Raw genomic sequence first — 144,179 nt, 5'->3', positions numbered from 1 at the left:
ACAAGATTAGAAGCAGCCTGTTAGTCTTGTAGAATGAAGAGGTGGCAAAAGCACAGCATGCAGGACAGATTGATAAAGAACCTAGCTGCCAAATTTCTCAGTGGTCTCAAATATGAGTGTTCTTACGAAGAACTGGAAAATCCAAGATCTACCCACACTGGAAGAATGGCAGATGCAACTGATAGACTATACGGAACTGGCCGAGATGACTGGCAGAATCCGAGACCTGGGAGAGGAGAGGACGGAAGAAGACTGGAAGAAATTCAAGATTTATTTACAAAAACATTGTAATTTGGTTGAATGCTAAGTAGGTTGCTAAATCAGAAATAATTGAGCACCACTAAACTAGATAGAATTTGGAAGAGAAGTGAGATTGAGAAAGTAAAAACCTTTTAGAGATCTACTAGATTATAAACTAAGTTTGTGGGACACAAAATGCAAATAAGATGATAATTTGCGGATAAAAAATTTTAATGATGAAAATGGGAGCGGGAGACGTGAGGAAGTCCAAAGAAGTTGTGAAAATATGTTATGATATACATTGTATTGTGAATTTTATATGTATCTACATGGAAAATCTTAATAAATATTAAAAAAAAAAACAAATATGAGTGTTCTTAATCTCTCTGTCTCTCTCTTCTCCCCCTCTCCCCTGTTTTTCCTGGAGTAAATACCCAATTACACATCTACTCAATAAGTGATGTTGTTTATCTGGAAATTTCCATTCAGGTTTCTTGAATACAGTGAACCAGCTCTCTCCACATCTAGGAATCCTGTTGTCCACTTCCTCTGGAATAAACTTTTTGGCTGAATTCAATTTGTACATTGTGGAATTTCCTTTGAGGAAATGTCTGAATGTGTTGGGAGATTTCAGATTTAGCTTCTTAATAAACATTGTTTGCATTTGTTACCTTGACTGCCATTTCATTCTGTTGTGCAGTACATAGTATGACGGGGGAGAAATTTGATTCAGTTCACATGTAAAGCCAGCTGTACCAAATTTGCACTTGTTGAAATAATATGACAACCAAAACACAGCTGTCCTTTGAAAGTCACACCTTTCTGAATTTTGCAACACAGTTCTCCAATTAATGAATATTTCAAAAAAAATGAATAAATTAGGTAAAGGTGTGCATAAAAATGAACTTATTAGTGAAAAATATATTCAAAGTACATTGTATTAGGAGAATTGCAAAGATGTGTACATTAGTTAAAGCTGCATACAAAAATGGGTTCATTAGGAGAAATTTGCACTAAAATACTGAATAATTTCCATGGCAATCTGCAAGTTGCTGCAGAAATGCAAACCTTTTTGAGGATTTTTTTTTTACAGTCAAGTAGTACATAAATTTTATGAAATAAAAAAATTGTGAAAAACTGTATTTAAGATTCAAAAAATGATAAAATGGACAGCAGCTGTTTCATGCAAGCATGTCTGAATGCACAAGAACATACAGAGAAACCATTTTGACTCAGCTGTATTAGCACGACACTTGTACTCCCAAGAATGGGGAGAGTAGAGTGTTTCGTAAGAAAAGTTTTGATAGATTCACCTTAGGCAGAAAATGTGCACATGATATTATTAATCCAAAATTTCAAGTCAGATGCACACCCAGTTCATAGGCTTGGCAAAAAAAAATCCCCGTATTTGTTGATCCGAATATTGGCTTCCGCAGATCATAAGCTGCGGTTATGATGATAATTTTTTCCCTCCAAAATGAGGGCTAAAAACACTTAACTGAATGAAATCTGAGTTTCCCATTATTATATCAAGATTCTTTATTAACTCATTTCCTTCTGTTTCATTTTCCTGCTTGCCTGCAGGTTTTAAATATGAGAAGCTTGCCATCTAAGGAATTTCCCAGTCTAAGAACCTATAGACCCAAAGGAGAAGGCTTCTCTCTTCTCATTGATGCAGCTGCCATTACGTAATTTATAATCCACTAATTAGTTTGGAATAAAGATTATGTGGGAGGTCTTTGTTCATAGCTTGTCAACACTATAAAACAGCTATCGTCCCCTTAATTTAATAGTGCCTAAATGAATCCCCCCCCCCCCCGGATTTTGAGACATCACTACATAATTCCAATAGTCCAAAGTAGAGGCTACCAATATCACACCAACAGGCACCAATGTATCTACCAGTATCTGCTATGCCACCCACAAAATGTGTCAGTAAATATCCCCTCAAAGTCCACAGTGCATGCAAGACTGGTCTTCCTGTGTTTGCACTGGCTCAGCTAGTCTCACGCTGAAATGTGCCCTCGTTTCCTTGCATGCCAGGATCAAACATCTATTCTTCCTCCTATTCGGAGCAAGAAGAACTTCTCTCTGTAAGTGAGCAAGATGGTGGCTGATACAAGGGCCTTTCCCCCATTGGTTGCAGAAGGGAGTGATGTGGGGCCTGCACCATTTTATGGCCATGTCTCCTTTTCTCCTTTAGATGCGGAAGGCAGTTTGCACCAAGCCATGCCCCAACGGCAGTACTTTCTCACAATTGCCAAAGTGCCCACTGACCCAATGTCATCCCTGATTGAAAGTGTCTTAGAAAATATCCACCATTTTCCCGCTTAGAAGGTTGATTAGAAAGTTTGTTTAACCAGCAGCGAGGGAGAAAGACATAAGGTAAGTATAGGGAGTAGGTAGGTTATTACAATTTTACATCTCTTTCATTGTGTTGTTAAACTACAGCTCTCCCTTTTCTTTGCTGATAATAATTCTGCCGTTTCAAACACCAATTTGCAAGGGGGTAGTTACAGGTAGGTAGCCGTGTTGGTCTGCCGTAGTCAAAACAAAATAAAAAAAATCCTTCCAGTAACACCTTAGAGACCAACTAAGTTTGTTATTGGCATGAGCTTTCATGTGCATGCACACTTCTTCAGATATCTTCTTCGTATCTGAAGAAGTGTGCATGCACATGAAAGCTCATACCAATAACAAACTTAGTTGGTCTCTAAGATGCTACTGGAAGGATTTTTTTTATTTTGCAAAGAGGTAGTGATGTTAGTCTGTTGCAGCAAAGCAACAAGACTTGAGGCACCTTAAAAGACTTAGCAAACTTGATTAAAGACTGACACCAAACTAGAATTCATCCTATATGCAATTTTGTGCTTTGCTCTCTTCTCACAATGGAATTTCAGCTACTATAAATGTTTGGCCCTCTGCATTACCAAATAGGGAACTTAGTTCCACCTGGGAGTGGCATTGTGGGGCAGCAGAGACTGAAGTGACTCCTGCAATGTGCTTCAGACCACTTATTCAGCACGAATACTTGCATGCTTAGCTATCATGAAGTATTACACAAGTAACCACAACAATGCTCTTAAAACGGACTCAGCTTTAAATGGATTTCTTTCTTTAAAGCAGATTAATGCAGAGATGAGTTGGAAGGGGTTTATGAATAGACGTGCAAAATGCACATGGACTGAAAATTCACTGATTCATCCTTCCCTACTTGGAAGAAGGGGGAAGCTCTTGTAGGCACCTGCTCACACTGAATCAGGGCCTGAAAGCCAGGAAGGGGCGGAGCGTCCAGCTCTCCACCTGAGCTACAGCTCTGTTGGGGCTCTCTGCTAAGCATCTGTGGAGCTTATTTGCTGTCAGGTTTGTATGTGCTGAACCTCTCCAGAAGTGGGGAAACAGTTGGCAATCAAATACCAAGTAAAAACGGGCTCATTGTGGCATGCACAGAGCGTAGGCAATTATTGAATATTTGGTTTGTCTGGAAACTGTTTGCATTTATTTTTAATTGTCCTGTTCTTAAATTTGGTTGTTTATGGCCTTGGGCATCCTATTAGTGGATGGAATGGTGGGGGGGGGGGGAGGAATAATTTTAACGTAACAAAAAAGGACTGTTTCTTTTCCAAATTAATAATCATGCATATGTCTAGGAGCAAACCTTCTCACCCTACAATTCATTTCCTCCCTGAAACATCTTTGCTGCATCCTCTACTGAAACCAAAAATCATGTTTCTGCCCTTACTGTTCGGACTGTTTTAAAGTGACTGGTTACAATATTTTAAAGTAAATGAGATCTTTAGAGAAGACAAAAAATAAATAAATAGAATTTAGCTATACAATATCTAGATTTCAAAGAGAAATTGTAGAGGACAATACCAAACTATTGAAGAAAGAATATAGTTTTTGCTAGAATGGGAAACAAAAGATGAAGAAGTCAAATATGTAATGAATAAGCGGGCAAGAGATCTGGGACATAATATTCAAATGAGTGACTGGGAAAAACTTTGGAAGATGGATTTGAAATTTGCTGCATGTACACCACTGAAAGAGAACTATATGGAAATGGCGTACCGTTGGTGCATAACACCAGTAAAACTGGCAAAAATGTATAGAACAAGTTCTAATAAGTGTTGGAAATGTAAAGAAAAAGAAGGTACTCTTTATCATATGTGGTGGGAGTGTAAAAATTCATGGGACATATATAATGAACTGAGGAAAATTTTTAAAATGACCTTCATTAAAAAAAAAACCTTGAAGCATTTCTACTAGGAACAACAGGAAGCCAAATCCCGAAGAAAAAGAAGAAACTGTTTATGTATGGAATAGCAGCAGCCTGGACCCTCCTAGCTCAAAGGTGGAAGGAAGACAAGATACCAACAACAGAAGAAGGGCAACTGAAAATGATGGACTATGCAGAAATGGAAAAGCTCAGAAACAATGACATTGATAAATTTAAAAAAGAATGGGAGGCATTTATTGAATATGTACAAAAATAATGTAAACAAGTAGAAACACTAGCAGGCTTTGACTAAAAATTTTGCAAGTAGTTAAACTGAGATAAAATTTATGGAAGGATATTGGAATTGGAATAGCAAAATCTGATGGCATGCAATTAGGATAAAACAATAAGGATAAGAAAAAGAGGTTTAAGTAAATTATGCAGAAAAGGTATATATTCAATGAACCAGGAAAGGAAATGGAGGGAAGTCAGGAGGTTAAAGAGAACCTCTAAAAAGATCTCTCTCTCTCTCTCTCTCTCTCTCTCTCTCTCTTTCTTCTCTTCTTTCTCTTTCTTTGGTTCTCTTTACTTTTATTTCACTTTTTATTTTTTATGTTGGCTATTTTGTATCTTACTTGATGGGAAATAATTGTTGACGTTGAAATTGTAAAACCAATAAAATTTATTTACAAAAAAATAAAGTGACCTTACGTTTCCCAATCTCAGTCATCAGATTTCCTTATGGCATGGCATGTAGGCATAAGAATACACATACACAGTATAACTATATTGTACTGAAATGAGTACCCATGTCCAGAATCATAAGAAAGCAGGACTGGAGTAACATCTGGTACCAGAGGAAAGACTATTAGCAATAGTAGTAATGTTGCTTAATTAATTTGTATACCACTTACTTACCAAAATGGTCTCTAAGTGTTTTACAAGTATAAAACTGATTATAAAGCTTATAGCTGCATATAATTAAAATACACAATAAAACAATTCCATCAACATACTAAATGTTAGGGGCTGGAAGGTTGCTGAGGAGTGTGCCCTTGGGAGAAGGGGAACTGGAATTTGACTTGGGAGAGAGGGGCAGTGATTTGTGGGGCTGTGTACCAACCAAGTGGCAAGATTCAGAGGCAGGGGAAGCTTTGGAGCTGAAGGGTGGAGCACAGGATGAGACGGAAGAAGAGGAGGAAGAGGGAGGTCAGGCGAGCAAGTAAAGGGTTGGGTGCTTCTCTGCCCTCTCCTGCACCACTGTCTACCAGAACCAGGAGAGAATTGAAATGATAAGAGCAGGACCCTCAGGTGCAGTGGATAACAGAATCTGGTCGCTAGCCTTAAAGTTCAATTCAACTGCCATTTCACTGGGCTTCCATACATGAAATTGGGAAAGTGCCATGACATTCTTCACCTCAGGATTGATCCAACCCTGGCAGCGGAAGCTGCATAATACTGTCACAAATGAGATTTCTCTCATCTCAGCTAAGAGCTCCAGACGTGACCACATTGGAAGTTCTGTAAGAGGATTGTTGCTGTGCATGCATGTGCTTTTAAGAAGGATTTTGTATTGTACCCAGAGAGATTTTCATCTGAGCTCAGAAAGAAGTTAAATTAATATAAACTTGCAAAGACAGCAAAGAAACCAGGCGCTTGTGGTTGAAAAGGTCAAGTGAAATGTATGGCAGAGATCCCAGTACACATAAATTGTAGTGTGTGTGTGTGTGTGTGTGTGTGTGTGTGTGTGTGTATACAAATGTAATTAGGGCAAAGCTCCTTTTCAAGTTGAGTCTGAACCACTTGTGAATAGTATGACCTCAGTCTATGTCAGAACATTAGTATAAAATTATTCATTAATAAATCACTCAGCAAATAAATCTGCTGCCTCCCTGGTACCCTGATCCTTAATAGCGTTGCTGCCTTTTATATTCTTGTGGCAACTGAATGCTAAGCTGATTGCTTGACAAGTTACCTAGCAAAGAGCAGAACCACCCAGGGAATGAGACTGCGAGGAATGGAAAGTCCCAGAGAAACAAGAAAACAAGAGGAGGATGGAGAATGTAGGTGAAGGAGGATGACTTGAAGAGCACTGGGAGGATTGAAGTAGGCCTGCTCAGTCAAAATGGACCAAAGAACAGACTTGAAAATACTGTGATCCCTGCCTATGCATTTTGTGATTCAAGGACCGCCACCCGCTTGGGGATAAGAAAGACACATGGACACAGTATATTAGGTTAACGGGCTAAAAAAGGCCACAACTACCAGGCCCTTTGGACAACCAAGGCAACCAACCACAGGTCCATAGCAATGCCAAGAACCAAGCAGTGAACTAAAGGGAGGGTGGGTGGGTGGGTGATCCGACGAAAACCAGCAGTGGAATGAAAGGGAAGTGCTGCCGCGGCCAAGTTTGAGTAGCAAAACCCCGCCCCCAAGTCTCCACCTGGTTGGTTGGCTACCTGGGGGCCTGGTGCGGCAGCCAGGCCAGCTGGGCAGGGGGCTGGAATGCCCCCTGCCAACGTGGGAAATGGCTCCTGCTCACAACTCCTCCCCTCTGTAAGGAGGAGACGCTTTCTAAAATGTGGGAGAAAATGTAGGTGGAAAGTGGCCAAATGAAGGTGTAGGCTCAAACAGTGGTTGCTTCCACACCATAAAGCACACAACTTGCCCTGAAGCATCTTGGGAACTATTGTTAACCCCTCATAGAGCTACAGTTCCCAGCCCCCTTAACCAACTACAGTTCCCAAGATATTTTGGCACAAACCATGTGCTTTAAATGTGCCATGATTGGGTGGTACAAATGTGACCTATGGAGATCTTTGTCATTACTGTTTCAGCTATTAAGCTGAAGTAGAAAAGCAGGTGGAGAGAGGAAGGTTCAAGCCTCCCAGCATTTTCCAGCTCTGAATGCTGCTTCAGCAATAAACAAACAGGAAAACAAAAACAGAAATAGATGCTGGCCTGCAGGGTGCAGAACACCAAAAGAGCAAATTGCTTTCACTTTGCAAAACCAAAATGGCCCAGGCCAAAAAGACACCTTTGATCCCTTGTATAGAATCAAAATTCAACAGTGCCTGAAGTCATGCTTGAAGACTCTAATCTAGTTTTCATACAAAGTGATATATCAAACCTGGGCTTTTGAAAAGTTAAATGTTTGCATTTCTGCAGTTGTGGACTGCTAGGTCAACAGCAGCAAGAAATGGAGCCTAATTCATCACTGGTGACATTCTATTGGCCAACAAATTGATGTAACAAAGGACACAACTTGCCTTTGTGGCCTTTCAAGTTTGCTTCACTCACCTCACTCCACACACAGGGAGAAGGCAGACAACACCAAAACACATGTATTATCACAATAGAGACCCAAGTGTCTCTGAAGATATGTCTTTGCCCTGAGTCAAGGGAATACACACACACACACACACACACACACACACACACTTTGATTAGACAACGGCTGCTCAGAACCTGTTATTGGCATTTTGGTTCCCATATCAGTAGCTTTGAAACCTTCCACCTTGAGGGAACACTTTCCACATGGACTTATCTGCACGTCTACATGGAATCCCTGCATATTGAACATGATTCTGGAGCATCTATACTAGGAGGAACAGTAGAATTCTTGCTGCTGTGGTAGCGTACATAAAAAAGATCCTGTCCTTCTTTGGCACCAATTGGCCAACCATGCCCAGGAGAAAAGCCTCAGGTTTCTTAGGAAAGGTCCACTTAAGGACTTTCTTAATTTCATTATAGATCATTTCCCAAAAGGCTTTAATTTAATTTAATTTAATGGCAAAGTATTGGAAGATGCAAGAACTACCTACTCTGGAAGAATGGCAGACAAAGGTGACGGACTTTATGGGACTGGCAGAGATGACTGGCAGAATCCGCGACCAGGGGAAAGAGACAGTGGAAGACGATTGGAAGAAATTTAAAATATATCTTAAAAATTGTTGTAAAATTGAGGAGTGTTAAGATGTCAAGGGGTAAGAAGCAGAGAATTACAGCTGTAACTAACAAATTAAAGGAAACTTAATGAAAGGGAATTAAATAGATAAATTGACTAAAGGGTTGCTAAAGAATTGTAAAATAAGGATGCAGCGATGGGGAGGTATGGGGAAGTCGGAGGAAAGAAGGTGCATGAAAATAAGATTATGAAATTATACATGTTTAAATGTTTTGTATGTCTTTGTTTTGTGTTTCGTTTGTTTTTTATTATGTTTTTGAAAAATGAATAAAAATTATTTTTTTAAAAAAATATACTAGGAGGAACACTCAGTTCACAAGGAGTACTGTGGCCTGTTAGGTCTCAACATTACCATACTGGGACCACATTCCCCCAAACACTCCACTGCAGCTTCACATTGTGGAGAACATCCAGTAGTGGAGGAAAAATGTTGGTCGGAAATTAAGAGAGACTTGGATAGTTGGTCAAAGTTAAAACTTTCATTGCCAGGCCGTATAGCTGCTATTAAGATGAATGTATTGCCAAAAATGTTGTTTTTGTTTCAAACATTACAAATTGTAGACAAAACGGAGTGCTTCCGGAAGTGGCAGAAAGACATTTCTAAGTTTGTCTGGCAGGGCAAAAAGCCCAGAATTAAGTTTAAGATATTAACGGATGCGAAAGAAAGAGGGGGCTTTGCCCTGCCAGACTTAAAGCTATATTATGAAGCCACAGCTTTCTGCTGGCTAAAAGACTGGCTACTTCTAGAAGACACGGATGTACTGGATTTGGAAGGTTTTAATAACGCATTTGGATGGCATGCATATCTTTGGTATGATAAGGTTAAGATCAACAAGGCCTTTAAGAACCATATTGTCAGGAAAGCAGTGTTTAATGTCTGGACAAAATACAAAGACTTACTGGAAAATAAAACTCCGAGGCGGCTGTCACCCCTGGAGGCAAAGGCCCGAAAAAGACCCAATATGGAGGCTAATTGGCCAAAATATTGGGAAATATTAGAAAGAGACGGAGACAATTGGAAATTGCAGAGTTTAGAGAAAATGAAAGACAAATTTTCATTAAAATTAAGGCAGGGATGGAGAACCTGTGGACCCCAGCTCCTGGCAGCTTCAGGCAGTATGGCCAATGGTCAGGAATAACACGAGTTGTAGTCCAGCAACCTCTGGAAGGCAGCAGGTTCTCCGGCCCTAATTTAAGGCTTAAAGGACATTTGTTTACTATTAGATATCTTATTGATGAACTCATGATAAGTTTCTGAGGAGCTCTAAGTTTTGAAAAGTCTGTACCTAAGAAAAACAGTGAAATATTTCCGTCACTCAAATGATTATTGGCTTATGTACTTTGCCGGCCTACCTTGCCTTCTAGGAATGGCCAGTGTGGTGCAGCGATCTCATAATGTCACTGCCATTTACCAGAATGGTTTGACGGAGGGACAGGGTGGTGGTGAGGTTGGGACTGGGGCAAGTGGTAGAAGCACCACTGTCAGGAGGGCAGCTCTAATGTACCAGCTGCTCATGTCCCCCACTGCACTTGATTCTATTTGGCTGGGCAATTTTTGATGGGATCTCGTTAAAGTCTGGTGCAGATTACCCATCCCACCCACAAACATTCGATGAATACATGAAGGGGAAGGGAGATCATACCTGCTAAACATGCCCCTGATACTGATGTGCATGCTGGCTGTGTCACTGACACCTGCAGGAAGCCTGGACTATCAGGGTTTCCGAGAATGTGAAAGAGCCTTTTGTGCATAATGCTGTGCATATGCCCCACTCACACTGAAGCTGAATGTGCAGGAGAGGGGAATACATTGTTGCTGGGGGGTAAATCTAGTAGGTGTGATTTCTATTCCCCACTTACCACACTTTTCCGTGTATAAGACTAGGTTTTTTTCTTTAAAAATTATGCTAAAAAGTGGTGGTTGTCTTATACATGGATAGTGCATAGGGTGGGTGTTTGGTTGTTGCCTTGGCTGTCGGTGGCTATTTGGCGTGTTATTGGTTGCTGTGTCAAGGGCTGGTGTGAGCGATTTTCAGCAATCTCCCCCTCAAAAAAGCTCAACAACCCTGTGCAATATCTCCCCCCTCAAAACTCAAAACTCAACAACAACAGGCAATCCTTCGCAAAAAAAGCTCAACAACTCTGAGCCATCTCCCCCCATTTTCTTAAATTTGAGTCCCCCAAAATCTTATACATGGGGGTGTCTTACACAAGGAAAAGTATGGTATTGAATGCATGGTGGGTTTCTGCATGATCAGAAGCTATAGATGTCCATGCCAACAAGTGGCAAACTTCTAAACAACTAGAGGGTGCAGGGCCAGATTTAGATGAAGAGAGGCCCTAGATTGCCCACCAGGCACTCTGCTATTGCCCACCAGGCACTCTGCTATTCAAATTAGGCCTCAGTGTTTTTCTTACAATCCCCTTCTCAATTAAGTAATCAATTTTAATCTAGAATTTAAATTCTCAAAACTTTCTTATTTGTTAATTGGAGCATGTAAACTACTGCTCCCACTTCATTACAAACAGTATTTCTACCTGCAACACACTTGAACAAACCTGCTCCTCTTCCTTTCACCGATATTTTGTTGCCATTTGCAACTGTAGATGCCTCTGATTAGTTATCATTTAACTCTTTGGGGAAATAATTAGCATCACACATCATGTGCATGGAAATTGCCGAACCAATTAACCAACTAGAAGGATTACTGTTAATAGCACCAGTTTTCCTATAACTTGATATCGCTGGATAGTTTTGATGAACTGCAAAAGCATTTTTAGTTTGCTTTCTGTTGCCACCCTGGAACTTTTCTTTACAAACTTTACAAACAAGATTGTACAAAAACAAGATTGGGTGCAGGCCTGGCCAGGACATAGGCATTCTGACTGTGACAAAGGTGAGCCATGTGCTTGCTTGATTGATTAACAGCTGTTGGGAACTTCAAGGTCCCTGCTCTCCCTTCTTATGGTCTTTGTACTGGACCTGGAGACTCCAATAGAGAGCATTCCATGTCAAGAAGGAGGGCAAGTGGGCACCCTATCAAATGACAGAGCAGGAGCTACACGGAGCAGGGCCTTTTCACTGGTGGTGCCCATTGTATGCCTTGCTCTTCCCAGACCTGTTCTCTTTTGGCCTCTGTTTTGGAGCTTTATAATTTAGGAAGACTTTGGAAGAACTGGTTGACAAGTCTTATCAGTCGCTGACATATGAGTGGATTTTATTTGCTGCTATTCTGGGCTTCTGGTGCACCAGGGTTTACACCAGTGTAATAGAGTTGGCCAGGATGCCAGAAGGGATACAATTTATGAGCTTTCTCCATTATCTGCACAATAGGGGGTGTTCAGTCAGCAGTGCAAAGGCTGAGCTGAGACATTCCCTGCTGGTTACCTGCTTTCAGCAATTGGGGTCGCTGTTTGGTAGTACCCAATTGGTTAGCTGTCAGATTCTAGAGCTCCCTATTGATGGCTCTTAGGTAACTCACAAAATATAGAGCCCATTCATAAAACACATTGTTTATTCATAAAGCAGTAACATAAATCTACATTGCTACATATTGGGTATGTATTTCAGCAGTTGAACGTACAGATTTATGGCCATGTTGTAGTGTAGTGTAGTGCTTATGCAACTGTGAATAAAAGGTGGCTGGGCTCATTGTCCTGGGGTTGGGAGGGGGGAGGTGAAAAAACTGATTTCCAATAAGTGCCCCCCCTTATTTACATTACAAGTCCTTGAGTCTGTACTCTGAAAAGTGACACCAGGGACCTAGAAGGTGCAGGGCTTGTCAGTCCAACCCCTGCACAGACTCATCAGGGCTGACCTCAAGGCAATTGAAGCAATTTGGCCAAATTGGTCCCCGCGGGCCGCTCCTAAGGGGGGCCCCACACCAGGGCAATCTAGATGGATTTTATTTATATCTATAAGATTTTGCATACTTTGACTGTGAACTGGGACCCTACAAAAAAAAAATCAAGTTGGGCCCCACTGCTTCAAATTGGGCCTCACTGGCTAGCCCTGAGTCTCATAGTTGCTGGGCCTGAGTTGCCCTGCCCTTGCATGAAGTCTTGCGTTTGCAATTTTGGGAGAGGGGAGACTGCCTGTTGGGGAGCGGGAGGGCTGGCAAGGCCCTAGGCTTCAGCCTACTTAGCCTATACATAAATCTGGCACTGAGCATGTGTCTCTTTGCCATCTCTTCCACCTTTGCTCTCTCATCTCTTGACTTGTCCCTATCGTATTGGTGAGTACAGTGGTAACTCAGGTTACATACGCTTCAGGTTACATACGCTTCAGGTTACAGATGCCGCTAACCCAGAAATAGTGCTTCAGGTTAAGAACTTTGCTCCAGGATCAGAACAGAAATCGTGCTTTGGCGGCGCGGCGGCAGCAGGAGGCCCCATTAGCTAAAGTGGTGCTTCAGGTTAAGAACAGTTTCAGGTTAAGAACGGACCTCCAGAACGAATAAAGTACTTAACCCGAGGTACCACTGTACTTAGTTTGTGCTAAGCCCAGTCTTGGACCAATGAACCTCATCAAAAACATGAGGGGGGGGGAGAAAATGATGAAAAAAGATGATTCCAGGACACATTTGCCTCTTTCAAAAATCTCTAGGATATCTTCTACATTCCCTTCAGTTCCTTGGCACCTTTCTACATTGCTTTAACTTGGCAAAGCCATAAGATAGCTCTGTCATGTGAACTAGGCTGTGAGCCAGCAGGTCAGAGCTTACACAATTTGTGGCGCCTACTTAAAGTGTCTGAAAGTCTTACCAATCAGTCTGGCCCAAGGCAAAATGTAATTCTCTCTCTCCTATAAAATAGAGGAGGGAGAGTGAGAGAGAATGTACCTAACACACACACACACACACAGCCACACTATGCACTGGTATGCTAATTCTTGTGTTTCTTTATGGGAGTAATGACAAGAATCGGAAAGATTTATGCCTAATTTTAAACACAATTTAATGCCTGCTCCACAATAGTGGCACAAAGCAGTGTTGACAAAGAGATCTAAAAAGTACAGGTGGAAAAAAGCCAAATCTGGAACTCTCAAACTACAGTATATGGGATCAAACAAACCTTAGATGTGTTACACAATTCCTTTTCCAGCAGGAGTGGGATTTTACACCCCAGGGGCTTTGGATTTGGACTATGTATTGTTTCTGAAAGGAATTCATGGGAAAGCCCCCTTCTAAGATCCATTAATTCAGAGTACTCATTCTCATAATTGAATCACTCATGAAATACGTGTTCATATCCCTATTAGTAGTCAACATAGCAGAGATATTTTAATTGAGGGGGTTCAAATGAAGCCACTGACAGTTTTTCATCAGTATTTGCAACAGTACAGACCAGGTGCCATTGTTCAAAAATTTGTTTGTTTAAATTACTTCACATCCCCTCACTGTCAATTGCTTCCCCTTCCCCTTGGTAACACAGGCCAAATTTGATTTGCTGTGTCATGGTGCCCTCAAATTCACTTTAGGATCTTTGACTGGGTGGGAATGTGTGATGGAATAAGTGACTGTGAAGGCCTCAGAGTTTTGTTGCTGTGAGATACCATGGTCAACAGCTTGAGATAAGTGCCCTAGGAATGCCCTCATAAACCCCTGCTCCTCATCCAAGGAGCTCATTGGTTGACTCGCTAATCAGGAGAAAGACTCCTCTCCATCTGCCTCTGTTGGTTGAAACATCTATCACACATTTGGACAAGGGGTGGGCTGCCATCATCAGCATGGTCTCTATTCCTATTGGTTGGGCAAGGGGTGGGCTACGTCAAAATGACTAGATCATTTTGTAGAATAGTGGGTAGACATGGCAGACAACACAGCGATGTCTCCAACACAGCTCTTTATTTTGTAAGCTTGAACAGCAAACAGCTCAGCCGGCCTGCTTTTATAGGCAGCCGGCTGTCAACATTGTAGCAACAACAACCCAGGGTTTCCCGCCTAAAATAACTGACGTGGACCTGAGTGAAAACTATCTACAGACCTGAGTGAAAACTATCTACAGACCTGAGTGAAAACTATCTACAGACCTGAGTGAAAACTATCTACAGTATCCCCCTGCTGGCCCAGGGGGAACTTCACTACATAACACATTTCAATGCAACTATGGCATGCCTTATTTTATGTACATGATCATCTTTTTGCCCCCAGTATGAAGGAGCAGTTTTTGAGCACCACAGCATGCACACATACATTTTCTCAGAACGACTCTGCAAAGCTAATACATGTAGTTTATCTTAATCTTTTCTCTGAGCTAAGTACACCCATGTGCTTTGCACCATCTCACTGGTTTTGCCATCTAGAATCAATTGTGGAGGCCAAATGGAGGCAGGCTACAGATGGGGTCTTTGTGGTGCTCAGCAGAGTGGTGCCATTGCTTTCAGAGTCATGGAAACCACACTCCACATCAGGTAGTCTAAAATAAATGATGTTTGTTATGTGTGGTACATACAGCGTCACACTGTTGTCTTATGTTCAATTTGCAAATCAGTTTAACTTCCAGATCTTTCTCAAAAAGCATTGTTGCCTTTGGGCTATCGTATCACACTTGCAATCTCCATGTGAAAAGAAAAACATGATTGTGTGACATCATCCTTGGAATGTTTTGGGGAGTGGAACAGGATGAAGACATTTGCTACTGCCTGGACCTGTCAATTCTCTTTTGTCTGTAGGTAAGCCTGATCTGTTTCTCGATTATTTCCCCCTCAAACTCTGCTGTGTGCTGCTTAGTTTTACATCATTTAAAATGTTTCCACCAAAGTGGTATCCACACTGAGGTTTCCTACTTAAAACAAGGTTAGCAGGATCTACAGAGATTATCCAGATGATCTCAGTTAGTTGCCCCCACATCACAGAGGCCTGACTAGCCTCAACTAGAAGTTGGGCATTTAGTGTCACCGGTCCCTTTCTGTGGGACAAAGATTTGGCAGGCACCTTCGCTTTTGACTTTCAGGTGTCTCTTGAAGACCTTTTATGGTGACAGGCTGTATCAAACATTCTGGATGAGCCAGTCACTTTAATTATTGTTTTGTACTGTTCTTAATGGTGTTTCATGTTTTATCATTGCACACCACCCTCATGTTTTATGATATGGCAGTATATAAACACTTTCATAACTAAATAAGTAAGAAAGAATTTCCATGTACTGGGATGCGCCATAGCATACCAAACAGCTCGTCTTGCCTGGTCAAAGCCTGTGGGACAAGGTGGGGCTCTTATGGGCTGAGTGAAGCTGCAGAGAGACAAGCTGCAGCTCAAGTGCAGTGATGAATCAAGAGCAGTGCTGAGGAGGGATCTAGCAGGCAGGGGCGAAGGAAGGCGGGCGTCGCTACGTAGGGCGCATGTGTGGCGTCGCTACGTATGATGCATGCGCTGTACGTAGCTATGCCACACATGCGCTGTATAGCGGTTTGCCGGTGCCACCACTTCAGCGCTGTAAGGACAGTGCCGGGATCCCTCATTTGCCGCTACAGCCGCGAACAGAGGATCCTCCATTCGTGGCTGCAGCCACAAGCAGAGGATCCCGGCACCGTCCATACAGCACTGGAGCAAACTGCTATACAGCGCATGTGCAGCGTTGCTACATACAGTGCATGTGTGCGATGCCGCACATGCGCTGTACATAGTGGTTTGCTGCCGGCTCTGGGATCCTCTGCTCACGGCCACAGCCACGAACAAAGGATCCTCCATATGCAGTTGCGGCAGTGCAATAATAATAATTTATTATTTATACCCTACCCATCTGGCTGAGTTTCCCCAGCCACTCTGGGCAGCTCCCAATCAAGTGTTAAAAACAGTACAGCATTAAATATTAAAAACTTCCCTGAACAGGGCTGCCTTCAGATGTCTTTTAAAGATAGCTGCTTATTTCCTTCACATCTGAAGGGGGAGTGTTCCACAGGGTGGGCGCCACTACCGAGAAGGCCCTCTGTCTGGTTCCCTGTAACCTCACTTTGTGCAACGAGGGAACCACCAGAAGGCCCTCGGCACTGGATCTCAGTGTCTGGGCTGAACGATGGGGGTGGAGATGCTCCTTCAGGTATATAGGACTGAGGCCTTTTAGGGCTTTAAAGGTCAGCGATGGCTGCTCGTGCTGCCACAAGCCCCTGGGGTGACTTCTTGTCACCCCCGCAGACCTGGAACATGGGGTATACCACCCCCACCCCCTGTTGTGGCGCCACTGCTTTCAGGCAATGCTAGAGGTTGGTGGCAGCTTGCCCAGGGCAGTGTGGAAAGGATGGAGCAGATAACTGCAAACACGGAGCAAGAATCCTAACAATCTGCACATTGCAAACATTTTTAGAAAGGGATCTCCGTCTGAAAATAGATTGTTCTAAACCATTGGTGGTGAAGCTGTGGCCCTCCAGCTGTTGCAGGGCATTAAAGTCCCTTCATCCCTTGACTGGGTGTCCAACAACACCTGATTTTTTGCCTTCAAATGTGGTGATATACAGTGGTACCACTAGTTACAAACTTAATTCATTGCGGAGGTCCATTCTTAACCTGAAACTGTTCTTAACTAGAGGTGTGCTTTCGCTAATGGGGTCTTTTGTTGCCACTGTGCCGTCGGCACATGATTTCCATTCTCATCCTGGGGCAAAGTTCTCAACTCGAGGTAACTCTTACAGGTTAGCGGAGTTTGTAACCTGAAGCGTTTGTAACCTGAGGCGTTTGTAACTCAATGTACCACTGTAAAGCTCTCCAATGTCTTCGCTTGCAACACATTTAGAAATGTGACCTGGATAAGTGTAAAAAATATTAAAATACCAAGGCTGCTTTTATTAATGATGTTTCTAGCATGGTCCAGGCAGTGGGATCAGCAAAGTCTTTATTCAAAGAATGGCAGGCTCACCCATACACTGCCCAGTCCTAATAACTTCACCTACGTATCTAATGAACTTATGGGATCCTCATTGCCATGAGATGTGCTGATGGTCATCTGATGGGTAACTGGCTTTAGATGAAAATTCTTCAATTTTTTGGAGGCTGGGTATATCAGTAGCTATTAATCATGAAAGCTAAATGGAATCTGAATTTCCAGAAGCAAGTGTACCTCTGAAATGCTGGGGTGGGGTGGGGACCAACAGCATTGAATGTTGGACTAAATGGACTGATATAGCCTGATCATTCACATGTGCTGTATTACTACATCATACTTATTCCTGATACTCCCCCCCCCCGAAAGAAACCTCCAGTTTTATTCAATGGAAAAACGGGGGGGGTATAAGTCTTCAAAACCATATGAGCCAGATCAAGGCACAAATAAAGTTCACATGGACAGAGGTTGATGATGATAGTGTATTTCATCTGGTTTGTCAGTTTAATAAATGACTACAACTAGAGCATCACTACTGACAGAAGCTGTGATGCCTCTTTCCCCTTTGAACCAGGAACTGGTTGGATTGACATCCTTTGACCTTTAGTGAGCTATATATTCAAAATCTGATTTGCTAGAGTGCTCCTAGAGCAAAATGTCTATATCAGATTATAATTAAAAACAGAAGCAGTAAGCGGGCTGAGAATTGGCCTGAAAAGCTAATTGAAAAATAAGACTTTAAAGCAAAGTTTAAACACCAGAAATCTGATTATGACGAGTCTCTAGAGGTGATGTCTAAAGGAGAGAGGAACATTTTTCTGCTATACCATATTTTTTGCTCTATAAGACTCACCTTTTCCCTCCTAAAAAGTAAGGGGAAATGTGTGTGCGTCTTATGGAGCAAATGCAGGCTGCACAGCTATCACAGAAGCCAGAACAGCAAGAGGGATTGCTGCTTTCACTGCGCAGCGATCCCTCTTGCTGTTCTGGCTTCTGAGATTCAGAATATTTTTTTTCTTGTTTTCCTCCTCCAAAAACTAGGTGTGTCTTGTGGTCTGCTGCATCTTATAGAGCGAAAATTACAGTATATAATGATGGGCAGGGTGGGTTTTTTTGTCAAAGTGCATAGGAAGCTGCCTTTATATCATTGGTCCAGGACTGACAGTAGCTCTCCAGGTTTTCAGGCAGGGGACATTCCCAGCCCTACCTGGAGATGTCAGGACTTGAGCTTGATTCTTTCTGCACACAAAACGTATGTTCTACCACTGAGCTGTGCCCATTCCCTCTTAGAGGAGTGTTTATTGACTACAGAAGCTCACATCAACAAAATCGTAATACTGTCAAGATAGATGGTGAAATTTCTGGGTTGTGTCCAACATTCATCATACTCAGCCAATTAAAATTTATGGGTGTGAATAACTTAGGTCTCTTCATTTCAGTGGGTCTACTCTGAGTAGAATTTATTTTGATACAACTGTCTGACCCAAGTGAATTTCATAATGCATTGTTTTCACCGCTCCCTTTGGCAGGGTGTTCGCTGGGTGATTGACGAAAGATAGAAAACAATTAAAACAATAAAACGACACTATTGTGAAAACAATGACCTAATCAAAACAAGAAAAGCAAAAACATCCATCCAGGAAGAGAATACAATCCAGTTTTGTGGAGTGTTTTTTCTTGTTTTAAGGCCTGGGAAATTAACAGCACAATCCTATGCATGACTCAGAGGTCCCATCAAACTCATTGGTGCTTACTCGCAAGTAAGGGCATGTGATTGCAGCCTGAGCAGAGCTTTTTCTGGTGCCCCAAAGACAAGACAAGGGTGCATCCCTGGGAGGGTGTTTCAGAGAGAGAAAACGTCCTCTCCCAGCCTGCCTCTGCCTCAGAAAGTGAGGACACCTAGAGAAAGGCCTGTGATAAAGACTGCAGTGCATAAGTAAGCACATGTGGGGAAAGACAATCTCTTTAGGGCTGCAGACACCAGCACTTCAAAGCGAAGTGGCAGCCAGTGATGCTGTTTCAGCACTGGAGCAACGCATTCCCAGAAGCCTGTCTCACTTAGTAGCCTGGACTGTGATTTCCTCAAACTCGACCCTCCAGATGTTTGGAGACTACAATTCCCATCATCCCTGACCACTGGTCCTTCTAGCTAGGGATCATGGGATTTGTGGGCCATAAACTCAGCAGCCTGGACTGTGATTTCCTCAAACTTGACCCTCCAGATGTTTGGAGACTACAATTCCCATCATCCCTGACCACTGGTCCTTCTAGCTAGGGATCATGGGAGTTGTGGGCCAAAAACATCTGGAGGGCCGAGTCTGAGGAAGCCAGATCTAATGCATTGCAATAATGTAGTCCGGTTCATTCAGATGATTAGAGCCAGCAATGCAATATTTCTAGGAACTATATAAAGAAGCGCTGGGGGCAAATGATGCAAGTGATTTACATATGTCAATGGATCCATTAACAATTAATTATCGTAGATGAGTAAAATTGAATCCGTGCCTGCAGCGCCAAGCAGGGTGGTGGAGGAATTCACGAGCTAAACCTCAGTGCTGTGCCGAAAAGTCTAACACCACCAGCCCCGCTCTGCATCAGTTCACAAGGCAAGAAACTGCGTTCGAAAGGTGTGAAAGGAAAGGAAAATTCAGATAGGTTCTCATGAGTGGGTGCAGGGGATAAGACTGTTTGTAAGAGGGCCCATCCTTTCATTCTGCAGTCTTCCAGGATGCCAACTCCTCAATTGAAGCCCAGAGTAAGACATCACCTTCCCCCAAGTTATAGAGATTCATGTGTTTCAGAAAGGAAGACATTTTGCATTGCCAGTCTCATGTGGTGGAGCACTCTTTCAGCAAAGATTCATCAGGCAACCCCGCTTTTGACTTCCATGCATCTCTTGATATATTTTTTCTTCTTCTTCTTGCACTGACAGGTGTAAGTGGTGGTTAAATTTTTTCTTCAGTAGCCGGTCATTTTAATGATTATTCTGTACTGCTTTTAATTTTTTAAAGAAATGTTTTTACACTGCTGTACACTACCCTGATATTTTATGAGAGGGTGTTATATAAATACTTTTATTTGTAAATAAATAAAAAAATACTGAAACAAACTCCTCCAACGGGTTTGTTTGTTTTCTGATGAGGAAGCATGAGTAGTCAGGGAGTCTACAAAATTCAGGAGAAACATTTACTGGAAGGAAACAGAAGATAGGTAAGCCCCAAACATGAGCCTTGCCACCTGGTGAACATTTGGATTACACCCTTAGTATTATGTTCCAATAAATGGCAATCCTAACAAACTAGCTAGGGCCTCTTCTGTTCTATACATTTAAAGGGACATCTCCTATGTCTACACCCACCTAAATGAGAAATGGAAAAGTGTTAAAGGCTGCATTCAAATGGAGGGTTTATTGCTTTAATTTTGCTGTTTATGATGCTAGTGCTTCTGTACTGATTTCAACTGTTCCTTTTACACTGCAGTGCCTGTTGCCTTATGGAACTGTGGCTTTTTGACTGATACTGCACTAAATTTTAAACAGCAGGAAAGAACTGTTTGCCAGGATACTGCCTCACATGTGTCAGATGAGCAGTGGTGGCATGATCATGAAAACAGGGGAAATTGCTATACAAAAGTTATTGGGGTTGAAAATAACTAAAAATAACTAAATAAAATAAAATAAAAATTGCACTGAAACAAATGCTTAATTTCTTCTAGATTCCACTAAATTTCCAGAAGTGACATCTGCATCACGTGGAAGATGACATCAAGCACAACAATTAAGAGGTAAGGAAATGTTGAGAAGACAGAATAAAGTGCTGTCAGAGAATGCAGCCTGAGTTTTACTAATGGATTATGCAGATGAAATTCCTGATGGATCCTGCCAAGAGAGATCCTGCCTTTCCCATGAAATTGATTTATCATAGCACTAAATCTTCATTCCTGACTGAACAGGGGCAATTTTAATATTTAATTAAAATGCATTTCATAAAATCAATATGTATCTTGAACCTAGCCTTTTGATCACATTCGCATTAGTAAATAAACTCTCAATCTCTAAGATAATCACCAGCAAAGCCCCATCAAGAGCAATCCTATTTGTTTTGACAATCTCTATCATACAAAAGATCCTCAGTGATCAAGCCACCTGCTTCTCTTTATGCATTTTCTTCCAAATGTTTAAACAATTGAAGTAGATAAATAATACAGTCTGTTTCCCATTATAGCATTAACACAAAGCCAGGTAGCCTTACATTTACCAGGCAAATAATTAGTCACCAAACATAGGAAAAAAGGATTCCTATCATCACCTTAAGTCACCTGTCAAACACATAGCCATTTGTATCTTTTAAGGCACTGCTGTTTGCTGTGTGGGCCAAGATTTGGTTGTGTTTTCAACATTCTCATTCCAACCTGGACAAAAAAGAAAAGGTGGGAACAATCATAGTCCCTGTTGTTGCTTTGACTTGAAAGTCCATTTTAAAGAAAGCATTAGAAAATGCTTTCTTGTGGTTGACAGATCAGATTACCACAATTAAAGTCAAAGGTGTGGTGCTATTTAGCCTGCATGTTATGGCACATGAAAGAAAATGATTCAGGGAAGAAAAATAATTACACATTAATTTGTGTTTGGCAGCTGTCTTTGGCCCACAAAGGGGAGATAAAAGGTATTCTTGTTCAGCAGACTCTTTCTGTTCTTAATAGACCGTGTTGTAAGATGCTTTCAGAAGGGTGTTGAATGCTTGCCATCCATACAGTGTTTTATCAGGGTCCCCACCCCCAACCCCTTTATCTAAAATTAGGTTCTGCCAGAGATAACTCTTAAATTGCGGGGATTTTTCCTGGATTACAACTATTCCAAGCCTGAAAGTTTATGGGAGTTTGATAGAAGACTCAAAAGATGCCCGTGCCACATAACCAATCAGAGAAAGCAGAGCATCCTTACATTGCCTTTCTGCTGGATGTGTCAGAGGTTTAATATTCATTAAACCTCACCAATCTAAGGCATTGTCCAAAGGTGACTGATGTCTGCAGGGGGCAAAATTGTTCACAAAAAGCAAGCCCCGTTTTGGCTTCAACCAGAAGATATTCACCAGGCGGGGAACAGCTGCTATGCTCGCTTTCTGGCAGGTGGATCACTGTTTCTTACTGGAAGGGTGGAGGCATTGGGAGGTCAGAACGGTGCAGACGCACCAGCAGGAAGGATCCTCAGCCACTGGGAGGAATTCAAAGTCACACAGAGGCAATCTTTCTGTCAGTGCAAGCATTTCAGCTGTTACAATCCCTTCTCTCCTCCCCCTTGCATCCTCTTCTAGGGAGTTTCCTCACCCACCCACTTGGAGCCAGTTTTGGAGTACCTTGAGGGTACATGGAGGGAGGAGAGGGGAAGCTCCGTTTTAAAAATGGAAGTCCTTCCACAAGGCTTCCATTGGCAGGACTCACTAGGTGAATCCTGCCCAGTGCAATTGCACATCAACCAGTGTTGATGAGCCAGCGTGGTGTAGTGGTTAAGAGTGGTAGATTTGTAATCTGGGGAACCGGGTTCGCGTCTCTGCTCCTCCACATGCAGCTGCTGGGTGACCTTGGGCTAGTCACACTTCTCTGAAGTCTCTCAGCACCACCCACCTCATAGAGTGTTTGTTGTGGGGGAGGAAGGGAAAGGAGAATGTTAGCCACTTTGAGACTCCTTTGGGTAGTGATAAAGCAGGATATCAAATCCAAACTCCTCCTCCTCCTCCTCTTCTCCTCCTCCTCCTCCTCCCCCTCCTCCTCTTCCCCACTGCCTTGCCCCAGTAGGCTACAGTCATGCACCTGCTGGGAGCATATTTTAGTGCATGGGTAGGCAAACTAAGGCCTGGGGGCCGGATTCAGCCCAATCACCTTCTAAATCTGGCCCGTGGATGGTCTGGGAATCAGCATGTTTTTGCATGAGTAGAATGTGTCCTTTTATTTAAAATGCATCTCTGGGTTATTTGTGGGGCACAGGAATTCATTCATTTTGCCCCCCAAAATATAGTCCCCCCCACAAGGTCTGAGGAAAAAAGTTTGCTGACCCCTGTTTTAGTGGCTCCACCCAACCCAGCAAACTGCTTTTGGCTCCACCTTTATGGTGATTTCTATACCTTTAATATGAAAGCTGCCATTCCATAAGTCTGTGGAAGTGTCTGCTAAGCTGAAGCCACCTCAACTTTAATTTATTACACGTGAGGGGTCTGGTGAGGTAGAACAGGAGAGAACACTTGCTACAAGTGCCAGCTACCACTGAGAAGAAACGGGAAGAGCCATTCCCTGATGCTTTAAGGGTAGAAACATCTCTGTCTGTCCAGAACCTGCCGGAATGTAAGAAACAGAAAGCTTGGCAAGACTTTAGTCAAGCTGAGATCATGTACCGGGGTGAAGAAGATACAAGACTTGTTAGCGGCTCCGAGTGACCTTCATGAGACTCCCTGTGCCCTGATAAGATTTGGAATCACATCACTCCCTAAGACAATGGAAAACCTGTTCCTCTGGGTGTTGATGCTGTGACCTGTCATTGACCAATAAAGAAGAAGGTTTAGTTGTGAGCAAGGGCAAAATGAAAAGACCCCATCAGTGAAAAGGAAAATGAGGTGCCTTTTGGAATATTGGAAAACAAACACTTCAGTTTTACTGCTCTGGACTCCACCTTAGCTTTAGTTGTGTCCATGCTTCCATTTACTCTATGTCCAGCACATTCCCACCCCTGGTTTGGAAGTCGTGTACTCCTGCCACTAGTCAGAAGAAGAGGAAGAAGCACAGTTATGCTCTGCTTTTCCATCTTTTGAGGCATGTGATAGTAGCAGATGACCACCCCTTTGCCTCACTGCTGCTTGCAGTGGTGGAGGGATAAAGTGGTAGGTCAGCACAGTGCAAACATGCTGACAGAACCAATCTAGTACTCCTGGGGGTGTATCTGCACCATGCCCATCTCTCCACTGCCTCTACAACCCTGTAAGCAGCAGCAGCAGCAATGTGGCTGGCCAAAGGTTCTCATTCCTCGTTCTGTTACTCTTTTTTTACTGGAAAGATGTTTTAAATCATTCCCACCACCCTCTCCTAGGTGGTGCATGGTTCTCATTGCAGTGCTTCCAGGAAACGGGCCAAAGCCACGAGGAGGTTCATAAACGGAGTGAAAGGTTTTCTAAATCCCGACAATAATTTTCATCAAGGAAATAAATTTAGTCTATCCATTGTAGTCCTGAAAATAAATACTCTGTAGGATTAAAAAGAAGAAGAAAAGAAATGGAAACACATGAAACGAATTGAAAGTTGAAAGCTAGTGAAAGTAAATGAAAGTCTTTTTTTCCATTTTACTGAATGCTTTACATTGTTATTTTGGCCTAAAAGCATGAAAACAGATGAGGATGATTTTTACTATAATTTGTTCATCAATTTGAGGCTTGTAAATGTGAGGAAATCATAAAAGCATTGGCCAATCAGGCACGAAGTAAAGAGCCATGCTGGGTATTTTTTTGGCTGCAGTCCTACTATCGGAGAGTAAGTAAATGGGAATGCCTTCTCAGAATGGATAGAGGGAGAAAACGTTCAGTTTTAATGCAACTTACCTAATTCACACTGCCCAAAACAATAATCTCCAGCCCATGTAAAAAAATGTATATTTTAATGAAAATAATCTATTTTAAAATGTGTTTTATTAGGGGATATATTAATATAACATGATGATTTTCCATGAGGACTTTTTTATTTTTAAAAAAAACGGATTCAGAAATGTGGCGAACCAAAATTCCGATGGGGAAAATGAGAAACTGATAGAAACTGAAATGTACAGATGCTTCGATCCCTATGTCTGAGTACAGGTACATAGAATTACATTGTCTGGGTGGGAGATCATGCTCTGAGTTCTTAAAGGACAGAAAGGGGCATGCTTAATAAATAAATGATTTTTTAAAGGTTACCTTGCCCAAAAATAAAAGTCTATACTGAATCAATATCCCACTTCGGAGCTTACAACACCCCATTTTAAAGCCATTTGTTGTCACAGCCCAGCCTAACTTGCCAAATATGTTCACTGCCTATCTCAGGCATCCTAGGAAGCCAACAGCAGCTCATTAATTATTATTTTAATAATTAATTAACTGATTGATTAAATTTGTTACTCACTCCAATACTTTGGCCACCTCATGAGAAGAGAAGACTTCCTGGAAAAGACCCTGATGCTGGGAAAGATGGAGGGCACAAGGAGAAGGGGACGACAGAGGACAAGATGGTTGGACAGTGTTCTCGAAGCTACAAACATGGGTCTGACCAAACTGCAGGAGGCAGTGAACGACAGGAGGGCCTGGCGTGCTCTGATCCATGGGGTCACGAAGAGTCGGACACGACTAAATGACTAAACAACAACAACATTATCTTGCCAAGGCAACCCAAAGCAACGTACAACCATGTTTCTGCCCTGCCTGGTGCTTGGCAGCCCCCTTATTTAAATTGTTCCAGGTTGACAGAAAAAGCAGGAGATTTATTATATCCCTGTGGGTTCCTATGGGCCACATGTAATGCTAATTCGTGAATTAGCACCACATGCACAAGATGGAGTGAGCCCAAGGAAAGGTTTTCCGGCTTTCCTCTATTCCCCACCACCACTTAGAAAAGGACTTTGGCAGAGTTCAGATCTGGCTTCCAGTTTTGCATATGAACCAGAATGTGTCATTTAAAACAAATTCTGGTTAGTTTAGATAAGCCAGCTTCACAACTTATGGTTTGAAGATGGCCTGTTTAGAAATTAACCATTACTGTATGTCTCTGGTTGGTATGAAATAACCAGCCAGGTTTAGAAAGCAAAATTTCATTCTGCTGAAGTATCGTTGGCTACAGAGAAGGAGAAGAGGAGAGGGGAAGGGAGTGCCTGAGTCCAAAGTTTGTGGCAGCTCCCTCCCTCATGCACATAGTGCTAAACCATGGTTTACAGTGCAAATGTAGCCATTAAGGTAAAGGTAAATGACCCCTGAACCATTCAGTCCAGTCAAAGGCAACTATGGGGTTGCAACCAAGGGAGCCAGCATTTGTCCACAGACAGCTTTCTGGGTCATGTGGCCAGCATGACTAAACCGCTTCTGGTGCAATGGGACACCATGATGAGTGCCAGAGCACATAGAAATGTGGTTTACCTTCCTTCTGTAGCAGTACCTATTTATCTACTTGCACTGGTGTGCTTTCAAGATAGGTTGGCAGAAGCAGGGACCGAGCAAGGAGAGCTCATCCCGCCACATGGATTCGAATGAATGACCTGCCAATCAGCAAGCCCACAACGCCACCCACGTCTCCTTTACCTTACATGCCTAGTGAGTGAGGGTGGGGGGCTGCTCAGTTTGATGGGTCACAAGTTGAGCAAACCTGGCCCCACAAATCTGAGGCCCAGATATTCTCTCTGCTACTAATCTTTCACCTTTCTGTTCTGTGTTGTCCTGGTTTTTGGATACGTCCACATGACAGCTTCATGTGCTGTCATCCGAACACTTTCCATACTTTATCAGATGTGTTGTTAGTGAGATGAAGCAGGCAGAAGGAAGGAAGGAAAACAAAAATGGCTCGATCCTGTATATCTGAGTGTCTTCACCCCCATCCTTCTGCCCAGACACTAAGATCCAGCACCGAGGGCCTTCTGGCGGTTCCCTCACTGAGAGAAGTGAGGTTACAGGGAACCAGGCAGAGGGTCTTCTCGGTAGTGGTGCCTGCCCTGTGGAATACCTTCCCATCAGATGTCAAGGAAGGAACTTTTAAAAGACATCTGAAGGCAGCCCTGTTTAAGGAAGTTTTTATTTTTTAATGCTGTATTGTGTTTTTAATATTTGATTGGGAGCCGCCCAGAGTGGCTGGGGAAACCCAGCCAGATGGGTGGGGTATAAATAAATTATTATTATTATTATTATTATTATTATTATTATTATTATTATTATGCCTGATTTGTAAGTGTGCATATTGCATGGTCTGTGATGATTGTGCAGTTTCTACAACAGCAAAAGATTACAAGGGTCCACTAACCCATTGAACACATGTCTGATCCGTTTATAACCACTATGCAGACATAGAATCATAGAATCATAGAGTTGGAATAGACCACAAGGGCCATCGAGTCCAACCCCCCGCCAAGCAGGAAACACCATCAGAGCACTCCTGACATATGGTTGTCAAGCCTCTGCTTAAAGACCTCCAAAGAAGGAGACTCCACCACACTCCTTGGCAGCAAATTCCATTCTCTCAAGCATACCTTGTGTAGGCCAAAAAGTTGCCATTCAGACTATTCAGCATGTTTAAAAAAGACCACGTTCCAAATCCAAGACAACTTTTCGTTATATAAAGTTGTCAGGTTCTTTAATCTTCTCATAGTTCTTAAAAGCTGAAAAACCTGTATCATTTTGCGGCTTTCCTTGGCTAGTGCCATTCCTAGAATGTGCAACAAGTTTCTGCCACACTTTCTGGAGCAATTACTACACCCCATCTTCAGTACAAAGCTTTTTGCTATGGTTTTGTCAGAGCAACGCTGTGCTGATGTGACCCTTCTGTACTGCTGCTCACCCTCTGATCTGCCATTTCCAGTTTTAAAAACCTCGCAGTCAAATTACTCAGCCTTTGTGAAGACTGCCAACATTCCATTTCAGAAACAAGGGGCAATGAAGATATATTTGCGTTTTATGAAGTTCTGTGGAGTGGCACAGGGAGCAGGAATGAAAGAGATGCTCCATCCATTTAGCTGTGGTATGCTGATGCAGGAAATATTTGCTGAAAACAGGGAACATCTCTGTTAAATTTGGAGTCAGGCCGAGACGTTTGGGTGCCCAAACATGAAATAGCATTCTCCATGGTGACATAAAATCAAATATAATGATGCTCCAAATAATTGGCAACTTGCTGCCTTTTAATAGTACTGGGAGTGTGGAGTAACCATGGGATAATATAATTGTAGTGTTGGAAGGGACCATGAGGGTCATCTAGCCCAACGCCCTGCAGTCTGCTGCCTGAGATAGTCTGACAAATGGTAGGACCAGTACTGGTTAGAAAAAGAGACAATGGGGACATTATTCCTAACTGCCAGTTTACACAGGATTGATCAGTGTGTTGTGGTAGTGCCAGATTTACGTATAAGCTGAACAAGCTATAGCTTTGGGCCCCACTCTCTTGAGCCCCCTCCCCCAAATAAAAATAAAGGAAAAAAACCTCTGGATGTACATTTCCAAAATAGAAGATAAAAAACAGATAAAATAAAACCTACATACAGCAACAGTGTTTTGTGTTGTGCAGGCTCCTTTGATGTAAGTAATGGGCCCCGCATATAGCATATATTCAGCACAAAAAAGAGTGACAATTTGTTGTTGACAAAGGACAGCTGGACATACAAAGGGCCCCATTACCTTCAGTAGCTTAGGGCCTCATCAAACTTAAATTCAGCCCTGTTGATGGGCATTAAAAAAAACACCGAACCAAACTTGATGTGGATATTCATCCAAGATGCAAAGCTTTGACCAAGGTGATAAGAGACACTGAAATCATGGACAGGAGAATTTGGAAATAGGACCATGTCTCTGATAATGTGCAGTTCTGTGGCACTGTATTTTCTGCTTTATGTTTCTATCATACTTGCATTGCTTTTGCTCAATTTTCTTATGTTTAGATTTATGGAGCGGCAAACCAAAGACATGGCAAGATGATTTACAACTGCAGATATGTATTTACTCTCAAACAGCAGATGAGTTTCTGATCTAATAATAGTAGTGAAGGGGACATTCATTTCCTCCTACATTTCTCATGTAGGCTGAGCTGGCAAATTGATGGGTCCAATTAAAGGAAGAGTTATAGAAATGCAGTGTCAAGAGCTAGGTATGTACTTATTTCTCAAGGCCAAACTAAAGTGGAAACTGGTGCCAAATGTTCTAATTTGCACCCAGTTCAACATGTTCAGTTTTTTGAATCTCTCATCCACATGACAAGTTTCCTATGCTCCCAATTCCTGCTTTAGTAAATTATTTGAACAAAGTTGGGCTAAAAGAAGGAAACCTCTGTGTTCTTGTGGCTTAATTAGCAATCTCCTTCATACACATCTCTATACTGGTGACAAACTAGAAGTACAGGAAGTAGTCATTAAAGAAAGAAGATGTGAAATTGTCATGCATGGGCTCTGTGTGTATCCTACAGATGTCAGGAACTCATCCTACACTCAAGTAGGACCCTGACAGAGACACATGCCCGACTGGCATGTTCTTTCCCTCCTGGTCTATCGTTCGGGAGCTTCAAAACTTTTCTTCTGCCTGAACATCACAACGACCGATGCCAACAGACATCAGCATACTTAGGGATCCGCAGAGTCTTCTCAGCTTGCGTAACAGACCTCAGCAACTCAGCATTTTGGCTAATCTACTTTATTTACATATAAACACACACGGAGCACTGCAGCATGGCTCTCTCTCTCTCTAGCATCAGACAGAGAAAAAGAACAAAGGACAATAGTCACACTTCACAGAACACAGTACCACAAACATCCTGTCTCCGTCACTTCTCACTCTGTGGAGTCAAAACATATACCATCATGTGATAGACAGAACTCCCATGACGGCAATCACGGAACAGGAATTCTAGCACTACACACTTGAGAACCTTACCCAACAAGTACTAGGAAATGGCTGACCAGTATCCAGTATAGTGGCAACTAGTGGGGACATCCTTAGTAGTGCTTTGTGGACTTCCCTCATTTGGAATGAGACGGGCAATTGAAAAAGAAAGTAAAGGAGGCTGGGGAAGTGTTCTAAATTCACCCACACTTGCTGCCCTCCTATGATCCCCACCCCCCATACTGGACACTGCTGACAGTGTAGCCTTATTGGAGTTCACCGATTGGGTCTGCGTTGCTCCGGGACAGGAGGAAGGAAGTCAAAACGACACCGAGGTTGGTTCAAAGAAAGAGTTTATTCTGCTCTCCGGATAGCAGAAGGCACTTGCGTGGTGAGTCCACAGCAAGTACAAAGAAATGACAGGTTTCATGCAGTTTATATATCCTCCAGGCACCCTCTCACTCCTCCCCTAGGAGCCCAACCACATCGGCGTACGTACACAGGTTGACATCACATATGTTCCTGCTCTGGTACTCTTAACCATAAAGGGATCTTCCTTCCTGCACTCCTGACCATAAAAGGATATTCCTGTTCCTACTCCTATCTTGGAGCAAGAGGTCACTACTTCCGAGAACATGCTCTGGCGTTAGTCCCAGACTTGGGTCTCTGCATCATTTGTGTTCAGAACATAAGATATGTCTGTGTCTGTTCTACTGGTAGAGTCAAGGCCAGTCTTGCCGTCAAACTGATAAGGGAGATAGCTGTGTCTTGTTTTGCATTTGCTCAACGGCTGAAGTTTATGCATTTTAGCTAAGGAGAAATGGGGATTTTGGTGCAGTTTAAAAACTGCCTGCACAGTCAGTTTTTGGGTTTTGGAAACCCATTCCTTCAACAGTGGTGGAAGAGGGATCTCTCTACCCTTCTTTCTCCATGCATCTGCCATCTGCTGAGGCTACTGTGTGTCAGGGACTGGACTGAACAGGAGGAATAGGAAATGTGCCCTCAGTCTGATCAGCTCCTCTAAGAAGAGAGGGGGCGTGGGAAGTCCCCCCTCCCCCATCTTCAGCAGTTTCAGGAGGAGAGGGAGGACCATGCCCTTAGCCATGTCATGAACTTCAGCAAAGGTACTGGGATATGGTAAATGTAATATATCCCACATTCAGATACAGGGAGTTGAACTAAAAGATCTACTGGGATCCTGTGCTTCTAAAGTTCTCTGATGTGAAACAGGGCTTCTTAACAACAGCATTGCCCTCTGTTTTGTGTGTGGCCTGTGGCACCTGCCTGGGATTCACAACGTTTGCTCTGCAGGTAGGTGTGGTAGCAGGGAATGTGCTTGAACGCCATGCGGCCTGCAGGACTCTAGGAACATGATGTAAACTTTAAAAATATTTTAAAATGTGTGGGTCTATGAGTGTGTACATATACACACACATGTAAACATGCCAGCGCGCACACACTCCAGTTGAACCTGGATGGGCACAATTCCTTTCAACCTGGGGAATTATATAACATGGTTTTGCAAGGAGTGTACCAGCAGCATTTTAAAGGCTGTGAGCCAAGAAGCTGTACAGACAGCAAGGCGTCTCTGTTGCCACTACAAAGTGGATGTTAATTACCTAAAACAATACATGTAATAAGCAAACAGAAAAAAGCCTCTCTTATTGCAGTACCGTACCCACTCATCTAGTATATCTTTAACTGCACAGTTATTTAGCCTGCAGGGATCATAATTAGCTGCTGCACAAATTAATAAGGGACAAAGGGGGGGGGGGAGAACCAGAGTAGAAGAATGGTGGGAAACTATGTATCTGGCATTTTTCGAGGAATCTAGTTAGCTTGCACAAATACTTCCTTGTATTTCTAGGAAGAATGCAGGCATCATGCATTATATCTCAGAGTGCGAGCATGTATTATATTGTTGCATGCCACCCCAATCTCTGAGCAGTGAAGGATTCCAGGGTTTCCAGGCACTTGCCTAGGGTTTGTGTTCCCTTTGGAATGAGGGACAGTGGAGACTGTGGCGCTTTATGGTTTATTTACACATATATACAACCTGAACCTTTGATGGAGGGGCTTGCAGCATTAACACCCCAAGAGAGTTTTGCTTCCCCCATAAGAGCAGCCTTAGAGTTAAACAGAAATAAGGCATGGCTCTCTCTCTGGCTTCCCAGCCTGCAGCTTTGCTTCCAGCTTCCAGCTATCTCAACTCTCACTTTTGTCTTTTAACTACCAAACAACTGAGGGAGGGACCCCTTTGTCTTCTGGCACAAAGCTACTTCCTTTCTTTCCTTAACGACCTGGTATCTCACCAGGAAGATCGCCTGGCTATTTCAATAATTAGAAGGGTCTCAGCATACAGCCTACCCGCTCCCCACAAACTCATAACAAAATATATGATTAAGAGTATAAGATGAATTGTGCACTTATATGCACTCCATTTACACATTGGTCATTGAAGAGATCAGTTGATTCTAGGGTGTCTTCTACAGATAATTAGTTAAACAGATGAAATACTGTACAAACGCCATGTGCTGTTGTATTTCTGGCTCCAGCGAGATAGTGCAATGCTAGGCATGACTTAATTATCATTATAAATACTTTGCTATTGCCGTGTATTAAATCATACCTTGAGTCTCTCATAAAAATGATTGGTGGGAGGAAGAAGGGGGGGGGGTCAGAAGATTACATCTCCATCTCACAGACTGGATAGACTGAGGTACAAAATGAGAGAGTCTCTTATCAAAGATCACATAAGAATTAGTGACACAATTACAAATGGAAGCTAGCAATTGCTGTGAACTCTACAATCTGAAACTTACGCACTTACGGTAGATGCTTTTAAAATGGGGAGATAGGCAGAAGGAATGATATGAGGAGGCCAACCCTATCAGCAAAGGTCTACCTTTCCTGCAGAAGACCCTCACAAATAATGTAATATTCTGCTACAATGCAGTCCTCTATGCTGGAACCCCAGCTGTGAATCTTGGGCAAACTATCTCCTCCCATTGGTAATCAAAAGATACTCAAGCCAGATCAAGCATCTTCTTTTCAGTTCTGCATTACTTCTTTCACCATGTTTCCCAAGCTACAGACTGAATACTATGGCTAGGGATGTAAAAATGCATTGGTTATTGTTCCACCCCATATCCAATGCATCCAGTGATATGTCATTTCCACTGCAGTTCAGCTTCCAAGAAAAACTACATTAGTTGTCTCAGTTGCCTGTTCTGTGAAATTATTGTTTTGTTTATTTTTAAGTTATTTATTTTGTGTTTTTATACAGTAATCTGCTCTGTGATAAAGGGAGGTATAACATTTAAGTAAGTAAGTAAGTAAGTAAGTAAATCAAATCATTATGTTATTCCACACCATTCATTTCAATGCAAAGGAAACACGATGTGAATTGTGGCAGAGAGGAGGAAGTAATCTATTATGTATCATTACATATAGTTTGCATATTGAAAACAACAACAGCAAATACCTCACAACAATTCAAAGAAAAATGTTGCCAAGCATTTTCAAGCATAGCATTCCTTTCAAAGGAGTATTTTTCAAAGTACTAATATTTTGTTGTTTCTGGGCTGCCATTTCTGTTTCTAAAGTTTTTCATTGCAGATGTCATGGAGACTCATATTTCATAGCTTGGAGAAACATATTTTGGGCACTTGTAGTGTTGCCCTCAAATACACAGTGAGCATTATGATCCCTTCCAATTCTTCCCCAGCTTAGATTTTAACACAGAACAGAGATATGTTTAAATCTTCCATTGTCTCAACCTCCAGTCACCCTCCAAAACCAAACCTTCTTTCCTTCTCTCATTCCCACCCACATACTTGGCTTCTGTTCTTGATCTGGAAGAAGTGAGTTGGGAAGGATGTTTCCTCCCTCAGTGTAGAGGCAGACTTTGGTCTTTCGAAGCTCAGCAACACCTTGTGTGAGGCCAAAATTTGGCGCCCCCGCCTCTCACTTTCTGCTCTGTTCAATTCACTGCTTCATAGTTGATATGCCCTGCTGTGCCTCCTAGGCTCGGCACCCAGTGCAGTGGAACTAGTCATAATGCCCCAAATCAACCTCTGCTCAGTATCTGGCATTAGTCCCTCAGTGACACAGCACTGCAGATGGAATAGGAACCTGAAACTAAAGGGAAGAATTTTGGCTGCTCCGTATTTCCCACTCAACTTTGTTTACTTTCAGTAAAAATGACTAAGGCAGTAATATTTGCAAAGAATCCATAGGTTTGTCATCTTTCTTCCACCCATTGATTCTTTCTTGCAAATGCTTTCCCTACCTCCACACTTGTCGTATGAGGAAAATACATAGTTGGAAATGCTAATCTCTTCTTCTGCCCTTAGTTCTAATTAAGGATGCCATCTAATTCCACTTAAAGCAATATTAGTAGGAGATTTGGGACTCCAACCATAGAGGAATAAAACCAGACTAAACCCCGGACTTACTGAAACACCAGACTCCACTTAACATATGAAAGGCTTCTCTGACATTATAGGCTACATCACACATGCAGTATTCTTCTATTTCATCCTGTCATCCTGTCCTTTGGGGGCAAATCCATAGGTCAATGGTAGAGCATTTGCTTTGCTACAGAAGGTCCCAGGCTCAGTCTCCATCATATCCAGAAGTCTGGCTAGGAATTTCCCCTGTCTGAAATTCTGATGAACTGCTGCCAGTCATGGCAAACAATTTTGAGCTAGGTGGACCAATGGTCTGGTTATGCTCCTAAGCCATTTTGATGCAGGAGATGTCTATCCATATGTGGCATATAACATTAATGATCCCTCCAGAAGCTGTGGAGGCCCACAGTGATGACCTCCTGCAAGGTATTCTCCAAGGCATGGAGTCCCCAGAAAAGGGGAGGTTCAATGGTAGAGCACACATTTGTATGTAGGAGCTCTCAAGTTCAATCCCTGACATCTTCAGTTAACGGGATCAGGTAGCAAATGTTATGAGAGATGTCTTCCTGGGACTCCAAAGAGCCAAGACCAGTCAAACAGACAATACTAGATAGACAAATAGCCTGGACTGGTATAAGGCACATTCTTGTGATTCCAGAAAGGGGATGGGCATATGTCTGCAGACAACCAAATGGAAAAAGGAGTCGTCCTCCAAACTTTTCCAAGAGCAGAAACAGGGTATCATGTTTCTTGTTTTCCCTTCCGTGTGGAGACTGTGTTGCCCACAGAGATCCCGTGATTTCTCATAGCTGCTCTGTAGCCTGCTGGGGGATGGAAGCAGTTATTGCATAGCTGCTAAAATCATATGTGTAGAGTCAGCCCACCAGACTCCCCTAAGCCTTTCTTCAATGTTCTAGTCATAGCTGTCATAAAGTGCTACAAGACTCTTAGCAAGAACCCCTTTGGCCCCCTTGAGTTCCCTCCCCCTTCATATTGTGGTTGCTGACTTCATACTCGTCATGGGGGGAAAGTATTCTCTCCCCCTGACTTTTTTTAACAGCAAGTATGAAGTTTAAGATTAAACATTTTCAAGATAACAAATCGCATGGATAAATAAATTCTCAGCTGTGTAACCACAATGATCTAGAAACCATAAAAACCAAGGGGGAGGGATGTAAACATCTCATTTACTTTTACCACATATATTTGTTTACCCCTTGGAATTTTAGAATGCAATTTTCCAAATGAGATGTCAAACAGGGCTCCTGGCTCAACAGAGTCATTAACGTTCCTGTGGCACTTTTCACATTGTTGGCGATAACCTCAGAGTCTTGAATACTGAAGATCTGCAAAAGGATTTCAGAATCCATAGAAGCTTAAAGTTGCTGTTGCCTCAAGTGGTTTGCAACCATTGGCCAGAGTGCCCATTAGCATACAAATGTCATCTTTTCCTCAGTAATGGGAATTAGGCGTCCACATAATAGCACTGAAGATGCTCAGAAGTGATTTAAGCTTCATGTATTAAAATGTTCTGCGTTTGGCTGAGAGGACTGACACAATCATATGCCCACGTGCTTGCCTTAAATTTCTCCCATGGTGGCTCCCTATGCATACCAGGGATGGGAATCCCGTGGCCCTCCAAACGTCACACTGCAGCTACCATAATCTCTGACCATTGGCTATGCTGGCTGAGGCCAATGGGTGTTGAGAGTCCAAAGCAATCTGGAGAGCCACAGATCCCCCATCCCTGCTTTGCACATTATAAGAACAGTCCGCAAGCTTCTTTTATGTGGGTTCATTTCACATTATTTTTGTACCATTTCAATGCTCACAGCCATGAGGACAAGCACATGGGCATATGAGTCCTTGTCAACTGGTAAAGGTAAAGGGACCCCTGACCATTAGGTCCAGTCATGGCCGACTCTGGGGTTGTGGCGCTCATCTCGCTTTACTGGCCGAGGCAGCCGGCGTACAGCTTCCGGGTCATGTGGCCAGCATGACTAAGCTGCTTCTGGCGAACCAGAGAAGCACACGGAAATGCCGTTTACCTTCCCGCCAGAGTGGTACCTATTTATCTACTTGCACTTTGACGTGCTTTCAAACTGCTAGGTTGGCAGGAGCAGGGACTGAGCAATGGGAGCTCACCCCCATCGCGGGGATTCGAACTGCCAACCTTCTGATCGGCAAGTCCTAGGCTCTGTGGTTTAACCCACAGTGCCACCCACGTCCCTGCCAGCTGGTACTTGCTCCCAATCTAGCTGTGACTTTCAAGGACTGGACTCCTTGGTTTGGTTGTGATTCATTATGAAATATCAGTTGATGTACATACACGTGTCCTAAGTAGTGCTTGGAAAGTTCTTTTTTAAAAAAGTAGTTCATTCTGGTTCACACCCTCCAAATTTGGAATTGGTTCCAGTTCCAGATTTCTGCCACCCAAAAGGAACTAATTCCATTTCAGTTCAATTCACAGTTCAATTCAGAATTCATTTGTATGGTCCGCAGCATTTTCCCCCAGCCTTCAGAATTGTACAAGCTGCTCTGTTGAAGTATAAAATAGACTTATTAAGAAAACGTCAACAACCCCCACCCATAGTGCAATGCAAACTTTTTTTTTTAATCTCCCCCAACAATTATTATCTTTAAGCTTAAACAGCAGCATCACTTTTCAGAAAGGTGTCCAACCAAACCATGGAGTCCAGTTCTTTTCAGAAAGGTGTTTTTGTTTTTAAAGGTAAAGTGCTTTACCTTGTTTTGAACACCTCTCCCTCACCTACGCCATGCTCCTTTGTGCTACAGTAAATCTTGCAAACTCAGCAGGAGCCAGGTCTGATGCAAATGTAGATTGTGGGTCAGCATGCCCTCACTCTGAAGCACTTTCAGCATTCTCACTGTGGGGTGGCGATTCACAAGGTCTCCTTGTGATGACATGGCCAGGTGAATGACTCATTGCTAATTCAACACACATTGTGGGCACAGTACATTTTGTTATGTCAGAAAGGATTGTGTGAACAGAGCTCACCAGCATGGGTGTATCACATGGGCGCATTGTGAAAAACCTGCATGTGAGGTCATGAGGTGTGACGGCCTACACAGCTAAAAAATGAATAGGTGAAGAAAGGAAATAAGGGCAAAATGCCCATAGGCTTCAATTGCATTGACTTGGATTCAGTGGAGCTGTCTCACTACCACAACCCCCAAAATCAGGAAATATTTGGGTCTAATCAATTGATTCAGGACTGTGATGATTCATTTGTGGATAGGGCAGTGCCTAATTCCTACTCTTCAGATTTCCTCATCAGTTTGCATTTTTTAAAGTCCTCATGAAAATTCACCAGCATTTGTGTGAATTTTTCCTAAATGAGGCAGCCATTCCCTTCCCTTCCCAAACCCAAGTTTTGATGCTATGTGATGACTTAGCACAAGGATGGGAAATCTGTGGTGCTCCAGATATTGTTGAAATGCAGTCTCCATCATTCCTGACTGTCAGCCAAGCTGGTTGGAACTGATGGGAGTTGAAGTCCAACTACATCTGGCTTGGCACAGGTTCCCCACCATTGGTGTTGTATCATTCATAAGGGTGCTGCCACTTCCCTGCTGAAATCCTTCTCAACAAAGTGAAACATCTTCACCATCCCATAATACTGTTCCTAAGCTACTTTTCTGTAGCAAATATCATGCCCACCCCTTGAATTCCAAACCTCTCTGAAAAAGTGCCCCAAATGTCCCCCCTCCCATGTTGCCACCCTTCAAACAAAATAAAATAAGGATTGGAATCTATCCAGTGGATTGAACCTCATGTCATGATGGCTGCACGAAACCTTCAGATTCAGAGGCAGCTTGTATGTGAATACGATTTGCTGGAGAGCGACTAGAACCAATGGCTGGAGACTTTGTGCCCTTCTTGTAGGCATCTCAGTGGCATCTGCTTGGTCACTGTGGGAAACAGGACCCTGCACGGATGAACCTTTGTTTTTTTAAAGTCATTTTTATTGATTTTCCATTGAAGACAGCCAATCAACATGTCCACATCATAATCTAATTAAAAACAAAAAACAAAAATAAAAAAGACCAAATTGTAATTATTAATTTTTCCGGGCTCACCATAGTCTGGACCTCTCCAAATCCTCAGTCCTGCACGGATGAACCTTTGGTCTGATCCAGCATGGCTTTTCTTTTACTCATACATAGTGAATGTCAGGGGAAATGTTGATTTGCAGCTTAGCTATAATTGATTGTCAAACATAAACATACAGTTAAGCAAGCAACTACTGCTAAAGCGCCTTCCTTGATATGAGCAATGTGGTGTGAGGAGATCTGCTATGATGTGCTGCTCTTTCTGGGGTGGGGGTGGGATGGGCAGCACAGATTTAGGGAACACCTGCCTATACTTCTTGCTCAGTGTCCTCAACTTCTACTGTTATGATCAGCGGGAGAATATGGCCATAATCTGTTCATCCCCTCTCAATTCATAATATCCATTTTTGCTACTTAAAGCAGGGGGGTGTCACAGTAATTGCCAGGATGTTGTGAATGTGCTGAATCACAGGAGATTGCAAAAGCATTAGTCACTTCTTGTTTGCCAGAGAAGCAAGCGAGTTGAGGCTTCCAAGCCAACAGCACAGCCAGGTGGATTGCATTGCAATAAGATCGTGCAACGTTGCCAGCAACAGCCAAGAAGAAACTTCATATGAATGTTTCTTACATAGAAAGGTTGCTGTTGTGATCAGGCTGCTCTCGACGTTTTTCTACGTCTCCCTGCATCTCCAGTTCATGAAGCATGCCTTTATTTATTGTGTCATTTCTGGAAATTAGATCATTCATGCCTCAAGGCAAAGACTGTGGCTGCAATCTAATGAAAGTTAGCCATGCTGAAATTCTGTTGAAATCAACGGCACGAAAACATTTTAACTATGCAGTTTAATTCCAGTTATTTCAATGAGACTTAAGCACACCTAATTTTCTCTGGATTAAACCCCACGGTTTATGTTATTATACTACACACTATACTATAAATGCAGAAATATAATGCCCAATAACCATATATTGCTAATGAGCAGTACTACATGTATTTTAATGGCCCTGAGTAGCCAAAATACTGTGATTATGATTTTGGAATGATCTATGATATTATGTGTGCAACAGGCAAAACAGGCACATGCTCAGAAAGCAATCAACAAGATATAAATTATATTAGTTGAACTTGATGCACAACCATCAATGAGGCAAGGTAAACCATATCAGAACCTTACCTACATAAATGTACGGTAAACATTAAACAATGTACACATTTAGCAGAACATGGGAAATAAATGATACATAATGTAGAAGCCAAATCTACCAAAAAAATTAAAATATGTAATTAAGATGCACCAGGATTTTCAGTGTTTAGATCATTATCAATGGTTTGACAGTGATAAACAACTAGCTGGCCTTCATCAAGAGTGTGAAAATGTCTTCTGTAAAATGTCTTTTGTAAAATAAGAACAATTTTTTTATGGGGAGCTTCCAATCATAGTTAACATTCCACTGTATAATAGCAATGATAATTTATAAATTTCAAAGATGTTCTGGTTAATGGAACTGTTTGGTCTCTGTGTTAATATGCACAAATATTTATGAAATGTTTATATGTAAACTGTCATAAAAGCTAAGGGTATTGCAAGAACTGGAGTATGGTTGCAAGAACAGCAATTGTTTCATGTAATGCGCTTTAACAACCCTCAGGATCAAACCACTCATCCTTTGACAGTTTGGGAACAATTAATCCCAAATTTTGAACGCAACCATGGGGATATGGTGTGCAATGTATACGGCAAGCTAATCAATGTTTTGCGGGGACACTGGATGTTTTTGAATGCAGTGGGGGATCGTTTTAGGTGAACATAAGTGGGGTGAAATCTGGGATTCCATGCCACAGAAGTTAACTTCAGCATACCTCTGGAAAAACTATACATTAGTAGTTCAGAATCACAGTACAGCTGTCTCACATGGTTGCAGGAAGATTCCAGAACTGCTGGCTAAATTGTGAGAGTAAGGGGACACAGGTCTAAAGTGACAAGGGAAATGTCAACAATTTTGACATGTTGGGTGGACTGTACTCCTCAACTGCTCCTGTTTCAATGTAATAGTGTAAGCGTTAAATCTAAAGGCCTGCAGGTGTACTTGATCACTGCAGCACAGCTGGCCATTGTGCAAAAGTGGAAGACTTCAGACCTGGATGTGTGGTATGGCAATGTATGGAAGATAGTGATGGCTGAATGAGTGACACATCACGTGAGAGTCTCAAGGAGCAAGGAAGCTCCAGACAATTTTTACACCATTTTGTCACCATTTGTTTGTATCATCATTTATTTTTATGCTGCCTTTCCACTACATTCAAGGTGGCTTGCGACATGAAAAGATTACAAAAATGCAACAAAATTTAAGTGATCATAAGCAATAAAAATAAGAAAGCATCTCTTTTAAATAAATATATATATTCTGGCATTTAGAAAAAGGAAAACAGACATTATTATCAAATACCTTTTTTTGGTCAAAACTAAAAGGTCAATCTAGATAAAAGCACAAACCACAACAGAAAATAAAAAAAGGAAAATAGAGAAAAGAGGAGAAAGAGAGAAAAAGAGAAAGAAGAAGAAAAAGAGACGGAATAATGGGAGAAAAAGAAGAAAGCAAAATAAAGAACTTCTGATTCCTTGTCTAAGCTATTCGTAAATGTTTTCAAGGAAAATATTTCAACAATCCCCATATTAAGGCACAACTATAAAGATACAAAAAATTAATACTGAGCACAGCAAAAAGTAAGCATCCCCCAAATTAAATATTGAGCCCAACGAAAACTCCAAAACAACACTGGTGATTGCCTGGAGAGCATTTTATTGCATCTGCTACACTGCACGAAGTGCTTACTTTCACATCTATAGCCACACACTGACATTTTGTTTTGTTTGTTTTAATTTACCGTACTTTTCGTGAATAAGACCAGGGTTGTTTTTTTTTACTAAAAAATAATTTCAACGGGGGGGGGGGTTAGTCTTATACACAGAGGCAATCTCCCCCCCATTTTCTAAATTTTGAGCCCCCCAAAATACATGTGGGCATGTTATAGACGGAAAAATATGGTAATTACACCTCTTGTTTGTCATTTTCTACTTTGATAAACAAAGCAGGGTTGTACCAGATCTGCAATAACGAGTCAATGTTCCCATTCAGGTTGCTGGGGTAGGAGGAGGACCATTTGGTGCACCAATAGGAGAATAGGATTGGTCCCATCAGTGCACACCTATAGGCCTGATCTCCCTCCCTCCCACCCATCCTGCCCCATCCCCACCCAGGTAAGAAACAGTGACACCAATGTCAGGAGGGCAGCTCTGGACATGCACCACTACTGGATAAGGAAGACTCGGGTTCAAACCTGGCTATTCAGCAATGAAGCTCAGTGTGCTGGTCACTCTCTCAGCCACATAGGGGGGTACGCTATTTGTCTCCTGGACCTCCTTGGTGTGTTGAAAATGTGATAAATACATAAAACAACTTGGAGCAGGCAAGAAAGTCTATTTATTTACATCTACCTGTCACATTGCAGCTATGTTGTGTATAGTTAAAAAAATAATATTACAAAATGTAATAAATACTGCTTAATTTATGGTCAGAATGTTCTTATACATTTGGAGCATGACTTGGGAGGGATTTCCAAGCAAGATGTGGGAAAATGGTGCATGAATGCATTTCAATATATGTCATAGGATGCTGTTATTATTCTAGAGCAGGAGTCAGCAAACTTTTTCAGCAGGGGGCCGGTCCACTGTCCCTCAGACTAAGTGTCATGGTATTGACGGAGTACGAAGGGGAGGAGGAGAGACGAGCAGACGAAGGGGGGCAGGAAGAGCCAGTGCAGGAAAGGGGGGAAAGCCAGGAGGAGGAAAGGCTCTCAGACAGTGAGTGGCGTAGCGTGGGTTGTCAGCACCCGGGGTAAGGCAAGTAATTTGCACCCCCTAACCCGTGGATTTGCGCCCCCTAACCCTAACCCCCAGATGTTGCGCCCGGTGCGGCCGGCCCCCCCTGCACCCCCCACGCTACGCCACTGCTCTCAGATGGTGGAGCAGAGCCTCAAGCCCGCACAGGAAGTTCTGGCACGGAAAGCGATGCAGTGTCAGTTCCATCTGCTCAGGAACGGAGAAGGTTAAAGCAGAGGGGGCAGAAACATCAGTTGAGAATGCCACGCCTCTTCTGCTGGAAAAGGGGTGGACGTAAATCACTCCAGGAATCTGAATCACAGGATTCGGACGTGTAATTATGTGTGCTGCTTGTACATATGTAAAATAAAGGCTGTATCTATGTATCTCTGAGTGAGCAGAAGCACTTCTTGCGAAGAGTATTCTCAAGCCATCGCACTAAGTGAGGGGGCAGGACTATATTTTGAAAAAGAAAAAAAGAATGAATTCCTATGCCCCACAAATAACCCAGAGATGCATTTTAAATAAAAGCACACATTCTACTCATGTAAAAACACTCTGATTCCCGGACAATTCGCGGGCCAAATTTAGAAGGTGAATGGGCTTAGTTTGCCTACCCATGTTCTAGAGGTTCCTCCAAAGCAGAATGCTTGCTTAGATAACTGAAGGGCCTCTGAATGAGAGTTTTAAAGGTAATTTCAGGAGCTGCCAGCATGGTGCCCTCCAATTGCTGCTAGAAGTCTACAACTTCTATCATCCTTCACCACTGGCTATGGTGGCTGATGGGAATTATAGTCCAGCAACAAGTGGAAGGTGCCATGTGGGCCACCTCTGTTCAATTTAAACACAGTCTGCTATTCAGTTGTATGGAAGCAATAGTCACATACCGTATATACTCATGTATAAGCCGACTTTTTCTGCACATTTTTTATGCTGAAAAAGCCCCCCTTGGCTTATACTTGAGTGAGGATCCCTTTCAGGCTGCTCCTTCCTCCTCCTCTGCCTTTGCCACTGTCAGTGGTGGTGTTGGAGGAATGAGCAGTCTTATTCCAAGTGGCTCAAAGATGAAATTGCATTCCAGCACCTAAAATGCAAAGTAAACATGCATTAGATTGTGCTCTAAGTTACCAGAGTCATCTGATTTCTTGCACAATCATCATCCATCCTACATACATTGTAGCAAAGCACTGAACCCCAAACTGCTGCTGTATCCGAGGACTGGATCCTGCAGATTAATTATCCTCCCAAACATTGTTCAGGATTGAAAGGGAGCAGAAATCATGTATTGAACAGCTAGCTACTAATTACACTTTCATGTTAAGCCTCCAAATCAAATTGGTACTCTGAACTTGTCTTCATTGTATAAACATCAGTAATTTCTGAGTTCAGTGCTAAATGCTCTAGGTAATAATTATCATCATATGTGGTTAAAATTAGTCAGACCTCATCACTGGCAAGTTCAAAGCAAGTTATTTTTCATAATTGTTTTCTGGCTGGGCTACTTCTGCTACTAAGGTTCAGAAGGAAGAATCAGGAAACAGAGTGAAGCTCCAGGACAGCTTTAACATTTGATATGAGGCTGTAATGGATCAACATCAAAAGGTTCTTTTTTCCTATTTGAAATGCTTTACCAAACATTTATCAGGCTGAGAACAGACTCTTTTGTGGAATAGTCAACAATTTTCTTGTTCCATCTATGGTTGGAAACATCACAAGAAGATCTTGACATTTAATAGGATGGCTTTTCTGCCTATGGTTTCAGCCAAAATCAAGATGGGAAGAATTAGGTGGATTTTTCCGAGCCTCAAAACGTTTCTTCATTCATATGATACAGTGACATGTTTCATACTTGTGTGCCGATAGCCCAGAATGAGATGCACAACTCATTCTATTATAATGTGTACAAGACCATAATGACAGTCTGTGGTGTTGCATAAGAGCAGCACAGGACAACCACTCTGGCCAACAGAACCCTACTTATAGTCTGGATTCCTCCAACAAAGAGAAAGGTTGAGAAGAAGCCATAACTCAGTGGTAGACCACATGCTCTGGATTGCAGAAGATGGCATGTTCCATCCCTTGCCTCTCCAATTAAAGCATTAGGTAGCAGGTGATATGAAAGACCACTGCAGGAGATCCCTCATTAAAATTTATTGTAACATGCACAGTGTACACATTTTACACAGTGTCAAAAGACTGTGTAGTGTGAGAAGTTTTTATGCAGTTGGACACATGGGATATAAGAAGGAGTTAGGTAGTTCCTTAAAAAGAATCGGAATAGTAGTAGTAGTAGTAGTAATAATAATAATAATAATAATAATAATAATAATAAATAAATAAATAAATTTTATTTATATCCCGCCCTCCCCAGCTGAAGCCGGGCTCAGGGTGGCTAACAACAATCAAATAATCAAACAATCAAATAATCCAACAAAAAGAACAAGAAATGCATGAGGAAAGATAAAAATAAATAGAAACTGAAGTTGAGCACTGGTTCCTTTCAAATATTCATAACACATACTAATAGTACATTATGAGACTACCTGACTAGTCAAAGGCCTTTATTGACTCATATTGAACGCCAATTAAACAGTTTGTGTAGGTATGCAGCCATTACACGCCACTACAAAACAAACAAAAGATTACACAGCTGTGCCATAGTCCTCTCACAGTATGCTGAACATGTTGATATTTGTTTTGAGGTTGGAAGGGCTTTGTGGGGAAAGGGAGTCTTCAGTACCCCACTATAGGTGAAGGAAGAAAGATAATTTAGTCCCCCAAATAATTGGGGGCATCCCCCTAGTCCTCCTTCGTTCCCCCAAGTCGCCTCTTTTTTCTTGTTCTTTCATTGTCCTGACTTCCCCCCTTTCTGTTGTTTCCTGCCTTCCTTCCCTTTTCTTTTTCTGTTAAATCTTATTTTCTTTCCCCTCTTTTATCTATGCCACAACTAGGAAATGGACACCAATAACTACACCGCAGTTGTTCTCTTTCATGTTCTCTTTCCCCAGTAGGTGGATCAGGTGTTCTTGATAAGCCAGTAAAGTTCTCCTTGAAGGACAACATAAGCTATATCTAAGATTGTATGATCCTGTTCACCCTACTTGTTTCCATACGATATAGGGTTTTGATTGACCAACCAGTACAGCATCTAGGTCCAAGCCAATGCCTATCTATTCATATCCTTGAGGATAGCTCCATTGATTCCGCAGAATGCCAAGTAGGTTGCAATCTATGGAGCGTAGTATTAAAAACATGAGAACATAAGAAGAACCCTGCTGAAAGGCACCAAAGGTCTATCTGGGTCATCATTCTTCTTCCCACAGTGGTTAACCATATACCTTCAGGAAACCCACAAACAGGACATGAGCCCAATAGCCCTGTTCTCCAGCAACTTGTGCTCAGAAGTAGGATGCCTGGGAGTGCTTCTGACCCTATAGCCATCCTCACTAGCAGCCAATGATAGCTGTATCCTCCATAAAGGTATTATTATTATTATTATTATTATTATTATTATTATTATTATTATTATTCCAAAATGTATGTTGAAACCACTACAACTGCTGAAATAAAAGCAAGAGTTGGTGCTAAAGTTATTGACGTGAGGCATAATTTCAGAGCAGTTATGGGGCTACTGGTCTTGAAACTAGCAATTTGAAGTTGTACATTGTAATTATATAAGTGAGAAAAGTGTTAGCCTTGAATGCCAAAAGTAATAATTTGATATTCAGGGCTGCACTGATTGCTACAGACTGTATCCCAAGGAATATAGTAGCAATTCCTGTTTAATCAAATTCAGAAGGGATTTTTTTTATATAATATATAAAAAATCAACCAATCATCTGTAATTAAGGTTTTTAATATGCAAGTCCTTTGATGTTGTGTCATCTTGGAAACATAAAACAAGCATTTGTCTCCTTTTTATAGAATCTGATGAATGAATCTGAAGGGAGGGTAGATCTCCAGAGAGATACGTTTAAAAGCATCTGGTGTTTTGACTTTTTAAAAAAGCAACAGTACTGGCAAGAAATCTTAAAACGGGTGCTTGTAGAAGTGAATTAATATGTCAGCAGCTCACATGTTGATGGGAAAGCTTTGACACATTTGGAAGATCCCTTTATTTTTTCCCCAGTTCCAGCTTTCATGCTTGTAAGAATTTCCCCAGGACATTTTAATTAATTCTGATTAGCAACACCCCCTTAGGAGCTAGTATGTGTCATTAAATCAGTCTCACAAGGACATAGAACAACAACTATTGTTCTTCTGCTGAGAAGCCTCTCCTAGTAGGGGTTCGGTATCTGGGGTTCTCCAACTCCATGTAGCGAGGAAGTCCCAGAAGTTTTTATTCCTGTACCGTTCGCCCCCACCTCCAAAATTATTTTTATCGCTTCAAACCCTTTATGATCCAACAGCGGCAGGGGAGTCTTGCCATTGGGGCCCTTTTTGAGGTGGGGCCCTCAACAGAGGCCCCATCCTGCTGACTCTTGATGATAGCACTGCATGCATTGTCTCCCTTGTCTTGGCAGAAGATTCTGTCTCGTTCTCTCTTTGTTCCCCTCCTTTCTCTTTCCACAAGCATCTTTGTTTTCTGTTCCACTACATACAGTGTTTTCTGTTCTACATGTTCAGCAAAATCATGTCAAAGGCTCCTTCTGGGATTTGACCGTTTCAATCTGAAGTTGAGAAAGGTCATTTTTAAAATGTTTCCCCGCATTACAAAACACTTTATCAACATAGAAAACTGGGGGGGGGGGGGAGAAAACACATCTCCAATGTCTGTCTGTCTATCGATCAATCAATCGATCTATCTATCTATCTATCTATCTATCTATCTATCATCTATTAAAAATAAGGAGCTGTGGCTGGGTTAAAAGAAAAGATTAAAAGGAAGAAGAAACCCGCAACAGTGATTGTACAAAATAGATCGAAACAATTAAGATTTGTTAAAAATAATAATCAGTACAAAAAAGTAAGATACGATTGATTACAGCATTGACAAAAAAAATCATACATTTGCAAGGAAACGATCTCTCAGAAGGTAATCAAAGTTGTCCAGTACCTTCAAAACATATTCCATTTTTTCTCTTCCTCCCATCTTTTCATATATGTTTTACCGATTTTGCTACAAGTGCGCCATGATTCCACATTTTTTCCTAGTCATTCCCTTCCAGGTGGTATTATGGAAGCCTCCAGTATTTTACATGAAGAACCCTAGCATCTGTGACCATACAGGATGTTAAATTCTTAAAAAGAAATATTTGTAAATATAACAAAAAAGAAAGGGAAAAACTTTTGCCAGGAGACATGGGAAATAAAAATATTTCATCAGTCCTAATTTAAATATATATAGATTAATTTATGCAGACTATATATCCAAATAGGTCTCCATTTGAGATTGACTACTATAAACAGAAATGACAATGACATCGTCAAACCAGAGTAGTAGTTGGTGGGTGTTTGTCCTTCCAACCTTGTAATAGAGGTCTCTTACCCATCACAAGAGCTCGCAAAGACCATTTTTGCTGTCCATCGATTAGTCCCCACACCACAGGAATATAATTTAAGAGTGCATGAACATCAGCACATATCAAGGATTTGTCTAAACCAAGTTAATATGAACAATAATTTATTGCCTGAAAGATGACACCACGGAACATGCCAGCATCGTGTGCCTCAAAAAGGTGCTTTTACGACACCAGTATTGATCTGAACCAGTCAATTGCTTCCTATAAAGACATTCTGTCATTTTGTTGGCTTTTATCATTTATATGTCAGAAAGAAGAATAGTAGCTGTAGTGGAATGAATATAAGACCTCAAGATCTTCACTAATACTCTTCTAATTTCTCCCCCAAAACGTGGACAATCCCACAATATATGAGAAGGGGAAAATGTAGTATAACAATCATATTCAAAGAAATGTTGTGTACATTAGGTTGTAGCCAATGCTAGTCCTACTCAGATTAGACCTATTGACCTTAATAAACATTATTAATTAAGGCTTATTCATTCCAGTGGGTCTACTTTGAGTAAAACAAAGTTGGATGCAATCCATTGTTGCACAAACTCTCCCAGCTGGCATGGGAATGTTATCTACTATGCCTTGAGCCCATCAAACCCTTTTACAGTTTACTTGCTCCATTTTGGAGCCATGTTCTAAAAGCAATGTGTAGGTTTTAGAAAGAATATGTTTATTATTATTTAACAATATTTTCCTCAGAACTATTCTCTCAACTGAACATTAAATTTTACCCAAGGCAGTCAGGTGTGTCAAGTGCATTCTAATCTGAAAATATTTGGGTTAAACCCAACCCAAAGTTGGTTGGGTTTAATTCATTTCATTTATTTTTCAGTATTATTATATCATGCAACCTTTTTTCCTTGTATCAGCTGGGATTATTTCAATGTACTAATTTTATATATCAAGAGAACGGTTGCTGTTTTTGTTTGTTTGTTTAATAACTCCCTTTATGGTTTGAAGTAACCAGTAACCTCTACTGCCTTTCTATGTCTACTCGAAGTTAATTCCCATTAAGTTCAATATGACTTGTTCCCATGTAAGTGTGCGCAGGGTTGGTGTATTAATGATCTTTATCAGTAGCTGCATTTTTCAAAATGTGTCTGTTGACAACACAACTTTTCTTGACATCAGCCCAGATCTACTTATCTACCATTTCCTCGTAGAAATCCCCCGCTTGCAATATTTATGAAATCATGCTGGCACTCAAACATGTCGGGTGGGGGTGGAAATGACTGTACAATAAGGGACTTTTTATCGTTTGAAAAATACAACTCTATTCCCTGGAAGCAAGCCAGGCTTAATGTGCAATGTTCTTCTGTCATGTTATAATTAGAACTTACACATACACTGAAGTTTAATTTCCAGAGTTTTATTGGAGTGGTGGAAGGAACAGTGGGTGGGTGGGAATCAAACAAATTCTGTAGTTTTTCATGTTCAAAGCATTTCATGGGAGGTGGTTGTAGAAGAGACAGAAAACCCATTAGTCGTTAATAAGACTCGAGAGCAGATTTATTAGGTATTACTTATGCATTTTCCCCTTGCTCATGACTCAAATGCACAGACATTCTGAGGGCTTCTTCTCTTTCTCTTCTCTTCTCTTCTCTTCTCTTCTCTTCTCTTCTCTTCTCTTCTCTTCTCTTCTCTTCTCTTTCTCTTCCACATTCACTATTACATTGTTTGGGGTAAGCTTGGTCTGAGGACATATGACATGATTCAGCCACCCTGCTGAAGCTAAGCAGGTCTGGGCCTAGTTGGTGCTAGATGGAAGACAGCCTCAGAAACCCCATGGATGTTGCCCTGGGCTCCATGATGGAAGAACAACAGGGTATAATAAGTGGGCAAGTGCTTATTCGGTTTTTAGAAGGTGCCTTCCTCACCTGCGCACCCAATGCAGGCAAACTGGTGGCGCTACTCTAAGCCTGCCTCAGACACAAGATTCCTCCACTGAGATTTTAGACTACAGTGGTACCTCGGGTTAAGTACTTAATTTGTTCCTGAGGTCCGTACTTAACCTGAAACTGTTCTTAACCTGAAGCACCACTTTAGCTAATGGGGCCTGCTGCTGCTGTGTCCCTGCTGCACAATTTCTCATCCTGAAGCAAAGTTCTTAACCTGAAGCACTATTTCTGGGTTAGCGGAGTCTGTAACCTGAAGCGTTTGTAACCCGAGGTACCACTGTATATGAATCAGTTTGATAACAAGTCAGATTATTAGAGTATCTATTCTAGCCCAATATTGACTTTCTTTGCTATAGAAACAGAGGTCCTGTTTTAATAAAAAATGGTCATGATCGAGACCCTTCTTTCTGTCTCACTATCACATTTAGTAAGTACTTAAGTAAGGTCCTGCTCAGTGACTGACCTAGGTCTCTGGAACTCTTTTCTGAGAGAGGTCTGGCTTTCCATATTTCCAACGATCTTCTGCCAGAAAGCAAATTTATTTTTTTATTTAGACAGAACTTTGGTCTTCTTTTAGCTATTGTAACTATGTTGCTGTCACTTAAATGGTTGTTGCATTTGTTGGTTTTATTTATTTGTTCTGCCTGCCTTGTTTTTAAGCTTTGGTTCTTATTTTGCAGTGGACCTTGGACAACGTTTGATGGATATGTGGGGTACAAATTTAACACATACACATAAATTTTATGAAATTGTTCAAAGTCTGGATTCCAGTTTTGCCTCTTTAAGAACAACTATCCTTCTCATCCTTTTCTTCTCCCTTGTTTATTGGCAATAAGACATTTAATTTATTTGACTGATATGCAATGCAACCCTGTGTTTGTTTACTCATAAGGAAATCCTGTTGAATTCAATGGAGCTTATTTTCAAGAAAGTGTGCACAAAACTTCAACTGGCTACTCAGCTCAGCTGTCTGACCTCATGCTTCCTACCGACCGTTTCAGAATGAAACAGCCATAATCACACTGTTGGTGTTGTTGTTGTTGTTGTTGTTGTTGTTGTTATGTGTGTGTGTACACACTTATAGTTCTCTTTCAAGGAAGCCAAGGCAATGTACATGTGGTTCATTCATTGCGTTCCACCAGGATTTCTGCTCAGCAAACAAGGAAATACAGCTGATACAAAATTAACAATTAAAATTACTGCCTCTTCTATTTAGAGATGATGTTGAAGCCAAAAAGGCTGTTAAAGTGTGATACTTCATTATAAAAGTAAAAATGCATAATTATCTGATTTTTCTCTGATCTTGAGTTGATACTTTATTCTTTCTGGATATAAATATAATTAGAGAGATAAATTGCCTGTGGTTTTCTTCCCTTCTTCCCTCCCTCTTCAACAACTCAGGACTCCAGAAGCATTTTCAAAGTTTAAATGTGCTTTGTTTTGCTTGCCGTATCTTTTCTGCTGTAGCTTGAAAGCTCTTGATCTAAACAGCTAATGTTCCAAAGTTTCTTTCTGCACAAGTGACAACTAGTTGGGAGAGATCCATGTGATGGGCCTCATTCACAGCATTTCTGTGTTCAGATGATGTTGTCAAGTGCAGGGCAAGATTTAGGTTTGATGAGGCCCTAAGCTACTGAAGGTAATGAGGCCCTTTATACGTCCAGCTGTCCTTTGTCAACAACAAATTGTCGCTGTTTTTCATGTTGAATTTTTGCTATATGGTAATTTATGGACCTAATAGGTATCTAAAGCCATTTGCACATAACAAAATATGTATTTTATCCAAGTAATTTGTGTTTTATCTTATATTTTGGAAATATACATTCAGGTTTTTTTCCTTTAAATTTTTTGGGGTCCCCAAGAGAGTGGGGTCCTAAGCTATAGCTTGTTTAGCTTATACATAAATTTGGCACTGGACAAGTGTAAATGGGCAAGGTCTGTAATAAACTGGCAATATTGGCAATGTATACCCTCCTGTTCAGATTCAGATTGCAATATTGACAATGTATACCCTCCTGTTCAGATTCAGCAAGTGGATGTGATGGGTTACAAAGTCAACTCCAAAACTAGTATGAAGAGTTTCTCACAATTGCTTTCAACTTCCAGTGGAGTTGCTATCACTTTCCATTTAACCAAGGAAGAAGCCAGACCTGAAATAAAGCACATCTGGATGGTGTACATGAAAACTTGGAGATGTGGGGCAAACTAACATCCATTTAAAGAGCACTCTTCTAGCATGCAGTATTTCAGAGAAAAAACATTTCTTAATTTTTGAAATCCACACACATATTTACATGGCATTTCAGAATGGAGAACAACTAAAAATGTGCAGATCAATTCATTATTTCAACAGTTATCTGTTAGAAAAAGTTACGGGTAGCTTTAAGATCCATACCAAAAATCATCTCTGACCTGTGAATCCCCAAGTCAACATCTTGAAACCAAATGTCTGCCTCAGCAGAGACCGCCAAAAGACAAGAACTTCCTCCTCCAGCTTCATTTAGCTATTCCTCACCATAGTCTTTGATGCTTGGGAATGGTAGATGACCTTAAAATGTATGGCTTCATGTGCCAATTCTGACCCGGTTCCAATGGCTAGGTGGGAAATAGAATAAAATTTCTCAGGAGCTAAAATGCAGTTAACAATGTAGGTGTCAAAACCCATTTCCTATATAAGACAAATTCCAACAGGATCTCTTGGATATTACTTCAAAGCACTGAATCAACCATCATAGATAAGTGGAGGGTGATTGCGCCCCACAAGAAGTTCATTAAACATTTGACAAACACACCTCAAAGTCATCAAACAAGTGAGATCCCAGACAAAAGGAAGGTTAGTAATTAAAGTAAACCTCTGCCCCTCAAGGATTTGTCATTGAACAGAGAATTCTTTTTTTTAAAAAGGGCTGTTGTTCAAAGCAAATAAGGGTAGGGTTATGTTGCCCCCCCCCAAAAAAAGAATAGTGCTCCCTTTGGTGGGGAGAGTCCAACACCTTTCACTGTGAGATTGCAATCTGTTCCCCCTGCCGCCTCTGGCTGCCAGCACATATTGCCACAGTGCTTGTTAAGGGAGGGGTCATGTTGTGCATCAAATTGTGAATGCCCCCTTCAAAGCGGCTTGCTACAGTGCAATACACCCCTTCTCTTGACAACCTTCAAAAGATGGGGAGCTTTCCAATCTGCATGTTGCTGCAGAGTGCCTCCTCAAACTGGCTGCTGGCAAAAGCGGCGGTGGGAGAAATGTGCCACGCATATTGGGGCCGATTGTCTCCTCCCAAGCGGTGCCAACCATTTGAAAGGAGGTGAACATTATTAATGTTTGGTCTTTCTTCACATGCAGCCCAAATAGGGATTGAAACGAAGTCCTCCTAAAGAAGACTAACCTTATGTTCTTCTAGCTAAGTGTTCTCCTGTAGAGAACAATCACTCGTCTTAAGTTAAACGCAGCCAAGGAGTGAGATAGGAGGGTTCTTAATTGTGCAGCGCAAGGCTATTCTCTATTTATTTATTTATTTCTTTGATGTCAGTTTTCACATCCCACACACATGTAAATTCAAAGATTTACAATTAATTATATCATGCTTAAAATATAGACAATTAATCATACCAGGATTAGTACATCCATAGTTACAGCTTCATTTATGTTTATGTTGATTCCATTGCAAAAGGAATGGCATTCCTCTCTCCACATCGAAAAATCTCTTGTTGGTTGTATCCTTGTCTCACCAAACTGTTTGTAACTTGTGGTTTCATTTGCTCTTATTATGTCCCATCTTATTTTCTTCTAGATGTCTGGTACAGAACAGAATATGTGGCACCTGCAACAAAATGTTGCAGCTTCAAGTGTTGTTCAGGATTCCAATCACTCTCAGCCCTACAGTCAGCATTCCATGGGCACCAAGTGTGGTTAGAATCCTTTGGGATGTCTTGGAGGTCCCCCCGCCATTGAGGGGTTTTTAAATTATTATTTCTGCAGCAAATCCAGAGCCTTCCCTCACCGCAGCCCTGCCTACCCCATCCTGGTCTGAGCAAGTAGCAGCACCACCACAGCTGGAGGAGTGGTGCCTCAGCAGTACCCCACCTCATGTGTCATGTCTGGGCAAAAATTAGGTTTTCCCCAAGCCTGCTGATATTTCTTAAGGTGCCGTTTTGACTACATTATCGTGCCATGATGGCTACATCATGGCACCATTTTGATTACATTAGCGCTAACAGCCTGAGCAATAAGAATAGAGCAAATGACGATGGATAGGACAGGATACCTTTGAGAACTAGTTCACACATGCATGTACACCCTTGATTGTTCTATACTTTACTCCTGATGGTAGCAGAACGTGTGATTTGGCTCCACTGAAAATCTTTGCACCTGCCATGGCATGAAAGTTCTGTCTGCTGTGTTAAATCTCTGATGGACCCTTCATATATATACAGCTTATATACATGCATTGATGCTGCCATCATGCACACAGATCTATTTTTACCACCAACCTCCTCTCGCCACCTACAACCCTTTTGTGCGCAAATAGCTACAATCACAAGAGTGGCATATACAGGGGAGGGACTGGACTGGGCACACAATGTTCTTCTGTGTACAATCACATTGTTCCATAGAGTAAAAAAACAAACCACAACAGTGCAAGTTTTGAGTCTTGCCGATTGCATTCTTCATGCTTCAGCCGTTGCTTCCTAGCTTGGGGTAAGGGTGGGGGGTGGGGAGAGAAACAGATGTGTCTCACTAAAAAGAAAGGGGTGGGGTGGGGTGGAAAACCTTCCCAACTTTCAGTGCACATGGACCTTTCATTTTATGAAAACAGTCAAGCTGCAACCACAAGATTTCACAGATAAGAGAAAAAATGTGGATTGTACTTAATTCAATATTATAAAGAAATACTCTTATGGGGAGACGGCAAGCTGAGCCAAAGCCAGACCAAGACTGCTGACTGATCTGAAAAATGTGAATATTTTTCACACTGGGACACCACATCTCATAATGCTCCATGTGTGCTATAGTATATAATTATGAAATGTTTGCATTAAGTAACTTGGGTGCCTAAATACAGATGTTCCTTATTGACATTAATTGGACATGACATATCTTTGGCCTGCTTTATAGCAGTCATCAAAGCATGCATTTCCATTTTGCCATATATATTCTAAAGGAGCTCTGTTCCATATCGACCTTATTAACAGTGAAAAACATTAGTGCCGCAGCTATCTGTCATATATTTCAGTTAAAAATGCAATTGGTTCACTTTGAAGAGGGCATTTGTTGGGAATTGACCGCAAACATTAATATTTGTTTCTTTCCCCCCAGAAACTTTTCCTCTCTCTCTCTCTCTCTCTTTTACTAGGTATCTTGATGCTTATTATTGCTTAATTATTTTTACTGTTCACAATAAAAAAAACCATGAAAGCATCATGTCTCCCTAACTGCAGAGACTTCAATGGCATTTTGTTAAACATTTCAGTAGTAATAGCTACCTTTAGGGTGATCTGGGTCTGGTTCATAAGTTGATCCTCTGGTCAGAAAAGGAGGGGGCATAATTTTTCCCAACTCCCCACACCATTCCCAAGGATTGCCCAACCCCCAGGACCAGGTTTTTGATGGTTGCAATGGGCTGCTAGGGGAAAGGGGAGGCAGAAGCCCCCATGCTACATCCTTGAATTTGATTCCATTTGCAGAAGGAAAGTTAGGACCTAAGGCTATGAGTTGGGTCTACTTGCATCTAGTTCTCATTGAAATCCATGGGGCTTAAGTGATGGCTGACTTTTCCCACTGATGTCAATGGGATTCATGAGCAACTGACTTAGAGCACAGAATAAGTTGCATTGACTTCAGTGAGGTGTCTATTTCCCCAGGTATAGGATTGCAGTCTTAGGGCAGGAGTCTCTCTAGTGGACTTCTGCACATGGACTTCTGCTAGTGCAAAAGTCCATGTGGGATCTGAAATTTCCTTGGGGAGGGGGGCATGAGAGAACCCCCAGAACAGTGTGCTGGAGGGGGGAGGGAGAGCTCCATCTGGCAAGTGGAAAAAACTTGCCATAGTGCTATGCTGAATTCCACCTAGTCTGTATCCAATCCAATTCAATCCAACTCTGCATTTTCATTTTAGAATTACACTGGCATAGTACAAAATGCAATTTTTGGCAAAGTCACGCAGAACTGTTATGATGTTAGCTTCTATGGCAATCTAGTCAGCCCAGCTCCAAACCTGGTCAATCAGTTCATTTAACATTAAACTGAGGCAGCAGCTTTGGATGAATCCAGTTCAAAAGCACGAGTAGTGGTGAAACTGAGATCTGGAAATAAAGTGCAGTGGTTCAGAAGGCAGGGATTTCTCAGTGGTGGCACCATGTTTATGCAACTCCCAGTACAGATCTGGATGTACTCCATATTATATTTCTTTGGCATCTGCTTAATACTATTTATTTTCACAGGGCTCCAGGGTCTAGCAGGAGTGGCCCTATTTATCTAAGTGCATCACTGATTGCCATATGCTACTGTTACTTTATTGCAAAAAAATGGCTTTAATTTCGCTTTGTGGAATGCAATGACCCTATTTTCATTAGAGAAATGTTGGAGGGTATGGAATATCACAGCAACCAAAATGGCTTCCATGCTCTCATGGGAAAAAATGGGATGCCTCGTTTTAGGGGGGGACATCCCGGGGTATGTTATTGTAAAGATTACAGTTAAATAATGCATGGGAAGCCCTTTGGACACTTGAAAGCACTATACACATGTTAAGTATTATTATTAACTTTACAAGTCACAGAGCTGCTTCGTAGACGGTGCCTACCTTGATGTGCTTTTTTTATTAAACCAAATAACTTATATTTCATATACTTTTATACTGCATGCAGCAAAGCAAGGAAGCACCTATTCAATCAGCTAGGTAGGTGTTTTAATACATGCATTCCTTGCCTTCTGCCTAACTAAGCTCCTCAAAGCGACTTAGCAAAGTGTGCCTGTTGCTCTTACATTAATTAACCTGGTCTGCTTTGCTGCTCTTCAGCAGCCTCAGGGGGGCTGGTTGTTCATCAGGCAGTCAGCGATGACTCTGCCCTCCTGACGCCCCTAGAAAACGGCAAAAGCCAGGCAGCTACCTGCTGTCCCTTCATCAGCAGCTTTGAAACGGCAGGCCCTGGGGATCAATGAGCAGCTTTCCAGCGCCTGCTGCGAATGAGGCAAACTTGAAGTAATTGAGAAGGGTTGAAATCCAGACACATTCTTTGAGCAGATCCAAAGGGCTGCACATACCAAATACGACGTCTGCTCATTTCTATTTTATTTTATTCAGATAAATGTAACCCTCTTTGCAGTACAGAGGGCTCCAAATGTCTAATAAAAATAACCCTTAAGTTGCATTTGACCTCCGCTATTCCATATTTCATACTGCTTTTTTTTTTTTTTAAAAAAAACCACTCCTAATATTTTTCAAAGGGCTTTGCTATCCACGGGGCTGTGGGGTGGGGGCTTGGGGGAGCGAGCTGCTGCTGTTCAAATGAAAAAAGGTCAAAACACCCGGCTGGCTGTGTGTGTGAAACGGAGTCACCCGCTTCCCTGAAATGTGGCAACAATTTATATATCTAAAAAGTTTATTTTTACAATGTTCTTGGTGGAGGAGAATCATCTGGAGGACGTTTTTAAAACAAATCCTAATTTTGAAAGCGTAAGAATCTTTGGGGATGAAATATGGATGTGCTCATTTGTTCCAAAACTGTTTCTCCCTCCCGCATGTTTAATAAATGGCAAGATATTGTGGCTTGGTGTTTTCAGACTCATGCTTGCGTGATGTGCCCTTGAGGGCATCGGCTCAAATCCTTCTGCTGTGATAAGGGGGAGCTGATGGTTGGGAGTAAGGGGAGGGGCTATAGCTCAGTGGAGGAACAAATGTGTTGCATGCAGAAGGTCCTGGGTTTAATTTTAATTTTCAGTTTAAAAGAGTCTCGGGTAGTAAGACTAGCAGCTATGACTTCCTGATGCCTTGTCAGTCAGAGCACCTATATACTAAGACCAACAGACCAGTGGACTGACTCAAAGTGGCCAATTTCTGCTGGACATAGAATAAGAGCCTGTTCAGTGTAGTGCTTAGAGTGTTGGACTAGGACCTGGGAGACCAGGGTTCTAATCTCCAGTCAGCTATGACACTCAGTGGGTGACCTTCAGCCAGAACTTCCCCTCAGCCTAGCAAACCTCACTGAATTGTGAGGATAAAATCAGAAGACAGAAAACCATGTATGGTACGTTGAGCTCCTTGGAGGAAAGGTAGGATAGAGCTGTAATAATAATAATAATAATAATAATAACAATAACAACAACATTTGGCATTAAGGTGGAAATGAACAGGTTACCTGCAAAGGAGGAAGAAAATTCTCCACACGCTTCCTTGTTTTCTTCTCAGAAAGATATCCAGGAATTGCTTGCAGCTCCTTCTTCCTAAACTTGCCTGGATAGGAAAACTGGCTCCAAGTATTCAGTCTCAGGCTTTGTAGATGTTTCTTCGTCAAATCACCTTCACAGCGAACATTTCCATAGCCGCCTCCAATGCTCTGAGGTACCAAAGGAAGGTTATTCAGCAAGGTTATTTGATAATCTCCCAGGCGATATTTGCAACAATTCCCCTGGATGCATTCTTTCCCCTCAATAGATCTCCTGGGAGAAAAGAGTGTCTCCAGATAAGCTTGATGGTAATGGAGTCGAACAATGTCCCTGAGGTCATGATAATAACAATAATAATAAAAGCTGTGGCTTTGGAGTCCAAAATCTGCTTCCTTGAATAAATAAGCTGCCTTTGCCCATCTGAGAATGAATTTTGCCAGGGAAATTTCTACAGTTTAAGCATATCTACCTTCTCTTCTGAACACAGTATTTGGCTTAGCTCTGCTTTAACATCCTGTTTCGCCTCGAAACAAACACTACTGTGTTGGCTCAGGCCTTCCCTCCCCGTCCAACAGTGAAGGCGGCAGGATGGGAATGGCTTTTGTTTTGGAAAGTCATGCTTTCACAGTACGTTGGGAAAGCAGCCCGAGAGCAAGCGATCCATTGGATCCTACGAAAACGACGGCCGTGTAATTCAATTCCATAATGCCGCGAGTTGTCTCTGTATCCCCTTAACAGACTTGGCAGAATGAGGACAATACCACAAGGGCCTCCAGGTCACTATCTGTGTGAATCATAAAGGATTATGCCAAAACCTTGTCTAAAGAATAAGTCTTGGAAACAATTACTCAAGAGTTCCAGATGTTAAAATATCTGGGTGTGTTTGCTTTGTGTGTCAGTTCTCTGAGGTTTTTTAAGGTGAAATGCATTTAAATAATGGGAAGATAGGAAGCTGGCCTCATTTAACGAATTCTCCTGTTTGTTGATACTTTATTTGAGTGAATACAGCCTTAGCATATTTCTGGAGTATGATGTTGTAACTTGTAACGAAGAGCAGCAGCGTCTTCAAATGTACTTGTTGGCTTTCAGAGAAAGTGAGAAGCGCAGTGACATAATACCAAAGACTGAAATACAAACTAAGCCCACATGTGCAAATGTACAGTGGCTACGAATACATCCCTCAAGAGTGAAGCAGGACTTTTCCTCCTGGCACTTGTAAGAAACACATCCGAGAGGTGAGGGAAGGGGAAGAAGGAGAGATGATATTGTCCTGTTCCTGGTTGCTTAGAGATGGGTGGATCTGTCAGTTTCAGTTTCTCATGGTTTCTATCTTCATTTTAGTTGTCCACATTTCCACAGAAGTTTGCTGATTTTTGAAGAAGTCCTTGTGAAAATTCACCAGCATTGTAGGTGTGAATTTGTTCCAATATGTATGCATTTTCACTAATATATGCATTTGTTGTTTTTGTTGTTGTTTTGCACACATTGCGTGGCTAAAGAACTATAAAATTCAGATAAGTGTGGATTTTGAAAGATAGCTTTGTTTTGGTTCTTGTGATGTTTTGGAAAGTGCAAATTACTTTACCTTTACATGGGAAATAAATACACCCCCACCCTATTTCTACTCTTGTTGCGGTATATAAACTGACACCACTGGTGTTCCCAGATGGGTTAATTGTTTTGAGAGGAAAGCGGGCAGAGGTGGGTGCTTTGATAAGATCATATGGCCTTAGAAAACAATTATTTGCAGTTGGGGGGGGGGGACAACTCAGATCACTGCCAAGTCAAAAGGCGACAAGCTCACCCACCCAGAATTCAAAGCTGCCATTCTTGATGAAGCATGTGCAACTAACTGAGAGCACAAAATAACCTTGAATTTAACAATGGTAATCCAAGTGGGCCATTCCAAGAAATGAAAATGAGAATGGACTGATGCGATGAGCCTGACCATACTATGATCAAACTTTCCTTCTTTTTAAATTGCTTTTAGTCAAAATTATTTTTTTTATTTGTTAATAAAAAAGTTGCAAACAAAACAGAAAGAAAGAAAACAAAAAATAAAAAATGTAAGCCATAAAGCGTTACAGGACAAAAGTTCAAAAATGTGGCATTCCACTTTCCTTCTCCTGTTTGGTTTTAGAAAAAAGTAAAAAAAGTGCTTTAATACAGAAATGCACATAATATTGTATATTGTCATGCACATCTATATATAGAGAGAACACTGAAATCTGTAGAACATTGTGGAACACAGTTAAATGTGAATAACCAGTATGAATGGTGTCCCACCAAGTTGACTTGCAATGTAAACAAAGGGATAAGTCAGAAATCAACTGATGTTACTTTTTAGGATTTTGAAATAATCACATTGATATACTATGAATGCTTCTTAATAATGAAAACTCCAAGTGAAAAGTAATGTAGCAACTAATAATGACTTGTGTGTTACTAAAACTGACAAAATCTGGCACTTTCTGAATGAGATTTAGCTCCAGTTCAAACCTAGATTATTTATTCAAATTTTTCAAAATGCCACATGTTGACACTCATCTGCCTTGGGAGACAATGGAAGAATTCGCCACTGGGGGTGAAGTCAAACCATTGGAGAGTTACAGTGTCTGCTGCAGCTGTAGAGACCAATATGGGAGAGACGTGTTTTATTACAGGTGGGGCAGGTGAAGGCATCTGGTTTTGCTGCTACAGGTGCACAATCAGGACATTTTTCAAGCTGCAATTCCCTGGAACTCAGTACTGACACCTCTCAGGCAGGTGTTATTTCTATTGTAAGAAAACAAGGGAGGTGGTCTTGGTCACTGCTGTGGATACATGACCTGTTGTCTGTCTCCAGGCAATGTGTTCATGTGCAAGGTTTCCCACATGGCAAGGTTAATGTTGCCAGCCTTCATGTTACATTTGCAGACATCTTATTGATAAGTAGGAAATGTATATTCCGTGCTGCAATGGGCAAATCCATAGACTTCCAGCTTTTCTGTTTATGACCTTGTTGCATTCTTTTTGAATCCCTGCTCCAGAGGGACATGGTGATATCACAGCACTACATGAATACAGTGCCTTCCCTGTACTCACACATTTATCGCAAGGCCCAGTGGAGCCTCTGAACTGGGATTGCATTATTTACCCACCCACAAGATCTGAGTACATGTTCAGACCCAGGGAGCAAATCCTCTCCAACTGGAAGCCCAGAATTTGGTACATATTCTGTTTGGGGAGATGTCTGGAGGCATCTCCAGTCAAACAGACCCCTTCAATTAGTATGCTATGCCTTCTGCTTCAAGGAAGTATCATGCCCTGTTCACCTTGCTTGATTTTGCCCAGAAAGGAAATTTACCTAAGTATAGTCTAGATTGGAGGTGCCAAAGAACAGGAAAAACAATGTACATGAATTATGAGCAAGATAAACGAGACCTACTGCTTTGAGAATGAATCAATATTGTAATTAAAACATCAAAGGCAGTTCAAATAAATCTGAGCTCTGTTTAGAAAGCAGATGCCAGGAACATCTTTTCCATTTTCGTGGTGTTCTCAGTTTGCTTTGTACACACCCATCACAGAGTGTCAATGCCCTGAAATTACCCAGCGTAAAGAGGGTATAGTGCATTTTGCTGCTGCTGCTACCACTGCCACCGCCACCCAAGGCCAGCTATGTTTCAAGTGTCTCATAAAACACAGAAGAAAAGAAACATGATAAATTAGGCATCCATCCCAAGTGGATGTTTTTCTATCCAAATTCAACCCCTAAAGGAATGTTACGCATAGGTAAACAAAGGAAGAGAAAGGGTGGGGATATGTTAGAATGTAACAGAACGCAAATTGCAAGTTATAAATGAAATCAAGTCACAACAACTTTGCCATTAACCATTTCCATATTTGGTGTGCTCTACAGTATCCAAATTTACCTTGTGGGTGAATCTACGGCTGTTGCAGCAGAATTTATCCAAGGTCTACCATTCACTTATTGTATCAAAAGTTGCAAACTCAAGATGAGGTTGATGTGAATAGCCAACACAAGGGTGGGATGAATGACCAGTAAAAAAAAAACCTAAAAATTGCTGGATCATTAGGAAGCTCAAGAATGTCTTCTCTGATAAAAAGGGAAGTATGCTTTGTCATAAATAGCTGCAAAGTGCTCTGTGTCCAAATCACAACTCAGAAAGAAAACAGGAAATTGTTTCATAGCCCTTCCCAAGGCAACCCACCAAGTGGCCAGGAGGCGAGGACTGGCGGAAAGTTGTTGGACAGAGCTCTGTGTGCTCTGAGACCTGCCTTAGCATCAGCTCGTGTACTTTCCTTGGGTGGAATGTAGGATGCTGAAGTAAGAGTTACCTCACAGTCCTGTTGGATCTTGTCTTGTGCACAGAATGCAAGCAGGCGCCATATTTCCAGGCAGCAAAAATATCATTGGCCAGCCCTGCAGGTGTCTATATGTTACTTTCCCACAAAAGTTGACAGTTAGCTGCCAAAGAGTTTGGCCCTAATTCACACAATCCACAACACAACTGAGCTCAAGCCATGTGTTTTTTTAATCACTGTATTCCCTCAAAGTCAACAGAACAAGGAAATAGAATTATCAGCAGCCATAATTACAACAACAACAACGTTATACTCCATATATTATTATGTAGTAGCATTAACAACAAGAAAAAGTGCTGCTTAGAATATTTGAAAAGAAAAACAAACCTTTGCTGAGGCTGAACATATCTGATTAGGGTTTTTTTTTCCACATTTCGGAGCCAACCACTGCTCTTATATCGCTAGATGGACCCGGCAAATGAGTCCACGTTTCCTGGAGATGAATCAATGTAACTGCGCACATTTGTAAATGAGGTCATGGCAGTCACCCAGAGACAGCAACATGCTTGGAATCTGAAATGAAGGATTCGAATGCTCAGGAAGTAGAAGAGGCAGCCCCCAAAGGTGTCTGCAGACAAGCTCTCTTCACGATGCTAGCTTGTGCCTGACTTGATCAAATTATTTTTCGGGGGGGGGGGGAGTTGTGAATGATTTGCTGTAAACTAGCAGGTTCCTAGAGGTCATGAACACAACGAGGAGTGAGGGTGGAGGATACACTGCTGCCATCAACCACAAGCAGCTGTTGCAGCAATGCCGGCTAAGCCAAAGAGACTTGTAATGAAGCTTTCGGGGAACGCCTGCAATGTCTTAGCTTGGCCCATGCAAATGGTGGTTGTCCATTAATGTTGCATAGAATTGCCAGTAATTGGAACATCCCTGGTAGGCCACCAACATCATTAATGCCTGTTATGATTGTTTTATAAGTCTGAGGAGACAAATGCATTCCTGCATGACTCTAATGCTGCTGGAAGTGCCAGTGGTGTAGCGTGGGTTGTCAGTACCCGGGGCAAGGCAAGTAATTTGCGCCCCCTAACCCATGGATTTGCGCCCCCTAACCCGTGGATTTGCGCCCCCTAACCCGTGGATTTGCGCACCCTAACCCTAACCCCCAGATGTTGTGCCGGTGCGGCCGGGCCCCCCCTGCACCCCCCACGCTACGCCACTGGGAAGTGCTGAGCTCATAGCTTGGGCTACAACAGCTATGAAGAAGATTGTCTATCTGAGGAAGATGTCTCTCTAGAGCCACATCTTCCCTTCGTGCCCTTTCACGGTTGCATTATCCACCCGAACCCAGCATCTTTTGAAATCAGCTCGCTAATATCTTATCTTTAATGGCCTTCTAAAAACAGACCAAAGGGGACTTTGCAAAGTCAAGACGGCAGTCATCACTTCACGTTTAACTGGCCAGCTCACTTGGCCCTCCTTAAAGGACGCAGAGTACACAGCTCACAAGTCTGTGCGCCTTCTCAGAAACCTATCGCGCAACATGTAAAAATAAGAAGGTGTCTGCAAAATGAAAAGTGCTTCTTTGCTCAGACGTTACTGAATGTCTCCCTGGCATCTATTTTCAGCTTGGGGAAGCAAGTTAACAACATCCAATATTTGTGCTTAGGTCACAAAGGCAGGGTCAGCCTGGTCATTGGGAAGAACAAGGCAGCCATCTCCAGACACAGATTCGGATGCCATGAAAGTGCAGTCAAGAGGAAGTTCCTTAATGTAGCATTAAAAGGTTCAATAAGCTGGAGTTAATTCTCACTGATTTCAAAGGGCAAGTGCTAATAGAAGTCCTTGACTTTGACAAGATTGTGGTTGGGTGTTTTGGCAAAAGGGGAAATTAATCAGGAATGTGTGAACCTGTCAATTTCAGATTCCCTCATTTTCCCATTGTTAGGTTCAGATCATCACATTTCCATTCCACATCAGCATGTTTTATTTACTTATTTTAAAGTCCTCATGAAAATTCTTCAGCATTTTAATGAATATTTCTCTAAATCAGTGGTTCCCAAACTCCCCCCCTCCCCGATCCCTTGAAAATTGCTGACAGTCTTGGCAGACCACTTGATGATATATATTTTTTGCCCATTGTGGGAATTGTAAGCTGCTATATGGTTTTTAATTGTATTTTAATTATTTCCTTTATTTCTTTTATTGTATTGTATTGCATTACAATTTGCATTCCATAAAATTCAAGTTATAATGCAATAAAATATAATAAAACAAAAGAAGCAATAAAAATACAATTTAAAATTTGGAAAAAATCAGGTTCTTTGACAGCATAGAGACACCTGATACTCGATTGTGAAAAGGAGTTTTTAAAAGAAAAATGAATATGTCATGTGCCAAACCCATGACATTTTTGTCATTTTGCTTTTATATGGCATAATAAATACAAAATTTACTGTTGCAAACCCCCCAAACATTGTTGTAACACTTTGGATGATTTATAAAAATTGCCTGCTAATAAAACAGATTCAAGGGTGGCTATTTTCTTCTTCCAAGAATGAAGAAGAGAGCATAACTCTTTCTTATGTCCTTGCCTCTCCTTGGACAATAGTGTAAAAATAAAAAATAAATGCCCTAAACTCCAAAAACAGGATAGTGTGTCTTTTTGTACTCTGTGAAGTATCATGGGCATTGATGGTGCTATGTAAATAATAAGGACACTTTGTGTAAGTAGCAATTTGCCTCCTGCCAAAGACAAACAAGCCAGGCATAGAAACAACGGGATGCTTGGACCAACCAGTAGTTTAAGGACATTATGTGAGCTTTCAGGCTCCATAGACTGCTTCTTCAGACAAAAAACCCAATGTTCATAGTACAAAAGGTGGAGTGAAAGCACTTACATGCTCAGTTTGGTTTAGACAAAGAGCAGGAATAACTGCTTAATTAGGTTTCTCCATGGCCAAAAGTGTTGACGTCTTTCTGGTTCTCACACTGTAGAGCTGGAAGGATGCCCATGCAACACAATGGAGGAAAGGCATTAATCTACTTGTAAAGCTGACTAGATTTTGGGCCAGCACAGCAAGCTTTGCAGCGGTAGGTGATAGGAAGAAGAAATGGCCAAATACACACCACCACAACAGCCCCCATCCCAGTCCTATTCTCTGTGGAATTTTCCATCATTTTATTCTTGCTTTATTTTAAGTATGAGCTACCTCTTTCTCTATTTTCAGAGGGAAGATAATATCATCTCATTGATTCTTCGTCTCTGCTTCTGTTGACCCTGCCAGAGAGATGCCAACAATTGGGATGGCTGGATGGTTAGTTATTTGCTATTACGCAGCTTAGCCACCAGATGTCTCTTTTCTTTATTGTATGTAAAACTAGAGGACTAAGCTCTCCTGAGATAGTTGGTAAGGGTTGTAAGGGAAAGGTGAGCTCTGCCAATTTCTTCATCATCATCATCATGCTTGCAATACAAAGGGTCGAGCAAATGCTTACATTCTATGTTCGATGTAGGCAAAGAGCAGGAATGTGTAGTATTTAATCAAATTCAGTGCCATGGGAGTGTGTGTGTGTGTTTGGAGATGTTCCAAAATACATTAAGAAAACTTTTTATAGCATGGAAAGCCAATTTGGTGCCCTCCAGATGATTTTGGACTACAGCACTCATCAGTTCCAGCTAGCATGGTCATAGGCCAGGGGTGATGGGCACTGTAGTCCAGTAACATAAGAACACAAGAAGAGCCTGCTGGATCAGGCCAGCAGCCTATCTGGTCCAGCATCTTCTTCTCACAGGAACCAAACAGATGCCTGTGGAAAACCCACAAGCAGGACCAGAGGCATACCAAAGCTCCCTTGCGCTCTTGGCAGGGAGATAGATCAGAGGCCCTGTCTCATCCTTTGCATGCCTGGCAAGGTATGTTGTTGTTTAGTAGTTCAGTCGTGTCCGACTCTTCGTGACCCCATGGACCAGAGCACGCCAGGCACTTCCATCTTCCACTGTCTCCTGCAGTTCGGTCAAACTCATGCTGGTAGCTTTGAGAACACTGTCCAACCATCTCGTCCTCTGTCATCCCCTTCTCCTTGTGCCCTCAGTCTTTCCCAACATCAGGGTCTTTTCCAGGGAGTCTTCTCTTCTCGTGAAGTGGCCAAAGTATTGGAGTCTCAGCTTCACGATCTGTCCTTCTAGTGAGCACTCAGGGCTGATTTCCTTAAGAATGGAGAGGTTTGATCTTCTTGCAGTCCATGGGACTCTCAAGAGTCTCCTCCAGCACCATAATTCAAAAGCATCAATTCTTCAGCAATCAGCTTTCTTTATGGTCCAGCTCTCACTTCCATACATCACTACTGGGAAAACCATAGCTTTAACTATACAGACCTTTGTTGGCAAGGTGATGTCTCTGCTTTTTAAGATGCTGTCTAGGTTTGTCATTGCTTTTCTCCCAAGAAGCAGGTGTCTGCTGTCACCATCTGCAGTGATCATGGAGCCCAAGAAAGTAAAATCTCTCACTGCCTCCATTAAGCACCGCCAAAGCTGGAAGAGTCCATGGGCCAGAATCTCAAAAGTTTGCTTTTCGCTGCCTTTCTCACTTCACCAATGGCTTCCTCTGTGCCTATGGGGCCGAGACTGCTCTGCTTCATCTCTCCTCATTCTCCTCCTTCATCTGTCTGCCTGCCTTCCTGCCTTCCTGCCTCCCTCCCTCCACTCACTACTTTCTTCTGCCAAGGAACCCAGAGGAGCCTGCACACCCTGCCTACCCTTCCCAGAACAATGGAGGAGCAGCCCAGGGAGCGTGCAGAGGAGCAGACAGGCTCTTAGCCTGGGGGTGCCATATATCCGGACATTATCGGGATTTCAATTCAATTGGCCCTTAAAAACAAAAGCTCAACAATTTTGGTGGTTTCCTTAAAAAAAAAAAGCTGAACAATATTGGGGTCTTCTTAAAGAAAGCTCAACAACTTTCAGGGTGTCCTGGTATTTACTTTTTGAAATATGGCAACCATATCTTAGCCAACCCCTAGGTATGCCCCTGAGCAGGTCTTATGCAGAAGACCACTCTCCCCATCTGCCGATTCCAGCAACCAGTACTCAAAAACATTTCTGCTGCTGATCATGGAAGCAGAGTGTAGCCATCATGGCCAGTTGCCATGAAATGGAAGTACTATATTGGCTGTCCTCTGGTGTAAAGAATCAATGATCAAGGATAGTCCTAAAGGCCATCTATTGGACCCCATTGATTAATTTACAGATCTACCATTAAGCTTTTTAGATATCTCATCCTACTATTCTCACGTAAGAGGGAGTCATTTAAAATAGGAGCCACAGCTTGAGATAATAGGCATCTGTCCACCTCCTCAAGTTCTTATAATTTAAGAACTGTGTTTTATACTCTTGTGTTTATCTCCCAGAGTTGATCGTAACATTATCTTGTTTTCATGCAAAGCAGCTAAGTGGAACTATAAATCATACATGCCAATTAGATACTATGAGACTAACAGCACAATTCTAACTATGTCTACTCAGAAGTAAGCCCTATTGAATTTGATGGGATTGCTCACAGATAAGTGGGAGATTAGGATTGCAGTCCTACAGTGCTGCTAATACAATAGAAATACTGAAAATGAAGTATCAGATTTTCAAAGAAATGTAGAACATGTATCCAATTTAGGCATGAACTCACATTAAGAGTTAAAGTAAGTGGAAACAGAATATTTCTTTTGTTTCAGTATTACCACCATAAAGCAGCAGCGGTCTAGTATGGGCTAGATGTATTTGAAGAAATGGCATTTTGTTATTTGGACGCCCCTTTAATGTACTTTGTAAACAACTGTATTTCCAGACTGATTATGGTTGAAATGCTGCAAGTTCATTTGACCTCCAGAGTTAAGTACATCCTTGGGCTACCACTTAACACAACACTTTGGGAATGTAAAGTCTTAGGGTGCCTTTGGCCTTTCTACCAGTTTCTTAATCTGCTTACAAGATCTCCTTGCACTTTGACCCTTTGGAAAAACGTTTGCTCCATGTAAATGGTGAGACTCTTAAACTATTGTGTGGGAGCAATTATCAAGGCCTTAGAGATCTTGCAAGCAGGCTGTCTATATACCAGAGTTAAAGGCATGGTGTGGTGGAGATGAGAGGAGAGAGAGAAACGTTTTTACTCAGATAACATTTTTTTTACATACAGTATAAGCATTGTGCATGCTCAGCTTCACAAGCTACAGCATGGACCCTTGCCCCCAGGAGATTACAAACCACATTTTGACAGTGGGAGAGGCAGCAGGGGAAAGACTAGAGCAGGTGAGGCAAGGGAAGCAAAGAAGAAAGCAAAAAGGAGTTGGTGCAAAAGAGTTGCTGCAGACAGCATGGAAAGGTTCACTGATAGAGGGGCCACTTATGCATTGCCCCCCCACCCCCAAAAGGGAATGCATCACCAAAAAAGAGCACTAAAGATTTGCATAACCTTAGCATGTGCTAATTTTTATGCATCAATACAAATGTATAATTACTATAATTTAAACAATTATCATAATAAATCTTTATTAACCACCTCCTACTGGTTGCATAAGGGACGAGGGTGGTGCTGTGGTCTAAACCACTGAGCCTAGGGCTCGCCGATTGGAAGATCGGCAGTTCGAATCCCTGCGACGGGGTGAGTTCCCATTGTACAGTCCCAGCTCCTGCCAACCTAGCAATTCAAAAGCACCTCAAAGTGCAAGCAGATAAATAGGTACCGCTCTGGCAGGAAGGTAAATGGTGTTTCCATGTGCTGCTCTGGTTCACCAGAAGTGGCTTAACCATGCTGGCAACATGGGTTCTATGGGTTGTTAGGGGAGGGGCAGTACCTCTGGTGGGGACAAATTGTGCTCCTTCTGGGGTGGTTTGGTCCCCACCCTGCACTCAGCTCTCATCTGTGGCTCCTAGAAGCTGTCAGCATGTGACAGGGGACCCACCCTGGGAAATGGCTTCGACTGATTGGCTAAACTAGGTGAGGGTAGCTCATGGGTCTCAAACCCTCAGTAAGTTTTGGACTTCCTCTGCGTGCGAAGATAGGCTCCAGGAGATTGAGCAGGCGAGACTAATAATGGGTCCAATGGTCAAGAAGGCAATTTCTGCACGTGCTGTAGAGGGAAGTGATGGGCAGATGGGACTTGTCAGTCTGGGAAGATAGCCCACTCAGGAGAAGGTAAACTCCTCTAAAGCAGATTTGGAGGTGGAGTGGTGTTGCACAGGGGGAGGAAGGTGGGAGAAAGTCCCATTGCAGAAGTGTAAATCCTTGGGCTGATGGGATGCTTACATAGTGTTGCATTGGATAAAAGCCTAAGCTCCTATAACAGAAGAATAGCAGTGGTCTATTGTGTGAGTGAGGAGTAAGAGGAAGAGCTTTCTATTATGTTTGATTCCTTCTAAGGCTGCTTTTAGACAGGTGTTTATTGTTGAATTCAGTAACAGTCAGCAGAGTGGAGCGGTGGGGCTTATCTGACCTCCCATCACCAGTGTCACTGCACCTTATGGGAGGAGCAAGATGCAAATCCACAGACGGAATCATCTGGTATTCTTGCTTGGGCTTTTGCCCCATGCAGTCTCCTCACCACCTCCCACCTACTCGGAAGGGACACCAAAGATGGGAGGTGAGGTAAGCACTCATGGGACCAGTCCTCCTCATGCACGCAAGATTTTTTATTTTTTATTTTTTTTGCAGAATCCACACAGTGTCATTGGCATTGCAACCCCGACCCTTTAATCCAGAATTTCCTTTTCTGGGGATAATCAAATACATTAAATAGATGGTTGCTTATGACCCATGCAATTTCTGTGAAACGCACCTGAAAATTAAGCCAGCCCAATTTGTCAGAAGGGACGCGGGTGGCGCTGTGGGTAAAACCTCAGCGCCTAGGACTTGCTGATCGTATGGTCGGTGGTTCGAATCCCCACGGCGGGCTGAGCTCCCGTCGTTCGGTCCCAGCTCCTGCCCACATAGCAGTTCGAAAGCACCCTTAAGTGCAAGTAGATAAATAGGTACCGCTTTATAGCGGGAAGGTAAACGGCATTTCCGTGTGCAGTGCTGGTGCTGGCTTGCCAGAGCAGCTTTGTCACGCTAGCCACGTGACCCAGAAGTGTCCTCGGACAGCGCTGGCCCCCGGCCTCTTAAGCAAGATGCGCGCGACCCCAGAGTCGGACACGACTGGCCCGTACGGGCAGGGGTACCTTTACCTTTACCTTTTTTAATTTGTCAGAACCTTAAATTCAGTGTGATAATGCAGGATAATCTTCACAGACAGCCCACTGATGGAATGTGGCCACACTGGTAGACAAATTCATGGAGGAGAAGGCTATTGACGGCTACTAGTCATGGCTGTGCTCTGCCTCTACAGTTGGAGGCAGCGATGCTTCTGAATGCAAGCTGCTGGAAACCACAAAAGGGGAGTGTATTCTTGTGCTCAAATCTTGCTTGTGGGTTTCTCACAGGCATCTAGTTGGCCACTGTGAGACCAGGAGGCTGGGTTAGATGGGCCTGATATAGCAGGCTCTTCTTGTGTTCTGATAGTCTTACGAAAACATTTGATGTTATTAGTTGTCCTCCAACTTCCAGGTTCATGTCTCTACAATCATACCTTGGGTTACAGATGCTTCAGGTTGCATGTTATTGGGTTACAGACTCGCCGAAACCTGGAAGTACCAGAATGGGCTACTTCTGGGTTTCAGCACTTGCGCATGCACAGAAGCACTAAATCACACTTTGCGCATGTGCAGAAGCACCAGATCGCGACCCGCACATACGCAGATACAGTGCTGCAGGTTGCAAACACTGTGGGTTGCAAACATGCCTCCCACACGGATCACGTTCGCAACCCGAGCATCCACTGTATGTTGATCTACAACAGACATATTTTAAATATACAGTTGTATCTCAGAAGTCGAACGGAATCCGTTCCGGAAATCTGTTTGACTTCCAAAACATTTGGAAACCAAGGCACAGATTCCAATTGGCTGCAGGAAGCTCCTGCAGCCAATCGGAAGCCACGGAAGCTGTTCCGGATGTTTGGGTTCCAAAGAACATTCGCAAAGTGGAACACTCACTTCTGGGTTTGTGGCATTCGGGAGCCAAAACGTTTAAGTCGCAGGGCATTCAGGATCCAAGGTACTTCTGTATATGCTGCAATGTATTTTGCTGATTGTTTCACATCTTTATATTGATAGGCAAGCATAGGTTTAAACAAGTTAACTGTCTCTGTTAGGATTTTATCAATAAGTACATAGCATGGCTAAAAAAAAACCCCAACACTTTAAAGCACAGAAATAACCCTGTTGCAGATGTAGCATTCATCTCAAATGTGTTAAACCGACATGGAATATTGAATGTGTTTTGCTTGGAGAAATGAAGAGAGTGGTGTTTGTTAGTGACAACAGAGGATGTGACTGCCTCTTTTGAGAGTACAATTTCTTTGTATCTTCAAACAGACTTACTTTATTTTCTGCATCTACGGATATATTAGAGCCACACCTAGAAACCTGCTACCAGAAGGATGCAGACAAATTAGAACAAGAGCTGGAGAAATTATTAAACTGTTCAAAGGATGGTTTATGAGGAACTATGAAAAGAACAAAAAGCCCCCAAAACATTTAATTTGACTCATCTGGGTGAGCAAAAGATGTATAGGACTAATCCTACCATAAATCTCTGTGTGTCGGGGAAGGGAACTCTGGCTGATTTTAGGGTACGCGAGCTCTTTATTGCCCAACTCTATTGAATAGCCTGGGAGAAGGCAGCTTTTTCTGCCCACATACACTCTCTTTAAATTCCCTTTTAAAAAATCTTACTTCTCATTTTTCACATCATTTTCTAGTGCTCCTGATTATGGAGGCAAAGTTGAAAGCATGATGGCATTCTAATCTAAAAGGCTCAAAAGCAAAGGGCGAAAATTAAAAACCACAGATTTACTACTGCTTTCAAAGTTCAGCTCATAATGCTAAGAAGTTGTCTCTGTATTTTAAATATTTGTGGTTCATAGATACAGACTAGACTCTTGCTTGCTTCAGCTCCCTGGGAAAAACTGGGTACCTGTCACACTATTCAGCATCCTTTGAATTATTTTTGGGAAATGCAGTGCGGATGCTAAAGGTGATGCAGAATGAGTTGCACATAGAAAGGCATCACCAAAGTATCTCCCTCTCTCCACAGTAGTGACCAGAGGGGGAATGACCACCGGGAGGAGTGCAGAAATAAGGAACGCAATGGTACATTTCTTGAGTTGCTCCTACCAATCAGAGCCTTGGACAATACATAGTTAGATGGACCACTGTTCTGATTCGGGGTAAGTTAGCTTCCTTTTAAAATGATAAATAAAATAAAACACAATTGCTTTCCCCGCACTCTTGCCCATGAAGTGCAGTTGGGACCTAGTTGTCTTTTCCAGTTCTTCTGAATGTTAATTATCAAACAAGAACGAACAGCCAAGTATAAATTGGGGGGGGGGGTTAACATCAACAACAGCAAAGATTTACTGCAAACAAATTCAGAAAGTGCATATACTCTTAAGGCTGTCAATCATTATAATCAGAAAAGTGGTCCACAAATTTCAGTCTGCAAACACTGACACCTGTTTTTCTAGCCTGCTAGACTCTGCCTGGATTCAAAGTACCCGATTCTGATCGGCCCTCAACTATTAATTACAAGCAGAGGTTGCCAGAGCCCTGGCGATAAGCTATACTTATCCAGCTCCTCCTCATCTAACACCTGTTAGTTCTTGCTCATAGTGAAGAGTTTAGGGCAGATTCATAGGAAGGTATTACAACAGTAGTCTGCCCTGGGATGGAAAAAAATAACTTGAAAAATATTTCAAGTTGTGCTTGAAATATTTTATTAAACTTGGCTGTATGTGATTTTCAGGATACGAAAACAAAGATCACACGCTTCTCCAAGGGGGGCCTCATTTGAAATCTTTTTCACCTCCTTCCCCTTTTAAATATGGGCTTGTGGCACTTTGCTGCATATGAATGAGAGGCCCTAATGAATAGTAACCTGAAATTGAGGGATTTTCGTTATTGAAGGAAATTAACCTTGTTTAAAGGAAATGAGCATTCAGAGACTGAGTGGAAAGCTATAATTTAAATGATATCTGAAGCCAGTTTCTTTATTCAATGTGTCATTAAAACAGTGGGGGAAGTTTCACAGAACAGCCTCGGGGAACACTCAGAACCAATACCATGCCTTCCCGTGCAAGGCTCTAATATATTAATAAATTATGCTAATAAGAAACAAAGGAGCAGAGGAGACAAAGTCAAAGCATAGGACCCCTTTCAGCCTCAATTTGTAGCCAACCATGGGTAGGCTCCTGGGAGCCAAGTAACTACAGTCTTGTCTCCTTTAAAAGAAATAGTATCCCCACTTTCTTTTTGTTTCCAAAAAGGTAACAACATCACCACAGAAAGAGAGAGAGGAAGAGAGAGAGTAGGGGGCTTTCTATAGTCAATATGCAGACAAGGCAGGGGAAATCAAATGGGACAATGTTTTCCAAGCTTTGCCGTTGAGCAACTCTCCAGCATATATTGAACAACAATGTAAGAATCATGAGCAGTACACTTTCACACAGTTCCCATTAGCCCCAGCTAGCATGATCATTGGGATTATAGGATCTTGTGTCCAACAATGTAGGAGGGGCAACATTTTGGCTACGCATGGTCTAAACCAGCACAACAGAAAATCTACTTTCATAGATATATTTTGCAATGCTTGCATTCTCCCCCCCCCCGCCACATTTTTTTCTACAAACGACCTATTGATTTCTTCAGCATGGGTTATTCAGGTGTACACTGGACATCTTTAAGAATCTAGATGCTCACAACGGACATTTAGGAACAGGGATTCTACCACGTTGATTTGTTTTCCTTTTACCAAACAAATGGAGTAAGAGGAAAACTATAAACAGCTCAGGAGCTTTTGTATGAAAAATAGGAAATGAAATAAAATATGTACCCCATTAGAACCCAGTTGTATGATACAGTGCAGGTATTTTGGGGTTCTTAGAGACAGTGGTTGGCATCCTTGGTCACTGCTGTGGACACAAGTCCTGGCTGCCTGTCTCCAGGCACTGCGGTCGTCTGCAAGGGATTCCCACATGTCACTTTTGCAGACATCTTTGTGACACAGAGTTGGCCTTCCAATGAGACTTTGGAGAGAGGAGAAGGAAGATATCATGAGGCTGGTGGGAAGTGCCACTGCCAATAAACTGTAAGATAAATTTTCCTGCCCTGCCACAGAGGATATTGAGAGAGATGGTGCCCCCATCTCCCATTTCCTATCACCATTCCTCTGCATCCAATCAGTCCATGACAACCCATGAAGGCAAGGAAGATGCCTTCAAGGACACCTATCAACCAGGCAAACATGTTCGCAGGCACAGATCAGGGCTGGTGAGGATCATAGTTTAAGGAGCATCATTAGGCTCACATAGAGAGTCTGGGAGGTCAACATCCAGCCCACAAGACTGAGATTCCCTGGCTATGCAAAAATGACAAAGTAGATGCCAGGTGAGCATCTCTTCAGAGGACGTTCTTCAGACTAGCTGCCACAACAACAAAAAAGTCCTTGTCATGGTTATCACTCTCCTGCCTTCCAGTGTAAAGGAGTAAGTAGTTCCTACAGTTCATACACTGTTCTGTAGCTCTCACAACTCCCTTTGAAAATGAGGTTCTCCAAGTCCAACAAAGACACGAGAAGGCTAAATGACAACTCCTTAAGGCCTGTTCCCTAGGCCCCACGTCTTTAAGCATGTGTCTATTTCTCCCGAATATGTGAATGCCTAGAAGGAATCACTAAGCATTCCTTTCTGTAGAAAAAGAAAACTGAAGAGGTGGGGCAGGGAATCATGATATGTTGTTTTGCAAAGATTTAAGACAGCAAAACAGGAGCGGTGGTCCATCTAGTCACTCAATATGAAGCGGTATCACCGTCACTTTTCACAGGAGGGCTCAGATACTGTCGATGGGGAGGGGGCAGTGAGGGAAAGTCAGGCTGGACAGCTTCAGATCAGTAAAGAGGTGGGGAAAATTTCATCTCCTCCAGGAAATAAGTTCAAGTGTGAAAAGTCCAATCCAATAGCTTGGAAATCTTGCACAGCAGGACTTAATGGAAATAGACGTCTAGGTAGCCTAGTGCAGCAGCCCAAATTCTCTTATTAGAAAATGTCGAAGGCGCAAGAAAGCCCACTCCGCATAGGTTTAATATCTCTAATAAGTGGCCACCTTTTAGCCCCAGGAAAGGGATAGGTATTCATCTTCTTAAATTACTTTTAAAACCAATTTTTCTTCCTCCCCCCTCCCTTCCCCATCCCCCCTTTTTAAGCAAAAGGGGAGGGGGGAGGGTGGTGAAAGAAAACAGAGGCAACCCAGATGCCTTTCAGTGCTTTGATCAGTTTCTATGCAGACAGCCAGGCTGCCTCCTAGCACCTCTTTAACTACAGCTTGCCAGTAAGAAAATGAGCTGTTTTAACTCTGCAATTATAGTGCCTGCTGAATGCCTGTCATCACAGCAATAGGAACCTGATCTGAACTGTATATCCACTGGAGAGAGAATTACAGCAACCAGGGCAGAAAGTTAAATACCCCCTATGGCTGTGAGACTCACATAAACGAAAGAACCCACAGCCCCCCCCACCCCATCCCCCAATCCTCTCCCACCCTTCCCTACGCATCAGAGCAGCAGATATATAAAGCACAGGAAGATGATGATGGGGGCCCTTTTGAGCTAGCCAGGGGAATAAACACTCTGGAGATGTCCCCCTTTTGAGGGAGGGTTTCTCAGGCACATCTATTTCAAGTCCAAGAGCATTGCTGGGGTGTCGGTAAAAAAGGCGTTTTTAACTGTGCAATCCCATGCATGTCTGTTCAGAAGTAAGCTCCACTTAGTTCAATGGGACTTGCTCCCAGGTGAGTGGAGAGAATTGCAGTCTAAAAAGAAAAGAAGAAACCCCGAAGAGGTTTACGTTGGTGTGCTTTGTGGGGAGGAAGGCAATTAAGACAATGCTCTTGCTTCTCAGTAGGAGCTCCTGAGGCTGATTTGAGGAGCTTTCATGTCGCCACACATGGAAGTGCTGGTGGTAGCATCCCCTCCCTTCTCAGATGCGTTATTTTGGGACCCACCTTTTAAAGAGATTTCTTCCTCCCTGAAATGTGAAGGCCCCCCTCCCCACTTTGACTATTATCTACATGTGGGGAACTGGGCCAAATGAAATATTGCCCTACCCCATTTAGAGACGAGAAAAGCAACCAGTAGGGAGGATTTGCAGTCCCTGTAGAACTCCTCGAAAAAATTGCCCTGAATGATATCAGCTCCCTGCATAGTCCAGCACTCATTATCTCCTTCCCCAGTTCCTGAGTAGATTTTCTTTTTTCAGCAGCCATAACAACAAACACCTGAGTCCAGCTGGCTGAGAAATCGAGGCTAGGGAAGGAGAATTTGCTTGATTCTTGAGTCACTGGGGGGAAACCATGGCTTAGTGGTAGATCACCTGCTTTGCAGACAGAAGGTCCCAAGTTCAACTCTTGGCATCTCTAGTTAAAGCTGGGAAAGAAAGACTCCAGCCAGTGTAGATTATACAGTGCTAGATAGATCCAAGGTCTGACTTGGTATAAGGCATGTGGCTGTGGTAATTTACATACTTTCCAGTTGCCCTGTGGACTGCCAGGTAGGGGTTGAAGGGTGAGGGATCTGATAAGAAGATGCTGGTGTACCACAGTGGTTAAGAGCACGAGCTGTGAGGCAGGAAGTTCCTCATTCAAACATTGCTACCAATCTCAGCTTTAAATAGAAAAGTGTTGTACTAAGCTTATGGAAACTATACCTGACTCCTCTGTTCTCCAACCAGATTTGTGAAGTGGATCTTGACCACAAAGTTAGATACAGTGCTTTGTATGCTACAAGACCACAGGCCAGTTCAAAGCACAAACCCACAAAGGCACACAAACTCAGGACATCCTAAATAAATAATAAAACAACCTTTTCTGTAGCAGTTAGCTGATGAGCTGCAATTTTAAATGTTTATGTGGTTTTTATTGCAGATCTATCTATCTATAAATATATATCTGTTGTAAACTGCTTTTATATTTTCTTATGAAATTGTGGCATACATCTATTTTTCTTAAAATAACATAAATGTTGCTGCTGGTGTGGGTATCATGTTAGAAGGAAAGAGAGATTAATCAACATTTAAACATTAATTCTGCACTGCCAGTTTGCTATTTTAGCCCTAGGGTGGAAACATATTTCACATACTTACAATCTGTATATATGCACCATTGAATGTTAAATCGTGAATGTTAACATATTCAAAACAAACAATCTCTCCCAGTTTACCATATATACTATATTAATTTTCAGGCTTCTTCTTCAAAGCCCTTTCCTTAGACAGAACCCTCTCTAGTGCTTCTTTCCTCCCACACTTCTCCACAAGATTACCTGTTTCTATGAGAAATGGAGAATTGTAAAAAGTCTCCTGCCCAAGTGATTTTCATAGTCACATCTGACATTAGTCATCTATCTTGCAGCCCCCAGTCCACTGAAGTATGCTGCACTGAAGCATGGATTTCTCTCTATGTAAGACACACTTGCAATCACAATGGCCCATCCAAATGATGATCCATCTCATCCTTAGTCCACCTCATCCCTGAAAATGACAGATTGATCCATGAATGGACACACACCCATGGGTTATTTTGCAGGTCGGGATTTATTTAACATACCTCAAGTTGGCAGTTGTTGCCATATCAACAGTGTTCACCTTGGATTAGAACTTGATCCACAAATTTTGATGCAGAAGATAACCTCCTTTTGCCCCTGAAAAATATGTAACTTCCAAGCACAGCACTAGGATAATTCTTAACTCAGTGCATAGGCTTTATGCTATAACTGGAGGGATTGCCTCAGATGGGCATCTCAAGCAAAGATTTCTATAATGTGAGATATATAAACAAACTTACAAGTGTTTGATTCTACTAAATATGGGAATTGTTAGTAATTATGGCACTCATTTCGTTTAACTCATTTGAATGTTCTCCATATTTGCCTGAGAAACAGACTTTGAGGTTGCTTCCAGATAACCTGTTTATTGAGCTATCATCCTGATTTGTTTGCATAATGTCTGCAGGGAAGTTAGATGATGTTACTTCAAGCAATTGTTTCCCCACACTTTCCAGTGCATCTTTCTGTCACTCATATCACTACAAAAGGTCCCATTCTGGGAGGGGAAGAGGGCTTGTTGCTCAAGAGCACCATAATATCTTGAATTTGGCTACCCGCCTTTTCCAGTATGTGACTGAAACCCGCTTGAAACAGTGACAGTCTGGTAGCACCCTTGAAAGATCCAGATTGTTTCAAGAAAGACCTTTGAAAGATTACCTGTTTGTGCCTGTTTGCTGGTGTTTGTGATGGGGATGGGTTGGGCATTGGGGAGGGGGAAGGAAAGTCAGACATTATTTTCTGGCTTGCATTTTAATCTGAGTTGAATAACTTGGGGGCTTGTAAAACTCTCCTTTGAGGTGAGCTTTGTAAACCCTCGAAGCTCATATTCAATCCTGAGCTTGGCATGTTTGCTTGCCTACCCCAAATTGCCAAAGAGGGGATCACTTTCCTCACAGAGAGAGAAAAATGGCCAAAAGCACTCCTCTCCAACATAGATGCACATACCTGTTTTGGGTTAGCCCGAACATTTTACAAGGCTTAGAACAGAATCTAATCATGTTTACTCAGAGGTAAGACTCTAGTGAATTAAAGGGGTTAATAAAGAAAACCATATTGAAATGTTGCTTTGACATTTTAGGGTGGAGGCTTGGGAACACAACACTTTACAAGGTACATGAGTAATTGGCCTGATGTTCTTTAGTACTGAGCATGCATCAGTTCCTTTGATCTGAGTGGAAACCACAAATATAGATGTGAAAATGTGAGGGCAGGGAGAAAGTGAACTATAATTTGACAGTAAATGAAACAGAGTTGCTTGTCCAAGTTTTAAAACTCCCAAAGAACATTAGATTCTCAATAACATGGGAACATAAATATGCAGGCAATTAAGAAATAACTTTGTGTAATAGTTAACTGATCTTTGAGTTTAAATTTTTACATAGCATTCATTTTATGTGTGTATGTGTGTGTGTTGTAAACCACTTTGATTTCCTTTCTAATTAGCAATATACAGATGTAATTATAAATAAAACAAACTTTGAACCCATGAAATTCAATGTACATTATTTTCCTGTGTTGCAAAGCCAGCACAATACTGGTGCAACTTGGAGACACGTTTCATGGTTTGTGATGTCAGGGAACATAAGAGATGGAAACAGATACTGTAATGAGTTTATGGTTATCATTCTCTTCCCAAAGCCAGGGAAAGTTGCTTACCACCTACTCAATAACCACCTTGCCTTGAGATTACAGATTTTACTCCATCATCACACTGCTTTGTTTCAGGGTTGCCCAAGACGTCTTAATTACTTCTTCCCATCTATATGTTCACAACACATCTGTGCTGTATACAGCTGTGAGCCATGCCATCTAGGAATGGCACAAATGTTGCTGAACTACAACTCCCATCACCCCTGCCCATTAACCATGTGTGCTATGACTGATGGGAGTTGTAGTTCAACATCTGGCAGGCCAAAGGTTCCTCGCACCTGCTTTATGGGAATCTCATCTGACTTCTCAAGACTGCTTCACACTTGCAATTATAATTAACACACCACTTCATTTCTTATCACCTGTTTACTTGCAGTCCACAGCTGAATGTGGGAACACACTCCGCAGAAAAGAACTGGAATGTGCTGTGATGTTTTATATGAGCAGGGAAGTCATAATTTCATGTTGCAATTGATTTCAAACATGAAATGCTGCAACCATCATTTGATTATCATGCTTCTGTGAAGTCGTTCCTGCTAAGCAAGATCATACTGTAGGCAAGAACAAACAGTGCTGACTGGTAATAAGTGTTTGCTTAGCCAAAAAGAGTTGGTTGGGAAAAGTGTTGAAGCACTATCCTTTTAGTTTAGAAAGAGAAAACGACAGCTTCACAAATGTTCACAAAACAAACTCTCTCAGGTGTGAGTTTGATCAGGGCCTGAAACTATAACTACCTTGGATTGCATGATGCATTTATGTTGCATATAAATAGAATCTAATAGAATCGAATAGAATGGAATAGAATAGAATAGAATAGAATAGAATAGAATAGAATAGAATAGAATAGAATAGAATAGAATAGAATAGTTTAGTTAATGGTCAATTATTTTATTTGTTTCTTTCCCAGCTTTGTATCCCAGAACCAGGACGCAAGGAAGTTCTCATAAGTGGAAACAAACATGGATGTAACACAGAAAGCTAAAAACATATACAGTGTCATAGTTTAAAACAATATAAAAACAAATCTATAAAATCTAGCAAACATTTTTTTTATAAAAACAGCACACCACTATTAAAAGCTGCCCCCCCAAAAAAAGTTCCCAAAAGCCCACTGAAATAAACGGTCTTCTCCTACCTGTGGAAGAACAAGAAGGGAGCCAGTCTAGCCTTTGTAGGGAGGGAGTTCCCCTTGAGACTTCTGGGGAAGGGGGTTAATAAATTCATAACAAAAATAAACACGAGGCAGTATGTAAAATGCCTAAACAAGCTAAAAACCAGATTAAAACACATGTCGACAGGTAGAATGTTGGCAGTTGTTTTAACCTGATTTTAGCTTATTGTTGATTTTAATTATTTTAACGTTTTAAAAAGTTGTTTTTACTGATAATTTTCTTGTTTCATCCTTTTTGTAAACCACGGAAGTATGGTTTATTTCTTGTGAAATAAATAAAGATGCCAACTTGCAAGGCTGCAAACTCACTTTGGCTCTGGCCCCGCTGACTTATGGATCTCTCTTTGCTTGCTATTTTTCCATATTCCATGCCTACTGAATATGTATTGTTTTGTGGTTTATTTCCCTACTGGATTCTTTTATTTTACTTCTACAGCCCTCAGTCTTCTCTCCTCCTGGTTCCACCAAACATGATAATATACCTCTCTCCTGTTGGTTCCCCACTTTGGTTCCAGTCCTGTCACACTCAGTCCCTGACTTCATTATTAGAGGGAGGAAGACTGCCTTAATCCTTTTCTCTATGTTTCCAAATGGATATTGCTGACAATTCCCCCCCCCCCAATACATGCCCTGAATCCAGCTTTTGAGATCATCAAAAGAAATTGGAAGGTTTTCGTTCTTATTCTGAATGCTTCACATGCTCTTATTGTATACACAGAGCTCCCTAAGTATCACCATTTCTTCCCCTGCTGAGATACTAATATCTGAAGCAATGAAACCTGATCTGAAATGTTTGAATTTGAAATGATGACAGACAGTGCCAGGGCAGACATAACAGTCGACATCTATGAAGTTCTTTGCTGCAGACTGAGACGCCCTCTACTGAGGAAAGTGGTTCAAAAAAAACCCCGAAAGGAAATTATGAATTTTGTAGTGTTTCTTGATTCAGGGTTTTTCTTCTCATGCAGTTTTGGAATTTTAATACTGTATTATTATCCAGGCTCATACAGTATCTATAGACCACCCTGTATATTTGAAGGGAAGTATAAACATCATATAACATCATATAATACCATGGAAAGCGCTCTCTCTCTCTCTCTCTCTCTCTCTCTCTCTCTCTCTCTCTCTCTCTCTCTCTCTCCACAGAAAGATCTGGATAATGTGGAACCAGGGATTACCTTATCTTGTGTAACTTTATCTACCTGATCACTTTGATCCATGGGAGAGAAGCTTTTATTAATTGTCTTCTCTCAAGGATTGGCTTATGTCCACTAAGAACAGGGCCATTAGTGGAGATGTGTTTGCCCTTTGAAATGCATTTCCAATTAACATCAGGTACATACAATACTGGGGTGTGGGTGGCTATGTGGGTTAAGCCTAGGACTTGCCGATCAGAAGGTTGGCAGTTCGAATCCCCACGACGGGGTGAGCTGCTGTTGCTCAGTCCCTGCTCCTGCAAACATAGCAGTTCAAAAGCACGCCAAAGTGCAAGTAGATAAATAGGTACCGCTCCGGTGGGAAGGTAAACGGCATTTCCGTGCGCTGCTCTGGTTTGCCAGAAGCGGCTTAGTCATGCTGGCCACATGACCCGGAAGCTGTACGCCGGCTCCCTCGGCCAATAAAGCGAGATGAGCACCGCAACCCCAGAGTCGGTCACGACTGGACCTAATGCTCAGGGGTCCCTTTACCTTTACATACAATACTGGCTTTTAGGTCCGTGCTTAAAAACTTATCTATCACTCAAGCTTTTCCTGTGAGGTAATTAAAAATATTGATGCATTAAGCATTTTGTTCTTGTTATGAACATACTGTATTTTTCGCCCTATAGGATGCACTTTTCCCCCTCCAAAAATGAAGGGGAAATGTGTGTGCGTCCTATGCAGGCTTTCGCTGAAGCCTGGAGAGCGAGAGGCGTCGGTGCGCACCGACCCCTCTCACTCTCCAGGCTTCAGGAAGCTATCCACAAGCCTCACGCGCCGGGCGCGCAAGGCTTGGGGCGGCAGCCTGTTCTGGGGGCTGGGGTCAGGGGAACCTCAGGCTTCCCCCGCACCAGCCTCCGTGCCTGGGGAAAAAATATTTTCCCCCTTTATCCCCCCCCCAAAAAACTAGGTGCGTCCTATGGGGCGAAAAATACGGTAGCTAGTCAAGCTATTCTAACAAGGAATCATAGAATTGTATTGTTCTATGACCGGAGGGTCACCTAGTGCAAGCTTCTGCAATGCAGGAATCTCAACTAAAGCATCCATGACAGAGGGCCACTCCGAAAGAAGAGTGGCAGATGAAAATGGTGGAATTTGCAGAATTGGCAAAGCTGACGGGAAAAATCCGAAACCAGCAAGATCATGTATTCCAAATGTACTAGAGTAAATTTGTACAATATTTGAAAGAGCATTGTAAGCATTTAACAACACTAGCAGGGTTTCCCGAAGACTTGTAATGAGAATTTTTTTACCTTTCTGTATTTATTTAAATTTTGAGGTATTTTGTAATATTAGAATTGGAAAATATATATAATGCTGTGATATAACGGTTACTTTTGAAAGCCAATAGGTGGGAGGGAAGGAAGCTGATATGCTGTAAAGAGCCAAAAGAAGTCATGTGGATAATAACAATGTGATTATATATTTTTAAATGGAAAATTTATTTTGAAAATCATTTTTTTAAAAAGACAGAGGAATACTCAACCTCTGCTTATAAACCTCCAGTGAAGGAGAGTCCACAACCTCCCAAGGGAACTGCTGCTACTGCAGTGTTTCCCAACCTTGTGCCTCCAGCTGTTTTTGGACTACAATTCCCATCATCCCTTGCCACTGGTCTTGCTAGTCAGGGATGATGGGAGTTGTAGTTCAAAAACAGCTGGAGGCACAAGGTTGGGAAACACTGTGCTACTGTCAGAAGGTCCATTCTGACGTTCCTGCAACCAGCTCCGGTCACCAATCTGGCTGTAGCATCTTGGACCTGCTGAAGTTTCTGAACACTTTCCAAAGACAGAACATGTAACAGTAATCCAAGCAGGATGCAACTGAGGCATGTATTAACGTGGCCAGGTCAGGCATCTCCAGGAATGGGCACAGCTGATGCACTGGGCATCTAGGCTGAAACCTGGGCATCTAGGCTGAGGGCTGAATCCAGGAGTACACCAAAGCTGCAATCCTGAGGTTTCAGGTTCCCATAGCTTTTGTTTGGGAAGTATCACTTAGCCCTCCAGTGATCTGGAAGTTATACACTTAAGCTGTATTCCCCCATTATTCGGCACGGCATGCAGAATGCTCTTTGTAAACCGCAGAAAGGTTGTGCCCAGCCTGTTTGGAATCGCTACTGTATGACATTGTTCAAGCCTGAAAATTCAAATGGTGACATATCTCACATGACCCCAAAAGATTAATGAGGAAAGTGTGTTCCTCTCTTCTACTCCCTAACATCAGTTGTTTGACTATTTATGATATTTGGCTTGTGGGTTTCTTTGGAAGAATTAGAGCTCAAAAAAAAAGAGGTCTACTTGAAAACAGATGTTTTGTACTTCCATTTTCACTACATGGCTCTTTGATGAATAATGGATTATAAGATAGGAAATGCCATATCTTTTTAACATTCTTCAAGTAGCGCCACGTAGTTCATGAGGTACAAGAAATTCTCCCAAACCTGGATGCATTTTCTGCAATTGCTGTGCTTGTGAAATGATGGACACTTTCATATTTTGGTCTTTGATGTTGAAACTGATCACCTATAAAAGGAGTAAAAGTGGGAAGATTTCCAGTCTTCTGTTTATAGTCAGAATGACTTGGCAAATCCATAGTATACCAAAAGTTTGAGCATCTTCCCTTTTGCTAACTGAAAATGGAGACAGAGGTTCAGTAGATAATAGAAGAATTTGCAGTTGAGGAGCTAGATTTCAGGACACAACATATGAATTGCTTTTGGCTTTCTTTCTTGCTGACATTCAGGTACATGAAAATTTGTTCCTGGGAATTTAAAAAAAAGGATTTTAGCTATAAGTTATTTTACGTAGATGTAGAAGAACTTACTTTAGCATTCACTTTATCCAAAATCGATGTTTCCTTCTTCCTGTCTGGACCCAAAGATTTGTGATATTAACAGCAAGAAGATTTTGATTAACCTACAAGGGTCATTTGTTCATCCACCTTACCTTAGCATTTGAAATTTGATTCAGTTCATATTTAAGGGCAAGCCTACCTAATTCACACTTTCTGATGCAAAATGTGAAGTAAAATGCACCCATCCTTTGAAATTCGCATATTTCTGAATTTTGTAATTCTCCAGCCAAGTAATGTGCATAAAACTGGATGTATAAAGTGTGCGTAAATATCAGTGAGGGGCATGCAAAAATGCAGAAATGTATACTGGTGAAATTACATATAAAAATGTGTATATTGGGAGAAGTTCACACTCAATGCTGATGAATTTTATGAGGACTTTTTTAAAAAAAAACTCTCTACATGTTGATGTGAAAATGCATTATTTTCAATATGTGTGTGTCACCCTCTTCTCAACCCCTCTCCTTCTAGCTGATCACCACTGCAGACTTATTGCCTTCTTTCTCAAGTGTACCCAAACAGATGTGTTATGATGCTTCTCTTGGTGTCCATCCCTCCGTAAATTTCTCTGACAGAAAGGTATAACATACTAAGACTGGAAGAACAGGGTGGGGGAAGGAAGGAATGTGGTGTATATCAGAGACAAAATGCTGAGAACTGAGCCCTGTGTAAAACAGCTGGCTCCCTTGGCCACTAAAGTCCACCTTGAAACTTTGCCTTGATGGCTGCTTCAGCAGCCTAATATCTAGGATCCCATGCCCATATGATGATAGCTGCCATTGCATCCTCTCACCTGTTGCCTCCTTATAAACCTATTAACATCCTTACAATCCCCAGGAATGTCAAGCAGATGCTAGCATTCCATGCTGCTGATCAAAAGGTTGCCTAGCAACTGCCTGCCTCTCAACTCAGAAGCAGAAATTCAGCTGTGCTTGGACCAAGCACCCAGGGAACTGTGGGTCCTTTCCCTCTAACACCTCAATGAAGTAGACTCTGGTCACTGATGTCGTAATCAGTTTATTAACCTTTGAGGCACTACGAAACTCTTTGTTATGCAGATGAGGCTACAGCAGGAGATTTATCAGCTATGGCAAGACACCTATGGCAAGATACTACAGCAGGATGATTGCAAATGAAACCTGCTGAGGAGTCAGAGAGGGGGAAAGGAAACTTACACCAGGTCTACAGAACTTATTAGAAGGTGCTGGTCCAATCTGAACGAGGTGCCCGTCCAATCTCATGTTTGGCACTTCCAAAGTGGGTGGCTGCAAGACGGCTGCTTGGGTGGAATCAATGACATACTTGTAACGACGTCAAATTTGGTGACATTTCATTTTGTCCTGTGGTCAGTTCTGATCAATCTTTTAAAAAACATTAAGAAACAGATCATTATGTGAGCTCAATACGGGTGGATGTAATTAAATGTATAATCTCATCCTTCTTCCCAAAGACACTTGAGCTGGCAAACACATCAGTAGTAAATTGATGCAATTTATAATAATATAAAAAACATACTAAAACTATCTAAAAACAACCACATATCCTCACAGTTAATGATTAGCACGTGAAGCTGTCTTATACTGAATCAGATCGTTGGTTTATCTAATCTAGCTCTTGGCTACTCAAGGACAGCCAGCATGGTGCTCTCCAGATGCTGTGGACTACAAGATATTAGTTAGGGGCCTCTGTTAGTCCTCCTACCAGAGATCCTTGTAACTGGAGAAGCCACAGATTGAAGATGGGTTTCCCTGCATCTAAATCATACGCTGTACGTTGTAGTGACAGTAAGATGATTTCCCTTACGGTGGGGGATATAAGAGTGCAGCCAGAGGCCTTTTCTCCCTGTGCATGTCCTTGAGTTGCGATCTTTTGTTGCCACAAATGAGCTGGTGCAGGACCTGAACAATATATCCTGATGGGAAACGATGGCATTTACTGGTGCAATCGTTCACAGGTCTGCGCGCAGATGCATGAACCACACACCCATGTTGGCACTGGTGTGCTGAGACCAGGGGAGCATTTCACACGGCTCCCATCAGGCAGAGAGAAAGCCCTGGGAGGTAAAAACATGACAGTGGCCTGCACAAGTACATTGTTGTGAGTAAGCTGTGTCTTGTAGAAATGCCGTCAAGGCCAACAGCATGGCTCCCAAACTGTCACTGCAGGCAAAATTAGGAATTCCAATGAAATCCAACCTTTTGAGTGAAGCTAGGCTTCCAGGGCTCAGGAGCAAGAGTGAATGCTGAAATGTAGATAAAATCAGTAGAGGCATCTCTTCATTTTTCTCTGATAGGATTTGTTTACCTATTACACAACTTGTTGGAGGCTATGGTTGGTTGGGGGACACTTAGTTGGTGAGATCATCATAATAAGAGAGGGCAACCAGCAACCAGCCGCAATGTATTTGTATTTTGGTCAGATTAGACAAAACAATTTGGGCCCATTTGAGCTGTTGGTTGTTGACTGATGCAACATTGGTCCTGTATGCAAAGATACAATTATTATACAGAATTTCCTTGTTCAGTGATCCACTTCAGAATCCTCCAATCCTTACCTACTCCTCTTCAGTTAAATTCAGACAGCTTTCATGAAGAAAAACATGGGATGATTATGACCGATCAGGCGACTCATCTTAACTCCACCAGAGGACGCTGTTGTTAAATTTATGTGGGGATCGTCAGGAAGCCTATGCAATCGGAAGAACATTCTATTATCTCCCTCAGAAGGAAAAAAAACCCCTGCATTGTAATCCCCAGAGTTCATCCTTTTCTCTGACATCCTGTGCCTAAAAGAAAAGATATCCTATCTGCGAAATGAGCAAGCGCCTCTCTGTTTTATCACAAAGAAGAAGCAGATGCCAAGTATTTGGGGGTCACCCTCATTGAATGTGCACCAGTATTGTTGGTCCTTTGAAACCCCAGAGGAGAAAAAGCATTATATCACAAAAAAAGAAAAAAAAGAAAAGCTCTTTCTTCAGGGAAGGGGAGAATACAAAATATGCAAATGTAATTTCAATAAAGATTGGACTGTGCCTTTGGGGGAAAGATATGCCTACCATGTTAAAATAATTACATTGGCAGATTCTGATTCACCTTTTCACTGATATCTAGTGCTTTTCAGGACTTAGCCTTGGGACAGAATTTTCAGACCTAGGAAAGATTCAGATGCGAAATATGTGATATTTAAAAAGAAAAAGGGGGGATGTGGGAAGGGGCCGTAGCACTGTAGAAGGCCATGTGCTCTGTAATGAGGAAGTCCCAGATCTAATTCCTGATGTTGCCAATTCAAAGGATCCCAGGGATAAGGGTTAGAAATATCTCTGCCTGAGACCCAGGGAATCAGCTACCAGGGTACACAATACAGACTCTCAGCATTTAACCTATATGCAGCTGCCGGCTTGCCAATGCTCAACACTGATCAAAATCCATCTAACCTACCCATAGCCGAAGAATCCATAGAATTCAAAGAGGGCTGTCTCATATATATAAAACACCTAACACAGCGATTTTCTGACCCTGACCCTATTAGTCTCCAAGTGAGACTACTGGGGTGTTTGTGTCCTTAGATACCTCCCTGGTCCTGTCTACTGTGAATTGTGGTGATAGCCCAGCATACCCCAATGTTTTCCTGTTTATTCCTCTCCCCCTGACCATTAGCCATTGCTGGACTTTCTGAGAGACATAGGCTGTGCACATAGAGGACAATGGAAATTGCCAGATATTTTGGCTCAGATCATGCTAACCACATATGAACATCTTGCTTTATTTGTCACTAGCAGACATTGGAGGAGGGCAACCAAGTAGGGTGGGGCAAGGGATGGAAGATCACTAGGAAAGTGAACTGGTCATCCTGACTGTAGATCCACAGGTGGCTATTTTCATGAAATCCTTTCAATTTGGCATGCACGATGAGCTTTCAAACTGAATACCGTGTGTTCCCATTATGAGGCTGCTATTTATAAGATATTCCACAAGGGGGCAATGGAGACATATTTGATATTTAGCTCTCTTTCTCTGATTCCTATTCTCTTTTCGAAAGATGATTTCCTGCTCCTCAAGGATATAAATTTTAGTTCTAGGAGGGAAAGAGGGAGGTGGAGGAGGGAGAATCCAACAGTCTTTCAGTGCTAACAACGTGATTCTTGTCCTGAAAGGAATTAATTATGCCTTTCTATCCCTTCGGTAGCCCCACTGAGTAGGGCTTACTTGCCGAGTAGGCAAGGAAGGCCTTCCTTCTCATGATTTCTCTGGAGGATGCACACAACAGTAGCATGTCCTCCCATCGTGACAAAGGAGAATTATTCCACCTCTCATTTCTGTGCTTCTTCGCCTTAGGTGCATGTCCTCTTAGTACTGTATTGCAGAACTGGGAATTCAGGAAGCATTTGCATAGGCTACACTTTCAATCCTTCAAAGACCTTTGCGCAGGCATAGCTCAGCACTGCACAGTGGCAATTTTGGCCCACCTCTTGCTTTATTAATGGTTGATCTCGAATTATTTGGGAGCTCATATTCAATGGAATGGGTTTTAGAAGTCTCTTAACAGTTTTGCATGTTAGGTGCAACCCTCCCTGGCGGAAGCTTGTGTGACAAGCTCAGGTGGGCGGGGGGAGGTACTGACATCAGATGTAAAGTCTTAAATGCACACACATACAAATATAGCCAACTTCTTTATAATAAATTTTTATTAATTTTCAATACAATCATACAATTTTATCCAAATTTTAACTAATTTTGACAAAGTACAAATTTTGGTCTTCCTTCAGCTTCTCCGGTAATCATCCATTTTAACCCTTACGTTACGCATTCCTTTATTTGCATTGCCATTTGTCTTCCCTCCCTTTTCTATTTTCATGCGACAATACCTCTTAAAGTTTTACAGTGCTTCTTGGAACCCCACTAGCATTGTTTGCACCTCACATATATTTTTCAGATAATCTACAAATTTTCCCCAATCCTCGATGAACCTTTGGTTTCGGACATATCTTATTTTCCCAGTCAATTTGTCCAACTTCTTGGCTAAACTTGGCAACTTACCATTTTGCCTCAAGTGCCAAGAAGATGTCAGGGTTTTAACTTTTCTCTGCTTTACAGAAGACCCCAAGTAATTACAAATCTGTGCCTACAACTGCATAGCAAACAGGCTGGCTCAAATCTCTCGCCACACATGCCAGTTTCCATAGAGTCATTCACTAACAGGGATTCAGATGAAAGGTGGGATCATCACAAACATCTGCCTGACCTTCCAGCTGAACTGTTCATAGTCCTGTGGCCATGTAATAACCTCATGGACATCTACGTGCGATAGTTCCCCCCCATTCCCAATTCAGCACTGCAGCACTGGAGACAAAAGAAGGATCTTTATATCCTTTCTCTGTTCCCAGTTGTTTGCTGCAGGACCCAAGCAGTCCATTTCAGATGACAAGTGAACATGTGGAAGAGAGATTGAGATCCCAGCTCCCAGCTCTCTTCAATGCCTTCACTGACTGCCTTAAAAGGGCGAGTCCTCTTCCAATTCTATGAATTCTTCTGCTATGGGTGGGCTAGATAGATTTTGATCAGTGTTGAGCATTTGTAAGCCAGAAGCTGCATGGAGAAGGTTGAATGCTGAGAGACAGTATTGTGTACTCTGGCAGCTGATTCCCTGGGGTCTCAGGCAGAGATCTTTCTAAACCCTGATCCCTGGGATCCTTTTAATTGGCAACATCAGGAATTAGATCTGGGACTTCCTACAGAGCACATACCATTCACCCAGGATACAACAGAAAGATACCCATGTACAAATTGCAGCCCATTGTTCCTTTTGTGTATTTTTAATGTTTTAATGATTGTTTAGGGCTACTTTTTTATGTTGTAGTCATGTGTTTTTTCATGTTGTAATTATGTATTCTTTTCAAGTTGCAAGCTTCTTGAGCATGGTTTGAACTGTGGAAAAGTGACATAAAAAGAAGAAAAAAGTATGTATGTATGTATGTATGTATGTATGTGACACTGTATGTTCAGCCTAGAGACAGAGGGAAAGACTACAGTTTCTAATAGGAAAAATGCCTCCAAAGGCATTCATTTTGAAGCCTTGCAAGTGCTGGTATTTTTCTTTCTGAGAGCTGATAAGGCTGTAAGTATGTGACTGTATTTCCTAGCGATTGATTCGTTTGTTGCCTGTTTGAACCTGCTTCCCCGTGTCCTATAAATCATTGCTTCATCATCAACTGCACTTTTTTTTTTTTTTTTTTTTTTTTTGCTCAGGGTGCTTAACTGCCGGGCGATTTACAAGGTTTGCCAATGGTTCCGGACAAAGAATATTTAATGAAAGAAAAGAAAGAGAAAATCCTCAGGAGATTGCACTTCTCTGTGAACCATGAGCCCTTGAAGCAAACTCATTCTAGGTTATGTGTAAGTGAGTGTATAAATAATATAGAGTTACATACACCTAGCTGGACAGGAGGTCATAATTCCTGAGAGGCTCTATAGCCTTCCTAGAGCGCATGAGCTAAGGTCTCTATAGGTAGACGGTTTTTCTACAGCACAGAGCTCCTCAGATCCCTGAGATGCCAAGTGTTGCTGTCTGTACAGCAAGCAATTATAGATAGCGCACAAAAGAGTCAAAGAAAACCAGGCATTAGCTCTCGACAAACATGCTACCAGCTTCCCCCACATCTTCCACTCGTCACCCCTCTCACTTGTTCAAGGCGCTAGGGATTTCCAGAGAGACACAGTTCAACCCACACATATACAGAGCAGCTAATCTGGCGTGGCACAAGAGGAGAACATCTGGAGGGCACTCCTTGATTAGCCAGCACAATTCATTGCTGGCTAATTCATGGGGCTTGATCACACAATCCAGTTGCTTACATGCTATTGTGGAGTCAAGGGGCAAGTTATGTCAACCTAACAGGCAGGCTGGCCATTAAAGATTGCCAAAGGAGAAGAAAGGAATCACCTTCTTTTTTAAGTGGTTTGCATAAGCTCCACATCGGCTCATTTAAATGTAGAGGTGCAAATCAAGAAATAATAAATGAACATCAATAGAAATTAAACCACATCTCACCGTAGAGGGGAAGACTATGACCAGGTGAACTTTGCATCTGCTCCGTCTGCTGTCCAGGAGCAAAGTTTTGATGACCAATCCCATGCTTTCCCTTCAGATGGTTGTTTATCTGTAACCCAGCCTTGGACTCGACAGGGCATGGGACTCTTAATCTCAGGATCACATTGGGCAAAAAGATTCCTGCATTGCAGGGGGTTGGATTAGACAACCCTCGTGTTCCCTTCCAACTCTACAATTCTACAAACCCTTCAGATGGAGGACTGTGCTCTGACAGCCTTTCAAATAGAGGACACCTTCAAATAAGAGGGCAGTCCTATGCAATGTGCGGGACATATTGCCACCCTATCAACACAAAAAGCTCCAAAAGGGCATAAGAAAAGCTCTGCTGGGTCAGGCCAATAGTGAACAAATATGGAAAACAGCAACATGCTGCATAGCGTAGCGGGTGGCAGGGCTGTATTGCTGACTTGGCTTCCCAACGCAGTGCCTTGCAGCTGCTTACTACAATACAGAGAGGGAGTGTTCGAGGCAATGAGGAGGTTGGCCTAGTGCAGGTGCAGTAGCGTGACTTGGCAGGTTGGTGCTGGGGGTCAGGTCATCAACAAGCCCCATCCTTGATGCTCCACTGGCTGCTACTGGCTACACAGTACAATGGTACCTCGGGTTAAGAACGTGTTCCAGAGGTCTGTTCTTAACCTGAAACTGTTCTTAACCTGAAGCACCACTTTAGCCAATGGGGTCTCTCACTGCTGCTGCTTTTGCTGCTGCTGCTGCTGCTGCTGCTGCTGCACCACCGCCATACAATTTCTCTTCTCACCCTGAAGCAAAGTTCTTAACCCAAGGTACTATTTCTGGGTTAGCGGAGTCTGTAACCTGAAGCATCTGTAACCCGAGGTACCACTGTAAGTGGAATGTGTATTTGGCCCAGAACACTTGCTTAGCAGGAAAATCTCATAACAATTAAAAGGCTCTCAGGGAGTAGGAGTGTCAAATAAAGTCTGATACAGGAATGCTGCTGTTTATTAGGCCTAAGTGGACGACGTCAGAGTTCCTATTAGTTTGACTCAATATCAGGCACCTCTTCAAAGCTCAATCAAGCTCAGTTTTCCATTGTACACTGTCCAACCCCCCAGCTGGTCAGATTTGAGGTTGAGGATTCAAATGAACCACAGTCACATTGCTGATCAGTCAAATGATCGTCCATTCCCCATCCACTCTATGGCCCACTGATCAGGCCAATCTGATCTGGGCTGCCTTGAGGACCACCTGCCTGAGATTTGTCCTCAAAACAATTTGAGGGCAAGGCTAAAGGAGAGATGGGGGGGGGGGGAGGCAACCACCCATGTCCATGAAGACACAGCAGCTGGGTAGGCCCTGTTTGCAGTTCTCCTAGCACACCGCCTGACAGTCTCGGATCACTCTGGGCCAGCAGCCCACTGTGATCTGGGGCTACTTCAACCTCACCCAACTCACAGCCATATTCCCCCAAGTCAGCTTAATGCAGTTCAGGCCTAGGGCCTCAGCCGAATCTGGTGCACAGCTCTAAAGATTACACTTCAAAGTTATAAACAGAGTTACCACAATTAACAGAGAAGAAGAGGGGAGAGGGAAAGAGAGGGAGCATAGGTGCCAATTCCCTGGAGCCCTGGATGCCTGAGCACCCACAAAATTGCCCATGAAGGGGCCAGGCACCCACAAAATTCGGTGCCAGGGCCGTGTATGCTGCATAGCACCCACAGCCCCAGGCACCGACAGCTGGCACTCTAAGGAGGGATAATGATTCGGGAGAAAGGTAGGGTGATATTTTTGTTGGAGTAAAGCTGCCCTTTAACCGGAGGATGTCAGAACATGTCTTGTAATCTGCTTCTTGCTCATGAGCAAGACTTTATGGGTGTATGAACTGAAAAATACTTCATTTTGCCTTTTCTGAAAAAGTTGTGGCCTCTACGTTCTTCTGTGTAACCAATTTCAGGCCCCTTTTCTGATATATGTCAGCTCAAGTAAGCCGATGCATATTTTCCAGCTGTATCGTTTGGCTTTTGGGGGCAGGGGGCAGGGATTGTCCTCCTTTTCCATTTTCCTAGGGCTGTTTTAAATGTCACATTGAAAGGGGACTGCCCGTCTGTACTTCAAACAACCAAAGGAGCTAAATATAAAAGATGCATCATGTGCTTTTTGCAGAGCAGTGCCAGATTTAAAAAACTACATGTTTTTCTGCCCTTTGTTCCACAACACCAGAGATAGCTAAATATAACTATAGGACATTGGATAATTTGGCCTGGCGATGGAGCACGATAGAGGGTTTTTATTATCTCAGGGCTTTGAAAGGCAAGTGTCACAAGCACACACACAATTTAAACAGCCACTGTGAGAGAAGGTGGGAAAGGATTTTTTGACATGCACTCATGGCAAAAAAAAAAACACCAAACCATTTATGCTGCACTTAGCAGTAACAGTGTTGGCTCATCCATTCTTCTCCCCGCCAGCACTGGTTTTTAAATCAATTAAATCTCTCTAATTCATTCCCAACAATGCAGGAGCATTATTAAGTGCCTTCACACAGAAACCGTATGAGAGGGGCATGGAGGAGAATGGTGGCATGGTTATTTTTTACAATATAGTCAATATAAACATTTTCAGGAAAACTGTTAAAAATAAATAATTTGCAGAGCCTATTTAGATCCTGGTCACCTGTGGAGTGGATACTGCAGCACTCCTACATTCTGCTTCCATATTCTCAGTATTCCACAAGAGGGATTCATGGGCATACAGGAAATTTAGGTTAAAATGGATTGAAGGCCTAGTGCAACAATTCCACTTTTGTTTTTAAAACTGGGATTTTTGCAGTTAGGAAAGTGATGGTGAACTGCATTGAAAATTGTGGAATGAACAAATGATTAATGGGAGCATGTATAAGCACCGCACAACCAAATTAGGGAGGTTGTCATATAACCTCCCTGCAAACAAGTCAGAATGAATTTCACTAAAGACCAATAAAAGGTACAAGAGGACACTTGGGCAAAGTGGTAAAGATGCACTCAGGAGTATCCTTTCGGGAGAGAACAGGTAACATGCAAATTTCCAACTGGTGCCAACGTTTTGTAGCATTTTGTGGTGAAAACCTCACACTTTGTAGCACCCCACAGAGCAATAGACACTCAAAACCGAGGGTCACGGGGTCACCAAAAAAACCAACGTTGTCCAATCCCTTCAATTTTAAATCATTTTGTAGCATTTTGTAACAAAAACCCCATGATTTGTAGCCCCCCACAAACAGAGCAATAGACACTCAAACCTGAGAATCACAGGGTCACCTCAAAACCCAACATTGTCCAATCCCCTCAAAACCAGTGTCAAAGTTTTGTAATCGTTTTGTAGTGCTTTTTGTGAAAACCCCGCATTTTGTAGCACCCCACATACGTTTGAAATGTTTAAAGCTGATAAAAAATACAGTTTTATTGATCAAAATTCACATTTCGTGAAGGAATTTTTAAAGAATTATTTTTAACAAATAAAAATTGTCTATTGCTCCATTTGTGGGATGCTACAAGTTGCGCGGGGGGGGGGGGGTTGCTGCAAAACTCTATAAAACGATTACTGTACGAAACTTCCACACCTGTTTCAAGGGGATCAGACAACGTTGGGTTTTTGTTTGCTAACTAAGAACCCGAGTTTGATGCATCAATTAATCTGTGGGGTGCTAGAAAATGTGGGGGTTTGCTACAAAGTGCTTTGAAACAATTACAAAACTTTGGCACCTGTTTTGAGGGGATCCCAGATTTTGGGGTTCTTAGTTAATGGAGCTAGTTTCCAGAACAGGGGAACCACCCACTCAAAGAGCCCCTATCTTCCCAGCATTCAAGCACAGTTTATCTGGCCTCATCCAGTCCACCACTGTATTCAGACACTGGTCCAGAGTTTTCACACCCTCCGTTGATTCAGGTGTTATGGAGAAGCAAAGCTAAGAATTATGGAAAGTGTGCCTCAAAAATAAATGTTTGGAATGCACTGATTTAATAAACAGAAAGGGCAGGACAGAATCAAAAGCAACAATGGGGAGAATCTCTAGGGTTCTTCTCACAAAGTTCAAGCCTTTAATGTTTCCAGGGAAGCCAAGCGGAAAAACTGAAACTTTCTGTGTCTGTTACCATACATAAAAAAACACAATCCACATCCCAAGCCCTCTAAAATGAGATTTGTTGTTCAGAAGCTCAGAGCAAATATAGCATTATTCTTTCTGAGGCAGCATTAACAATGAACTTAAACTTTCAAGCACAGCCATTTCTTTTATTACACAGCATTTTTCAGAGCTCTCAGAGTATAATTCTGTCTTCATCCATCTGGCATATAACAAAGCACCTCAGTGACGTGAAATAAATCAAATAGGTAGAAACAAGATAACTATTCCAACACTGTTGGTGAGATTCTGAGATTTCTTTCTGAACATGTCTACAAATTTAGCCATTAAAGGCCAAACCCTGGAGTTGTTTTCCAACCAGCTTTTGGAAAGTCTTCACACGGATATCCAACAGATGTCCTGAAAATGAATGTGGCCTGGTTTAGATTCTTAATGGAATGAAAGGTTATGTTTCTGAGTTGGAGAACTTAAAAAGAGCTCTGCTAGATCAAGCCAACGGCCTGTCTATTATTTACTACAGTTATTCTTCTTATTACAATTTATTACCCATTCTTCACCCTAAGGGTGGGTTACAAAAATCAAGGCACGTTAATACAGGTCACTCTCAACTTTAATAATAATAATAATAATAATAATAATAATAATAATAATAATAATTTATTATTTGTACCCCGCCCATCTGGCTGGGGTTCCCCAGCCACTCTGGGCGGCTTCCACAGAAATAAAAAATACACTAAAATATCACACATAAAAAACTTCCCTGAACAGGGCTGCCTTAAGATGTTTTCGGAATGTCAGGTAGTTGTTTATCGCTTTGACATCTCATGGGAGGGCGTTCCACAGGGCGGGCACCAGTACCGAGAAGGCCCTCTGCCTGGTTCCCTGTAGTTTTGCTTCTCGCAATGAGGGTACCGCCAGAAGGCCCTCAGTGCTGGACCTCAGCATCCGGGTAGAACAATGGGGGTGGAGACACTCCTTCAGATATACTGGACTGAGGCCGTTTAGGGCTTTAAAGGTCAACACCAGCACTTTGAATTGTGCTTGGAAACGTACTGGGAGCCAATGTAGGTCTTTCAAGACCGGTGTTATGTGGTCTCGGCGGCCGCCGCCAGTCACCAGTCTAGCTGCTGCATTCTGGATTAGTTGTAGTTTCCGGGTCACCTTCAAAGGTAGCCCCACGTAGAGCGCATTGCAGTAGTCCAAGCGGGAGATAACTAGAGCATTCACCACTCTGGCGAGACAGTCCGCGGGTAGGTAGGGTCTCAGCCTGCGTACCAGGTGGAGTTGGTAGACAGCTGTCCTGGATACAGAATTGACCTGCGCCTCCATGGACGGCTGTGAGTCCAAAATGACTACCAGGCTGCGCACCTGGTCCTTCAGGGGCACAGTTACCCCATTCAGGACCAGGGAGTCCTCCACACCAGCCCGCCTCCTGTCCCCCAAAAACAGTACTCTGTCTTGTCAGGATTCAACCTCAATCTATTAGCCGCCATGCATCCTCCAACTGCCTCCAGGCACTCACATAGGACCTTCACCGTCTTCACTGGTTCTGATTTGAAAGACAGGTAGAGCTGGGTATCATCTGCATATTGATGGACACCCAGTCCAAACCCCCTGATGATCTCTCCCAGCGGCTTCATATAGATGTTAAAAAGCATGGGGGAGAGGACGGAACCCTGAGGCACCCCACAAGTGAGGGCCTAGGGGTCTGAACACTCATCCCCCCCACCACTTTCTGAACACGGCCCAGGAGGAAGGAGCGAACCCACTGTATGACAGTGCCCCCAGCTCCCAGCCCCTCTAGACGGTCCAGAAGGATGTTATGGTCAATTGTATCAAAGGCCGCTGAGAGATCCAGCAGAACTAGGAAACAACTCTCACCTTTGTCCTTAGCCCGCCGGAGATCATGAACCAGCGCGACCAAGGCAGTTTCAGTCCCATGATGAGGCCTGAATCCCGATGCGAGGGTTACGTTCCAGGGATAGTGTGTAAAGCCAAAAGCATGAATAGTCAAAACACATTGGGTGCAATGATGGGTGGGCTTGCCCAAGCTCCCCCCCAGACTCCCCCCTTTTAATTTTAATACATCTTTTTGCCAAGTGCGTAAAGATGAATGCACACAAGTTGAACGTGTGCAAATTGTGACTAACTTGTATTGAAACACAATGTTAAAAACAGTTTAAAGCTACTTACAAAAAAATAAGGTAGGCACTAAAAATATACACCTCAAGTGTCAAAAGCCAGGGTAAACAGGTGCATTTTCAGCATTCATGGAAAGCTATATAAAGAAGATGCCACATGCAACTCTGAAAGATGCTCTGCCTTCCCAGTACTTTGACAGACCTGCCAGGTGCTGGTGTAGTTTATTTTCATCCCATGGCTTATAGTGGGTCCATTCTGTCCTCCTGGGGAGAGTCCAGTAGTGCACTGAATGAGACAGTTAGGCTTGCAACCTTACAGATGCATATTTTGAGCCAAATATAGTTGTACCTAGGAAGCCAAACGCCATGGGAGTCAAACGGTTTGGCTCCCAAATGCCGCAAAGCGTGTTCTCCCTAAATGAGAGCACGTGTTGCGGTGGGGTCCGCTGAGTCACCCCTCTCTTGCCAGGTAGGGTGATAAAATATAACCATGGCATTTAATTGGTTGGCTGTGTTGCTGGGGGAATTTACTTGTTGCTAATTTGGTGGGAGGGACCAAACTGTTTAAATTCTGAGCACACAGCTTGGTGCTTTCTCTTTCGCTGCGTGAGCCGGATCACCCACCCACCCGCCCTCAGTTCAGAGGTTTTGCTTGACCTTGCTATGCCTGTCATGGGGTTGTCTGCCATTGGGGCAGGGGCCTGGTAGGAATTTTGTCCATCTGGCTGATTGGCTGGGCCATTTGGTTTTTGCCTACTGCGTAGCAAATTGTCACAACTTGTATGGTTGGTAGTTAGGCATTGGTTATCAACTGGTTGGAGGAGGGGTAAGGATTGGCTGTGCCTGCCCCTCCAATGCTGCTGCGGAAGGGAATTCCGTTAAAGGAATCCAGGGCTTGCCAAGATTTCATCTGAATCCCTGGAGAGGGGCTAGGGCTGGCAAGCCCCAGGAAGCATGCGGGTGAGCACTGAGGGCCTGTGACTCAGCTCCTTTGCTCCCCAATATTGTTTTCCCTTACTGGCATTGTTTGGTTGTCAGTTTTGTCCCCAGGCGGGGGGGGGGGGCAGATAGTCTTAACCAATGCCTAAGCAACCACTCAGAGATATGTATTTTAATAAAGTTGTGGCCAAAATTATGCCAAAAACCTTAAACAAAAATTATGTGTGAGTTGTGAGTTATTTGAGGGGTGGCTTGGGGACCTCAACACGCAAACCCAGAAGTGAGTGTTCCGGTTTGAGAATGTTCTTTGGAGCCCAAACGTCACGTCTGGCGCGGCCTCCGCGGCTTCTGATTGGCTGCAGGAGCATCTGCAGCCAATCGGAAGCTGCGCCTTGGTTTCCAAACATTTTGGAAGTCGAACGAACTTCTGGAACGGATTCCGTTCGACTTCTGAGATACAACTGTATGTTCAAAAATACATACTTGTTATTGAGCTTTTAAATTGTAAATTTGTTAAAGAAAATACAAAAGAAACACAGACACATAAAGAAGAGGGAACACAACAGAACAAAAACAATATTGTCAGCTCCTGTTCTCAGTGCAATAAACATCAACATATCCATCCCAGTTTACAAACACGGATCGATATACGCCATTCAAATGTCTGAATAGGTATCCAAACAATAGCTAGCTCATTCTTCTAAGTATGTTTCTATAAAGTACATTCAAACATAGCAAGGACATTAAGGCCTTCAAGCCATTGTATAATAGATGGTGAGTATTTATCTTTGCAGGCTCGAAGTAGAAGTCTCTTAGCGACCATAAGGGCTCATTAAATCCATTTTTGTTGTCCTGCTGTTAGCCCTCATACTACAGGGAAATAATTTAAAAATACACAAATAATAAGCAGATATAAAGTATTTTGCTAACACAAGCTGAATACAGACAGTAACTTCAGACCAAAAATTACATACTTAACTACATATTTAAATTTGTATTTTCATACAGGTTTTGTTTTTTAAAAAAAGAAATGCGGATTACTGCAGAAAAGGGATATAATTTACTTGTGAATCTGGAGACAGTGACACAGATTAGAAGTAGGCTCGTTCTTCTTTCCCTAAATGTTGCAGGTGTGGTGGTGGACCTGACGAAAGCCAGGAAAGGCCCCCCTCCCGCCCCGGGTCAGAACCTCTGCTAGGAATCCTAGAGTCTCTGAAAGATAACTGCTCGCTGCACAAGTAAATAAGAACTCTGTTTGGTTCTAACCATAGGAGCCAACTCCTAGAGGCTGCGGTCCCTTTGCCCACTCTCATAAAATATTTGAGGGCCCCCGAAAGTTGATGGGCATTGCCATTCAAATGGTATGTGTGTGCCGCATCTTGTGATCGAATATGTGGGGCAGGGCTTACGTGGCCCCCAAATATTTTAATCAAGTTGGCACACCTGGCTCTAACTACCCCTGCATCAAATTGTCAACCTCAGAGCAGCCTGAGGTCCTGCAGCTCATATTCAAGTAATCCAACTCGTTTCTCCTCTGACTAACCAACTGATCTGCTAGCTACTCTGGCCAGTGGACTGCCTGCCCCCTGAGAACTGGACTTGCCCTGTGGGCCAAGCTAAGATATCAAATTTATCCTAACACTTTTAAAATGTAACTACCTCTGGCTCATAGATTATCCAGATTACTTTTATTCCTTTAGAAACAAAAAACATTTGTGTCTCTCTCTATTGGCCTAACTCTGAGGACCTTGGCTGCTTAATGAATGATTCAGTGGCATAAAAGTCTATAATATCCACTTCTAGAGCTCAGTCAATCTTCCAAGGGAAGGAAGGCCTGCAGCTGGAAAGCTGTGCCCTTGTACATACTTTTGTCACAGATGGCACCACCAAGAGGCTGCTTCTAGGCAAACGGAAATTTCAGTGAAATGGATATCTGTACATACAATCTCATTCTGAAGTCTCTTGGGTTCTCAGTGTTCAGTGACTTGAAATAATTTCTTTTGATTTGCTATACTCCAGCCTTCCCTTGAACTGATGCCCTTCAGATGTTTTGGAGTCCCATCAGCCCCAGCCAGGGTGACCTGTTGGCAAGGATCATGGAAGTTGTAGCCCAGTAAGACATCTAGAGGGCATGAGGTTGGGGAAGGCTGCTATAACCTATCCTTTTAAATCCAATCTGTATTTTCCATATTTGAAGTTATCAGATAGCACACACCTGCTGATCATCCTACACACCTTACTTTTCAGTGTGAATGCTTCATTTCAGCCGATGCTTCATTTCATTTTTGTCTGTGTGTCTCATATTCTACTTTTATGATCCCAGTTCTCTGTTTTTGTATAAGAAGCAAAGTTTCTTAACACTACATAAGGAGACCTGTGGCCTTCCAGATGTTGCTAGTCTCCAGCTCCCATTTGCCTCAGGCAGCTTGGTGAATGGCCTGGAGTGAGAGAAGTAATAGTACCACTCTATTCTGCCGTAGAACATACCTGGAATACTGTGTCCACTTCTGGGCATCAAAATTTAAGAAAAATAGGTAAAGGTAAAGGGGCCCCTGACCATTAGGTCCAGTCGTGGCCGACTCTCGCTTTATTGGCCGAGAGAGCCGGCGTATAGCTTTCAGGTCATGTGGCCAGCATGATTAAGTCTCTTCTGGCAAACCAGAGCAGCGCACGGAAACACCGTTTACCTTCCCACCAGAGCAGTACCTATTTATCTACTTGCACTTTGAGGTGCTTTCGAACTGCTAGGTTGGCAGGAACAGGGACCGAGCAACAGGAGCTCACCCCGTCGCAGGGATTCGAACCACCGACCTTCTGATCAGCAAGTCCTAGGCTCTGTGATTTAACCCACAGCGCCACCCGCGTCCCCCTTAAGAAAGATAAGGTAAAGGTACCCCTGCCCATTCGGGCCAGTCTTGCCAGACTCTAGGGTTGTGCGCTCATCTCACTCTATAGGCCGGGAGCCAGCGCTGTCCGCAGACACTTCCGGGTCACGATAGACAAGCTGAAATGTGTGCAGAGTGGGTTACCAAGATGATCAAGGATCTGGAAACAAAGCCTTATGAGGAGTGGTTGAGGGAGCTGGGAATGCTTAGTCTTGAAAGGAGAAGACTGAGAGGAGATATGAGAGCCATCTTCAAATATCTCAAGGACTGTCACATGGAAGAGGGAGCAAGCTTGTCTTCTCCTGCTCTGGAGGGTAAGACTTAAATCTACTTTATTTTATTCCTAGGATTATCATACCATAGCGTTCACTTTCCATATTCATACTTTTTAGATATCTTATCTCATATTTTGTCACTTTGCTTTGCAACAGAGTATAGCATGCTTGTCCTTGACATTACTAGAGCTATAGTTAGAATGAAAACATCAATCCATTATTAAATGTGCAAAAAACACAGGTCACACAAATCTTCTGCAGGTTTGCAGCACAGCTTTGTCAAGCTTTAAATTCACCAAATCTGTTTGAACTGCTTGAATGAATGCATCTCAGAGAATGCCTTCTCCTGTATTATCACTCATGTGTGTTAAGATTATCTGATACGACCTTGTTCCATGTCTTTCACCATGTTCCATGTCTTTCACCATGTTCCATGTCTTTCACCATCAAAGGCTGCATTAGAATTACAGAATTGTAGAGTCGGAAGGGATCTCAAGGGACGACTATTCCAATCTCCCTCATGTGGGATAGCCAGTTCTATATAATCTACATGCTTAAGTCTGATTGATGCATGAAGGGGTTAATACCATAGAGTAAGCTGTCCTGCCAGACTTAGCTATGTCACTTCACTTACCTTGGGAGGTAATAGGTAATCAACCCTATTGTTCCCTCCCAGCCTACCTGTAAATCTCAGTATGTGACAAGGTTTGAGCTGGTTGCTCCCACTCAGTAGCATGGCTCTCACCAGCCACTCTTGAGTTTCTATACCAATAACCTAGGAACTTTTACAAATTTGTAACTAAACTAAGTTTTACTGCCTGTGCAACTTTTCTGACTGACGTATGAAAAAGCACTTAACAAATGTGTGCATTTTTTTTAAATGCTAAGGGAAATGGAAAACTTTGAAGCTCACTCGGAAGTGCATATTTTAGAGGTCTAACAGCTTATATTTCCATGCTTTACTTTGCTGTGCATTTTGTGACTTTAAATCTCTGCTGGAGTTCTCTCACCAAAGAGTACTTATCCCCAGACTTGGATCTTGGCATCCAGGAATTCTCTCTCATTCTCTCATTTGTGTGTGTGTGTGCGCGCGCACATGTACGCACACTAGCACACACACACACAGTGCTTTTTTCTTTAAAAATATGTACTCTCATTTTGACTCAAGAAAATCACCATTTTATAGTTTAGATTGGGAAGAATAAATGGAGAAAAGTAGAAAGATTCACAAAATGGGGCATGCATACACCTGCGTCCCCCCCAGAAAAAGCACTGTATGTATGTATGTATGTATGTATGTATGTATGTATGTATGTATACACACACACACATACGGTTGCAGTTGGATCATATTGCAAAAGGTGGTCCCTGGGGTATTTAAAGCTTTATAGGCCAAAACCAGCACTTTGAATTGGGCCTGGAAACTAATTTACAAGCAGCGCAGGTGGGCCAAGATTGGCATAATATGCTCAAACCGTCTTGCCCCAGTCTTGCCTGGCTGCTGAATTCTACACCAGCTGACATTTCTGAACCATTTCAGAGGCAGCCCCACATATAACTAACCACCACTGAACATCAGCCTTTTGATGACTAGTGGCCCAGCTGCCTCAAAATATAATGATGCTGGGCTAGTTAGACTAATATAATGAATAGATTATCCCAGATTATACTCATTTGAGTTGGAAGTGAGTCACCCAGAATGCACCAGTGGCCTAGTCCTTTCTGAATGCTGACTTCTACGGCCCATTGTTCTCTTTCCTACCCCTTGAGTGAAATGAATAGTGTTTTACTTAACACATTGTTCCTTTGCAACCCCCCTTTTCTGAGGGGAGGTCCGCCCTATCAGTGACTGAGATCTATGAAGCCAATTACACCGACAATTTAGAGTCCAAGTGGAAATTAGAAATGCACTACTGTCCTTGACGTTACTGGCGCTGCAGCTGGAATCAAAACATTAATTCAGATTAAAGCTGAATCAGACAACAATTCATTAATTTTCCAATGAAGCATTTGCATTTCATCTCTACACATGATTTGACTGGTTAATGAAATGCTACCACCTACGGTGCCTAAAACTGAACTTGTCAGCACTCCATATACCACAAGGTTGCATGTGGGAAGGATGCAGGATCTAGTGAATGCAGCAGCGCATGAGAGAAAGAAACGTGAGGCTAATTGTTATGCCATTGATTTAACTATGCAAGCTGATTAACCTCCCATATTACCAGTTCTGTTTAGGTAGGTTGTTGTTTCTTTATTAATGTTATTTTCTATGCTGTCGTTAATTGGACAAAAGGAGTAAGGTGTTTGGTACAATGGGAGAACTGGAGCATCACAAAGGGGAGAAGCCAGGAATTGAACCTGTGTAGGCCCTTCAGCATGCAAAGCACATGCTCTCCCATGGAATTACAGGCTGTAATAATTCCACCAACAACCAGTGGAACAGGGCTAAAAACCTTATTAGAGGCCAGAAAGGCTGCTTCTGGTGCCTGACTGGGTGTAACTAACAAATCTGAAGACAGGAAAGGAAAGTTAAACCAAACTAAAGGAACTGCTTTGCCCCTAAGGGGCAGTGTCAAAATTACAAAAGAGTATACAGTGGTAGCTCAGGTTAAATACTTAATTTGTTCCGGAGGGCCGTACTTAACCTGAAACTGTTCTTAACCTGAAGCACCACTTTAGCCAATGGGGCCTCCTGCTGCTGCCGCGCTGCTGGAGCACAATTTCTGTTCTCATCCTGAAGCAAATACTTAACCCGACGTAATATTTCTGGGTTAGCGGAGTCTGTAACCTGAAGCGTATGTAACCTGAGGTACCACTGTAGTTAGGGAACAACCCCAAATGTCAACAACAGATCTCATGATAGGACACTGGTCCCCCTGCCATTCTACAACTTGCTTCCTATTGGTTCCAAGCATCTGCATGAAAATCAGTGTTCATTTCTTCTCTTCCTGCTGGGGCGGCAAAAGTTTTGCTTGCTCAAGAACAAGGAGGCTCTTTGGTGTAATTCCAAAGGACTTTAAAAGCCCTCCCGCATAGCAGCCAACTGGTTGTGTGTGTAGAGCATTTGGTAGTCCGACATGACCCTGAGATTCAGCTGGCCTTTACCAGGGGGACTGAGCCTTTAGTCTGACAAGCCCTGGCCTGTGGAACTCCTTGCCAAATGTCGGGTGTGCAAATGTCGGGTGAAAAATGTCAGGTGTGCAAATGATTAACGGGAACACTTCTAAACACCCTGTAAGAAAATCAGGATGAAGGACTCTTGCCATATAACTTCCTTGTGAACAAAAACAGAGCAAATTATGCATAAAGACCATACATAGTCTAATCTCAGCATAAACTCTATGCAAGAAAATGAGGATGGATGTTCAAAAAACAGGTCATTTGGAGAACCCCAGTTTTAAATAGCTTTATAATTTCCAACAACAAAAATAGTCTCTTTTGGCAAAGTGCTTTCTGTTAGTCGTGCATACTTATGTAAGATTCTTAAGTATGCATGACTAGCAGAAAGTGCTTTACAAACAAATAATATTTGATTTTATAAAAATTACACAGCTTTTTAAAACCAACTAGGCAAAATCAGTCTCCGTTGTTGTTTTTGGCTTTGGAACGACTGTATCACTCCAAACAGTAAAATAAACAAACAGAATTTCTTTCCTACCCCCACCTCAAGAAAGGAAACTGAGCAACAATGTGCAGCATAATGAGAGTTCAGCATTTTGACTAATTAGTTTGAAACAAGCTCCAGCTCCATTTAGCTGTTCTGGAGTCCTCTAACTCTGCAGTGCAAACAACTCCTCAATGACAGCAGGTGGCTTGTTCTTACACATTTTAATAGGATGCTGCTAAAATATTTATTCTTTTGTTGGATTAGTTGATATCACAGCCGGCTGGGAGCTTGCAATAACTTTTCTGACTGTCGCCCCTTTCCCAAGAGCCCTGGGAGAGAAATAAATAAGTATAGAGCATTTTACTACTTTGTTTCAATATTTGGGCAATGCAATGGGACATCTACCTGTATCTATTTTCATTTTTGTTAGTTCAGACACATTCAATTATATGGCAATTTAGTGCTAATTATCAGCAATTCGATATGATAGAGGTAACTTAGAAATAATTGATAACCAATGGATAACCATTAATTACTAGAAACTGATGATCAGCAGAAGTTGGTATAGTTTCATTCCTCCATCCTTGAGTCTTTTCAGGTTCCAGGGTAAGGAATATAAGCACACAAACACACATTCCCAAAGGGGCTTCTTTCATCACTCAAGTTGCTGGCAAAAGTTTAGTTTTGCGGATGATAATGAATTGCACACTGAGCTTTTGTTTTTAGGAGGAAGTGCAGTTGCATAGGCAGAAACCCTGGTGCTAATGGGATGACTTTGGTAAATACAACCCATTCTTCATCACAGAGATGAGGAATCCATGGCGCTCCAGATTTTGTTGGACTAAAACTGCCATTGTCTTTGGCCTGGTGGCTGCCGCCGCTGGGAATTAGAATCCTACAACTGTGCTGGCTCCCACTCTCAGTCTCTGAACTCAAACTCTCCACAGGATTACCGTATTTTTTGCTCTATAAGACACACCTGACCATAAGACGCACCCAGTTTTTAGTCTCATTTCCGGGACTATTTGCTGAGTCCAGCTAGGTGGTGAGGTTGCGCTTACTGCGAGGCGGCAGGCGGCGGTGCTGAGGTGTGGCCTTGGGCCTCTGGCAACCAGCAGAAGCTCATTGATCCCACCTTCGTCACGAATGTTAAATGTTCGGAAAAAGTCAGAAGCCCAAGGCAGTATAAGTTCCTGAACTACCGTATTTTTCACTCCATAAGACACACCTGACCATAAGACACACCTAGTTTTTAGAGGAGGAAAACAAGAAAAAAAATATTCTGAACAAAACAGTGGATGTATGATTTTTGTGGTTCATGCTGTGGCCACAGACGGTGAGTTTGGGGTAGCCCAATGCAAAAATCCTGAGAATCCATGTGGATCCCTGCTTTGTAACCATGTTTTTGCGCCATTGCAGCCCCACACAACAGTGGATGCGTGTTTTTGTGTGTGCAGGCTGTAGCCATGGACATGCTATGTTATCTGATGGTGAATTTGGGGTGACCTAATGCAAAAATCCTGAAGATCCATGGGTTTTTACCTCCCCCCTCCCAGGCAGCCTCCTTTATCGCTAGCGTCCCTTATCTCCCTCCCTGATTGCTTACCGATCAGCTGCTTCCTTTCAACACTCCCTTCCCTCTTGTTTGCCTTAGTGTCTTTTCCTTAACCTTGATCTGGCCTCAACCAGAGCCAGAGCTTTTTCAGCCATGGCCCAAATCTGGTGGAACACTCTGTCACAAGAGACTAGGGCCCTGCGGGACTTGACATCTTTCCGCAGGGCCTGCAAGACAGAGCTGTTCCACCAGGCCTTTGGCCAAGGCACAGTATGACCCCTTCCTTTGGCAATCCTCACAGAACTCTAGCCCAATGGTTGCCATGAATTTGATTTTGAATTAATTTTAAAACGAATTGATTTTAGAATGTTGTGTTACTTTTATTGTTGTTGGCTGCTCTGAGCCCAGCTTCAGCTGGGGAGGGTGGGATATAAATAAAATTATATTATTATTATTATCTGGAGCAGTTTTTTGCTCCTCCTTTTCTTCTAATTTCTCTCCTCATTGCTTTAGTCTTCCTGTCTCCTCTTCTTGCATGTTCGCTCTTAACCTCCCCGCTACCAGGCAGCCTCCTTTATTGCTAGTGTCCCTTATCTCCCTCCGACCACTTGCCAATCAGCAGCTTTGTTTCAACACCCACTTCCCTCTTCCAAAAAAAAAAAAAAAAGCATGATCTGCTTTTCGCCCCTGGGCAATTTGGCTCCAGGGACCATGCATTTGCTCCATAAGGCGCACAGACATTTCCCCTTACTTTTTAGGAAGAAAAAAGTGTGTCTTATGGAGCGAAAAATACGGTACAGCCAAAAGCTTTATTCAAGAAGTCAGTACATGATCTATGTATGAGCTCATACTATAGATTATAAAGTTCTCATATATATAAACAGAGTTCTAGAATACATGACTAGGCCCAAGCTAAGACATTGTCCCAACGGCTGGTTTGCCCTTCCTACTTTGCTTTCAAACAGCCAAGCATAGACTATCACTCAGGTGGTTCATGTCTTCTGTGTAAAGATAGCAACTAAGCAGCCCTGCAAAGGACATCAAACTGTTTGCATCTGATGATACATACTTGGAGATGGAAGCTTGTCTGGTGCTGCTACCTCACTCTCAGTCCCAGTCTCTGTCAACCCTGCTGAACCCATTGATTGGCGAGCTGGCTTCTCAGTCACCATGACAATGTCCTGCAAAGACTCTCCTCCCTGGAAGAGAGGGGAGTGGTTGTGGGCGGGAGCCCGAGCTCCACCTCCTGGCCAGGGGCCATAGCCCCCGTCCCTCCTCACCTGGCTGGTGCCCACGCCCACCGGAGGCAGCTAGCCAGGTGTCTCCAGGGGGCGTGTTTAGCAGCTTAATGCTGCGGGGCCAGCTCCACCTCCTTCTCAGTCGTCGTCGTCCCGCAGCGAGTCACCCACCCTCCACTCCCATTTAGCTCAGGGTCTAGGTTTTTGGCCTTGCTATGGACCTTAGGTTGGTCGCCCCGGTTGTCTGGGGGGCCTGGTAGGAATTTTTCCATTTGGCATTAGGCTTTTTGGTTTTTTCGCCTACCTCGTAGCAATCGTCACAACTTTTGTGGTATTGGTGGGTAGGTTAGGCATTGGATTCATGTGTGTCAAGGGCTAGGTGTGGCCATCGCCTATGCTATCTACCGTGGGTTATTCCGTTTAAGGAATCTGGCGGTCGTGTATTCCGTCCGATGCCTGCTTGGCAGGAGGCCATGGCACGGCCCTCAGTGACATCAGGGGGTGAGCCTATAGTTGAATTAGCATCAACAGGCTCCACCTACTGTTGAATAAACCCACCTCCTATAGTCATCCAATGCCTAAGCCAATACCTTTTCACTGCTGTAATCAATAAAGTTGTAGCCTTTTCTTGCCCATTAACCTTATATCGTGTGTCCTTGTGTGTTTATTTCACATATTGGGGGTCGGGCCCTCGATCCACAATGAAGATGAGGCCTGAGACAGCTTGAGTGGCTCTCCTTCCACCTAGGGAGCACAACTCGAACCCTTCCCATCCCCGTCCACCGACTACTTCTCCTTTCTCCCTTCTGACAGATTTTGCCAACCTTCTTCCCTCCCAGATTCTGCCCCAAGATTCACGGCATACAACAGCAGGAAGCCTGCAGGTTCCCCATCCCTGTGGTACAGTTTATAATTTTGGTGAATTTACTACTGCAATGTGTCAGAGGATAGCCAGAAAAAAGATGGCCAACATAAGCTGGAAAGAGACAATCTATGAGCATCCAGTACTTTTCTTCCATGTCCAAGAGCATCATGCTTGCCTGTGCTTTCAGGAAAATTCAGGTTGATTGTTGTAGCACGACTACCATATTGAAGAATCATGATCTCATACTCCATCACAGCATCTGTATAGTCCTCAGTCCAGTTCTTTTGGAAAGAGAATCGCACCTGTCAAAGCGGCAGATTTCCCTGGGAGCGTTCCCATCAAATATCATTGAGCTCATATGCTGCCTAACTCGTGAAACCCATGGAGAATTTGGCCAGAGGTTAAATGCAAATAACATTGTTATGCACAATAAAGCTGCCTTATCCTCTCAAGGTCAGAGGCCGAGTATGTTACATGAGGTCCCAGTGACCCTTTTTGCTCCAAAACGGGTGTCAGCAGATGGGCATATAGAAAGCAGAAGAAAAGTGCTTCTTAGAATGGCTCTCTTTACACATTTAAACATTGTGCACTGAAGCCCAGCATTATTACCAGCCAGTGGTATTTAAAGCCATTATCCAGCTTGACAGCTCCAGACCTCCAGGCAGCCCTTCCAAATGCCACTGTTGATTTGCTGCAAATGTTAAGCAAGCAGACACTGCAATTATTTGTCAGCAATATAACTTTCCCCTCTTGCCCTGTGGTCATCAGACACATATGGTGATGTGTGAGCTTCATTTGAAAGGATGCAGTCTTGAACCAGGAAACAGAGAGCTCCAATAGCCCAAGACTGAGCAATTAGATAGCAAACAAGCATTAGCAAGAGGTGGTTGCACATCAAGGAAGCTCTCCATCTGGTGGTGCATGCAGTTGCACTTTCCAAGCTTTTTCTTAACAACAGATCTTGGTATTTGCCCTTAGTCAAGTCTGCTTCTGCTTTGGCTGTAAATCGGTGGTTTCCCCCAGAGAGCTGGATGACCTTCTGGGGCTTTCATTTAAGGAAATGGGCAGAGAGGTGGGTGTATGGAAAGCTAAGAAACTTGCTCTAGAGAAAAACAGCGAGGCTTGGAATGACAGCGCACCTCCCAGTCCATGGACAGATGTCAATAGGATAGGGAGCTGAATATTAATTTAACTATATATATATATATATATATATATATATATATATATACCCATATGCAAATACATTTGACAGGTGTCTCAATTAAGCAGCTAACAAAGCAATCCTGGATATTGCGGGTGGGGTAAAAGGGAGAATGGCTCTACAGCATCCATAGCCCTACCTGCATCCATAGCCCTACCAGCTCAATGCCACTAAGGTAGGATGCCTTGTTATCCTTTCTTTGTTCTTGAACTCAATGAGAGGGAACTGAGTGTGGCAGTTCCAGGCCTGGAACAGTTAAGGGAGTCTTTTGTGATGTGTTGGGGAGCTGTGGATCCAAGCTCATCCCAGGCACAACCTCAGCATGTCCCCAGAACAACCTGTTTGGGCCCTTCTGACAGCAGTGCCTTTATACTTGCAGGCATTCCTGCAGGAATGGGGGGAGGGGACCTTGAGGGCAACAGTGCTGATTCACAGGCAAACCTTGGTCTCCAGTGGCAGCAGCATTCCCCCCTCCCTACTTCCTGTGTGTTTCCCACAATTTCCTGCATGGGGGGGCGGGACTTCATATTGGTCCCTTAAACTCATATGAACAATTGATTACAATTTATTTAATTGTATTGCAGTCCTACTAAATCCACTTGAAAAACAAACAGAGCAGAACTCCAGGAAAAACCCACACAACCTGAAAGTCCTCCTAACAACGGGGGGGGGGGGCACTCCTAGACATAAAAAAAAATGTCTTCCCACTTCTACATGACCCCTGTAGAAATAACAATTAAACCTGTTTGCCTTTGCCTATCACAAAAGGTCACACAAAAACGCCCTCAGAAGGTGTCGAGTGCGTTTTGTGTGAGAAAAGGCTGTGAGCGGTGGCATTTTCATGTTTCTCTCCTCACAATGGTACTCTGAGAACAAAAACTATTTTAATCTAAAGCAGGGCTAAATAAGCAATTAGTCACTCGTACATTGGAGAACTGAGGAGCAAAAATGACGGTTAACCCACTCAGGCAGATTAGGGTTCTATGGTTCTTCCCTTTGTTTGATGATTGGAATCTTTTCCATTTTGATTGTATTTGCCAATTAATCTGAAGAGCCACAATAATGATGGCTAATAACTACTTTGCTGAAGATAATGAGGAAAAATAACAATTCTTTTGTCCGACAGATTTGTACTGCTGTTTTTGTCTGGAATATGTGGGAAAGATAGATGTCACAGTGAGTATGCTTCATGCTAAGTTTTCTTGCCCATCTATCACAAATGTTTAAGGACAACAAGGTCTTCAAAATATATAAAGTAGCCCCAGGCTGCATTCAGACAGTATTTTACTCTACTTCTCTGACATTTCCTTACCTAATAATTTCCAGTTTTTAACGTGATCTTTCATATGATGTAAAAGCCACTCTTGGAAATCTAGCAGAAGTTTGATGCTCATTTCCATGCTAAATGTTTTCAGAAATGATCAGACAGCCACCCAGTTAACCCGGATTATTGTGGGAGTTTTGTGCTGCGATTTCCCCACCCCTTTGCATGGATAGTGGCTTGTGACAAAACCTGGCACTGTATTCTGACATACAGTCCAGCTCTTTCCCACCATTTTCATGGGTCAGTCATGAGGGAACAGAAGCACGCATGCGCATAAAGGGTCGTACCATGTCCAATGACATAGAACCATAGAACTGTAGAGTTGGAAGGAATCCAAGTGCAGGATTCCTAGGTTGTGTCACATCACACCCACAGGTGTGAATGAAATTTAGTGCAATATGGTGGCAGAATGATAAAAAAGCCACAGTTCCATAATGCAACAAGGGGCATTAGAAACAGGTAAAGGTAAAGGTACCCCTGCCCATTCGGGCCAGTCTTGCCAGACTCTAGGGTTGTGCGCTCATCTCACTCTATAGGCCGGGAGCCAGCGCCGTCCGCAGACACTTCTGGGTCACGTGTCCAGCATGACAAGCTGCATCTGGCGACCCAGCGCAGCACATGGAACGCCGTTTACCTTCCCGCTGGTAAGCGGTCCCTATTTATCTACTTGCACCCGGAGGTGCTTTCGAAGGTTGGCAGGCGCTGGGACCGAACGACGGGAGTTCACCCCGCCGCGGGGATTCGAACCGCTGACCATGCGATCGGCAAGTCCTAGGTTTTACCCACAGCGCCACCCGCTACAGAAGTGTTAATGTTATAACCAGGAAAACTAATACAATGAACCCCACATCTGACTACATCCCTAGGCAAAGCAACCCTCCACTCACCTTCAGTTGCAGCCAGTTGACCCTCCACTGCTGTTTCTCATCAATGTGCTACTGAAAAGCATAGGTCCAAAACAAGGTGAATCTTGGGAGTGGTCACTCCTCTAGCATTGCTGTTGTTTATGATGAGGAGGATTAGTATTCATATGCTGTAACTAAGAGCCTTTAAGTTGTAATTCTAAACACATGTACTAATTTGTAAGTCCAATTATAGGACGCACTTACTTATTTCTGAGTAAGCATACATTGAAAGCATACATAGGACTATAAAGTTAAATATTGACATTAGACTTAGTAAGTATACACAGTGGAAGTCCGTTCTTAAACCAAAACCATTCTTAAACTGAGGCGCGCTTTCCCTAATGAGGCCTCCCACCACTGGTGCCCTTCCACTGTTCGGCTTCCATTCGTAGACCGAGGTAAAGTTTGCAAACCATAACACTGCTTCCAGTTTTGTGGAGTTTGTAAACCGAATAGTTCGTAAACTGGGCTGTTCATAAACTGAGGTACCACTGTACTTTTAAGCACATTGCAGGAGAAAAGACAAGTAAATAAAGCCATAGCAGCTTAATTTTTAAAAATCCAGCCTATCTTTAACTTACTAGAGTGGATATAAGAGGATTGTTCTGTGCAGATAGTTTCCTGTTTCCTTTGCAGTTTACATAGGTGCTTTATTTTTAATTAATCAACCCCCAAATACATTTGGTCTTAATCCGATAAGCAAATTTCCTTTTGGCAACAAATCTGACTCAAGCCCTCAGGTAACATTGTACTTCTATTTGAAGATGAGATCTGAGTCGTTTATCGTAGCTTTTTTATTATAGAACACAATTTAGGTATAATTACTCTGCTTACGAGCAGGTGGCTTTGTAATTTGCCCTGCCAACACTGCCATGTAGGCCAAGGCTCAATTCATTGGTGTTAGATAGATCAAGATTTTTTTATTTTTATTTTTTTAATGCTTGCTTCGTGTCTCAAAAGAAAGATTTTGCCATGTAAAACCCCTCTGCGGCTGTGGAAACAACTTACTTAGGTTTTTACAGAAGGAATGAAGCAATTGTTTGGCATGACATGCCATATTCTTGGCCAAGTGGCCATCATTCAGCTGCAAAATTTAATTGGTGTAATTAAGATGTGCATGATTTGATGTGCTGGGAATTCTAAAAATCCCCATTAACCACTTCTCCAGCTTGCACTAACTGGTACATTGCACAGGCAATGCATCCCCTGTCCTTCATGCTTATGCCCCACCTCTGCTTTTCAGTAGCAAAGTTCATGACTATCACTTGATGCTCAAGCTTGTCTTGAAACTGTAGGAGCAAGGTCTCAACTAAGGTTTTCTTTCTTTCTTCCCTCCCTCCCTCCCTCCCTCCCTCCCTCCCTCCTTCCTTTCTCTGTGACCCCAGGTCTTATTAATCACAGCTTCTCACTGGTTGGTATACAAGTCTCTCAAGTCATATTTATGAACATGTGGTCCCAAGGTGTGGCCTGAAGGCGCACATGGCTGAAGCTAAGCTGGTCTGGTCAGAGCCTGGATGAGTTACTGCCTGGGAACTCCGTGATGGAACAAAGGTTGAGATATAAATGTATGAAGATAACTAAATAAACATACCAAATGCCTGAAGGACCTACGGGTCCCTTAACATTGATTTTACTATCATATAAGCCCATTGCTAGGTATCCATCTTACAACTTGTACACACCTCGATTTGAAAATAAACCAAGGTGATGGCAAGTATCCTGGCATGCCGGAGAAAGAGCGATGTAACAAACATTTCTTTGTCCCATCATATATCTGATGTCTATTTTAAAAGAATCATGAAACTTCTAGGATGCTGGAGCCTTGTTGGCTCATCTAGAACGTAGAGAATTCAGGCTGGGTTAAGGGCAGCATGTCCCATTTCACCACGCCCCGCTGTGTACCACTACCGCCCAAGCATCCCTTTGCTAGTTTGCATAGTGGTGGCATGAATCTGTGGTGGCGGCAGGTTCCAGTAGATCTCAACGAACTCTTGCGAGTTCTTGTGCACTCTCATTGAAAATTGATGCCAATAATAATGAGAAGGAGGATAATAAATTTATTATTTATACCCTGTCCATCTAGCTGGGTTTTCCCAGCCACTCCGTGTGGCTCCCAATAGAATATTAAAAACATGATAAAACATCAAACATTAAAAACTTCCCTAAACAGGGCTGCCTTCATATGTCTTCTAAAAGTCAGACCGTGACTTTCCTTGACATCTGATGGGAGGGAGTTCCACAGGGTGGGCGCCACTACCAAAAAGGCACTCTGCCTGGTTCCCTGTAACCAATGCATGTGCTGCTTCTCCACCACTGGCAGAGGTGGTGGGGCATGCAGGATACCTGTGAGGGAGCTGCCTCAGGGATTTCTGCAGACTGAGGCAGCTGCTTCACTCCACCTCATGTGTGGGCCAGCCCCGGGTTTAGTACATAGATGGGTATAAACCTGCATGGATTTAAAAACAAACAAACAACCCTTATCACCACCACCTTTTCTGCAGTGAAAATGGGGAGGGACTATGGAGAGGGGCAAGACATGGGGGTGGGGTATTTGAAGGGGGCAGAGAATTCTGCTTCATAAACGTATTAGGTAAAAATATTCATTTAGCGTGGATAAATGGATTAATGCCAAATGAGGAACAAAGATAGCAAGGATGGAGGTGATGCTTTGGGATCTTGTGCTGGTCTGCATTTTTATTAATGTCTTAGAGGAGCAGAGAGTATTCCTATCAAATACACAAATGACACCCAGTTCAGGAATATTGTAAACACTTTGGCAGGTGGAATTAGAATTCAAAGTTGTTTTGACAAACCGAAGACTCGCACTGGAGAGAGGATTCTGGAAAGGAGATATCTAGTTGTGTTGCCCATTGTACATGCAGAAGTGGAGACGGAGGGGTAATTGGCTAAGCAGTAGCTGGGCTAAAAAAAGGGTTTTAAGCTAAGGTGATGCTAGTTTTAACAAGAGATTTTCCCCATGCAACCACCCTCCTGTGTGAAATTATTCCTGAACTAACCTGTGTCTTACTCTGATCCAAAAGTAATTCCTTCTGTTGTAATGGAATGGAGTAAATAGCCAATCTCAATGTTAAATTCAATCGGCTGCTTCAAAAACTGACGAGATTTATTGGGGCAGGGGAGGCATCAGAAGCATTGATTGAAACGGATTTTGACTCTGCTATTATGGCAGGCTCCTGAAGTGGAAAAACTAGGTTTTTTTACTTCAAAAAATCACTATAAAACCAAGACCTTTCTTGCTCTCTTTTAGTGTTGTCATTACTTGTCTTTCCAAACAAAGAAGCTTTTCTTCTTGGGCAGAAGGTGGCCACAGGAAGCTTAATCAACATAGCCGCTCCCCGCAGAAGGTATCATTATGCATTATTCCAAGGGGCTATTCAACCTACCCTTCTACCTGCATTTAAAAGCAATTTTCTCTCTTCCTTAAATAATCTACACGTGTTAATTACAAGGCAGCAATGAAGCTGAAATGGTGTGAAATTAGACAGAATGAATTATTCATGCCATTTGTCAGCTGCTGGGTTGGATATTTTTTTCCTCCTACTGAGAGTTAAAAAAGAGAGAGAAGATTTACAAGAGAAAATGAGATATTCTTCTAAATTCAGGAGGAATGCAGTCTCTTCTCTTCTCCAGAGCATCCTAGTCATCTTTCCTGCATGCTTCACTTGCCATTACAGAAAAGAGAACATAGTCTGTTACTTTCAGGGATCAAGGATATTGTTTTGATGCTTCTGATCTCAGCCACCCACCCACATTTTGAAGCGTGTCTCTACCTATTTAAGCTCATTTCTGATGGTTGGTGGCACTAGAACATGCTCCTGAGCTCATCACAGAAGGGATGATCTAGTACTTCCTGAATGAGAAAGAACGGACCATAAGAGTTTTGGCCATGCCTTTCTAATCTCAGAACAACACTGCTATAGCTATGTTACTAAGCATTTCTCAGAGGCATCTGATTGGCCTCTGTGGGAACAGGATCCTAGACTTGGTGGGCCAGTGGCCCAGTCTAGCAGGCACGTCTTATGTTCATCACATGACACAAACAAAGCTCAACAGATGAAACTCCATGTGAAATAAAAACTTCCATCCAATGTTTTTGCTGATTATTTAATACATTTCTACCAATAATTTTAAAGCAAAAAATGTAGGTTCCAATGTAAAAATTAACAGCATCATACAATAGCAATCATAAAAACCGGCACATTGCCTACATCTCAAAGTAAACCAATGAATAAATAAATACATAAATAAAATAGTGAACCATTTGTAATACCCCAAAGCTTTCTTATCTACATAAAGTTTACTCACTTATAACTGGAAGTAAAAGTAGTGAGGAATCAATAGAAGGGAGTACTGGGAGGTGAAGGGAGTGCAGAATGATACTGTAGAGAACTCAGTGATGAGCAGAGTCCCAGCCTACCTAACTGAAGAATCTCACTGGTTGGGCAGAGTTGATATACTAGCTTCCTGACAGGTGATTTTTCTGTTGCTTACCAGCAGGGTGAGTAGAGGGGGATGGAGAGATTGGTGCAGTGCAAACACACTGGCAGGAACACCAGATTGATTGCACCAGTGCGTTTGCACCACTTCAACCTCCTCGCCATCTCACCTTTCTCCCTCCTGATTAGCAACAGTGTCCCACCTGCCTGAAAACAATTGTAGGGCCTCCACACAAGTCATATCTGCTAATAGACAGTAGGTGTAAGGGACTTACCAAACCTCCTCTGCAGCATGAGGGAGGACTCGGGCTCTGAGGTTCTATATGTTCCTCCCTTTGGGCCAAAAGGATGGTCCTTACACATCCTTACAATGCAATTTTTAGTACAAAACCTCTGTTTCATGAAAGTCTAAAGATTACGCTTTGTTCATTGTTTCTAATCTATGCAGATTATATTTAGTATTCTTTCTCCATATTGCAGTGTTGAGAAGAACCATTGAAAACAACCAGATGTGATGTTTTTAGTGATTCATTAATTCCCACCTCCTCTCATAACCGCTATTGAATAACTGGTTTCTATCATCCATGAGTCTTAGTTGAATAAAAACAAACAACAAAGGTGAAAGTTTGAATTCAGGGAAATTAATCTAGCAATTTGGGACTTCCTGTAGATTCATTAAAGTCAAATAAATATGATTTAAAGATAATTAGCAACACATAATTAAACTATCCCAATAGGAATCAACCTCAGAATCCCACCTGGAACACTCAAAGACTCTTGAAAAGACAGAAGAATTATTGTGGGATAATTTCAATGTCATTTCAGACAATTGGCAGCACAATTCCTTTCTGTCTTATACATATCTACATTTCCAAAAACTGTGTTTGTCTTTCCCTCATTGGCTCAAGCTCTCCCATTATCACTGTTCCTCCCTTAACCACTGATTTCCACCCCACCCCCAAACTCCAGCCTATACACTGGGAACAGATTCCTCCATTTATACAAGTTCCTGCACCATTTGCCTCTCTCCTATACAAAGAAGATTGACCTTGTTTGAGGAATGTACAAAAAAGACCATAGCCCAGTAGCAGAGCAATGCTTTATTCCCACTGTGGCCAACCAGGACATAAGTGCAACAGCAGTCCGTCACTGTTGTTCCATAGCAACAGGCATTCTGCCTCTAGCGGTGTAGGAACTCACAACTACTAGTAGCCATTGATAGCTTATCCCCCATGAATTTGTCTAATCTTCTTTTAATGAAATCCAAGTTGGTTGAGTGGCTACATCTCGTGGTCATGAATTCCATAGTTAACCATGTGCTGTGTGAGGAAGAACTTTCCTTTGCCTGTCTTCAATCTTCCCACATTTAGCCCCAATTCTTATATTGTTCTTGGCTTTGGGGACAAAATCTAGCCTACTGGCTAAATAATATTACATAGCTAGGAATTTTCCAAGGTCTTCTCTTTCTTATTGGATGCCAGAAAAAGAATCAGCCATCTCACAAAATTTGAAATCTGAGGGTACAATGTGGCCATCCAGGTTCATCCTAATGTTTACTTGCTACTGGAAAGCTAAAACCAAAGACATTACTACAACAAAAACCACACAAAAACCACAAATATATTATTGTTCTTCCAAAAATCAAATATAAACTGGCAAAAACTAGAACCATAGAATTAGAACTATGGCCACAAACCAAGACAGAGTTAAGCTGTAATCATATGGACAGTTACTTGGGGGGTAAACCTTTTTGAGCTCTGTTGGTGTTGCTCTGAGCAAACATGCACAGGATTGAATTATATGGAATTCCAACCCTGTCTAGTTTTACAAGGGTGACACTGAAACAAAGGAGAAGGAAGCTGGGAGGCATTGCTACCCATCTGCACTGATTGTAAGTAAGAAAGTAGGCAGATGGGGGCTGGCTGAGAGCAGACAGGTTGGTGGGGCAGTGCCCTATTCACCTTGGACCAGCCTCCCCTGGCTAGATTGTGGCCTGCATCTGCATTGGATCAGGCATCTGGGCACAATATTATCAGGCATGTGTCCAATAATCATTTGATTACTTTCTACAGCAGTTCTAGTTTAAAGCTACAGTTCTGTGCACATTTACTTGGAAGCGAGATCCATTAAATTCCATGGGACTTACTGCCATATCATCCGTAGGACCAGGCTGCATGTCTTCAAATTACTATGGAGGACATAGTGGATCAGATGCCTATAATATTCCCTGAAACCTCCACCAGCCTGCATGCGTACAGAATAAAGCAGTAGATTCAAAAGAGGATTCCCAGTAAGCTGCAAAGCTTTATAAGAAACTGCTTAAAATTCCACACACCAGTCTTTGGAATTATGTATGTAGACTTGGTCCTACAGGCACATACCAGGCTTAAAGCAAAATATTTGGGGAAAAAATTCTTCCACTTGCTTTGCCAAGGTCTGAACAGTTGCCTTTCCTATGTTATTTAGTGTCAGTGTTCAAGCAAAGTCTGTAGAAGCATCCTCTTTTCACGTACATTGAGGTGATATGTGAAACAGAGTGTAGTGAATTATGGGGAGTGAGAAGCTCAATTTTTAATGTTTGGGATTCCCCTCCCCCCCCCCCCCCGATATTACAACTGCCGGGAGATAAGTCAACAAGAAACATAACTTCACCATCAGCGTGTTTTCTATTTACACTAGATTATGATGCCCATCAGCCCCAACCAGCACAGCTGTGGAAGGGAATGTTATTCCAAAATGACTGGAGGGCAGCAGGCTCGTAAAGATTGATGTTCACTTTCTCTAGCTGTGTTTTAAACAGCAGCCTTGAAAAAGGAAGACACCTGCAAACAACAGAAAGAGTGATTCAAAGCAATCTGTATCTTTAAAACATGTGTGGTCATCCATGACAATCTAAAATGTTTTTGATGACAGTTACAGGAGGCACAAAACACCCCCATTTCCAGGTCTTCTCAGACATCCAGTTTTTGAGGCTCCAGTCTCAAAATAAAAATATGATGACACACAAAACACAGTAAGACACCCCCAAAAGAGTGGGTGTTTTTTTTAATATGATCAGATGATCTGAGAGGACACATTATTAAAGTCTAATCTTCTGCCATCAAAGCCAATATATATATTATTACTATTTATGAGCAGCTTAAGCTGTTTAATATCACAAAATCTATGCCAGTTAGCAAAGAAATGAAGTTTTTTACCAAATCACATATCTCATCTGCTTAGATTTGCAGCTCTAAGCTGAGAGAGTTTTCCACATCTTGGTCTGATGTGCATAAAAGCAAGTTATGAATGGTATCAAATGCCTCCCCCCCCCAAGAAGAAAAGTCTAAATGTGAGGAATTTCATTTTTCACAAATCTATGCAACAGAGATAGGGCAAGAAATGGGGGCCACTATATAATGCTTCTGTTGAGCTTTTCAGTTTACAAAATTACTTTAGGGTTATCTCACTTGAGTGGACAATTCTGTGAAAAGTTAGCTTGTGTGTTGGTGGTTCATTCAAGGCCATCCAGTTAATTTCATAGTTAAGCACTTTCATACCCAAATGCCACACTGCACCCTTGCCCATAGCAAATGAAGTGCAGTCACTGATCTGCTACAGCACTCTGGTTGGTAGCAATAAGTATTAGTTGACTGGTCTGGGTTCAAACCTCAGTTCCATTACATCAATTCCTGCTTTGCAGGAGGGTTGGACTAGATGACCCTCGGGGTCCCTTCCAACTCCACAATTCTGTGTCCTCATTGTATGGCTTCAAGTAAATCACATTCAATAGCAGTCTCAGCCCTGCCCCTTATAACTCTGAGAATAATAATACTCCCCCACCTTACAGAATTCATCTAGCTACTGGGATTATGGACTTGAAGTGCATTGAGAACGTAAAGAAAGCAGTATATATATATATTGCTTTCTGAGATGGTTGTTAAAATCACATGGCCAGATCAGAAAACTGAACAAGTCATCGCAGGGTCAGATGCTAAGTATGCATGCAGAATGGGAAAAGGGAATTGAAGCAGAACTGTTTCCTGAAATGAACTCCAGACATAGGGTAGAATTAACTTCAATTCAACCTCAGTGGTGCTGGAGGGAACAGCAAACTTCATTTCTTCCTGTAACCAAAGTGCCAAGCAACCTATTTGTCCTTTCTCCATCCTGATTACTTAGTGACAGGATGAGAGGTGACATTTGACCACAATGTTGCTGAAATCAGACAAATCAAACTCTGCACAGAATTCAAAACCAGGAAATATATTCAGGGAGTAAAAGCAATCCAGGTCATCTGAAAGAAAAAAGGGGGGGGGGACTATACGTCAAAAGCTTTGAAGTTCACCATGCAAGAAAACAGTAGAGAGTAGCCTTTTCCCCAGTTATAAGCCAGGGGGAAATATATATAGACAAGGATTTCTGGAACTAAGACAGAAAGATGGTGACCCTTGGTTTTATGAGCAGTACCTGAAGAGAGAGAAAGGCTTCTGAAGAAAACTGTCAGGAGATCAGATAGTTTTATATGAAATAGCATATTACAACTTTTGTACTGGCCTGTTCACAATACCTCTCCATCTTTCTTTTTTTCATTGGTGCAAAGCAAATGGTTATGTTCCTTTCCCCAGACAACTCAATCTTAGTTCATAAATTACCCAGGGCAGTATTCTTCATTGCATTTTTGAGAAGTGGGCGCCTTCCTCCCTTCTGCCATGCAGAGGATACAATCGTTGTAATGAATGAGCCTGGTTCCTCGTGCCAATACTTGCAGGCATAATTTCTCCCCTTCAAAGAGGGGCAGTGAATTGATTAGTGATGTTGTATTGTCAAGTTCAACCAGTATGCTGTAGTGGTTAAAGTGTAGTGCATGCTTGAATCCCACAGGTGTCCGGTTGGCCACTTTGAGAACAGGATGCTGACCTGATCCATAGGCCTGATCCAGAGACTCTTCTTATGTTCAGCTTCTCTTTAGCCCAGGCCCAGCCCGATCTTGCTGGGGGAGGATTAAAAAAAATTAAAGAGGTAGGTGGAGATGAAGAAGTTGCTCCCACCACAATCTGGCTTGCTATGAGGGATGGGGAGAAGCAGAGACTGCACTGCCATTTTTGTTCTTAACCAATAAGTGTCAGCTTCGCCTTTGAGCCGGTGCCAACGACTGGGCTCAACCTCTTCAGCCCCGAATGGGCCAGGCAAGGTGGGAAAGCACTTGCGTGTCGAGGTCCTCAGGTCCACCCCAATAACTCACACATCACACAGAATTTTTGTTTAAGGTTTTTGGCATAATTTTGGCCACAACTTTATTAAAATACAAATTTGTGAGTGGTTGCTTAGGCATTGGTTGCGACTATCTGCCCCCACCATGGGGGACAGACTGACATTCCGCACGATGCGAAAGTCAGAATGAGGAAATACACTTGGGGGTTACGCGGAGCAGGGAACCTGCCCTCACCCCAAATGCAACCAGGAGCTCATTGCTATGGCCCGAGCCCCCTTGACAGAGTGGACAAGCAATAGTTAGCCCCCAATTCCTTTAACGGAATCCCTTGCAGCAGCAGCATTAGAGGGGCAGGCACAGCCAATCCATGCCCCTCAACCAACCAAACCATAAACCAATGCCTAACTGCAACCTTACAAGTTGTGACGATTTGCTACGCAGTAGGCAAAAACCAGATGGCCCCAGCCAATCAGCCAGATGGACAAAATTCCTACCAGGCCCCCGCTCCAAAGCAGACGACCCCAGGACAGGCATAGCAAGGTCAAAGCAAACAACTCTATTCTAGGGAGGGAGGGACGGGCAATCCGCTGCATGGGCGAAAAGAGGAAGCCCTAGCCTCGTGCAAGGAGTTTTAGCATTTCTGGCTGTCAATCAATAAATGGCAACATTAATTTCTTCCCAACAACAAGGGAAGCCCCAATCGCATCAGTGGCCAATGATCAGTTAGCCCGCCCCCAACTTTGGAGTGTCCTGGCGGCCCCCACCGCAAAACGTGCTCTCCATGAAGGAGAACACACTTTCCAGAGACCTTCCACTGCAGGGAAGCAGGTCTAAGTGAAATGGACTCACAACTTTGAGCTGTGAGCACCAAACTCGCTGCCAAAGTCAGCAGAGCACAGCAGAGTATGAACTACACAATCGACAGCTCTGAAGCATAACTTCTTTATTCTTTTACAACTACTGCAAATTAAATAAATTAGAAATGAAAGACTATTGGAGGCTACCGGACTGCATGAGTGTTGCAGTTGCTTAAGCAGTCATCTTATTTCTACACCGATAACACTCAGACTCCCACAGAGCCAGGCTGGAGAGGAAGAAGCGATGAACAGATTCCGCCCCCTCCTTTCTGAAAACATTGTCAGGAAATTCTTGCAATGGGAGGGGTGAAATATCCACAATAAGGTGCAGGTGAGTAGAGGAAGCGATTAGAGTGGTGAAATGATCCCAAACTGCAGGTAGGAAGTTGCCATGCTGATGTCTGAGATTTAGGACCACTCCCAGTAAATGTTTCCACTATACACAGCAGTTTTCAAGACACAATGAAAGTGGTTTGGGAGAAAACATAGGTATTTTAGAAGAAGCTCCAAGATGCCCGTGGGTCCTGGCTAACAAGTGTTCATGGACTCAAAAGCCAGATTAACCACTAAGGTGTGCATTGCCCAAGTTAATTGTTTTCATCTAAACAAGAGACCTTGGGGTATAGGGCAGCAGTGGTGGAGCTTCATGCTCAGGCACCGGGGGGGGGAGAGCAGGTGGGGGCAAGACTGGCACATGTCCTGGGGGTGGGGCGCACCACCTGCTGGCGTGGGACACCCAGCGCAGGCGGGGGGCAGCCGCAATGGCACCCTGGGTATCGCGCTGCCGGGGGCAAGGCGCTCCCCCCGCATTCCTCTTCCTCCGCCAGTGTAGGGCGGTATAGAAATTGAATAAATAATAATAACAATAATTGCTGCGTGGTGACTTGTGTTTTCCAAGCTTACCTGCTAAGAATTTGTTCTGGTGACAATGCTGCAGTTGGTTGCTATGATCAGTGTCAGTATGGGAGACTGCATTTGTTGCACAGATGAACAGATGACATTTATTACTCTTATATCATTCTTAGTACATTTTCAGCTGGATGGTGCTGAGTAACCTCAGTTGCCAACTAAAATATACTGGCACTGCTATAGTCACCTTAGTAAAGGTAAAGGTAAAAGGACCCCTGACCATTAGGTCCAGTCATGGACGACTCTGGGGTTGCGGTGCTCATCTTGCTCTATAGGCCGAGGGAGCCGGCGTTTGTCCACAGACAGCTTTCAGGTCATGTAGCCAGCATGACTAAGCCGCTTCTGGCGAACCAGAGCAGCGCACGGAAATGCCGTTCACCTTCCCGCTGGAGCGGTACCTATTTATTTACTTTCACTTTGATGTGCTTTCGAACTGCTAGGTTGGCAGGAGCAGGGACCAAGCAATGGGAGCTCACCCCGTCGTGGGGATTTGAACCACCAACCTTCTGATCGGCAAGTCCTAGGCTCTGTGGTTTAACCCACAGCACCACCCGCATCCCAGTCACCTTAGTAGACTATAGAAATTAGCTGTCAGGTTCAAAATGTGATTTTACAGTGTCTTCTTTTTTTAAAAGGAATGTGTCTTTATCAATCCATATGCCCAAACTGACCTTTTGTTACATATGTAGATGTAATAGTCCTCTGGGAGTTGCTGCTTCCCTCCACTCCCCCCTCCCCCTGTTCTTTAACACAGCAGTTTTGAATGATAAGCCATATAATCATATGCATTGTTATTGTGGTCCTGCTTGCACATTCCGAAAGAGACTTCCAGCTATGAAATCTGTGCTGAATGGAAATCCGCTGTTAAGTCTTTTGATGTGCAAAGCTTTCATACTTGGTGCCACACAAATACGGATTCCAAAGATCACAGCCACATTAGCTAGTGGCGAGCCCTCTGCTGAAAGATTTGTATCCATGATTATGCTAAGATTTAAACCTATAACTGGGGCACAGAAATGGTATGCAAGGCAAAGATTCATAATCATGTAGTACTAAAAAAAAAAAAAAAAAACATCCAATTTTCCTGGGGACAGAAGTGGATGGTTGAAATCTATTTTTCGGTCTTTGCAATTCATCAAAGAAGAAGCGTGCTACAAATGATTGAACAATGAAAACCCAAGGGCTGTTCTCCACACTAGAAGGCTTTTAAATAATTAGGGGAAAGCCCAGACTGTCACTAGAAATGGTGCTGATTAGCATGTATGAATGATGCACTGGAGGAAGAGTCAATATTTACTGACCTAATATTTACAGAGATCAAAACGCTTAGGCTTACCCACCCTAGATCTAAAACTGCTTTAGACACTCGATTTAAAATGCTCCAGAATACTGTAATAGGGGCAGGAGAGACACGATTCACTGCACTGTAACTTGGCCTCACTGTGCCAGTGGCCTCAACATCCAGGGCTGGCCATACCATTAGGCAGAGCGAGGCAGGCGCCTCAGGTGACAATTGCTGGGAGGTGTTGAGTGGTATTCCCTAAAGTAGCCTGCTGCTGCTGTTCATCTAAGGTTCAGCTTCTAGTTTGGTTGGCTTACATACATGTAATAGAGACAAGGGGGCGCCATCTTATGGTCTGGCGCTGGCAAGGAGAATGCAGTACAGTGGTACCTCGGGTCAAGTACTTAATTCGTTCCGGAGGTCCGTACTTAACCTGAAACTGTTCTTAGCCTGAAGTACCACTTTAGCTAATGGGGCCTCCTGCTGCTGCCGTGCCGCCGGAGCACGATTTCTGTTCTCATCCTGAAGCAAAGTTCTTAACCTGAAGCACTATTTCTGGGTTAGCGGAGTCTGTAACCTGAAGCGTATGTAACCTGAAACGTATATAACCTGAGGTACCACTCTTTAAGTATACATTTACAGGTTCTTTACATGGATAGATGACTTTAGCATGTTTAATTGTTTTAATGAAGAACAATTAAAGCAAAACCTTTATGAACAGGTGGGTGTTGAGACCACTTGTTTGGGAAATTTTTCAGAGAAATTGCCATGTAGTCTACAAGGCAGTGCTCACCAAGCTCTGGTAGGCAGTAGCTGCTTTAAGTGTGAACGCATAGCTTATTCTGATATCAAATGTCATGGCAAAAGTGGAGCAGCCGATTGTCTGTGTCCTGTCACCCACAAGTTAAGGTGTAAAGTACCCAAAGCCAGACAAGTTATTTCCTGGCAAAAACCCATACTCATCTTCTTTTTTCCCCTTCTTTTTTGGAACAAACCAGATTTCCAGAGAGAGGCTAACTACAAAGGAACTTAGAAGTCTCTTTGTTCTTCTGAACCAAGAGTAGCTGAAAGACAGCTGTTTCTTCCACTCTTTTTCTATTATGCTATTTTTTCTATTCCTGCTTAATTTTCTTTCTTAAATCATATGGCCAATAAATATTTGAATAACTAAAAGAGTGCTGAGAACTCAAGATAGTGTTTTTTTCTGTTTTCTTTATTGAAACAGTCTGCATTGCTTAATTCAGTTGGCTGCCTTGTTTGTAAGAACTCCCAGGATTTAAAAAAATTATTTTTCTGTGCATTTTAGTGACAATTCATGTCTTTTCATACACAACACGGTCAATCGTAGCCATGTGTCTGATTACACTAATTTGCAATGGCAACAGGAAACCCACAGATTGATAACACTTTATATTTTCATGTGTGTGCTTAAAATATACCTTGGAAAATTTAATGTGTGAATTAGTTTGATATCAATATAGCTTTTAGGCCTATATTTAGGCCTATTTTTAGGGGGAAATACAGGAAAACTAGGAAACTAAAGTGCAAGAAATCCTTTCACAAATCTATGCAGAGAGTTTCACTTTGTGAGTAAAACGTTATGTTCAGCTGATAGATGAGTAGACGTATGGTCATATATCTTTAGTATTATAACTAATCTCTGTAATCGCTAAGCCACTGATCTACCTCATCTTTTACAAATGGACCTCTCCACTTAAAATGTCTGAACATCATTACACACTTTTTCTGACTGGTATTAATGTCATTAATTACATTGGGACATCTCGTGGTTTCACCCAGCACAAGGTCCTCTTTCAGTGTCTTATATCATTCATTTAGATCATATTTGGAATGCACAAATTGCTTTACAATTCTCTACTCATTTGTCTTTACAACTCGGTGAGATAGCCCATTACTCTTATTACCACATTTCAGGTGAGAAAGTATAGTTAGGAAGAAGTAGCGCTGCTAGCCAGTCATAATTTCTGTTGACTTTGTCCATTGAAAAGTAAACAACAACAACAATTTTGGTCAGAGTTTGCCCTTATTTCCTGTAATAGCAGGGTTGTGAGACTGAACTGTCTTCAGAGACAAAAAATATTAGACTCTCCAAGTGTCCCTATTTTCCAGGGACAGCGCTGGATTTACAGGCAGGGGTGAAGGAAGGGGGGTACAGTAGGTGCGGACTGCCCCAGGTGTCACCACTAAGGGGGATGACAAACTGTCAGGCAGAACTCACCGCGGGGGCCTGCAACGTGCCTGAACCACTCGTCTTTCGTGGGGAAAATGTGGTGGCTTGGGTGCGCAGGCTCCACGCTGTGTAAGCAGTCTGCCTGCTGCCTTTCCCCCAACTGTAGGGCAGCTGGGTGGGAGGAGGCATGCAGACTCCAGAGGCCCTGCGGTGTGCCCCGCCCCTATGGGTGGTGTGCGCTGTCCCTGGGCGTGCCGCCCCAGGCGCCAGAGCGGCTTCCTCCGCCACTGTTTACAGGTGTTGGAAAACAAAGTAAGCTGTGCCACATGGCCTGCTTAGCATCCCCTAAGATTGCCTAATTTAACTCTTCAGTGACTCCATATTGTCCTTTATCTTATGCTACAAAGTCTTGGATTGGCCCTGCGAATCACAATAGATTTGTAATCCTGTAAAACAGCCTTTGGGGAAACTTTACCGAGGGTTTCTTTTTAAAAAAAATCCTATTCCATTTTAATGGATCTGCTCCTATGTCTGAATAGATCATATTAACTTAATAAAGAATAATTGTCAAGTCAACATGCTTAAAGACACTTGGGGACAGGGGTTGCTTTTTTTTTGTATTTCCCCTCACAGCTATCCTCCAAATGCCATTTATAAAGCTTTACCTTGTAACTTCATATCTTAATCAAATCAGCACATGTTAATGTGGGTGTGAGATAGTTCAGGGGCCAGTGAGAGTCCAGGCTCAAAGTCTCCAATAATGCCCCATGCGCCTTAAGCAGAAACCTATTTGAAATCTTATTCACAATTGTAGCTATTGCACCGTTGAAGTTATCAGTGAAGAGCAGAACATTTTCTGTCAAGCTCAAATGATGACCTAGGCATTCTAAGAACAAAGGACAACATATCAAAAATAAAACAAGTGGGTTTTGAAAGGGGGTGATGAAAGAGGAATGTGCTTCCCCTTTTTTGTTTCAATGTTTTCAAAGGATTCCTACTTCAATCCCCACTAATCTAGTGACTTATTAAAATACAAATCAGGCCCAAAGCTCAAAGGAAGGAAAACTTTTATCCTACCAACAAGTAGCAACATTTCTAATATTTTTTTTAAAATGTTCAGTGGTCTTGAGCATCACATCACTAAAAAATGTCTCTATTGAAACCATGGGTAAATGCAGAGAACATTTAATTTTGGCTCCCTTTTATTTGCAGTATATAAGATATTCTAGGTCTCAAAGAGCACCACAAATGAACATATTATTACCAGACCTTGCAGCTTGGGTGAATTAGCTTGGAATCATAGAAGTATAACAGAATCATAGAGTTGGAAGGGACCATGAGGGTCATCTGGTCCAATCCCCTGCAATGAAGGAATCTTCAAACATGAGGCTTAAACACACAACATTGAGAATAGGAGTCTTATGCTCTGCCGACTGAGCCAGCTCTATCACTTGCAGTTTCTGGCATTCAAAGGCTTTATTCATGTAGGAACTATTTAGGGTTCCATAGAATATGGTGAAAGTGAAGGGTATGTGGGCAATAGTTCACACTTGGAAAAAATAAAAATACAGCACAAAACTCTTTTTTGGCAGGGTCCTGTGACAGAGATTCATTCTATGACTCTTTCTAGTATGAAAACGCATTGATGGTGACTGACACCCGACAAATTTCTGCATGCAGTTTTTAAAGGGACACAAGCCCTGCTGGAAACATGGAAGCCTCAAACAAGTCTGTGCAATACGAGCCAGGATTCAGAAGACAAATGCTCCATTAAACTCAATCAGTTTGCTGCAAAAGTGTCTTCCCAATACATTAAATTGTAGTGGAGTTATAGAGAGTTATGTTTGACATCACCAGTGTTTGTTACATCTCATTTAGAAGGGGTAAGTAAGTAGCACACTCCTGCCATACCGCCTCCAGAGAACATACTCCACTTGAAAATACATAGCTCTCTGCTATGTGCTGAAAGCACGGGAATAAATAACAGAAGAAGCTTATTACTGAGGCAAGAGTGATCAACATATTTGATCTCTTCTCCCGTGACCTCTCTGCCTATTTCAGAGTGTTGACCTTATATCGGCTTTTTATTTAATAAGCTGAATGAATGTTAGTGCTCAAAGTAATTGCCTCTGATTCTTGCCTGTGTTGTTGTTTTTTGTCAGCAGGTTCAAACCGAATGACTGAGGAGATCAGAAGTATGTAAAACTCTGCCAGGAAATAAAGCACTCTCTCCCAGCCAACTCTCTTCTCCCGCCTCCCTTTGGCTGCATTTATATGCAGGCTTCTCCAGCAATAAGTCCCACTAAAACAGACAGGACTTATGAGCAAACCCAGCTAGACTGAGCTGCACACATCAGAAACTTCATGTACTGTTTCTCCATTAATTGGGGATGATCTGGTTTGGCTTGGGGGGGGGTGTCGTTTTTCCTGCCATTGTCAAATGAAAATTGCCGTCAACTTTCTGAATTTCTGCGTATGTGTTAAGGGTGGGTTCACTGCCTCAGTTGGAGTTTTTACTTGATGTTGGCCACCTTTCCAATGATAGCCAATTCAGCATGAGCCATTGACAAACATATAAACAGACAGAAAAGTTCATGCTTCCCTATGTTTACTTCCTCATTGCAGAGCATCCCAGATAGGAAGTTGTGTTATACCAAATCGAGCCAATGGTCCTTCGAGCTCAGCTTTTTCTACACCGACTGGCAGAAGCACTCCAAGGTTTCAGACAGGAATCTCTCTCAGCCCTACCTGGAAATGAAGCTGCATATTTCTTTCCCTTCGGATGTCCCCACCCACATCTTCCCATCAGAGGACCAGTAGGGATTGGGATATGGCTAGCCTCCCACTCCTAATGATCAGAATGGTCTGCAAATGTTACTCAAAAGCTTTGAGGATTTTGGACATGAGGAACAGCATTTGCTAGATCATATAGCCATCTCTGTTTGGTCATTGCTGTATGCCAGGCTTCCTCAACCCAGTGACCACCAGATGTTACTGAACTACATCTCCCATCATCACTCCACATTGACCATGCTGGCCGGAGCTGATAGGAGCTGCACTCCAATAACAGCTGAAGGGCACACAGTATAGGCTACCTCTGCAGTCTGCAAAGGAAGGGCAGGAGAGAAATGTTTTTAATGAATGCATTTAATATATGAAGTGCTTGTGTGGAACTTTCAATTAGGCTTCCAGCAGGCGTAGGAAAAGCAATGCCTCAGTAGCACTTGAGAGCTGCAGTGTGGAAGCTAGAAGCCTTTATCAATAAGTCATTTTAATGTACCCAGAAGAGCACAAGGTCAATGTCCTTCCACATGGTCTAAGTGAGATTACAGTATTATAATATAGTTTCCCAAAGTGGCAGAAAGTTCAAAACAGCCTCTGGAGAGTCAGTTTTCTGTGGAAGAACAAATATTTATGGTATCTTTGTGAAACATTTCTTTTTGGAAGAATGGTAGGAGAAGAACATTAGTCCCTTTCAGACATTCTAGGAAGGGGGCAGGGGAGCTCCATACATTCAGTAAGCATACATAGGTCTGGTGGGGCAGCAGCATGGCTGCAGGCCCCACCCGCACCTTACCCATAGTCCTTTGCCTGTCTGCAATATAAGCACATATGACAGAATGCAGGAAAGATGCTGTCACACTCTACATATGATTCCATATGTGTACAAAATGCTTGATAGGGGCTATGTGTTTTTTTCTAGAATATGCTCCCCATAGATTCAGTGCCCAGCAAAGGAACAAATATATTATTTATCTATAAGGATATTTTTATACCCCTGTGCCATAAAGAAAATATCAAAGTGGTATACAATGAAAACGGTTTTGAAAAACATGCAGTTAAAACAGACATCAGTTAACAATTACAGAAGGAGGTAGCCTTAATTTTAGGCCTGGCAGAATAGAAATGTTTTCAGCAGCTGAAGGCACCCCCTGAATCTCTATTGGCAGAGTAATCCATAGAACTGGGCCAATTACACTAAAGGATCAGTTTCTTCTTGTAAAATGATTGCTTCACCTACCATCCATTTTTCAGCTAGAAAACTGTCAATACCGAACACGCATTACCCTTACCCCACCCCAATTTTCCAGCCTCAGCAAGCCTTTTGATTTCCAAAGCTGTCCCATGAATTTCAGGCACACCCCAGGTGGTTGGACATAAAAACTGGTGGAAACAGATTTCTGTTTGGAGAGAATTACACACACACACACACACACACACACACACACACTGTGCTGTTGCTGTTGCTGTTGATTTGAAAGTGATGTGCAATCTTAACTCCAGTTACCTGAGATTAAGCCCCATTGGATTCAACAGGACTTTCTTAGGAGTCAACATGCTTAGGATTGTGTGGTTAAGCTCCCCATTCTTGGCCTAACTCATACAACACACACCTGTGCTATAAGTGTAAATGAACCATTTATACAATGTGCACTTTGGCTGTGAGAAGAGAGAAGCATTTCTGTTCAGATGAATGCTGCATAACCATACATATGCACTCTCACACACACAAACCCCACACCTTTCTATTTCTCAGCAAAAGCTGAGTGAATCCTGCAACGGACAAACCTCAACATCTTTATATACTCTGTAAGAGGCTATAAAGAGATAACCCAGTTTCTCTCTCCCCCACCCTCCACCGTTGATGAATAATGGAAAAGTCACTTGAACATTACTAATTAGAAATTTTATTCTGGGTTACTCTTAATACAAGATATTAATAAACACTGCCTATTATAGCATCCCAGAAATTTGCCAATCAGTCCACAGAGAATATTCAACATGGAGACGCTGTGGCAGTTGTGAGCTACATAAATATAACTAACCTAAATATTTCAAGAAAATGTTAATATGTATGTGTATGGGCATCATAATGGAATGTATGTGTATGGGCATCATAAAGGCCTAAATGAGGGGAAGAATTACCTCCACCTCCTCCCAAATTCTAATGAACATGAAAAGAAAATGTTGCATTTACTTCTAGAGGATGGTAATTCAGCCATCTGAGGGTGCAAGCACTGAGTTGAGGGGAAATATGTTGATTCCAGAGGTGGAGAAGACATTTGATTCAGTTTGTATTTAAAGGCAAAACTGTGCCCAATTCATGCTTTCCAAAATGATACGGGAACCAAAACACAGCCATCATTTGAAATTTGTTCTCCTCTGATTTTTGCAATGACATTCTCCACCCAAACAATGGTAATGTAAGTGTATATATTAGAGGAAAGTGAGAATGAAAATGAACATATTCGTGGAAATAGCATGCAAACCTGCATTATATTAGGGAACATTGCTTGCAAAAAGATGTATGTTGGTCAAAACTGCATACAAACATGTTTATTTAGGAGAAATTCACGCTAAAATGCTGACGTATTTTCAGGAGGATTTTTAAAAATGCGAATTGCTACAGAAATGTGGAGAACTGAAATTAAGACTAGGAAATTGAAAAACTGAGAGAATCAAAACGGACAGATCTGTTCATCCCTGGTGTCCCGTCCCCCCCACAACCCCCCTTGAATTTTCACAAATCGCCACTTTTGTTTGTGAGTGATTAAGGTTAACAGTAGCTAAGAGAACAAATGGGTGATACACTGGAAGCATTTTCTCATCTCTTCAAAACATGACCTACTGAATGCCCCATTTAGTACAGAATGGTTGTTTAAACTTAATCAGTTTTTAGTTAGAGCCAGGAATATTATTTATTTCTGGGTAATTAGTACAGAACAAACATGTCTGCTCATTCACCCTCTCATAAATTCCATCAAAAAGTTAACAGGACTGCTTTACCTCCAGAGCAGGGAGACACCATATGTGCAGAATTAATCATTTTATTCTTGTCACTCACCAAAGGAGATGGTACCCTTGAAATGGGAGAAGCCCAATATCTGCACTGTTCTTCAGCAGCTGTTTGCTGCTAAGCAAGCATAATGTTAACAAAATGAAATGAACATTTGCTGATTTTATTTTTAGCTTGTCCAGTCAATTTCCAGCATGAGAGACTTTGAGGCAAAATTTTGAATTCACATAATCAGAGTGAAATTTCCCCCTTAAGATTTGAAACTCTAATCCTTGCCAGCTCATCTGGTACTAGCAGGCTTCAAATACGAGTCTGCATAATGATCAAATATGAATTATCTATCAAATGCTGTTGGGTACTGTCACGGCCACCCAGGACGGGTCCCAGCTCACAAGAGACCTCACTCCGTTGCAGCTTATTTACAGGAAAAGTTTATTGAAGATTTCTGCTTCTCATACAGTTCAGCATTGTGGCCGTACGTCTGCCACGTTAGACCGCTGAAGTCCCCTCTGACTCCTCCCCTCTTCCGCACCAACTTAATAGCCTGGCTCTAGACCACCTCTTCCTCTCCTTTCTTTTCCGCAGGGTCTTCCTGCCCCCCTGGGTTCCCTCTCTCCGTGACTCGCCTGAGGCTGAATCCTCTGCCGCCTCTTCCCCCCTCTTTCTGGCTTTAGGGCCGGGCTCCTCCCCTGAGCTCTCTCCACTTCCGCGCGCCTCTACGTTTGAACTTGGCGCGCGTACGTTGCTGCTGACCTTTCTTTCGACCGCTACACCACCCCCTGTTCTACTCTCCACCCTTTCCGGCTGAACACCCTGCTCCAACCCCCTCTCTCTGTTCTCTCCTAATCCTGCTCCCTCCGAGAGGCTGACGACTCCACCCCCTTTACTCCGTTCCGGCTGAGACGTCTCTTGCTTCCTCTGTCTTCCACTGGGCTCCTCTCCGCTTCTCCCTTCTCCTCCCCTTTGCTTGATTAAGGTAACCCCCTTTTGAGAATCCTCTGACTCGCTGCTCAGACTCGTGGATTCCCTCAGAATTCCGTCATCTTCTTCCTCATCCTTCTGCCCCTCCTCCCACTCGCTCTCCGTCTCCTCTGTCATCTCCTCCTCTCTCCCAGAAACCCTGACATCCATCCCCCCCTCGAAGCCCCCCCTTCCCCCCTCCCGCTCGCCGGGGACCGGTTGTGGAAACTGCGGCTCTTCGGGGGTAGGCTCAGGACACAGGTCGTCTACGTCAATGTTCTCTGCTGGCAGTTCTGTGTATGTGTATTCGAAGTCGGGTTCTTCCCCCAAATGCTTCTCAGTCTCTGCTTCCATCGCTACTTCCTCCGGTGCTGCCCGCCAAGGACCTATCAGCCACCTCTTACGCCATTCCTCCTCTGGCTGCTCCTCCCACCAATAAGGGGTTTCCGTGTCCACCCCCGAGCACGATCCCCTGGGCGGGCTTGATTCTGGTGTTCTTTCCTCGGGGGAAGAGAAACCCCTGAACGTGCTATCTGACAATGTGGGTGTGAAAAGCCAGTCATCAAAGTACTCAGCTGGCATGGGTCTATGTGGGAAAAGTGCATGGAACTCTTCTTTCAAAAGGGGTTCGTCTAACTCGTAGCCTGGCACCCAACTATTAGCAGCGGCTGGTGTGCCCTCCCTGGCGAGAAAATATTCAACTCCCTCCTCCCCCCATCTCGAGTCCAGTATCTCTGTGACCTCGTTAAGAGGTTCTGGTCTTGGCGATTCCCCCCTCTCAGGCGCCCTCCTACGTGGCTCTGGGGGTGCTCCTGACTCTTGAAACCTGTGTGGGGTTTTGTAGGGAGTGAGCACCGACCTATGAAAGACCGGGTGCACCCTGGAACCTTCCGGAAGGGCTAGACGAAAAGCCACCGGATTGATCTTAGCCTCAACTTGATATGGCCCTAGCTGCCTGTGTCCTAACTTCTTCTTGGCCAATGACCTGGCCGGCATCGCGTGGGCTGCTAACCACACCCAGTCCCCAACCTGGATGTCCACTCCCGCCCTCCTGTGCTTATCGGCCTGCACCTTATACGCCTGTTTTGCCAGCTCCAAATGTCTCCGCAGCTCCTCGTGCACCTCTTGCAACTCGGCTGCAAACTGGTCGGCATCTTGAGGCCCCCCCCCTCCTGGTGCCGCAAATCTCGGGAAGGTTCTGGGATGACGGCCATTGTTCGCGAAGAAAGGCGTCACCCCGGTGGATGCGTGTTTCGTGTTGTTGTAGGCGAATTCAGCCATCGGCAGATAGTCCACCCACGCCGCAGGTCGCTGGTTGGCGTAGCACCGCAGGTACTGCTGCATGATCGCGTTGACCCTCTCCGCTTGACCGTTGGTTTGTGGATGCCTCGCCGATGTCAGGTTGATTTTGACGTGCAAGATGCCCAGAAGCTTTCGCCAGAAAGTGGAAACAAACTGGCGCCCCCTGTCGGACAAGACGGACTGCGGAAGTCCATGCACTCTGAAGACGTGATCGATGAAGAGCTTTGCGGTCTGTTCTGCCGTCGCCACCTTGGCACAAGGGATGAAGTGCGCCATCTTGGTGAACAAGTCCACCACCACTAACACCGCCGTCTTACCTCTGGAGCTGGGCAGGTCTGTAACAAAGTCCAACGCTACCCTCTCCCACGGTTGCTGCGGTGTCTCCAGCGGTTCTAGCAATCCCGCCTGCTTCTGGTGCACTGGTTTGGACCTCTGGCAGATATCACACCTGGCGACGTAGTCCGCCACCTCTCCTCTCATCTGGGGCCACCAAAAGTCTCTAGCCACCAACTCCATCGTCTTCTCTTTGCCGAAATGGCCTGCACTAGGGGCGTCATGCAACTGTTGCAGAACCTTGGCTCGAAGATCGTCGGTGGGCACGTAAAGGGCACCCTTACGAGTCAAAAGTCCATCATGCAATTGAAACTCATCGTTGTCTCGCGACCCTCCGCGTAGCTCCTCCATCTTAGACTGTGCAAACTGATCCCTTTGCAACGCGCGTCGCACCGCGTCCAGGTCGACTGCGATGGTAGCGCACGTCCACGCCTGCGGTGCGAAAATGTGCTTTGCTGCGATTGGATCTGCTTCCTCCAAGTATTGCGGCTTTCGGGACAGCGCGTCTGCAATAACATTGAAGTCTCCTGGGATGTATTCTATCTTGAAGTCGAAGTCCGCAAAGAACTCCGCCCAGCGCATGTGTCGCTGGGTCTGCAACTTAGCCGTCCGCCAATACTCTAAGTTCTTGTGATCCGTGCGGACCTGCACCGTGTGCTTGGCTCCTATTAAGAAGTGTCGCCACGCTTTGAAAGCTGCATGAATGGCCAACAACTCCCTGTCCCATATGGTATAATTGCGCTCCGTCTTGCTGAGCTTCCGGGAGTAGAACGCACCCGGTCTCCAGTTGCCTTGTGAATCCTCTTGCAAAAGAACGGCCCCAACCGCTCTATCTGACGCATCGGTCTCTACCCGCATGGGTCTGCCGGGATTCACGTGGAGCAGCTGCTCTTCGGAGGCGAAAAGACCCTTAAGCGTCCGGAAGGACCGCTCCGCTTGTTCGGTCCAGACGAACTTCTTCTTCTTGGAACTGAGGGTGTCAGTGATCGCCGCCGTCGCGTTTGCAAAACCTTTAATAAACTTGCGGTAAAAATTGGCAAAGCCGATGAACCTCTGGACCTCTTTCCGATTTCGAGGGCTTTTCCAGTCCAACAGCGCTTGAACCTTAGCCCTTTCCATGGCCAGTCCCTCGTCGGACAACTTGTAGCCAAGGAAATCAACCTCTCTGACATCAAACTGGCACTTTTCCAGCTTGGCGTACAGCCTGTGTTCCTTCAGCCTCTGCAGGACCTCCCTCACGTCCTTATCGTGATCCTCCGGCGATTCCGAGAAAATCAGGATATCGTCGAGAAAGCAGACACACTTTTTGTAGAGGAGACCTGCTAGCACGTGGTGCATAAATGCTTGAAAAACGTGGCTGCCATTTTGGAGGCCGAAAGGCATGACTCTGTATTCGTATGTGCCCAGAGGGGTGAACATGGCGGTCTTCCACTCATCTCCTTTCCGGATGCGGATGAGATTGTAAGCTCCACGTAGGTCCAGCTTGGTGAAAATCTTGCCCCTCCTGACGGTCGCTAAAAGGTCGTCAATCTTGGGCATGGGGAAAGCTTTGGGCTTAGTCAAGCTGTTGATGAACCTGTAATCCACTATAAGCCTTTTTTGGGGCGTGTCTTTCTTCTTCACAAAGAAAACAGGGCTGCCTCCCGCTGCTTTAGATTCCTGGATGAAACCCCGCTTGAGGTTATGGTCTATGAACTCCCGAAGCTCTTGCATTTCGTCCTCCGACATGGAGTACAGCTTGGCAGCAGGCAGTTGCGCCCCTGGCACTAAATCAATCGCGCAGTCGTAAGGTCTATGAGGCGGCAACTTGTCAGCTTCCTTCTCACAGAAAACCTCCAAGAATTCCTGGTACTTGTGAGGCACTGTTTGCACCATACCTAGATGCAACGGCTGCTCAGCTTCTCCTCCCTGATCGGTCTGAAAGCAATGCTGAGCACAATACGATGAACAAAAGTTGATCTGCCTCTGGTACCACGCAACCGCGGGACTGTGCCTCTCCAGCCAACTCATGCCTAACACGATGGGTGTGTCCGATAAGTGGGTGACATTGAAACTAATAAGCTCTCGATGGTTGCCAATCTGCATCATCATGGGAGGGGTTTGCTGCACCACTTGCCCCCCCAGCAACTTCCTGCCGTCCACCGTGACCACGTTCAGAGGCGTCGTTGCAGGCATGAGCGCCATGTTGTGCTGCTTAACGAACTGCAGTCCCATGAAGTCGGCGTTGCTTCCCGAATCGATCGTTATTGGAACCTCGAGGAGTCTCCCATCAGGCAACTGGAGTGTTGCTGTGAGCAGAACTGCCGGTTTGGGAGGCAAAGGGTCCACGCTCTGCAGTGATGCTGGGGGCTTGTTTACAGATCCGCCTGGCTGAGCCCCAGTAGCTCTGCTTCCAGCCAGGCACTGTCGTTTCCCTGAAGCTGCTCCCCTGGTTGCACCTCTGCTGTTACAGTTGCCAGCGCTGCAGTGTGCTTCTGGAGCCTCTGGGGGCACTCTTTCGCCATATGGTGCGCACTGTCACAGATGTAACACTTCCTGGTTCCTCTAGGAGGCTTCGCTTTGGCTGCACCAGGGACAGGGCTCTGGGATGGCTTCTGAGCCCTAGCACCACCAATCTCCATTGGCTCCTCGCTGTCCTTCCCCATTTGCGAGGGGTGCGCACGGCTGAAGTCCCTGTGCACAAAAGGGAGAGTTCTTGCTTGCGCACGCGCTTGGGGCCCGTCCTCCTCGTGCCACGGACGCCCCTCATGTCGAATTCCAATAGCTAAAGCCCGGTGCACCACGTCTTCTAGGGTCTGGGGTCTGTCCCCCCTAGCGATCTCATCCTTGATGGGGGGGCTCAATCCCTCCCAAAAAAGATCTCTGACCGGTTTACTGTCCTTTGGCCAATCTAAGGCGGTGAGCAACGCAAAAAATTTAGAGTGGTATTGGCGCACAGTCGCTTTCCCCTGCCGCAGCCCGTGCATTTGACGGCGCGCAATGTCCACATCCACAGAGGATTGAAAACAAGAATCCATCGCTTTGATGAACGCAGTTGAATCGCGACGGGCCGGTCCATCTTCGCGCCACAAATTGCGTAGCCAAGCCCTGGCCTCCCCATGCAGGTGCGAAACAATGAACCCCACTCTCTCCTCCTCATCTTTAAAATCGTGACGGAGTAAGTGCAGTGCATATACAACGTCCGCTCTGAAATTGGGATAGTCTTGCAAGTTGCCATTAAAATGCGGAACTAGGGCACCCCCCCTCCGTCCAAGCGCAATGCCCTCCGCTCTGGATCCTGGGGCCCCCGCCTTGCCCGCGCGCTCCCACCTTGCCTGCAAATCCTGGCACGTCTTCTCCAAGTCGTCATTCTTCTTCTGCGAAGCAATGACTGCCGATGTGAGAGCGGTAACCTGATTCTGCAATGCAACCAGCTGCTCCTCAGCGCTCATGGCTGCTCCCGTTCGTGAGCTTCGCAAAAAAAAATTTTTGCTTTGGGAGAGGGGACTTACTGTCACGGCCACCCAGGACGGGTCCCAGCTCACAAGAGACCTCACTCCGTTGCAGCTTATTTACAGGAAAAGTTTATTGAAGATTTCTGCTTCTCATACAGTTCAGCATTGTGGCCGTACGTCTGCCACGTTAGACCGCTGAAGTCCCCTCTGACTCCTCCCCTCTTCCGCACCAACTTAATAGCCTGGCTCTAGACCACCTCTTCCTCTCCTTTCTTTTCCGCAGGGTCTTCCTGCCCCCCTGGGTTCCCTCTCTCCGTGACTCGCCTGAGGCTGAATCCTCTGCCGCCTCTTCCCCCCTCTTTCTGGCTTTAGGGCCGGGCTCCTCCCCTGAGCTCTCTCCACTTCCGCGCGCCTCTACGTTTGAACTTGGCGCGCGTACGTTGCTGCTGACCTTTCTTTCGACCGCTACACCACCCCCTGTTCTACTCTCCACCCTTTCCGGCTGAACACCCTGCTCCAACCCCCTCTCTCTGTTCTCTCCTAATCCTGCTCCCTCCGAGAGGCTGACGACTCCACCCCCTTTACTCCGTTCCGGCTGAGACGTCTCTTGCTTCCTCTGTCTTCCACTGGGCTCCTCTCCGCTTCTCCCTTCTCCTCCCCTTTGCTTGATTAAGGTAACCCCCTTTTGAGAATCCTCTGACTCGCTGCTCAGACTCGTGGATTCCCTCAGAATTCCGTCATCTTCTTCCTCATCCTTCTGCCCCTCCTCCCACTCGCTCTCCGTCTCCTCTGTCATCTCCTCCTCTCTCCCAGAAACCCTGACAGGTACTAAATACTATTGCATATTACCAAACAATGCTGTAGACAAAAAGACAGCTATCAATCATCTAATATTAAACATTATTATACATGAGGAAAGTTAACACCTTTCCAAATCAAAAAGTTGGAGAGTTACAACACCTGCTGTGGCCACAGAGAAATTCTGCCTTCCGTGTTGGTTTTGCTGTGCTTGCAGCACCAAAGTGACCTGTCTGTGGCACAAGTCTGGGCAGTGTATATTGAGGTCTAAGGCTGCCCGGACCACAGGACCTTCCTCTCGGCCTCCCTGATGTGGTCCAAAGGAAAGCAGAGCAATATGTTTGGCACCAGCTCGGCTGCAGGAGTTGCCGGAAGCAGGAATACAAGGAACCATCCAACTCTCTTAGGGACCCCACTGTAGAATTTAATCCTTAGTCTTTTCTTCTCCCAAAGATGTTCCACAAGGCACTGGGTACACCTGCATCACCACAACTGGACACCTTCATCTGCCCCAGCTGGAACAAAACCTGTCTCTCCTGTATTGGTCTCTGCATGGTCTGTCATTTCAGGCCCCCAAGGGAGCACAAAAAGCAAATGGATTATCTCTTATCCAACCTGTCGTGAACCCAAAGAACCCCAAGATTTTATTGTCCTCTTCCCTTCCTTTACCCTAAACCTCCTCAGTAAGAACAACAAAGTCATTCCCTGCCCCCCTCCCATACTGGTGAAAGTGCTGTCCCAGCCCTGTCTGATAAGTAGCAGCCATTTAGTACATCTATATCCCACCTTTCTTCCAGGGATCCCAAGTTAGTGTACAAGTTCCTGCTCCCCCCCATTTTATCCTCCTTTTATCCTGAAATGTAACTCATGATCTAATAAGTAAGTTCCTCAAGGATGTACAATGTAACAATGTACAATTCATGTAAATAAGAATGGTAGAAACTGATCATTTCCTGCCTTGGGTTTAATAACATTCGACCCTGATAAAATGTTCATAGTTGACAACACTGAGCAAACACATATTCAGACTTGGCAATAAGAGAGGTTCTTTGAGGCTAAGCATAACTTCAGAAAACAAAAGGAAACGGGTATATTAGTTAGTAGAGAATTATTGGTCTGTAGGCATCTAGAAAGTGGACAAGCCAAGAACTTTGAAGATCACTGCAGAGATCCATGATTCCTGGCTGGTCAAGATGTTATGCACACATTGAGATGTGAGTCCATCTTTGCATTATGAAGTTCAGTATTACTGGATTTGAAATGCTAATTAGTCCCGCTCAGATGCACTAATATCAACTGAGCAGAGTTTTCTCAAGAATATCTGTTTTGGCTCAGAATATAAAAAGAGACTCTGCACATGCACAGCCTGGACTGTATCAACATGTGCACAAAAATCATTTTAAATGTTAGCTCCTTCCTTTCTTGTTGAAAATGTCATTGGCTGGTATGGAACCATAACAGCAGTCAGAGTTAGGATGGTGTTGTACACCTGGATTCTTCGCAGTGAGTGTCACTGCATTTGTTGAGATGGTGAGGCCCAAGGAATTTAATGTGGTGTGGGCACAGCAGTAGAAATGTCCATTTGGCACTGCTGCCGTGTCCCCACACTGAGCTCCTTGCAGCTCTCCTTCTTGGGAAGTGGAAGTGATCTCACTGTCAGGAAGCCAGGTTCACCCTCACAATCCCACTGTCTTCTGCTGCCTTCTTCACATGCATCTCCACTGGAGAGAAGCCAGAACTGGTCCAGCCCATTTCATTGCAGCAAAAGTGGGGGGGTAGGCACTTTCTCCAGGAAAAGAAGCACTGGTAAAATTTGCTAAATGGTGTTTGCTGGTGGCAGCAACAGCAAACATAATTCCTGCTCTCCCTTCCCTCCCCACCCCCAAATCCATCTGATGATGTAGCATCTCTCCCATGGGACCTTTGGGGTAAAAATGGCAACTACCAACAGCAGCCACTAGGAGGAACTCTGCTGCTGTTGCTGCAGAAACTGGGGGCAGTGGAAATGCTGAAGAAAAGGAAGCAATTTCAGTCCATTTTTTGTCCTCTCATTCTCCAATGTCAAACCAAAATGTTCTCAGCTAAAAATTCTCATCTCCTCTCTCTATATATTCCACAGAGTCCAGTAAATAGTATTTTCTCTTGAGACCCGATTCAGACCATTGCTGCATTTTGAAGAAGGTGATGACTTTCTATTTTAGAAAGAAAGTTGCACAACAGGAGTTTTGTGGAAAACCCCAATGGGTTGTGTCTCAGCCTTACTTGCCTTGCACTGCTGTATATCCCTGAAGTTTCAAAGCTAGCAATGGGATGAGATGCAGCAGAGAAAATAATGTGTTTTTTGGATGGATTTTTCTAATCTAAAGGTGATGATCTGTGCCAAGCAGATTGACGGAGCTTGCATTCCATGAGATATATTTATGCATGCATACATGTAGTGTCTGTGAATAAACTGACAAATGTCACTGCTGTTCATAAAAAGCGCTATTGTAGACTACAATGTTCCAATGAGCTGTCTGACTTGCTGCTTTTCCAATAGGCTATTTCTACTCAATTAACTGTGTGCCAGGTTTCCTTTTAGGTACTCTGATAGAGCCATGGACATTTTTTATTAAGTGTCATCAAGTGAAACTTGCCCTTTTACTAGTACCTCACAATGGCTACATTGACACCATTCATTTAAAGTGTCATGATCCCTTTTTAAACAGTTTAAATCATTATCCCAAAGAATTCTGGGAAAGTTCTAGTTTGCTAAGGATGCCTAGAGTTCTTAGAAGACACCCTTATTCCCCTCACAGAGATACAATTGCCAAAGTAGCTTAATGATCAGTACCTTTTCACAGGGAACTCTGGGAATTACAGCTTTGTGGTCTGTCATCCCTGGGCACGCTGGCTAGGATGGCTGCTGAAGAGCCCCGGGTTCCTAAGCCCTCATGTAGGCATTTGCAGCAAACCCCTGAGAATGTGTGTTGTTGTTGCCTTTGTCCAGGGGAACATACATCACGTCCACACCAGACATGTAAGCACGTGGCCTTCCTGCAAAGAATCATGGGAAATGCAGTTTGTTAAGGAATTGTTCTCTGTGAGGGATAAATTACAGTTCCCCAAATGCTTTGGGGGAAGCCAGGTGCTTTAAATACGTGGTGCGGATGTGACCACAGGTATTTGCTCCCCCTCAAAATGGATTATTGCCAACAGAGTTTAGAGCTTCTGGAAATGGGCTAATGCAATAATTTTATCATTGCTCCTCATCACATGTGTTTATACTTCATTCACAGTACAATTGAAAATAGGATCAAGTCAAAGCTCAAGCAGAGTGGGGAACACATTTCCAAAATGTATTCTTCTGCCAACTTGTTTCATTACCCTTTGATGTTGAAAGGCCCCTTCTGGGATAATTAATGTTATTAACCCAGAAATGATCACATAAATCATTCTTGCCTTTGATTCAGCTTCTCTGGAAGTCTCAAAGACATCAGTTAGTCGGCGACAACTATGGTTAAACCTGTGACACTCACCACTGGAAGCCGCAAATCAGGCCACCCACACTGAAATACTGTTGAAGGGGCCTTTCAACACATTCCTTGTTATTATTCATGGTACATTCATCTAGACTAGTGCTATTCTCAA

General features: G+C 43.1%; 2 long non-coding RNA genes across 3 annotated transcripts; one reads left to right on the top strand and one right to left on the bottom strand.

Annotated features, from left to right (window-relative positions):
* Window positions 1-51,843: 51,843 nt before the first annotated feature.
* On the bottom strand, window positions 51,844-58,856 carry LOC309363732. The gene is made up of 2 exons (XR_014165555.1): window positions 57,955-58,856; window positions 51,844-53,417 (listed from the first exon to the last, which is right to left on the bottom strand). It is a non-coding gene; the product is annotated as an uncharacterized lncRNA (long non-coding RNA).
* A 50-nt stretch (window positions 58,857-58,906) lies between these two features.
* Window positions 58,907-109,782, top strand: LOC309363739. 2 transcript variants are annotated; one of them, XR_014165566.1, is made up of 3 exons: window positions 58,907-59,217; window positions 59,324-59,388; window positions 109,551-109,782. It is a non-coding gene; the product is annotated as an uncharacterized lncRNA (long non-coding RNA). The 2 variants fall into 2 exon arrangements; XR_014165567.1 differs by lacking the exon at window positions 109,551-109,782 and adding an exon at window positions 86,864-87,104.
* The last annotated feature ends 34,397 nt before the right edge of the window (window positions 109,783-144,179 follow it).

This window comes from Podarcis melisellensis (assembly GCF_964234715.1).
Source record: "Podarcis melisellensis genome assembly, chromosome: 2".
In the NCBI taxonomy this organism is placed as follows: Eukaryota; Metazoa; Chordata; class Lepidosauria; order Squamata; family Lacertidae; genus Podarcis; species Podarcis melisellensis.
The sequence above is the reverse complement of the archived record's forward strand: the minus strand, read 5'-3'. Positions and strand labels throughout refer to the sequence as shown.